General features: G+C 47.1%; 2 protein-coding genes and 1 long non-coding RNA gene across 5 annotated transcripts; 1 reads left to right on the forward strand and 2 right to left on the reverse strand.

The window, feature by feature from the left end:
* Nucleotides 1–18,088: 18,088 nt before the first annotated feature.
* On the reverse strand, nucleotides 18,089–46,978 carry LOC116447613. Its single transcript, XR_004241607.1, has 6 exons — nucleotides 46,576–46,978; nucleotides 42,858–42,951; nucleotides 39,034–39,179; nucleotides 34,621–38,040; nucleotides 19,929–21,075; nucleotides 18,089–19,830 (listed from the first exon to the last, which is right to left on the reverse strand). It is a non-coding gene; the product is annotated as an uncharacterized LOC116447613 (long non-coding RNA).
* Nucleotides 46,979–58,986: 12,008 nt separating this feature from the next.
* On the forward strand, nucleotides 58,987–63,858 carry PCBD1 (pterin-4 alpha-carbinolamine dehydratase 1). The gene is made up of 4 exons (XM_032116959.1): nucleotides 58,987–59,095; nucleotides 62,554–62,685; nucleotides 63,029–63,109; nucleotides 63,625–63,858. Exons 1-4 carry the CDS (start codon nucleotides 59,093–59,095, stop codon nucleotides 63,721–63,723), a joined length of 315 nt encoding a protein of 104 aa, XP_031972850.1. The 5' UTR covers nucleotides 58,987–59,092; the 3' UTR covers nucleotides 63,724–63,858.
* A 1,619-nt stretch (nucleotides 63,859–65,477) lies between these two features.
* On the reverse strand, nucleotides 65,478–96,563 carry SGPL1 (sphingosine-1-phosphate lyase 1). 3 transcript variants are annotated; one of them, XM_032115887.1, is made up of 14 exons: nucleotides 96,427–96,563; nucleotides 87,705–87,870; nucleotides 85,780–85,847; nucleotides 84,037–84,184; nucleotides 82,643–82,722; nucleotides 81,263–81,391; nucleotides 73,778–73,866; nucleotides 72,975–73,080; nucleotides 72,434–72,532; nucleotides 71,534–71,683; nucleotides 70,284–70,522; nucleotides 69,565–69,711; nucleotides 68,547–68,667; nucleotides 65,478–68,465 (listed from the first exon to the last, which is right to left on the reverse strand). In XM_032115887.1, the coding sequence occupies exons 1-14, from the start codon at nucleotides 96,427–96,429 to the stop codon at nucleotides 68,325–68,327; spliced, it is 1,686 nt and encodes a 561-aa protein (XP_031971778.1). In that variant the 5' UTR covers nucleotides 96,430–96,563; the 3' UTR covers nucleotides 65,478–68,324. The 3 variants fall into 3 exon arrangements, with proteins under 3 accessions (XP_031971778.1, XP_031971777.1, XP_031971779.1); XM_032115886.1 differs by having other exon boundaries at nucleotides 87,705–87,885; XM_032115888.1 differs by lacking the exon at nucleotides 68,547–68,667 and having other exon boundaries at nucleotides 68,328–68,465; nucleotides 87,705–87,885.
* Between the last annotated feature and the right edge of the window lie 47,227 nt (nucleotides 96,564–143,790).

Consider the following 143,790-nt stretch of genomic DNA (forward strand, 5'->3'; position numbering starts at 1 on the left):
TCTACTCATCTGGAGACTCAAGCAAAGCTGTGCCAAAGATTTGACACCACAAGAGGCAATGAACACAAGCAGTGCTGGACAAGCTGAGTTCCCTGTCAATGCCTGGATTCACAGCAGAGGAGAAAAATTGGCTGTGACAGCCCAGCAAGTGTAGCAGTGAAGCTGTGAAGCAAAGCCAAGGTGCCGTGACTTCCACGTCCTGTTCAGGAGAGCAGCAGGACACAGGAGCAGCTGACCATAGTCCTGGCTGGATCAGCCGCCTGGCTAATTCCACTAACACAGAGAGAGGAGCCACACCATTAGCTATTTCCCAGTTATTTTTAGTACTTGATGACTCTCCTGGAAGCATGCCACAGCGGCAGGTTACAGGGATGGCTGCAGGAGGGACAAGCGTGGCCCCTCTGCCAGGACCATGCCAGCAGCAGTAGATGCCAGCCCAGGTTTGAAGAAGCAGCTGATAAAGGTGTCAGCAAACTGAGGGCAAACTCCAGCTACCATCCCTCCATCCTCATCCTCTCTTTTTCCTCTCACCTGGGGAGCACCTGGGTCTCCCTGCTGCCAGCTCTATCCCCTCACATCCCAGCGGTGATGCTGAGCTGGCAGCACTGGCATGGAGAAACCACTTCCTCGAAGACCATGGACAAGAGTCCATAATTATTACTGAAGAGGGAGAGAGGGCATTGCCCCTGGAATGGGATAAAGACCACAGGAAAAAGCCCCAAAGGTCAGGTCCCAGGGTGAACCGGCAGCTGCTTTGCAGGACCTACAAGACAAATTGAACCAGCCAGCCAGGATCATCACTTCCCACAGCCCTGGCCAACACCTAAGTTGTCTTGGCATCTCCTAGACTGCTGCTGGCCATCAGGAGATGGAGTCCAATGCTTCAGTAGGGATTAGGCTGAAAATTAATGGCATTTTCCTTTATGCTACCAGATAGATACACCAGAGAGGCACGAAGGAATGCAGCTCCAGCAAGGAATTCAGCCGGATTTTCCACCTCATCTAACATATTCCCCCCAAAACAGTGTCTAGGGCAGCATCCCAGAAGCAATGCAGCAGAACAAGGACAGTGGGAAGAGGAGAAGAGCAGCTGGAGTTGAGCACAGAATTACCTCTGGGTTTGAGTTACCACAGAACTATGGATTTACTCTCCACCTGCACCTGGGGAAAACACTCCCAGTCTGGCTCAGCAGAGCTGGGCTGGTAAAATCTTAATGTTGAGGCACCCCAACTGAGCAGAGCCAAGGTAGCACTAAATAAATAAAGAGAAGGCATGAGAATTTCAATATGTCTTTCACTCCTTTAGAACCCAAACCAACAAAGGCAGGAATTGAGGAAGAAAATGGGATATGCAGTGCTTTGAAGTCATTCTACAGATGCATGAGGCAAAGGGCTTAATCTGTGGGGAGAACAAGACACAGCCAACTGCCTTGTACTTGGTTTATAAGGTTTGACCTGGCTGGGATCAGAATAAATACAATTGTGACAACAATAAAGCTGCCTTGGGGCCATATCCTATGGGTCCATGGGGGTGGCAAGGAGTTGGAAGGAGCAGGCAAAATTTTGCAAATTAAATTCTTCCCAATTCACCCCCTTTAAGGTCTTACAACATCAAAGAGAAGTTTGAACAGTCCCATCCAGTGCTGTGCCCACAATATCACTCACCCCATTGCTAGGATTTGTCCCACACAGCCCTAATCCCTCCCTGATGCTACCAGGAAAGCTGTGATCCAAACAGAGCCTTCTGCAGGGCTGGTTCCTCTCAGCTGGGGACCCACACAGTCCTTCCTCAGTGACCCATCCATGAGGTTTGAGCATTTGGTTGCTCCCCAGCATGGAGGGAAGCCCAGCACAGCCACACTCTGCTGAGAAATTCCTCATTTTTATCCTTCCATAAATGATTTATTCAAATTTACCTGCAGCCCAATTACACAGCATTAAAGGAATAAAACACCTTGATGTGTGCAAACTGGTGCTTTACTAAATTACTTTGGTTGTTTGCATTGTTTAAGATTATTATTTTAATGATTCTGATCCGATACCTGTTCTATTTTATTTTACAAGAAAAAGAACTGATAAGAATGAATCTCAAACCTGCAATAAGGACAGAATTTTGCAAAAAATTGTCATTAAGGGGGTTAGAAACAAAAGTGTTTGAGATGTGAAGCAGTAAGTGAGGAAATGAGGTGAAGCATCACAGTGAAGGGTGTTTATCTCCCACATCCCTGCCTCCCCAACTTCCTGATTGATCTTGATAACTAAATATATAATTGCAATTAACTGCAGGCAGTGTAAAGTTCAAACAGATGCGCTTGCCAGTCCTTTGGCAGAGCTGTGTGCATGCAGAATGGCAGCCTTAGCACCAACTCTGGTCCCTCATCAAGAGGAATTGTCTGGATGTTGGATGGAGCACGTACGTGGCTCAGGCTGGTTAAGCAGTGACACTCAGAGAATGTGAATGAAGACAAGCATTTTTAAAGGCCTTAGAGGAATTAGGCACCCAAAACACACAGGCTGGAATTTAATACCCCTGAAAACCCAGTATTTCAGCTACCTTGCTGAAGAGATTTCCTTTGATAATCCAGAAAGCTGACATAATACCCAACAGAGATTTCTAATTTTTCTCTTTTTTCTCCGGCACACTTGGGATTCAATATAATGATTTGGTTGCAGGAAGAATTTGGTCTTATGCTTCTCCTGGCAAGGCCTCCAGCCTTTTGGGAAGTTTCTTGGGACTTCATTATAGTAATAAATGAAGAAAAGCTCCAGCTTAGTGGAGAGTACAACCTGCAAGCAGAGAAATCCCTTTTCTTTCTCACACTCACTTGCATCCATCCACTGCCCATACTTTTAGCAAAAAGTCAACCTAAATATTGAACTATTGCTGCACCTAAACCAAACAAACATCCAGTCTCACGAGCCAAGAGCACCACTGATGCCCTCCTGGAAACATCTCTGCAGACAAGTGACCTCCCTGCCCCATCCCTTTCACAACAGTTTGAGGGAAACCTGAGCAAAGGCACTCAAAAAGCCAGTGGAGTTATTCTGAAGCATCTCTCATTTCCCAATCCTAGAAAGAGCTGTGCAAATGGGATATCTCCCAGAACTTAGAGTGCAAACTACTCCTGTCAGCATCCCGAGGCTGCTCAGCATCCATGGCTCCCGACACTCCAGATTTCCCAAAGCCCTCCTCCATCACTGGGACAGGTTATTTTCAGGGCCATGTTATGCAAGGACTGGAAATAGGCTCTCATTACCATTTTGTGCCTACAGCAGAGACACCTTGGTTGGAGGACACAAACTGTCCCCCATTTGGACCCCTCCACACAAGAAGGACAAATGGACAAAGAGGGATTGGACACACAGATTCAAAAAAAAAAAAAAAATTAGAAAGCACCAAGAATGCTGCAGGCTCTTGATCATGTGAGAAAGTTATTACTGTTAGAAGAAAGCCACCTGCATCAGAAGGGAGCAAAGCCAGCAACTGAGATCCATATCAGGTGAAAGGAAGGAGGTGGGACATAATGGGAATTGGCATAAATAGGAGGCTGAGGCAGAAATCACAGGAAAATAAGGAAAGGAGAAAGAGCACTGGGCTGCATGGCATCCCTGGGTCATCAAATCCAGACCTCCTGCAAGCTCCTGCTAAAAGCAGGAAGGGTTCCCACAGGAAGGCTGGTCCATAGTCCATTGCTCTCTAATTGTCAGAAACGAGCTTCCAATTTCCAGGCTGAATTTATTCTGGGCCAGTTTTACTTGTTCTTGTGCCAACACTATCCTCGGGCATAAATAGTTCTCCTTCACTGCTGCTCTGCCCTCCCCATCTTCTGCCAGTGTATTTATAGGCAGCTATCTTCCTCAGCTTTCATTCTTCTAATTTAATTAAGCCAGGCTTTCCTCATCTCCCCTCCAAATACACGAGCTTCATTTTTTTTATTATGTTAGCAGCCCTTTCCCAGCCCTGGCTCTCTAGGCTGGGCTCTGGTGTCCCTCAGAGGAAAACACGAGGCACACAATCACCAGCAGTGATCTCTCCTGGAAAACAGATGCTTGGGAGACAAGTGCCTAATTGCAAACAAACAGAGACAGTCTCCTCTCTTATCCTGTCAGCTATTCTGGATCAGTTAAGGATCATAAATAGTGCTGTGGAGCACGAGCAGGTCCTGGAGTGCTTTGCAATGTGTTCAGTTTACATTTCGGCTGAGTTGTCTCACTGTGATCCTGGACTCATTCTTCTTTTTCCAATTATGCTACAGCACTTGGGGAAACCATACGATGTCTCTCGGATTAAATATTATCCTATTTGGTGGTAGACAGCAGTTCATATTGCAAAAGGAGAAAGCTGTGGCCAGCAGAGGGGATGACAATAGGAGTTTTCACTCCTGCTTTTCTTGGGAAAAGAGAACTCCACGGGATGTAAATATTGCTGTTTCACTGAGCATTTGGGGAAGAAGTCTAATCCATGGACTTCCTGACAACTAAAGACGAGGAAAAAGTGGCAAAATGCAGCAACTTGGGGTGATCTTGTGCAGGGCCAGAAGTTGGACTTTGCTGATCCTAGTGGGTCCCTTCCAATTCAGAATATTCTACAATTCTTTTTTGTTTAAACATATGTCTAACAATGCCAATAACATCAAATCTTTCATGCCCCTGGTACTTCTCATTTTCTAGCTAGAAAGGGGCATTTTCTTCAATTTGAGTGAAAAGAGGACAGATTAATAAATACAGCCTGAGGACTTGATGACCTTAGAGGTCCTTTCCAACCTTAATGGTTCTGTGATTCGCCCAGGGTACAGCTCAAACCTGGCTGTGAGGGAATTGTCATCCTCTTTTCATGAGGTGGTTTGTGTCTGGATATGAGATCTTAAGAAAAGCAGAGGCACAGAAACTCAGAATCCTGTCAGAAACTGAGAATGCTGTCTCTGCAGCTGGTGTTAGGCTGACAGTTAAAACAGGACTCTGCTGAAGAGCAACTCTGCTTTTCAGCCCATCTGATAATGTTTGCTAGCCCAGCAAAAATTGTTTCCTGCTTTGTGTAAGCACCTTCTGTCCCCTTCTCACCGATGCCCCAGACCAGCTCTCTGGCTCAACAACTCTACACAGAATCCCAAACTTCTCACACTCCATGTCAGTCTCCTCATGACATCAACCAGCAAAAGCTGTCCCTGGCACCACCAAAAGCAGAGGTGAAGGGGTACAACGCTGTTTCCACAGCTGTTAACCCCAGAGAGGAGCCAGGGCTGCACGTGGCAGAGCAGAAGAACATGGGATTGACCCCATGTGCCATCACATCCCTGCTGAGCAAGGCACTGTGTAGGAACCCAGAGTGCCGAGAATATTTCTCTGTCTGTTTTTAAGGGTTCTTACCCCCCTGAATAACACTGTTTTGGCTTCAAACCTTGGAAAAAATTACCTACAGTCAGACAACAACTAGAAAATACAGTGGTGTGAATCAGATGATAGACTACTATGTAATATGGTCACAGGGTGAAAATTTAGAGGTTTTAGGCTTCTCTTTGTAGTACATAGATAAGAGTAGGAAATACCAAAATGGAGGATTGTTGTTGTTCTCTAAACCTTCTTCTCCTTCTTCTACTACTCCATATTCTGCAGTAAAAGTAGTTTGGAATGATTGGATAGAAAATGCCGCAGTCCCTAGTCGTGTTACTGAATAATTGGCAAGAAAGTGAAAATAATGTACATTTTTAGTAATTATTGGTTAAAATATCTTTAAAAGGCTGTGTAAATCTTGATAATTGCTCTCACTCCTACTTTTCCTCCTTCCATGCTGTACCTGGGTCACGCTGGTGGCTCAGTTTCTCTGATAAGACTTAATAAACAACTATCTGGAAGCATTGAAACTACAGAAGACTTCTCGCTTTATCCTTTAAACTCCTTGCAAGGACTTTCAGCAAATTCTCTCCCATCAGGAGAGACTCGATTTATGGCACGGTAAAGTGTCAAATGGTGCCCCGTGTTCGATCTCTTCGGAATGACGCAACCCAGAACCTTTTGGACAGCACTGCGCAACCAGTAGCAGAATAAAAGAAAACCCCGGGGTCGGCTTTGAAACTCCAGGATCTCCTAACCTCGGTCAACAGGGGGGAGGAGGAGCCGTGGACTGCTGGACAGAACTCGGACTGGAATTTCACAAGCTGATAACATCTACCAAAAACAAGGTAAGCTGTCCAAAACTAGACCAAGAAACAAATCATGGGTGCAGTTCCATCCCACGCAGAGCCAAATGTAGTCCGTAGTTTTGAAAACTTAGTTCAAAACCATCCCTTACTAGCATCTAAAAAAGAAATACGCTGCTTGTTGTCCTGGATAAAGAGAGAATTCCCTGATGCAGTAATTGGAGATTTATATTTACCATCTTTTTGGGAGAATGTTAATTCTATTCTATATCATTACGCCAGTCTAAGAGATGAAATGGCTCAGAAATTAATATCACCGGCTAGAGTAATATATGAAACGCTTTTGGAGATGGCACCTCCTGCTTCTGATGAAGAGGAGTGAAAGCTGCGCTGACACCCGTAAAAGCAGCAGGAGATTTTAAAACCCCGCTCGAACACTGTATCCGCAAACTGCTCATTGAAGGCCTGGAGACCATTTCCTGGGATGATTTTTGATCACCCAGCAAGCCAGACAGGCTAGGCTCCCTCCAGTCAACAGTGAGGAGAAAAGGTGCAGCTGGAAACCAACTTGCTGTAGCATAACTGCCAGAAACAGCAGAGAAAAATAGAAATATCCTCCTAGAATCCCCAGCTTTTCAATAAATAAGAAAAGCTGCAGTCGAGATGTAAAATAGGCAAGTGTTATTCATAGGAAAGCAAATTGTGGTAGGGTGCAATAGAGCCAGAGGAACAGTTATCCACAGCCACTCACTCTCATTTCTTTGTGGAAATCGTGGTGCTGGCTGGAAAACACTAAAGCCATGACCATTTCCATCTGCGTTAGAAACACAACCAACACATCAACCATTTGTCAGAATGAAAAAACTAGCAAGAAAAAAGGAAATATGTCCTTTTCAAGCACCTCCACGGGGGATTTGCAGAAATTGGGTGATAAAAATTAAGCAAATGGCCATAATCCTCCAACACAACTCCCTTCATTTGTGATTTTACGCTTCTGGCTTGCTGGGAATTTTCTGAGCCAACCATTTCTGCTCAAAGAGAGAAGTGCCCACTGCAGAGGACTCAAGAAGTTCTTCTAATAGGCTCTCTCAGGTAGAAACAGGCAGATTTAGAGCCAACTAAGATCCCAACTAGCCTCCCAGCTAAGGGAGGTTTTTTCAGATCATTAATACCAAGAGAGCAACTGCAAAGCACCCAGCACTGTTGAAATATTAACCTTTAATTGCAGCATGGCAATTCCCTATAACCTGTGCCCTTCTCCTGCAAGGAGCTCCCAGGAGACAGGGCTGGCCAGGCTTCCCCTGGCCATTGCTGAGGAAGGAGATGAATGGCCAGCCCCAGGGCAGCATAATTGATTTCCCTCATTATCTGGAACAGGAAAGTGGGATGGAAGGGTGGCAGCATTCCTGGGTGTGGGGTTTGTCTTGTTCCAGCTCAATGTGAGTAATATGTGACAGGAGGCAGGAGGAGGCATCACATTTTTGACAAGGGTTATGTGTTGCACCACAGCTGACAGCCAGGTAGAATGAGCTCTTCCTTCCAGAACAAATTATTTTTTATTGTTGTTCCTCCTCCAGTGAGCTCTTCCCTTTCCACATATGAAGCCAGGTGAAATTAAAGCTCAAACAGCTGATGCCACCCAGGTGTGGTAGAGGAAAAGGACTTCTTCATGATGAAACCTCCAACCATCCTGAGTTAATGCTTGCACAGCCTGACCCAAATGAAAAAGTTCCCAAAAAAAGTTTCTTTCTAACTCACAAAGCTCAGTTTAGCTCTTGAGATCGATCCTTATTTTTCATTTCCACATTGTTATCACTCCCAACTCAATGCTCATAACGTTGAAATCAAATCTTATGGTGAGGCTGCAAAGGGGATGAGTAAGAAATCACTAAAAACTTTGCCACTTCCCATGGAAAATTCTCCTGCAATCTGTTTTAAAGGCAGGTTAACAATGGTCTGGAGTTTGGTGGTTTAAGAGGAGGTTTTTTGGAACTCGAACAAAAGCACCAACAATGACACTGTGACACCCACAGCGTGATGAATGTGTGAAGAAATCACTGCCACTGGCCATAACGGAAATGAAATATGGGAAATGGTAAAGTGGAGTGGGAAGGAGGAGGAGAGAGCACTGGAGGGTACCAGAGGCACTGTAGTGGGGGAGCCCCTGGCTCAGTGGGCATTAATGGATGCAAAGAGGGAAAGACTAGCTGGATTTTTCATTGCTCCCTCCAAAGCAGCTGTATCTCTCACTCCAAAGGAAAATAAACAAGATCTCATCTAAACACATCACTCCAACACCCTGAGCTGCTGCCGAGCCCTCTGCTGACATCCCAGGATCTGGAAGGGAGGGGTGTTAGTTCTCAGGAAAAACTCCATGCTGGCAATTTTTTGTCCTGGCTCAGCCCCTTGCTCTGAGATGGGAAGAGGGCATCTGCCTGTGTGTAAATAGGTCAGCACCGGCTTGTGGGGCTGCTGCAGACACAGATGCATTTTTCTTGCATCCTTAAGCAAGCTGGAAAATGTCACTTCCTCGCTTAGCAATCACTAAACATTGTGCTGCCCTCAGTGCCCACCTGCTTTGCATCTGCAGTTCTGGGAATAAGATGGAAGACTAAGAACAGGTTTCTCTTTTTTCATACATTTTGTTTGATTTTGGTTTCTTTTTTTTTAAAGGCACACAGAGTGATTTAGAGCCCAAAACTGGGGCAAATGCCCCAACCCACTTCTCATCCCTGTTCTCACCTGGGCCTCTGCAGCATCCTTCACCTCCCTTTTTATTTTAACTGTGTAAGGGAAACCCCTAAACCAGCAATTTTTCATTTGAAGCTGAATCTCAAGCAAAGCCCACAGAGTAGAGAAATGCCTGCAGAGGGGTAAGAAGCTGTTGCACATCCCAAGGGCAAAGTCCTGACTAAGGAAATGGAGGGAGCTGCCAGTATATATCTGCATGCAGAAGCAGTTGCACACATGCCAGAGGGGCTACTTTCCCTTAGTCCTGGCTCCTCCATCCTTGGGGAGGAACATCTGGAACAGGAGTTAAGCCCTCAGGTGTTTGCTGCTGAGTCCTGTGCTAGTTAAAACGAGGATTTGGGGAGCAGGCTCACAGTAGTGTTTGAAACAAGCACGGATGTGGCAAATCCTTCCTGACCAGTGTGTGAAGGCAAAGGGGAGAAAGATGCAATGGATGAGTCCAAGAGAAGGAAAGGAGCAGGGACACTGAACAAAGCTGAAGCTTTCCAGGAAGGTAGAAGGCAGCTGAAAATGCTTCAAAAAGGACTGTGCTTTCTATTTCCTAGCAACAGATGCCAGAAAAAAAAAAAAAAAAAACCAAAAACCACAGGAGATGGTCAGAAGATAGTCTTGGTTGGGGAAATGGGGGTTTTGCCAAGTCTCACCCCAATGGACCCTCATCCCTCCTCTCTTATGAACACCACACCGGTGCCCTCATCCCAGGCTATTTTTGCCCCCAGTGGCCAGGATAAGAGATTTGGGTGTTTTCAGCCGAACTCAGAGTACCTCTTGTTCTCTCTCCCCAGCTTAACTTGGGGCAATAGGGCCACAATAGCTGTGCAAGGGAAACCAAACATCTTGGTAGCTAAAAGGGGAACCCCAATATTATAGGTAGGATGATGCTTGGCTGAGAGTGAGCTCTCTAGGGTCTTCTGCTGCTCAGCATTTCAGGCTCCATCTGCTTCCCTGGAAGTGTATCCATCTGCAAACAGGGCAATATTCACAGACCCCAAAGCATCTGGCACCAGTATGCTTTAACCCATTAGGAAATGGCTGGAGGACACCACATTCAGGGCTTTTAAAGACATTTGGAGGGGGAAAAACCCCCTGTGTCTACAGGAAAATCACCCCTGCTCATCCTTGTATCAATTACAGAAGAGGCATTAAAAGGTTTTAGTAATGATTTCTTGTCAAACAACCTGGATCTTCAAGTCCCAATGTTCTTACTCAAACTCTCCCAGGAGCAAGACATCCCAGCAAAAAGGGACACACCACAGACACATCACAGCAAAGGCAGAGGAAAAATAATACAAAGGAGATATTGGGCAGAGAAAAAAAGATCAGAGACAGAAATCTGCAGGAACAGAGACAGATCACGAGTTTAAAGGAAGATGATTCTTCACTCTACACCTATACAAATTATTTTCTTCCCTCTGCAGCTTCCTCTTCCCCTCTCCCCTGATAATTTGAAGGTTTTGGGAGCTGCAGTAAGTGTGACTGTTTTTCTGTGCAACTCAGCCAAAGATTTAAGTAGGCAGGAGGAAAGCACTCTCCTTTTCCATCAGTGTTCAATAGAGAGAGAGTGGAAAAAAAAGAAACAAATAGAAAAAGAGAAGAAAAATCAGGAAAGAGTCCAAGCTGTGAATTGTTAAAAGAAAAAACAACTAGGAACATAAAAACCAAAGAGATGGAGTGGAAAAATACACTCAGGCAATCCTTCCTGCCTCTAACACTTCTCATGTGCATAAAATCTTAACGCAGAGATTCATCTGCAAAGCTGCTGAGCCAGAGCTGGGCAAACTGGCCCAGGAGGAGCCTTCTCCTCCAGATCTTCTGATAATTCCCAGGAGAGCGCTAGGGGAGGACACTGGCCTTGGGTTTGTTCAGCCCTTGGGTGATAAAGAGGGGGAGCACAGGTCTGCTGCCTGTTATCATAAGGCTGCTCTATGAATGCTGATTATCAGCCTGGCCCCAGCTTGCTAACCCAGATCTCTAGATCCAAAACCCTTTTCCTGATCCTGCAAAACCCTCATATGGGGGCTGAGACAGGCACTTGTGTTATGAGGGTTTTGTGACACGTCCTGTTGGAAAAGTTCGATGACTGCGGCCGGGGGGAGACATCGCAGACAACCAATATGATCGATAAAAGCAAGCTCCCCTTATCAGCAATCCAGAGGCACTTATATAGTATACCAGCTTGTTAACTCTTAATTGGCTTAAACCTATCAAAGCGCAGTTCTGCTTCTACATCATTAGACTACATTGGCAAGCTTCTACTAGTTATGTTATGATTAAAGAATTCAGAGTTCACCCTCCCTTCTCCTGGTCAGTACATCTTATCTGCACAGCTGCACATCCTCAAAACTCCCTTTTTGTTCTCAGGCTTGTTTCTCACACAGGTGCTTTCTCATGCAGGCAGTTTCTCACACTAACCTCTGCTTGCAGGCCTTTTGCTTGTACAGTTCTTTTATTGATCCTATAATTCTATCAATGACCCATGCCCCTGATCTTCTAATCATTTTGCAACAACATCCCACTTGCTGGCTTGGTTTTCCTGAGGAAACAGGGAACACACGGTCACAATGTCCATCTCTCCTTCCCTTCACTAATCAGTTCTGAACCTGTCAGTCCATTTTAACTCCATACAAAAAAAAACAAACCAGAAGAAATTCACATTGATACCCACTGGGCACCACAAATGTCATCCTCCCTAGTGAAAGCAGGAAGGGGAAACATTTTACTGATTCAGAGGAATTCCTACCAGGAAAAATCACACAGGAATTCCACACAGAGCACAAGCACCAGCAAAAAGCAGGTTTTTGAATCTTGCAGATCATGGGACGGCTCGTTTTCATTACATCAGGAAAATCCAATGGGGTGGAACAGAAGAAGCTGTTATTGATGCAATCAGAATTCACCCTCAGACACATGACGTTGCAAAAACACATTTTTTCTGTCCTTCCCATGCTCCAATGGCATTCCCAGCTCACAGAAACAGGAATATTGCATGATAAGGGCTTGGCTGATTATTTCTTCTTCTTTCCAAGACCTTCATCTTTCTTTGCCACCAAACATTGCCTGGAGCCCATCCAGAAGTTTCCAGGAGCACAGCATCTTGAGTGTGCATGCCTTGCAGCTTTTCCATTCTTCTTGATGCTATAAAACTGTCTTGTAAAAGCAAAATTAAAGACTTGAGTGCTGGCCACAAAGCCCTTCCCATGGCCATGTTTTCTGTTGTGTGTAACTCCAAGATAGAAGGAGGGGGACAGAAGGGGGGGAAAGAGCTTTATGCATTGAACTTCTTTTTAAATCTATTGAAGGTATTTCATCACTTCCCAACATTTTTCTATAAAACCCAGTCAGCTACATTTACAAATTATAAAATTAGCTTTATGTGCAGGGCCCAGGCTAATGGCACAGCTAAATCTAGGGAGCAGGAAGATTAGATGCCTCTCCTTTGCCCATGGTGGGATTTATTTTGCAGCATCCCTTCCTGGAGTAGAAGAATTTCCCTCCCAAGCCAAAGCTTTCAAAGGTCAAGAGATTTGACCACTAAGTGGAAAGTTTTGGAGAAGCCATGTCTGTGGGGAGCAAATAGAGCTGGATGGCTCAGGGCAACATTTGTGCTCCACAAAGACAAAACATTTTTGAAAAATGAGGGAATGCAGAACTGTAATCCCATGCAAGATAATTCAAACATATGGGATGGATGGAGAGGGGTGCAATACTGAGGATATTCAGGGAAAAGGGACAGTTTTCATTAATCTCAATGTTTCAAACAGGTACAAGCCTGCTGCTGGATTTTGTGTACTTGGTATCCTGCCACACTGTTCAAGGAAACCTTGGGCAGTACCAACCTATTTGCCAGTGGTCTCCCATTCCTTGGCTACAGCCCAGGGCAATACCCAGCACCTCTGAAGAGTGCTAAAAACCCATTACAGAGACAGGACAGGCATCAGCATGAAATCAGCACAGCACAGCTGCCAGGAAGAAAGGGGTGAGACACTTCAGCCTCCTCTGCCAAGCTCACATTCCCTCTCCAGACTCCCCAGGGTGCAGAAAGAAGCTTGATGTTGCTTTCCTGGTCCACAGGGATGCTGCCAGCCCTGAGAGGAGGTATTCCAGACCTGAGAGGAGGGATCTTATGGCAGAGCAAGACCACCTCCTGATGCTTTTGGCCACTTGCAAATCCTCACAGTGCCAGGGATCAACATTGCAGGGCAGGAGCAAAAATATTTCACCAGTTCCCTCATGCTGGAAGAGGAAACAAAAGCTAATCAGCTGCAAGCACAGGGGGCATGTAGGGAACAAGCTTCTTCAAGCTTTACTTCTCTGCTCACTTTTAAAAAAATAATTTCCCTCTGTAGAGTATTAATCACCACAAGTCAGCCTTAGGAAGAGTTATCCTTGGAGGTACACAGGGATTGCAAGGACACTGTGTTAGAGCAAAATTATTTTCTTTTATAACCTTTATAGAAACAAGAGATAAGTACATTACAACAGCTTGCTCACACACAGCAGCAGCGACTGATTGATTCCTGCACCCTCCCATTTGCAATGCTGCTCAGGATGCCAAAGGGAGAGCCTCACAAAACAGCACTGAACCATGCTGGGATGGCTTTGGAAGTGGGTGTTGCCTTTCAGGGAACCAGGTCTCCCATCCCACTGGGCAGTGACACTCAAGGGCTCAGGACCAGAGGCCACCCAGGGCTGCTCATGACACTGCGTGGTGGCACAAGGCAAAGTGGCTGGAGCAGCAGCATCCTCAGAGCCTCCCACTACTGCTGGTGGGCTTTCCTCTCCAGCGGGCACTGACCACCAGCAGGAAGCCTTCTGAGCTCCCTCAGACACAAGTTTTCCAATGGCTCACATCATGAGGAGCCTGCAAGAAACTGAGAGCCCTCCCCTAACAACCTGACCTGCAGTTCAAAGGGATGCTCATCCCTTGAGCCAAGAAGTGAACAACATCTCTGCATTGCTCTCTTTCTCTTCTCCCTACCCTCTGACGAAGAGCTGAAGTTCTGCAGGTGTTATTTATTTCCCTAGCCCCTGGCATTGTGGCCATGCCCAGAAGTCAAGGATACAGGGGCAGCTATTGAACTCTGGGGAGGCATTGCAATTTTCCAGCAGATTCACCTCCCCCCTCTGCCAGTCTGGGATCCCTTTTTTGAAAAAAATCAGAGGTGCATGGGGAAAACAAAGTTACCTCCAGTCTCTGCTGCAATGAGCCAAACCTCAAAGTGAAAGTGTTCTACATCCCTCATTTCCATTTGTCCCTGCACTTGTATCTTGCACCCTCTGGAGCGCTCTCCCATTTCCGCAGAGCTCCGTGGGTGACATCCTGATCTACAGACACAGAAATGAGTCTTTGTTTACAAGATAAGAGCCACAAAATGCAAATAAAAAGCCCCAAATAGCTCAAGACCAAACAGGGTCCATATCTACCCTTTCAAAGGCATCCAGGCTGCAAAACACCACAAGCAATGGCTTTGTTTGGAGCATTAAGTATGATGCTAAAAACATCTCCCATGCAAAAACAACATGCATATAAGTTTGTTTATGCTAGAACTTTAATCTCTAAAATAACAGCTCTTCAGAGCTTGTTTTAGGCCTAAAAATTAATGCCAAGTAATGATTCAAGGTGTATTGGGTTGGCACGGCCAGGTTTTGGTAATAGGGGGCTGTAGGAGTGGCTTCTGTGAAGCTGCCAGAAGCTTCTCCTGGGTCGAACAGAGCTGGTGCAGCCCATGGTGAGGCAGATTGTCCCCTGCAGCCCATGGAAGTCCATCGTGGAGCAAGAGGATGCCTGAAGGAGGCCATGATCCCAAGGGACGCCTGTGCTGGAGCCCCAGTGAGAGAGGAGCCCACTGCAGTGAAGAACTGCAGCCTGTGGGAAGGACTCAGTTTGGAATGTTTCATGGAGGATGGCCTCCCGTGGGAGGGACCCCCACCTGGAGCAGGGAAAGTATGAGGAGGAAGAAGTGGCAGAGACAAGGTGTGATAAACTGACCACAACCCCATTCCTCATCCCCTGCATGGCTGGACAGGAGGTGGGAGAAAATTCAGGAGTGAAAATAAGCCTGAGTAGAAGGGAGGGTTAAGGTTTTTAAGATTTGGACTTATTTCTCATTACCCTGCTCCAGTTTGATTGGCAATAAATGAAATTCAATTCCCCAAGCTGACACCTTTTAACCCATGATAGTAATTCCTGAGTGATCCTTCCCTGTCTTGATCTTGAGCCTTTCATTAAATTTTCTCTCCCGTGTCCAGCCGAGGAGAGGAGTGAAGGAGCAGCTTTGTTGGGCACATGGCATCCAGCCAGGGTTATCGCACCAGACAAGGTCTGAAGAGGCTGGGAATGATTCCCTAAAGCAGCAGGGAATCATTGCAGAGAGTGCAGCCCTGATTTCATTAAAGCCTTAAACATATTCCAAGCCACACAATCCATCCACCCATCAATAGGATGAAAAGACTGCAAGTTCCCTTAAACTCACCCAGCCACATAATGAATCTCCTGGTTGGGAAAGCAAGGAAAAATGAAGTCCTCTCTCACTTCATTCTTCCATTTCCACACAAGCCTGAGCCATCTTACTGCTCCTGGGACATGCCTAACAGGAACTATTCTTGTGCAGTGAGGCGAGAGGCGGCTCCAAGCAAGAGCACAGCAAAATCCAGGTTGCTGGGCCCCCACTGTAGAGCTCAGGCCACGTGTCACTGCCCTCCAGATGCTCTTCCTCCAGCAGCATCCAGTTTTTCGGTGTCCCTTGCCATGTCCAAAAGGATCCAAGATATCTTCAGGCTATACCTGAAGGCTATACCTATGCTGCAGGAGTTATTTTAGGCATAGGAGGACAGCCTGGGGGCTGCTCAGATGTCACTCTCCTTCCTGTTTCTCCTGGATTGGACCGGTGGTTTATTCTCCATTTATTCTCATTGGAGCAGTAAAAATCCAAGTCACACTTCATGGAGACATCCTACATCCCTGAGGATGGACACAGCTCCCAGCGACTGTGCAGGAACCTGAGAGCAGAGGGATGGAGGCCTGAGACAGGAGAATTCTCCCAGCTGGACCTCACCCATAGCTCTTCAGGTACATCCCTGGCTCAGGGGAAGCAGCCTGACCCACCTGGAAGGGGAGAGCCAAAGGGATTTAAGTCCAGGCTCATGGTTAGGCATGCAAGGAACATTTTCCCAAACCAGACCAAATGAAAAAAGCAAATATTTGCCAGAATGAAAGTGTCAAATGCTTGGCAGTTCTCCCTCTGCTTTGTTGCTTTTGTTCATGGGGGGCTTCAACCAGTTAATAACCATGTGATCCATGGATTTACTTCCTTTTGGTTGGGGAGGTAGGATTATCCTAACCCAGCTCAAGACAAACATGCTTATTTTTTCCTAAACAAAATTCAAAGCAAGGAGAAAAGGGGGGGAGGGGGAGAAGATTCATTGGGGAAGGTCCAAAGATTATTTTTTTTAAGTTAGCATTAGTTTCATTTTGGCTCCAAACATCACTTCATAAAGAAGAAGTCAAGTCATCTAATATCAAAAATGCACAAACAAGTGGTTTGATTTTTTTTCAAATTGCTAGTTTCTGTTGTCATTTTTTTGTTGAGTTCAACACAAATAATTTGAGCTGACCTGAAATGCTATTTTTCAAGAAATGTATGCTTTAAAAGAAAAAAAAAAGAGAAAAAAGGAAAGAGAGAAAGTCTCATTCTTTAGCCTGTGTGTGTGCTACACCACTAGTTTTTAGTCGTTGGCTTTCTGCTAGAGATTATCACACCGAAAAAATGGATGAATAAATTATTCTTCTCACAGGTGCATCAGAAGGGCTGACAGAAAGAAGAAGAAAATTAGATGGTGTATCAGAAAAAAGAAAAATATAAAGTGTGGATAGATGGGAACCACTGGAAACACTTATAAAAACCGAGCACCAGCATCAACACTTGGATGCTTGCGTCACTAAAGTCCTCTTTGCACTTAGGTTTCCCACATCATAGCTTTGCGTATGTGCTCCCTGTGATCCAAAAAATACAAACTAAGGAGGCTCATTTTATCTGTGAGAGCTTGGAGTGAGCTCAAGAACAAGCACTCTTAGCTTGGAGCTGGTGTTTGAGTTCCCTCCCGCCCGAGAGCAGCGGCTCCAAGGCCTGGGGGATGGCTGCTCCATTTCCTCATTAAATAATTCTGACTCATGAACACATCAGAAAACTTGCATTGTTCCCTTTGGCAGTTTACCTCCAGAAAGGCAAAGTTTGTCAAAGAAATCCTTTTGTACAAATCATTCACGCAGCATTAGCCATGTTTGTCCCTTCCCCTCCAAGACAGCTCCAGGAATTTGTGTTATTTTCATTGCCTTCCCCTGCACCCTTCTCCATCCTGACCAAGTGAACTTGCAACTTTATCTCATCTTCCTGCAGCGTTGGATCAAGACAGAGCTGCTTCTTTTGGCCAAGAGGAATGGCTTTAGATAGAATTTTCATCCTTTATTTTATTTTATAGACAACCTAAATGTCCCCGATACCTCAGGCCAGGCTGGCTTTTGGCCTTCAGAGGGGTCTGACCAATAAGGAATAACAAGCACAAGGACATGACTGGAAAGTCAAACATTACTGATATTATATGTATATAAATATATTATGTGTATATATATTTATATGTATATATATTTATATACATACACCTCCGTTGCTTTTATTTATATAGCTCTGACTATTTCTCTTTCCCTCCTGATTTTTTTAACCAGCCAAACTACAGACCTCCCTCATTCCCACATGCAAAAATATTATAGAAGTGCTGCTAAAAGTAATCCTAAAGTTGCTCAAGCTTGCACATTTCTGGGCCCATGACCACACATCTTCTTGGGTCACAGCCTGGGGAGAGAAAACAGTTTTTCAGGAATTTTTCCAGGCAAGAGAGGAATGCCCTAAACATCTGATATTTCCCTGTCTCCCTTCAAACCCCAGCATACTTCTGGCAGATCTGTACATTTACATCCGACTGCTTAGCAGGGAGCTCTTCCTGAGCCATCTCCATCATATATTTTCTTCTGACATAAATATGAATTGAGGTTATGGCCCAGTATGATCTTCCCAGGAAAAAGTGGAGATTACATCAATGTGACCCATTAAAGCAATATTAAATACCCACTGATGGTTCATTATTACAAGTTACTTTCCTTCCTGATGTAGAATTTATTCAATATATTGGAGGGGCAAAAACATCTCCAGGAAGGCATTGACTGTGCTCTGCATTAATAAAAAGGGACAGTGCAAGGGATGGGCTTGACAAGTTGGAAGAGGAGTTTCCATTTACACAACCCCACTGGATGAATCAAAACCCTCCTCCTGTAAGGCATGGAGGCCAAAAGGAAAACTTTAATTAGGTTGTAGCCAGGTGTCAGGCTCTTCTCCCAGGAAAAAAAGGGACAGGATGAGAGGAAATGGCTTCAAGATGCACCAGGGGAGGTTTACAGTAGATATTAGGAACCACTTGTTCACTGAAAGGGTGGTCAGGCATTGGAACAGGCTGTCCAGGGAATTGTTGGAATCAACATCCTTTGAAGTGTTTAAAAAATGTATAGATGTGGAGCTTGGGGACACGGTTTAGTGGTGGCCTTGGCACTGCTGGGTTAATGGTTGGATTCCATGATCTTAGAAGTCTTTTCCAAACCAAAGGATTCTGTGATTATATGAAACAGTAAATTGAGCTGCCAGTTGGGTTTAGATGCAGAAAAGGGGATGAGGGGCTCCCCAAATCACCACCACTTGCTCCCTTCCCATCTCCTGTGCAGAAAGTAGTGACAGGAAGCAACTGCAAAGCTCTTTCACCCAGGGAACACAGGACTTCATAAAATCCCCTCTTCTTCTGTTTTACTCTTTGTCTCTGCAACCTGGATCGGAATTTACAAAAATTTTGCAGTGAGTCAAGTCTAGAAGTTTGGTTGTTTTCTTTGCACCTATACGATTCAATTTAAAAAAATACTTTTGAAGGAAGAGTTTGTGCTACGGAAGTAAAAACCTCTCAAACCCAAGGCTGAGAAAATCATAAAATTATAGTAACACAGAACCATTTAGGTTGGAAAAGGCCTCCAAGATCATCAACTTTTGATCAATCACCACCTTACAACCAGACCAGAGCATCAAGTGCCACATCCAGTGGATGGCACAAGTGCCACAATTCCAGGGATGCTGATTCCACCACCTCCCTGGGCAGCCTTTTCCAATGCCTGATAACCCTTTCTGTGAAGAAATTCTTCCTGATATCCAACCTGAACCTGTCCTGGTGCAGCTTGAGGCTGTTTCCTCTCATCCTGTCCAGAGAACGCAAGCACTTTCTAGCTTTTCCCCCTTGCAGACACCCAAAGCTGCCCCAAAGGGCCAGGAGCATCCTGGGGATACCTCTGTCCTGACTCCTTGAGAGGAGCTCAGACAGTTTGTGAGCTGAAGCTGCAAGGAAAGATGTGGCACACCTTTCATTCTGGTCATTCATAGTATTGACAAAACATAAAATATTAACACCAGAGACTACAGAGTTCTCTTGAAAGAGATGGATTCAGGTCCTTTCCCACATGGAACAGGTCAGGGATAAGGTTCTCAGCATCAGGCAGAGGTTTTTGTCCCAGGGAGTGAGGATTGCCTTTCTCTCTCCTCTCACCCTGGGCTCCTGCTTGCAGTACCTGCCCTCAGCTCTACAGGCTCCCAGAACATCTTGGGTTGGAAGGGCCTTGGGATGTCTTCTCCTCTCACTGGCCCAAAGCAGGTGGTCCTTACCTCCCTTAAAAAGCCACTCCCTGCTGTCACACTCCTTATCCCCACCCATCACCCACCGTGAAACTGGGGACACCTGCCCAGGGGAAAGAGTGTAGGGAGTAAACACCAAATTGAAGCCTACCTTTTTTTCCCCAAAAAGTTTCCAGTTGCATCCGCTTCTTTATTTGCTCCAATTTTCTGTCTTCTTCATGCACCTAATTAATGAGTCAATTCATTAATATTTTTGCAGCAGAATTCTATTCTCATCTATAAAGCAGCCGTGCCAAATTTTTGCCTTAATTTTAAACAATACCTTTTATTTAAAACTTTCTGCAGAGAAAACAGTGAAGACTTCTCTGTCTCTTCACAAGACAATTATTCAGAATGTTATCAGCAAATCTTCAAGGAGGATTTCTCCCAACATAGTTCACCCACCTGTAGATGCACTCAGGACTACAATCAATACAAGTTAATTAAGCTGTAGCCCACTCCAATTAAAATTACAGGATCTGAAGGACAGACATTTGTTTTTGTCAGTAAATTAATTTAAGCATTCATTAACTTTATTTTTTAAATTATATATCACTTTAATGATAAGTAATTCCTCTCATTACAGAGGAAACATATGGAAAGGAAAGATAAGATGGGAGAGACTTGGACCCAGGGAGGAATATATTCCCCAGCGCTTCCTTCTCCTTCGGCACATCAGCAACCCCATTTATGTCAGCAAACTGGGCTCTTTTGAAAATCTGGCTAGCAAATGCAGTGCTGAAATAAGAACAGAGATTCTTTGAGTATCTCACCTCCTTCTCTGCTGGGAACATGAAAGCTTGGCTGTGAAATCTCAGGGTTTTAGAATAGCTGAAACTTTGTACAGGCTACCAAAATAAACACTTTTCAACAGAAATCAAAATATTACCATGTCAACAGGTTTTTTAATTTATGTAGAAAAGGGCAGGTTGTTTTACAGCTTAACCCTTCCTGCACATTATCCCAGGCAGAAAAGGGTGATTTATAAGGTGATGTTTGCGCAGTGTCCTGCACTCTGAGTTAAACCTTCCCTGGCTTATTATGGCAGCTAATTAAATATGGAGCAGGCCAGCAATATTTGGTGCCTTCTTTGCCCAGCAGGTGCTGCACGGCAAATGAACTGGGTTGCTCCAAAGAAGGGTTTAAACCCTCAACACCTGAGGGACTGTCCCAGAGCTCACCTATCAGTTCCCATCACACTCTCACCGTGAGTTTTCCCTGCTTCGCCACAGTGCAAAACTAAGCAAACAGCCCGAAGTCTTTTCCTGCTGTATGAAGCAGAATTCAGGAGTCTCTGACATTCCAAAGTGCTCTGAGATCACAAGCTCTTCACCCCACCAAGCACATCCACAGCGCTTCCCAGAGCCGGGGTGCTGCATAAATAGCAGCACTGCATTCCGAGCCTCCTCCACACAGACCCTGCCTGGGACCTGTCAAATGACAGAAATCAAAATAGATTAACTGAATAAATGATACACCCCAGACTGCCTTTACTCCTCAAGCATTGTGCTGGACTGGTAAGGACTGATCAGCTTCACAGCTGATGGCGGCAAACAAATAGCAAAACAAAATTATTCAGGGGTGTAGCAGGTTCAGTTTGAAAACTGGGCAGAAACACCATTTTAGTGTAGTGGTTTGGTCCAAAATACTCATTACTATTTACCTTCTGTGAGATAAGAATTAGGAGAAAGCAAAGCAGGCACAAAACTTGAAAGAATATAAAGAAGTTTATTAACAGACCTAAAAGAAGGGAAAAAAGCAAAATCATACCACACCTTCAGAACTCTTCTAATCCCCCCACCTTTCCTCCTTCTCTCACTGACAATGTAAAAAGACAACCCTTGAGATGTTCAGTCTGTTTATCACTTCCATAATAAATCCTTGTTCAGTTCACTTAGGTGTAGGTATCTTGGGGGGTTCGGTCTGGACCGGGCGTAGACAGACGGTGATGAGAGATCTCTATAGGCAGATCTTGGGACATGCGGTTTATTGCAAAGGGCGTGGGTATAGGGGCACTGCTTAGAGCTGCAGCTGGCAGCTCTGAGCAGGCCCAAGAGAGCAAGAGAGTAAGCGAGTAAGTAAGGAGAGAGAGAGAGAGAGAGAGTGTAAGAGTGTGCGAAGAGTAAGAGAGGAATGGACTGGTGAAGTCCTGGTTACAATACAATAAATCATCTTCTGTACTGAATATTCTAATTGTCACTAACCAATCTAATACAAGATACAAATCCTATAGCATTTACATACAGCCTATAAGAGTTCTTATATTACCATAGAGTGTTACATCTTAACTTCTAAAAACTACTCTTTGGACCCCTTCTGCTGAGCTAGTAGGGTCTGCTCTGACCCTTGGACCTGCCTGCAAGCAGAGGGTATTGTTCAATCAAGAGGGGATTACCTTCAGTCGGCCATACCATTGTTTTCCAGTTGTTCAGTAACTAAGACTTGGTATTTCAAAAGTGGCTTTCATTTCGATGTTGCCTGTAGTTTTCATATTCCCAAAATCTTTTGTCAGGCAATCATATTTATAAGGCTTTCCTGTTTCATCTTCCCCAACACTTAGGGAGAGGAGTCTCTCTTGCTCATGCTATGGAGATATCTCCACAAGAAATTCTCTCATGGGTTCAGTATCGCAAGACAGCCACCCAGGTTGGTTTTCTGCTCGCATGTGAGAGTCCCTTCCCCTGACTTACAGCTTTTCCCACAACTGCTTCCGAGGGTCCAATCTTGAGCTACTGGGGTACCATTTTAAGGTTGAGCCGTTCAGAAATAAAAGTTCTCTTCACCCGTCTCTGGGAGCACTTCATCTCTAAGAATAGAGGCCCTTCCCTTTTCCTGAGAGACAAGGGTCCTCATCATCTTCATCTCTAGGACTATCTCTGGGAGTGCCTCTAGGAACAGGGTCTTCTCCTTCTGATTGGAGCAAGAGTCCTCATTGCTTCCTTCTCTCCCTGTTCAAATTTCTCTTCAAATCACAGCTGCTTCAGCATTTGCTTATTCCAGCACAGGTGCTTTTGCTTACAAGTACAGTTTGAACGCTCGGGTACTCTGATATACCATAGTCCATCACCACCATAGCTTTACAACAGAATTTCAGCTTTAAGCATCTCCTCTTTCTCCTCCCTCAGGACTTCAGCTCTTCTTTCTTTACTTAATGTCTGCAGCACTTACAGCACTAAAAGGGTTAATCTCACCTGGGCCTTGCAGCTGGAATTTCGCTTATCGGTGTTGGTCACATGATCTTTGCCAGACAGCAGGGCAGCTTCAGCTGAATCTTGGCCACATTTTGGGGGGGTGTGGCTGGGCCGCGCCATCTGCACAGAGCAGGAGTGGGGGGGGCCATGGGTGGAACAGGGCCCATCGGCTCCAGGATGGTTGGTGTCCCGGCCCGAGCTGGTTTCAGCCTGGACCCAGCAGGGCCCACTGGGCCCTCTACGGGCCCAGCCCAGTTACCTGTCCCCCGGCGGGAAGCAAGAGAGCACTTCCCGGGGTTTGTCCATTCTTAAATGTGGACCACAGAGGCGGTCAAAATTCTAAGTGGCTTAAAAAATTGTCAATATTCAAACTAGCCAGTTGATAGGTTCTGTTAGGTCATAGAGGAAGCTGTAAGCACCCCTTTGCAGGAAAATCCGGAGCTATGCTTGCTAACTCATGACAAGGGGATAGACTGACAAGAAAAAGGAGTGAGGAAAGCACCAGCTCTCAACCTCTTGGGAGCTTTAGACCTGCAGTGCAATTACAGACTCTTCTGACCGTATTTCTTCCTTTGAAACAACTGCTTATTCCTCTTCCCAGACTGTTTTGCAGTTATCGTCGCAAGCCATTCCTGCTAGATTCTTAGGACACCACATCTGCTACAAACTCCTGGGAGACAAGGAGACAGAGCCTCTCTCTGAGGCCCACTGCACAAGCACCGTTCGTAGACACCTCTTTCCTGCCTTTAATCCAAGAGCCAAAATAGGAAAGAGTCAGTGGCCCAGCCAGGACTTCCAGAGCTAACCCAGGACCCCTAACTGCCAGACAAGTAACAACAACTAGTACCCACATTAAGCAGAGCTGAGCATCCCGGCCTTCTCTGAGCCATAATTCCCTTTTTCCAGTTCCTCTGCCTCTTGACATCGCCTGTCTCTCACTTTGTCACCCCCTCCACCCCACAAGGCCAAAATTAACTGTATTCCCTTCTCAAGATCCACACCCTTCCCTCCCCCATGGAAAGCCATCCCTAGCAGGGTGGCTCTGCTGAAGGCAAAGGGGTTCCTCCTGCAAAGAGAAGCCCTGCTGCCTCAGTTTCTCTGTGTCAGTATAAAAGCAAACAGGGGATAACCCAGTGTTTTGGGCAGGCTGAGAGTTGGAGCTGCAGCTTGGAGGAACACACAGGACTTATACAATGCAGAAGGCTCCATCAAAAGGGAAATGGGGCAGTGAAAGAGAGACTATGCAAAACATTACTTCACTGGTAATCTGTTTACTTAACTACTGCGACGATAGAAAAAAAAAAAAAAGCTTTCTCCCCATTTATCCATTAGCTCCTCTTCCATCCAGCTCTGCTGCTGAATTCCCATATTTATGACATCAGTGCATGTTGCTATAGAGATAATTAATTAATGCAACATAATCAAGTCAGCAATTTTACTACTTTACAGGTTAACACAGGACTGGAAATAGAGTGGGGAGAACACCAAAGCTTAGTTCTGAAAAGCAGGGTTTTTAATGGTCCTTTAAGCACTGAGAGTTGGGTCTGAAAGTCATTTCCACAGTACATGAAATGTGCCACATTTGGCATAATCACTGTCATTAGAAGCCCAAAGAAAAATTAGAAAAACAGCAATAAAGAGGAATGAAAGTTCTGACAAAATAAAGGTGGAGAGAAGAGTTCTCTGAGCACCCAGCAAAACTCTTCATCTCCACCTGGCAAAAATGCCCTGGCTCAACAGGCATCTGGCCAAAGAGCCTGCAAGCTGTGACGTCCCACTGCCTAACCCAAAGTATACCAGGCTTTTTTCCAAGAGCCACCCCAAAAATCACCTTTCCTGGGGTGCCTGTCTTCTCTGGAAGAGTAGCTCCTTGTGGGACCTCTGAGCAAGCTGGTGATGAGAAAGGGGTTGAAACGACCTCTCTGCATCCCAGAAGACTCGATGTCATGCTCAACCAGGAGCTGGTGGCTTTCCCAGCTGCTTATCAGAGACAGGTTTTCCTGCCTGTCACAAGGGGGCCACACAAGGAGGCAGGAGGTGAGACCAGGCACTTTCACCTCTCTCATCCGTAGCTGCCTCCTGACAGTCAAGTTGACATTTACAGCTGACAAGGACATCAGTGCCTTGTCAACATGTCCAGACAAGACAATCTTTGATGGGAGCTATAACTTCATCCAGGAGCTTGCCTTCCTACCAAGAACTAGGCCAAAAAAAGGGATGCTGTGGATAATCAAAGTAGGTAACTCCACCCCTTTGTTAATTTAGAAGATTAAAATCAGTCCCCTTTTTCAAGGGAAGCCTTATTTTTTGTCCTTTATTAATTAGAATCGTTTAATATAGTTTTCAGTTCAGGGTCTCTGCCTTCTGAGGTTAGAAAGACGAAAGCAGCACAGATGAAAATAGGTCACTTAACCCTCAGGACACTCCCCTTCCTCAGCAAAAGTTGCTCCACAGACAGTAGAGCAAAGGAGAAAAAGCTTTAAGAGAGACACATGCAGAATAATTGAGCCAAAGTCTGTGTTTGGGGGACAAGAGTGACATCATCAAGCCATGTTTGTTTTCCATAACCATGAAGTTTTTTCAGGTTGTGGTATTTCCATGGCAAATTTCACTGCCAAGCCCTAACTGAAGATAGCTACACTTCTCAGAGAACTGCCCAGTGAAGAAACAACCAAGCAAATTATTATTTTAAAAATTTAAAATATAATTTAGTAGGAAAATCAGCAGGCCAGAATAATGCTGCCCAATTTATCAGCCGTCTCCACAATACATAAAAGTAGAGGGACTTTTCACAAGGGCATGGAGTGATAGAACAAGGAGGAAATGGCCTTAAACTGAAGGAGGAAAGGTTTACATGGGATATTGGGAAAAAATTCTTCCTTCTGAGTGTGGTGAGGCCTTGGCACAGGGTGCCCAGAGAAGCTGTCGTTGCCCTATCTCTGGAAGTGTTCAAGGCCAGGTTGGATGGGGCTTGGAACAAGCTGGTCTAGTGGAAGGTGTCCCTGCCCATGGCAGGGGGTGGGACTGGATGAACTTTAATGTCCTTTCTGACCCAAATCACTCCATTTGTCCACATACTATTTCAATTAAAGCATGAGAAAATGCACAGTTCTTATGTTGCATTCATGTACAACACAGTTGAAGAAAATTAGGACAAAAAAATCACCCAAGTATTAAACACATTATGATCTGTTTGGAGACTTCAGCATCAGCTCCCAATTCTCTCCAGGCTCAGCTACTTTCAATAGGGTAAATTGCACAGAATCACTAAAATCCAGAGCTTATTGCACACCATCTGCAGGCAGAGAGAGTCCTCTATTCCCAAGCCAGAGCTGTTTTCCTGGCAGCCTGCTGCTGTGACCTGTTGCAAGATTTCTCCATGTCTGCCTGCAGCAGAGTCCTGGAGGAGAATAATCCACCTTAAGGAGTCAGTTCAGCTGCAGAGGGAGAGTGGCAGAAACCTGTAGGACAATTTTCCTGTGACAGTTTGGAAGCCAAAATCCAAGCCACCAGAATATTTGCTGGATCCACACAAAACCCAGAGGAAAAACCCACTCTTGCAGCCACCAGCTGCTGCAAAGGTTCATAACTGGAATAAAGAGAGAACACATCCTCCCTAAAGCCAGACGACAGCCCAACCCAGATAGAGGCAAGAAATCATCTCTGGTGAGAGCAACAATGAGCAATTTAGCTTGATTATATCCTTGCAGATCTCCCTATTTATAATGTTTTGCATTATTTTGAATGCAAACTGGTGGGGTTTTTTTCCCTGTGCATCAGCTCTCATGACCAAAAGTTGTCATTAGCTCCTGATTAAAGGAGATTTTAGATAAGGAGTGGGAACAAACCCAAAAAAGTGCTGCTGCATCCCTGTCCTGTTGTATCAGACTGACTGCTACAAATGTCAGTTTTATTTACTGTTTGGAGTCCACTAAGCTTTTTTTTTCTTGGAGTAGAGGTAAAATTGGGAATACTGGATCAGATGGGAGAAAAGAACAACAGAGGAGAGGTAAATAAATAAACAACCATGGGACCCATGTGCCCAGGAGGGTCCAGGTAGGTCATACTTGCAACATACATTCAAGTTTGCCCACAGATTTGCAGCATTAATTAAATAAGCTTCGCTAGTGAGAGCCTGACCTTTTCTATCTTCCCCGCAGCAGAAATCAAGCTCCAACAGGGACCAAAAAGAGGGTTAGAAATAGCAAAGGTAATAAAGTCAGGCATCAGAAGCACAGGAGGCTGAAAGGAAAAGACAGGCAGGTGAAAGGACAACCCAGGAAAACCTGAAGTATTGCAAGTCATCCTCTATCGCCAAAATACCACGAGACAACCTATCGCACTAAAATATTGGCAGTGGAGGACGAGGCCAGGTGAGTCCTGGAGCTCCATTTCCATGCTGAGAAGAGGAGCTGGCTCTGCTTCAGACATGGACCTGCTCCTTTTGGCACACATTTGCAGTGCAATTTTCAGCAGAAGAGAATTCCCCTCTAGCAAGGTGCAGTCAGACACCAGACAAGATTAGTTTGAATTTTCCAGACTCAATGGCATCCAGACCACAGGAAACATCACTGATTATTCCAAGTGGCGGGTTCCTAGCCCCAGTGACAGCCAAGCCTCAGCCTTGAGGGGGTGTCTGTACTCACAGCCACAGATTCCTCTAGCGCATGGAGAACCCAACGCTGAGCTGGGTGACCCCATCAGCACAGGGCACTGCCTGGGTTACATTTTGGTTATTTATTGGTTTTATATTCATCTTAAATGCTGTGTCCAGTTGTGGGACCCTCACAAGAAAGATATTGAGGGGCCAGAGCATGTCCAGAGAAGGGAACAGAGCTGGGGAAGGGTCTGGAGCACAGAGTGGCTAAGGGAGCTGGGAAAGGGGCTCAGCCTGGAGAAAAGGAAGCTCAGGGAGGACCTTCTGGCTCTGCACAACTCCCTGACAGGAGGGGGCAGCCAGGGGGGTCAGGTTCTTCTCCCAGGGAACAGGGACAGGATGAGAGGAAACAGCCTCAAGGTACACCAGAGAAGGTTCAGGCTGGACATCAGGAAGAATTTTCTCATGGAAAGGGGTGTCAAGCTTTGGAATTGACTGCCCAGGGAGGTGGTGGAGTCCCCATCCCTGAAAGTGTCCAGGAATAACTGGATGTGGCACTCAGTTATCTGGTCGACAAGGTGGGGATGGGGCAGAGGTTGGACTCACTGATCTTGGAGGGCTTTTCCAACCTAAATGATTCTGGGATTATACCCCTGATTAATTAGCCAGGCTGAGCTCCACTGGGAAACAACACAGCAGGACCTGAGCATGGGATTCACTGCTGTCTCGGTTTTGAAAGACAGGTGTTCTGCTAAGGAAGGCAGAAGCCCCCCCTTGAAGTGGCAGATATAACCCCTTTTCCCTCTAAGTTATTATATTTTGAAATCAAGGGCCTTTAGGCGAAGATGTGGAAAATAGGAATAACAGTTCTTTACTATATATATATATATATATATATATATATATAACCAGTCAAACAAAACAACAACAACTATGGCAGTAACAGCAATCACAAACCCAGCCCCAGCCTTCTCGGCTGTCAGGCCCTTTCCCCTTGGGTGCAGTTCCGCTCACAGCCGGCAGGGGCGCTGGCGGCTCCCGGTGAGCAGGGCAGGTGCGATGGTTCCCCCGCGGCTGCAGGGGGCGCTCCGGAGCGAGCTCGGGACACACGCGGCACCGGTGCCCCGGGATCCCGGGAAGGGATGGGACAAAGGCTTCACAAACCCCTGGGCAGCCGATCCCGGACTCTCAGGAACGGCAGGCTGGAGCGGCAGGCTGGAGCGGCAGGGACGAACGCAAATCCCGGGTGGCAGGCGAGATGTATCCAGATGGGAGAACCCCACGGAGGCCCAGGCAGGCAGGGCGAGCAGGGCTACAGCGTAGCGGAAGCTCGAAGCAGCAGCGGGGCAGGGCAGCCACAGCCCGGTCTCCAGCAGGGCAGGGAAAGCGGCTTTTGGGGTCCCGGCGTTGTTTCCAGCAGGAAGAAAGAACGGCCAAAAAGAAAGAAGCAGCAGCTCCTTTCTCTGCAGCTTCTCTCTCCGGACGCTCAGAGCGAACTGACCCCACACCCAGGTGTAGACAAAGGAGTAGCCAGGCCCGCCCCACCCCCCTTTTTGTCTTTCTTAAGTACAGCTATTTGTCCCCTAGCAACATGCATATGGGAGAAAATTCCTTTAACAGAAAAAAAAACTAAGACTAAACTGAAACCCCAACAACTGCACAGATGCATCAGCTTCGTGAGTTCAGTCTCCAGAAGGTACTGGTTTTATAGACACATCTTTTAGTCAAGACAATGGGAAAGGGCATAGAAAGGAGGGGACCCTCACCCCTGCATCTTTCTGACAGTACTTACAGCACTCTGCCTTCATTAGGCAGGCTCAGGGCTTGCTGGTGAGCAAATCCACTGCTCAGAAAGCTCAAAACTCCTCTCTCAAGCCCTCAGCCAAATTCACACTAATGCAGTGCTCCCGATTGCACAGGTACTCAGCCCTCCTCCAAGCCCTGAGAGCAGGAAAAGCTAACTCCAATAAATGCAAAGCGATTCCATTCAATTCCACCTTTTAAATGCAACACTAAATTAACTCTACTGGGGCTTCTTTCACTCTCACTGTTTGAGTTTCCATGCCAGTGAGGTTAGGAAAACACCTTCTCCCTTTGCACAGAGGGGCCCTCCCTGCTCTGTGCTGGCATCGCACGAACCACAGACCGGGCCCTTGGGCACACAGAGCCTGTCCCCAGACTATGAGAGCTTCTTCTTCAGAAACATGGGAGCAGATGATGGATTTTTACTGCTCTGTCTGACCCTCGCTTGGACTCCAACCCAGTAACTTCATCAGGCTCTGGTGCTCGAGTGGAACAGCAGAAACCAAGCTGTCAACCCACTAGATCCAACATTTAGAGTCAGCAATGCTGAACTCTCCAGAAGAAAAGAGAAAGAAAGAAAAGCAGAGATGGGGAGTGGAGGGAACAACCCGAACCAGATGTTTTAAGCAGCTGGCATTGCTGTTTCTCCCAAGATGCTGATGAACGCAAACTCTGTGGCTTGACAGACCCCCATCAGCCACCCTCTTCCTGCGAACAGAGAATTCAAATCAGCCCTGCCGGATTTAATCATCTTCTCCCCTTAAATAATAAACTGGGGGCAGGACAGGAAAAGGATTTATTCATGCCACTAACTGTCAGAAAAATGTTTACTGTGTTAAAATAACCCACAGTAAGGAAAAAAATAAAGGAAGAACAAAGAGAAAACACCCAGAGGAGAGGGAAGTGTGAGAACATCAGCTCTGCACGAGGGACTTGGACATGCCCAAGTTGACATTGAGAGAGGACAGACATGAGCTCTTCCAGCAGATATTAACAGGGAAAGCAGAGCAGGAAGGAAGGGGGAAGCACACTGGTTGGCTCAGAGTTTGAGCTGAGCTCTGCTTTTTGGGCAGAGCTGAGAACACACATTTTTTTAAGCAGAGTTTGTGGTGTAGCACCAAACTCCAACACAAACTCAACAGGTTGCAGAGTACCTCCCCCCAGCCCTGGCCTGATACCCTGCATGACAGCAGATCACCTTCTCAAAAAATCTTAAGAGAGAGGAAAAAAAGATATCAGAAGCAGTGCTGCAATGTGCTCCTCCTGCCAGAGAAAGGTCAGGGGATGCCAGAGGCCTGAGAAGTAAAAGCAAAAATCCAACGTACCAGGAAAAACACAGACTTTGAAGCATTACTGAAACAGTCTCCAGCTCTGTCACACTAGGCATGAAGCCCTTACAACAGGGCACGAAAAGGGCCCAGAACACAAAAGGCTTGAGCAATCTGGCAAGAGTCCATCAAGGACTATTACACATGAAGTTACAGATTAACTTTCAGCTCAGGAATCCCCCAGACTGGAAGGGAGCAAGACAAGGGTGTGGGTTCTTTCTCAGGATCCTGCCCCTTGCTGAAGCCCCCCCAGGGAACTCAGCACAGCCAGTGGACACTGCAGATAAAGGGGCTGAGAGTCACACTTCACCAGTGCAGGGGCTGTGAGGCTGCTGGCACAGTCCCAAGAAGAGCAGCCCATTAAGGGGGACCTGTGGAGAGCTGTACCCACCCTGATCTTGCCCAGAGAAGCTTCCTTATCCCTGGAAGCATTCAAGGACAAGTTGGATCGGGTTTGGAGCAACCTGGTCTAGTGGGAGGTGTCCCTGCCCATGGCAGGAGTCTGAAACAAGATGAACTTTAAGGTCCCTTCCAACCCAAACCATTCTGGGATTCCATGACATCCAGGACCCCTTCCCCATCTGCAGCATGGAAATGGGGGCAGGCACAGAGCAGACCCCACATGGAAGATCCCATCATTCAACACACCCATTACAAATGTGCTTTGGTGGAGCACAGCCTTCCAGAAAGCCTTTCCAGACTGGACATACCACAGTTTTTCAACAGCGTGCAGTGAAATTACCCCAAGCTCCCCTGCAATTTACTTCTGTCATCTCATGCCAACCCAGCCTGTCTCCTTTCTCCCATCCTGTTGTTTTATACTGGTGCTCACAGGAGGAACCCTGTACAGGTCAATTTGTTGGTGTTTTGAGCACATTCACAATCTTTTAGAGCTCTCATGTGCTTTAGCAGCTATTTCTCAGCCTGGGAGACACTCTGCTGGTGGGATTGAACAGCACAGTGGAGGTGCAGTAGGAGCCAGACCAGGGGCTCACATTCCCAGCTTGAGGCTTAAAGGAAACAGCCACCTCCAGAAAACAGTCAGCAGGAAAATTAGGCACCAACAGCACGGAATTCCCTGTTCTTACATCCCCTCGGGCTGCCCAGCATCTGGGAATGCCCAGAGGCCTTTCTAGATGAATCAGTGCAAAGGACAACCTTACCACAGAAAATATCAAATAGCTGAACCCAGGAACAAATTGTTTTCTGCTCTAAGTCTGTGCCTTTCATCAGAAGTCCTTAAGGGACAAGCAGTGGAATGAGATTGCCTCCTCTCAGAATTAAATCAGGACAACTGTTACTAGAAAAGGAAGTCAACTGCTGCAAAACGTCCTTGGACATTCCAGTCTCCTGATCCAGAGGTGGTCCAACAAAGGGACGTGGAGAGCAAGGTGAGATCCAAGAACCACAGGGAAGCAGATCCAGCCCATGCCTCATAACTTACTCCAGCAGCGGGATGTCATTCCAGGCCCAGCTGCAGGAATTTCTGACGGTGAGAGAGCCTTGAAAGTTAGATGGGAAAGGTGTTGCTCTGGGAAGTGAGGGAAGCTGAGGTTGGTGGGGAGGAACAGGCTGCAGGTGAGAAAAGCAGGGAAGGTGGTGAGCCTGGAGGTTGTATGAAAATACCATTAAATAGCTTGGAAAATCAAGTGTAGAGAAATGGCTGAGTGAACAGGGACATGTGTACGTGCACAATCCAAGCTATATTAGTGAACTGTCCTTGACTAGGGAAAAAAGAGAGGAGCAATGCTGATGTGGCAAACCGACAGGATGTTGCGGAGGGGGATGCTGACCATAGAAAGAGAAAGACTTATGTTAGTTAGGCACGTGCATATTAATCTGTAACCAATTGCTTGCTATTAAAGGCCGCGTGAACAGTAGCTGTAATCCAACAGTATGGAGCTTGCTTATGCGTGCTTGAGGAATTAGAGTGTAACTATGGGTCTGACAATAGAATAAACGGAGTTCCATCACATCTCTATGAGAAGCGTGGTTCATCCCGGCAGATCTCTGGCTATTGTCAAGCGGGTTGGGTTTCTTGGCATAATCCCACAGGCAAATGCTGAATGCAGCTTCCCAAGAGTGCCTTCTAGCAACCTCCATGAATTCCCTGCTCCAGCCCATACTCTTCTTGCATTCAGTCTCCCCACACAGCCGAAGTTTCCAGGAGGAACATTTGCTGAAGCTGGATTTTACAGGACTATCAGAGATCATTTGCAAAATGAAATCTGAATTGACAGAAGGGGACATGCATGATACAAATTATATTAAAAAAAAAGTTACTCCTCTAGATCAGGAAATCACAATTGGTATGTCCTTGCAAAGTTATTCACCCCTTTAATTAGAGGTTTTGAGGGGGTGGGAGGTCAGTTAAGTCTCTGTGATGCTTCTGGTAACCTGACATGATTTGGCCATCAAGCTCACACTAAAAGAAGTAGAAATCCAGCTGGTTTCCTAAGTAACCCATCCTATAGAATCATTAGGGTTGTAAAAGAGCTCCAAGACCAAATCCAACCTCTAAAAAAGGGGAACACCATTAAGACGTAAAAAAAAGACCTTCAGTACTTTCACACCTACAAAAAACCCCTCAAACTTACTAGATTTCAGGGGGAAAAAACCATTCCAGACCTTCAAATCTGCACAGTTTTTTAAAAATTGATATTTAGATGTTATCTATATAGCGCCAATCGCAGTTAGGAAATGCATGAGCACGTTATGGCTCACAGGAGAAATCCCTGCAGGTAAAAAGTATGAGACAGGAGAGTTCCCAGCATGGATCGCCAGTCCCAGAGCTATGCGAGGCATGGAGAAAGCCTCACAGAGGAAACAAGGAAAACTGTGACCTTGAGATGAGAACACATCTGTAATATGTCTATAAAGATGTCAATCTCCTATTTATATAAAATACCTGTGCAGATAGCCAGGAAGCCATGCATAAAAATCCTGCACCAAGCTTCCAAGAAAACCCTTCATCTGACTTCTCTGCTGCCACCTCCATATCCATTCCTGGCAAAGCAGTACTAAATGCCTCTTTTCCTCCTCACAGTTAAGAATACAAGGCCTAAACACTGGGCATTTTAGCTGAATTATCAGCATTTGCTGTGCCGGGTTTTACCTATGCAGACAGCAACCACAGGAAAAAAAAAAAAAGAAAAAAAAAGAGGAAAAATCCTGTACAACTTTTTCAAAGGCTGGAAATGCCTCAGAGCCCTGGTTGTTACAGAGTGATTTTCTTGTATCTCTCTTCAAACAGAAAAGCAGCACAACATGGACTAGAGATTGAAAGTGGCAGCTGAACTGACCAAGAAGAATGTTTGGTGGGGGTAGTACACACTCAGCAAAATGAACAGCATCCTAAATTTGATTGGTTTTACCAGCTTTGAAAACCAAATTGAGGCTTGTAGGAGACTCCAGAGAATACCGGTGATTCAGAGTTCAAAACAAGCCTTTTTCCCCAGACTGGCTTTGCAGGGGTCTTTGAGAGAAAGAGACGGTTGCAATAACATATATAATACATATAACATTAACACACACACAGGGACAGACTGAACACCAACAGATTGATATTATCCCACTTAAATAGTGAAGTGCCCTCTACAAAGACAGGATAAATGCAGTCTCAGCCCACAAGGCCAAGGAGGCTCTAGACAAAACAGTACTCTTGGAAAATAAGATAGCTTAAATTTCCCCCATGAACCTGTGCCAAACCTTTCCTGTTAGACAGACACCTTCAAATGCCATTGAAAAGCCAACAGGGAGCACCAGCGTGGATACAAGGACAGATTCCAGCAGTTTGTGTTTCATACCTTCCCAGCCTGGAGCTCTGAGCAACCTGGTCTAGTGGAAGGTGCCACTGCCCACAGCAGGGGGAGGAACGAGATAAGCTTTAAAGTCCCTCCCAACCCAAATCATTCAATGAGTCCATTATTTCCCTGTGCTTTCCCTCAGGGGGGGACCTCTCCCATTGCAGCACTGCCTGTGATCACTGGGACTCTGCTCTGGAAAACAACAACATTAGTTTGTTTTGAGAAAGCATCAGCTCAGTTCTCTCAATACCTTTTTTGACAGAGCCACCTTTCAGTTGCTGCACTGAGCCATATCCACACCCTTTAGTGTTTCAGGAGCATAGACAGGTCTAAGACACTATGAAAAAAAAAAAAAAAAGAAGCCAAAAGACCTTTTGCAAGGACAGAAACAGTTCTGGGAGAGCCACCTGGGGAGAGAAATCCAACCAACATCCAAAGAACTCTCTGTTCCCTGGTCTGCTCCAGCACAGCTTCACCAAGAGCTTGGTTCCACCATGGATGGGCTGGGCAGAGGCGAGGATGTCCGCCAGAACAGACTCCTGTCACCCTCCCGGGGTCACCCCTCCCAAATAAGAACACACCATTATGAAGGATCAATTAAAACCAGCAGGAGCAGAGGAGAACGTGCAATTCCACCCAGTATTCAACTTTTCCATCCCAGTTTTCCTGGGGCTTTTTTGGGATCGGTATCTTTTGCCTGTGAGCAACAATAAAACTACTGATTAAACTTGAAAGTGGGACTGTCTTTGAACCAGAGGAGAGGCACAGCAGGAGGGTTTGTGTTTTCTACCCCAGCAGCCACCACAAGATTTACCAGGCAAAGCACGGTACTATTACAGAGTCAAAATCCAAGTGCCTGAAGATGAACATTCCATGGTAATGCATGCCTGAATAATCCCTTTATTACACCTTCTGATTGTAATTTTAACAAGGAACAAGTTTTACAGCTAATATTTTGGAGAACTGCAACAGGATTTTTTTATGGCATGCCAAGAATTCACGGGAGAACAAGTATCACCTAAGTTTACTTCTTCCATCAGGGGACTAAATAGATTTTTCACATAAAATTACCTATCACCTGCTGCCTATAAAAAGATGTGGCTGTAAACATCCGGGTTTTAACCTCAGGGCTGGAAGCGAGCATCACAAGAAGCAAAAAATTTGTACAGGAAACCTGTCTGGCAAGCTCTTCCTTCCCTGACCTGGCATCCCGGACACCTCCAGCCCCCTGCCAGCTGCTGGAGCAGGGCTGTGCTGTGGATGTGCAGCGAGCACTGCCAGGAAGGCAAGACTCTGTGTGTGTTTGCCCATCATTTAAAGTCAACGTTTCTCACTTCTTTTTTTCCTCTTAAATCAAAGAAGAATTAACCTTTGGTGGGGAAAAGATAAATTAAAAAACCACATGGCCCATCTCTTGCAGTGTTGACACAATAGTTTTCATTTGCAAGCAAATGGAAGTTGAACTTAAACGTCAAATATTCATTTATCAGCATTAACCCAGATGCCCCTTCCCTCTTTGTCCTCATTCACTCAGGCATTTTTCTTGTTTGCCTTTCAGTGGGCTCATGAGTGCGAGTGCAGAGTCATTTCTGTGCCCCAGATTACCCCCTGAACTCCTATGATCTACCACTTGTCCCCGTGACAGGATTGCCCATTCTAGGCAGCATTTTAAAAAAAAGAAATAGAATCGACTTTCAAAAGGGCTGCTATCCAGGGAGATCCATTCTCATCAGTGGTAAGCCTCACAGAATCTGTTCTTCATTCCTTTTTCATTTGGAAACGTCAATGCATGTTGTCAGAGTGCAATTGTTTTCTTTAATCATCCGCAGCAGTGAAGTACAGTACTCATCTTTGCGGTGGGGAAAAGTCACTTGCTTTATTCATACCCCACTCAATTTCAAGAGGATGCTTTCCAGGCTGGCTTGGCCCTTGGGAATCAAGGCTTATACACTCAAGTTTTGTACGAGCAATAAAGGTCCTTCCACTGGGAAATTTGGGTTTCTTTTGCTATGGTTGCTGCTGAAGGAAAGGCACAAGCACAAGGACACATCCTAGAAGGTGTCAGAGAAACCTTAAGGAAAAGCCATCAAGAAACCCGGTCATCCTCTTACTTTAGATGCGGCAACTAGAAAAAGAAGAAGGTTGTCGTCTCGATTTTTGTCAAAGCCAGAAAGGCAAACTGCAGAAGGTAGTGGCTTTATCCCTCTCCAGAGCTGTTCCTCGTGCAACAAGCTACTTACAATATTTTCAGTTCAGTAATTGTTGGGTTTTTTCCCCCCCAGCAATCACAAAGAAAAGCTGCTGAAAGGTGCAGACTTCTTAAAGAGCTGTTGACAACTCCGAGGAAACTTTTACATTTTGAATGCATTCTGCCCACATTTCCTGTATTTTCTGTGGTTCTTAAGTGCCTCAATTTAGCACACAAAACTATTTGCATGAAAATAACATCTTGAGAGTTTCTTACAGAAGACATACAATACCTTCCCTTAAAAAAAAAATACACCACATAATTGTAGAATTATGTGTCGAACATCTCAGGTAGCCAGGCTAAGAGGAGAACGAAGCACAAAACTGATTGCAAACATTTTTCTTTAATTTTAGATCCCATCGAGTTCTCATTCTCCAGCTGCCACTCACAATGGTATTCCTGGATACACTAATCTAGCGCCATTATCATTCTCTAAAGGCAAGAAGCGCCTTTATTAAAGCAAAGACAAATTAATTTAATGGCTCCACTGCGTTTCTAAATATACAGGTAGATTTCCTCTTGACCTACAGAGAGAAAATTCTGTATTGACATATTGGATAAACCCACTCTTGATGAAAGATAAACATACCATCTGGTAAGCACCTTTTTCCCAAAGTCACAGAGAAATGGCTGGAACCTGGGATGCACCACACAGGTCAGCTGAGTGTTAGCTGAGAGATTAAATCTCTTTCTAGAGGAGATGATCCTCACTAAATCCACCAGACTACAAATTCCACCACGATAAAATGTTTTGGGTAGCCAGCAACTTTCACCTAAGGATGCTGCACTTCCATTCAACATCTTAAATTACACTAGGCAGTAAACAGGACAGTTCAATATGCTCCAGATTAAACTAAAAAAACAAAGCCAGAGGGATGTGTTTACCAAATTTTACACTTGCTAGTGTTTCTGGGTGAAAGTCTCACAAAGAGATTGCTCCTAATGCTGGATGTTGGGATGAGCAAGTTATTTTCCAAGTATTTTACTTGCTTAGGTCCCGGAGTCCACATTTCTGCTTCAGAATTCCTAGTAAAGAAGAGGTATCTGGCCTCAAGCTGTGCCAGGGGAGATTCAGGTTGGATATCAGGAAGAATTTCTTCACAGAAAGGGTTGTTAAACAATGGAAGGGGCTGCCTAGGGAGGTGGTGGAGTGACCATCTCTGGAGGTATTCAACAAACAGTTGGTGGCACTCAGTGCTCTGGTCTGGTTGACCAAAAAAAACCCAAACAACCTTACCAAAAAAAACCCAAAAAAACAAAAAACCAAAAAACACCTCAAAAAAACCCCTAAACTAAACTAAACAAACCACCCACAAAGGATACCAAATCACTGGAAAGAAGCCCAGGCAGCAACTGGAGTTTTCTTTGTGGACATCCCAGCTTCAACACTGCTTTTCTCACAAACAACATCAAGACCGTCTCCTAAAATAGCACATAGGAAGAACTTCTTTTTGTGTGAACAAATGCCGAATTATCTTGGTGGCTGGCAGTATCCAGCACATCATCACACAAATTCATTTAAAAAAAAAAAATGACAAGGTCACCTCCAAACAACTCTTAAGTAGCTATTCTCATGCAAGTGTTTGTGTGCACAAATGCCAGAAAAACACAAATAACAAGAAGTATAACAAGAAGTATTTTTTACTGAAAGTAAAAAAAAAAAAATTAATTAATTTAAAAACCATCGCAAGTAAAGGAGCTCTCTCCCACGAGGCAGCAGGAGGTTTTTATTTTTTAACACTTCTGACTGTTATTGCAAAGGCAGGAAGAAAAGACAAATTAGAAAGATGAGAAGGTAGCAAAGCACAAGGTCAGCAATAATGTGACTCCAAGATATTATGAATTCAGTCAAGGTTAATCACAGGAGCCAAGTTTTTAGCTTGGTGCCTTCACCAGGTGGCTAAACGTGATGTAAGGATTCAGCCCAAGAAACATTAGATTCTCTCATTTCTGCCTCACGGAGAAGTATTTGCAAGGCCCTGGTTAATTAAACTAATAAACCACAAGTGAAAGCCTGGCCTCGTGCCACTTTTTGACAAACACATTGTGCAGGGATGTCACATTAACAGCCCTTATCCCATCACGAGGGGATGGGAGCCGGGAGCAGGGAAGGAGCAGCACCGAGGAGAACAAGACAAACCAGCTGATTTTCAATTAAGAGTTGAAATAAAAATGAAGTGCTTTTAGTGCTCGGCCTTCGAACTGCCAATACTCTTGAATAACACAGATACCTGCCGTCCTACAGCCCCGTTAAATCAACTTCATTTGTTTAAAGCAGAGCTCAGCAGCACTTATTATCCAAGCACTGCTTCAAGCATGACTCAACACAGGGAGAAAGCCTTTCGGGGCAAAGGAAAATGTCTCAGAGGGATGCTGGGAGAAAAAAAAAATCTCTTTGGACTAGAAATCACTCACCACAGCAGCTTCTGGCCGGGCTCGGAGCATTTGACAATCATCTGTCTGCTCAGGCTGAGGTAGGTCCTAGTTTGTCCCAGGAAAGAATGCTGATGTCCCCGGAGGTTAAGCAGTTGGTGAGGTGTTGAGGTTGGGATTGCAGGCTCCTGGAGAGAGAAACAAACACCTCAGAAGGTGGCCGAGTTCAGGACACCCTAAACATCCTCCTCTGTTACCGCTTCCTCCTTGTTGGCTCTGCGTCTGAAGCCTTTAAAGCACCGCACCTGGTTTTGGCCTGGGGGTTGGAGGTTGAATTTGAAAGATGGGTGCTGATCTCTTTACAGACAACTCGATGGATGAGAGTCTTTAGGAAAAATGGGTGTTAATGTCCTCTAAATGCGTCTTAATGCCTGTACCGACCTCAAGCCTAATGAGTTTGGTTACAGAACCCAGGCAGTTTGAACTCCTAAACTTTAGGGTAACAGGAGAAATGGGTCTGCGCAAAGTTTATTGCAGAGCCCAGACAGTCTGAACGTCTGGTGGATCCTCAGAACTCAGACAGCCTGAACTTCCGAACTTTGGGGGGAAATGACATGTTGAAGGGAGGGAATATGTGGTAGGTGTTCGGGAAGGCTGTGCCTTCCTAGTACCTCAGCCAGTGGGGAAAGGAAGAGGACAACACGCAGACCGGAGTTTAGGACGAAAGGAGGCTGCACCCTCCAAACAGAGAGAGAAACCACACGGGAGGTATGCCCCAGTGGACTTTCTCCCTTTATTCGAATAACGTTGCAGGACTCCTCTATCTCCTTTGTGGACAGTGGCTTTTCATAGCATGGCTTTTCCGCACAAATTGGACCCCTGTTTTGGTGGGTCATCAGCATCCAAAGTGTCAGTGGGATCCATTGTTGGTGGATGGCTTCAAAGCTCTGCCTCTATATCTATTTCAGTCCTTGTCACATTTCACAGCCTGTCCCTTGTAATTTGGCCACCTCCCACCACAGGTCGACCTGTGCACACGTTGTGCAGATTCCAGCTGTTTCTCTGGGAGTATCCAGGCATCCATTGCCATCTCCCACCTGTACTGACATCTCCTTCCTTACCAGTTCCACCTGGGTGAATGTACCTCAGGCACCTGCTGCTGCTGCCACCTCACTATCCTGTTATTTAGGGCTGAGGGAAGATCCTGGACCTTCTTCACTGCATTTTAAGTGCTCAGGGCTTCACATTTCATTAGTGGTGACTCTTGCCTGTCATTATCTTCTGCTCTAGTTTCTGTATCCAGATCTCTTTGATCCATTTACTCCAATCCCTAACCCCTCATCTTTTGATGCAACACACAACTAATTCTTTGCAAGAGCCTCTTTCCTTCTGCCAAAGAGCTCTCCAGGAGCAGCTTTGTGTTACAGCCAAACCCATTCAAAGGCCCCTTCACACACTTACCCTGAAGCTCTCTTTCAATCAGTTCTCTTCGTGGAAGTGCTCTTGTCCACACGTGCTTCAGGCTCTCGTGCTCTCCGTACAAAGCCTCTCAGTGCCTCCAGAGTGGGGTTTATGGACCAATGTGCATTAACCTTTCCTCTCAAACCTGAATATGGAAAACCAACGTTATCCCAAAGGCCTAATAACCAGTAGAGAGCAGGAGGAATGGCTGCAGCCTCGCAGTGTTGAGCTGCCTTCTTGGGATGCTTGGATGAGGGAAATAAGCATAGAAGTAGTTTGAAAGAGTGCTCCTTCATCTCTCTCAAAACTACCAATAATCAGGAGCTAATTTTCTCTGTCCTGTTAGAGCTTGTTTGACTTCTTGAGAAATTAGTATCTGTCCTTAAGGTTAGGCTGGTAGAAGCACCAGTGATTTTTCAATAGCTCAGCTTCAGGCTTGTAGAACAGCAAAATTATCATCACGTATCATTATTTAAAGCAAAAATAATATGCATTAATATTCTCTGTGATAAATGCAGAAGCACATCTGATAGAATCATATAATATCCAGAGCTGGAAGGGACCCACAAGGATCATCAAGTCCAATTCCTGGCCCTGAACAGGACACCCCAACAATTCCACTCTGTGCCTGAAGAGCATTGTCCAAATGCTCCTTGAACTCTGGCAGGTTTGGGGACATGACCATTCCCTGGGGAGCCTATTCAGTGTCTGACCACCTCACTTCACACTTCTGGATACAAATATTTTGGAAAAAAGCCTGAACTGTTCTGTAGTATCAACATAATCCAAAATATGGATCAAACTGGAGCTGTGGCAAAGGAGCAGCACCACAGAAACACATGTAGTTTATTTCTCACCTGCCCCCATGCATCTAAACTTAAATCATTATGAGTGCCTCACAGGAAAGGTGTGGAGGAAATGGCAGCATTCACATCCTGGGTTTAAAACATTTGCCGTCCAACGCTATGTGGCCCTTTCCTTAGAGATGCACCCATGCTTTGGGGAGGGGGAAAAAGGTATGAAGGCATTAAGTGCATAGGAGCACTCTACTCTGCCAGCCACATCAGCCCAAAGCATAGGATGATGCCAAACCAGCCACCCCACTCCGTTCCACTGATGAGCTCCAAACTGCAAAAATTGAGGCTGTGCAAATCACCCCACTCTGTGAGCCCTGCCAGCCCCACAGGACACTCACACAGAGCACTGAGAGGGGTACGCCTTGCATGCTCACCCAGCCTGGGGCTGACACTCTCCGCATGCTGAGGAAAAGGGGGTGTCTCAGCCCTTCATTTCAGAAGCAAGAAGTAGAAAAAGGGAGAAGGCTGCAATTATTATTCGAGGTTTTGGAACCGGGAGGGATGGGGAGGCTGGAAAATGTCACAGAATTCTTGCGGACATGATACAGGCTGGCTCGTGGGCAAATTAACACAACCAAGAGAATTTGCTCAGGCTCATCAGGGTAATGAAATGTGATATCCACTGGAGAAAGCAGGGGCAGGGACAGCTCCACTTTGCTGTAGCAGCGATGCCCTTTAGACAAAAGACTCCCTGGTGAAATGCAAAACAACTCTGGGACAGAGTGTATTCTATCAGGATCCAAGGATAGCAAACCTGTAACCTCCTAAGTAGATCTCTTCTGCTTATTTCTGTGCTGCAGGATGTGCCGAAGAGTATTTGAGGAGCAGGCACTCAGAAAACACTGCCATTTTCCTTTTCTCCTCCCTAACAGTCCTGTTGTTCAGGGTCCAGACCAAAAGGTCTCAACCCAAAAATCCTTGCTAACTACACATGTACAGGCCACATTTATCAGCCACAGGTTCTTTAAGACTGACTTACAGCAACTGCTGGACCATGCAGGGAGGCAAATTCACCTGGCAAACAACTCTGCCCATCCAGACAACTCTTTTCTCCTCCAGATCAACCCAAACCTGCCAGCACTCATTTCCTGTGAGGACAGATAAATTTCAGCTTCTTTTAAACTCTCCTGTTTGAGACCACTGGTTGTTAGGATGGTCTGTGACATCTCAAGACCAGCAAGGAAATATTGCTTGCTAACAAGAGGGACTGCCATTCCCACCTCTTCAGAAATGCTTTTTGATGCTGTCCCTACCTCTGCTCCTATGGCACATCCTTTTAACAGCTCCCAGCCTTCATGACTCTCTCCAGGCTTGCAGATGAAGACTTATCTTTTGAGCTATTATAGTATTTCTGCAAATCAACCTTATTTCAGGGTCCTCTGCCTTACCCTGAGCTCCTCATCTTCTGTCATTACAACCAGATTAATTTTTCTATAAGCAGGACTGCTGGAAAACTCTTTTAGAGGAACTTTAAGGAGATCATAGGAAAGGTTCTCCAAAACAGCTCTATTCTTGCCCTAATATGGTTTGAGCATTATACACACATACAGAGTAGGAAAATTCCCACGACCCTGTGGATAACGCCACCTGAGAACTCGTCTGCGAGTCTGCTGTAGCTCTGAGTAAAAGGGAGTCACCAGACCTAGGGAGAGAAAAAAAACAGGGATCACAGCTTTAACTTCACTTTTCACACTTTCCTTCGCAGAGGAAATGCTGCATTAAGATGTTGGGTGAAGCATAACACATCCCACACTTCCCCTCTCAGCTCAAAACGTGTACCCTTCTGTTACAGAATCCCAAATTGCTGTGCTTGGGCAGGTGATTCATTTATTAAATAATTTCTTTGGTGCTGCCTGGACTTGAATTAATTTTAGTAGATCCATAACCAAAGATGCCAACCCTTGTCCCTGAAAGCCTGAGCTGCTGTGACATTCTGTTTTCCCTGAGACTGTTGCCTCAAAACCATCTCATGGTCCTTGATACCAGCAATACACAGATATTTGTTTCTCCACACATCTTGTTTTGGCTTTTTAAGGGCTTTAAATAAGCTTTTGCAAAACCATTGACTTTGCAAACAAAGTTTCCACACGGAGCAATTTATTTGCTGCATGGCATCTTAATTTGGATGTGTGTTTTAAGAAGGGTTCTGTGGGCAGCAGCAGCCAGGCTTTGGGAAGTTACATAAATCAGTACATTCACGTCTGTATGTGCTAACAAGGAATGAATGAATGCCTCTTTCCCTTCCAGTTAGCATTTGTGTGTGTCACGAGTGCCGCTCCCTCTCCCCACCTTGCCCACTGTCTTCAGGATAAGACCACAGAAATTGTCATATTGAATTACACTGATAAACCATCCTATTTGGTGCCCTCTCTCCAGTCATACCCCACACCAGCTGCTACAGATTTAACACTCCTGCTAATTGACAGTGATGGAAGAGCACCACCACAAGGGACATATTTCCTTTGCATTAGGGGCCCTCCTCCTTTCCTTCCACATTTTATCACATGGATCTTCATCCTGCCTCACATACCTGTGAATGTTGTACATTGAGAACATCTGCTGTGGGATTTTTGGGAAGGACATGGCAGTATCAGCCACAAAGATGTTCCAAGGGCTGGAGCACCTCTGCCTCAAAGACAGGCTGGGAGACCTGGGGTTGGTCAGCCTGGAGAAGACTCCAGGGAAACCAGAGAGCCCCTTCCAGTGCCTAAATGGGGGTGTATAAAAAGGAGGGAGAATGACTTTTTACATGGGCTGATAGTGACAGGACAAGGGGCAATGATTTTGAACTAACAGAGGGAGGTTTGGAAAGGATATTAGAAAGAAATTGTTCCCTGTGAGGGTGGGGAGGCCCTGGCACAAGTTATCCAGAGAAGCTGTGGCTGCCCCATACCTGGAAGTGTTCCAGGTCAGGTTGGATGGGGCCTGGAGTAACCTGGGATAGTGGAAGGTGTCACTGCCCATGGCAGGAGGGTAGAAAAAGATGGTCTGTAATGTCCCTTTCAACCCAAACTGTTCTGTGATTCTGGCAAAGAGTTTTGCAGTTTGGCACATTAACTGAGTGAACAACTATTGATTCCTGTATTGCCCCTCAGTTGCAGGTGACCAGCTCTTAAACATCCCAAAAAGGGCTACCTACACAAAGGCACGACTTGCCAGTGTTGTTCAGTGACTTGAACATCTCGGTTATGTTCTGTCTCTTCTGCAAACGCGAACAGTCCTTGCAACTAAAGCAACCTCAGGAAGGACAATTTAAAAAAATGTGACACTTGCTGTAGCAGGGAGGCCTTCCCTTGCCTCTAATCACTGTCAGAGCCTATCTTCCCAAACCTTCTGTTTGCGCTGAATTGCCCTTCCTACCCGGCTGGAGGCTCCAGGCAATGCACCAGCTCCCACAGACACATGCAAGACCTCCTCCCACCCCAAGGCAAGGGAAGAAGGAGCCAGGCCAGACTCAGCCCAGCTGGAAATCCTCCTGTGCGCCGGGCATGCACACAGCCCCGTGACTCAGATGAACAAAACCCATGGATAATTGGATGTTGCAGGGATCCCATGGCAGTGAGGGGATGGGGTTGGGCTGCCTTGCAGAGTTCAGCTTTATCCCTCTGCCAGGAAATTTGAGGCATAATTAAAATGAAATGCTGGTGTCTGTGTTGCACATTGAAATATTGATGAAGGGGGGCATAAAGCATTTTATGAATGCAGGCTTTCATTTTGTGATTTACTGCCCCCAAACATCACTTTCACAGAAACTACTTGGGAAAAAACAGGGAGAGATGAAAGAGCAATAGGGATTTTATTGCTGCAGAAAATGGGAAGGGAATTGGACAAAGTTAAATACAATGTAGTGAGATCGTCTTTGGCTCTGAACTTCAGATACAGCAGGAACTGACTCACACCTGGAAAAGGTCTTCTGAGGTCTATGGACATTTTTTTCCCCCTTTCCTTGTGCCATAGCAATGCTGGGAAGGGGCTACACTGCTTTTAACTGGAGTTAAAAAGAGGTCAAGCCCCTATTTATGAGACTTGGAGTGAAGTACTCAAAGCTGTGTGGGAAGGCACAGGAAGGACTCTCCATCACCTTTACCTGCCACTCTGTCTTTATTACTCAGCCCTACCAAGTACAGTTCAGCCAAAGGGAACTGGCTCCATCCTTATTTCAAAAAAAGGAATGAGGAAATATTCAGAGAGTATTAAATTAATGACTTAATTACAGCACAGACTAAGACAGAGGCCTTTGCTGTAGCAACAGGAGCAGTTAACTCTGCCTGAAGTTTATTTGCCACAGAAATGAGTGGCAAATTTGCCTCCAGGATGAGAGAAATCCCACATCTGAGTCAAAGACGAGACATTCACTGAAGCACATGAGTCTGTAAGCTGGCATTCAACCTACCCAATCCCAGGCTTCTTGCTCCCAGTCCCAGCCACTGTCAGGTCCAGCTGAGGTCACGGACAGACCCTGGTGGAGCAGTTCAACACAGCCAGGGGGTGAGATAAGGTGCCCAAATGCTTCACTTCAAGGGTCTCTGCTGGTTTGGGCTCAGCCTAGCTCCAACAACTGGAATATTCTCTTGCTACTTGATGAAGGCATAACCTTGTCTCATTTATTTTAATTCCCTTTTCTTCAAAATATGAAGTTCATTAGACTCAGCTTTACATTTTCTACCTATGTTTCTTTCAAGTTCCATTTCCTCTGCTAAGCTTAAGAATTTGGCTTTCTGAGCCAACTTAAAACTATTAAATTTTGACCGTTCATTTGAATTCAACTGTTTACAGGTACAGCTTTGAACCCTTGGCACAAACCAGCTGTTGTCCCACAAGCTGAGGCAGAAGAGGGAAAAAAACAGAAGCAAAACCAACCACATTGAATATTCAAAGCTGGCTGGGTGGAAGAGCCTTTACTCATCTGGTGAAAATACTTTTTGTTTTAAGGTTTGAGTCTGTTTTAACATAGAGATGGGATTCATCCAACAGGGCAACTTCCTTGCAAGATGAATTTTTATATTCTGAGCTCCCTTTACAAGTAATTCACTCAGAGCCTTGCAACAAAACACTTTATGAAGCCCCTCAATTTACTGGTTCCTCAGCAGAAAATATCAGCAAGAGATCACTGGAAAATTAAATGTATGCACATCTTGAGAAAAACAGTAAGTGATAGATACCACTCAATGAAGTTTTATATGACCAGTTGCTGTTGGTGGGTATGTGATTTGAAGGTTGCATTAAATATCTGAAGCTTTAACTAATCACTGTATAAATAACTTACAGTGGTGGCTCCAGGCAAACGACTGCTTTTCATCTTCTCAGACCTCTATGAACAGAGGTGGATTCAAATTAAGATCTACAGGAGGACAGAAGAAAAAAAACTAATTCTAGGAACACTGTTGGAAAACCAGAGAGCAAGCCTGAGTACAGCAGCCTGCAAAGAGCAAAATTATCATCTGTTGTTCATCTCCAACACCCACAACACCACAGGAAGTAAGGCCCACCAAAAGGTCTGAGATACACAGGGAATTTATCCGCTGTGCAATCCTTCTCTGGGTCATCCATGGGATTGTTAACAGCAGACAAATCCGCCACCCCCAGGACATTCATGGGGGATTGGAGGATCACATTGTGTAACCCAAGAGCAGAGGACAAACTTCAACATCTCAGGAGGTCTCACTGAGTCCTTTTAGCTCTTCAATTTAAATAACTTTAATCTGACAAAAGGAGGAATTGCTTCAGGGCAGATTCACCTGGCAAGAAGGAAATTACACGACTTCCCAACACGACCAAGTATTTGCCATGTTGCAGGAATGTTCAGGAAATAACCTCATGGATGAGTGTTGGGGTTTTAGGAGCTCTCCTGGGGTGTTTTTTCGGTTAAAGGAATTTTTGCCCCTACATGTTGCTAGGGGAACAAATGACTGGATACTTCAGAAAAACAAAAGAGCTGGCTGCTCTTTTTCTTTCACCTGGGTGTGTGGGCAGTTCGGTCTCCTTCATTCGGACAGAGAGGGAGTCTGCTTTCTTCGGCTGCTTTTCCTTTCTGCTGGAGAAGCCCCAGGATCCCAAGCCCGCCTTCCCTGCCCCTCTGGGAGCTGGGCCGTGGCCGCCCTGCCTCTGTCGTTGCTTTGAGCCTTCGCTACATTGTAGCCCTGCTCACCCTGCCTGCCCAGACCTCCCGGGGGGTTCCCCGTTTGAATACATCGCGTCTGCCACCCGGGATTTGTGTTCGTACCTGCTGCTCCAGCCTGCCGTTCCAGCCTGCTGTTCCCCAGGGTCCGGCCGGACACCGGGATCGGCTGCCCAGGGGTTTGTGAAGCCTTTGTTCCATCCCTCCCGGGATCCCAGGCCACCAGTGCCGCGTGCTCCCCGAGCTCGCTCCGGAGCGCCCCCTGCAGCTGCGGGGGAACCATCGCACCTGCCCCGCTCACCGGGAGCCGCCAGCGCCCCTGCCGGCTGCGAGCGGAACTGCACCCGAGGGGAAAGGGCCTGACAGCCGAGAAGGCTGGCACTGGGTTTGTGATTGTTTGCTGTTGCTGCCATAGTTATTGCTGTTTGTTTGACTGGTTATACACATATAGATATATAATAGTAAAGAACTGTTATTCCTATTTCCCACATCTTTGCCAAAAAGCCCCTTGATTTCAAAATTATAATAACTCGGAGGGAAGGGGGTTGCATCTGCCATTCCAAGAGAGGCTTCTGCCTTCCTTAGCAGACACGTGTCTTTCAAACCAAGACAACGAGCAAGGACAGCAATATCCTCTCATTTTGGGGAGCAAGGGTGAGCACACAGCCATGGCTTCCCAGGAAAACACCAGATGTTTGGCTGGCTCAGGAAACACTTCCAAAACATTTCCTCCTTCCAAGTTTTGAGGTTATGCATACAGGTTTGGACAATTTAGGATTACCTGTGTGCACATGTGGCTCCACCACTGGCCAAGTGAATTGTTAGGAGGAAGAAGGTAACTCGGACATCGATAAATATCGCTCTTCATTTTCTCTCCTTCATGACCCAAGAGACATTATTGGATTCCTTACAAAACAAGGATAATCATATGCTATTTATCACCTCTAAAGAGCATCCTGTCTCCTTTTTCCCCTAGGATAGTCACTTGGGATAAGGAGAGGAGCTGAAGCTACTGGCCATCTTCTCCTTTAACCAAGACACAAAGGGCAGGGAAGGGAAGAAAGAAAAATATCATCAAGGTCAGTTTTCACTAGGATGAGGAAGGAAAGTGCCCTTTTACTGACACTTTTGGCTCCTGCTCCTGATGTTGAAATCCAAAAGCGAATGAAGATAGATGGGTTCATCCATACTGTTGGGGTCTGGATACTAATGAATATTATTTAATGGTCAAGAGCTGTCATGGGGCACATTGATTAATTAGCAGAGTTAGGAGGAGAGTGACTCCACCAGCATATCAGCTACTAATAATAGAACCCAAAACAGTCAGGAAGCATAGCCAAAAGGATGAGGCAACTGCAGGCTCTCAGCTCACCTTCACCACAAGAAACAAAGGCAAAAAACTCTTCCAGATGGATTTTTTGCATTTCTTGCCTCCTGCTAGGAAGAGATGTGTTGTTACAGGGCCAAGTGTCCTCAGGAAGGACCAGTGGGGGTGGAGATGAACGTGGCCATGGATCAGTGCTGGGAGAGGTCTGCAAACAGATGCTCCTTTTCCCAAAGGATTTGCTGTTTCCTTTCTGCAAGAGGATCTACCCCTCTTTCAGACCTGACAAGAGACCTCAGCACAGCCCCCCTTTATAACAACTTTCTACCTTTTGAGGATACAAACTTTTACTCTGAATTGAGTCTTAAACACGTTGAGGTCCCAATTTCTCCCTGCTTCATTCCCTACCTCTACAAATAAAATCTCCTCACATCCATTTTGTCTTGGTTTGAAAGACAGGTATCTGCCAAGGATGGCAGGAGTCTTCCTTGAAATGAAAAAAAAAAAAAAAAATGCAATCCCCCCTCCCTCCAAGTTATTATAATTTTGAAATTAAGGGACTTCCAGGCAAAGAGATGAGGAATAGGAATAAAAGTTATTTATTTATTTATATATATATAACAAGGCAAGCAAACAACAATATCTATGGCAGTAACAGCAAACAGAAGCACAAACCCAGCGCCAGCCTTCTCGGCTGTCAGGCACTTTCCCCTCGGGTGCAGTTCCACTCACAGCCGGCAGGGGCGCTGGCGGCTCCCGGTGAGCGGGGCAGGTGCGATGGTTCCCCCGCGGCTGCAGGGGGCGCTCCGGAGCGAGCTCGGGGAGCACGCGGCACCGGTGCCCTGGGATCCCAGGAATGGATGGAACAAAGGCTTCACAAACCCCTGGGCAGCCGATCCCGGTGTCCGGCCGGACCCTCGGGGACAGCAGGCTGGAACAGCAGGGACGAGCACAAATCCCGGGTGGCAGATGCGATGGATCAAACTCCGGAGCTGCAGCGGAACCTCCGGAGGTCTGGGCAGGCAGGGCGTGCGGAACTACAGAGTAGCGAAGGCTCGAAGCAACGACAGAGGCAGGGCGGCCACGGCCCGGCTCCCAGCAGGGCAGGGAAAGGCGGGCTTGGGAATCCCAGGGTTTCTCCGGTAGAAGGAAGGCAGTCGAAAAAAAACCAGAAACTTGCAGTGCTGACGAATTCTTTCCAGCCTTTCTCTCCACCGGAACTCAGAGAGCTACCCCCACAAGCCCAGGTGACAAAGAGTAGCCCATTGGACCCCTCCCTCTATGGTCAGGTCTTTTGTTTCTCCCAAGCACCCAGCAATTTGTCACCCCAGCAACATATAAGGGAAAAATTCCTCAAGTAAAAAAAAGAACAGAAGGGGAACTCCCAAAACCCCAACACATTTCAAGCATAATCTACTCAAAACATGAAACCTTTCTCCCTGTGTGTCTACACAGCCTAGGGGGGGGAAAAAAAAAAAAAAACCACAAACCAACAATCCCACAACAAGCAGCTTGTTATAGAAATTTTCTACACTACTGTAAAACAAACCAAAACACAAATTAACAAAAGTGACCTCTTGGAGAGGAGAGCTGCACTTAAGCTTCCCAGGTGTCTGGAGAAGTGCAAGGAATGATGATGAAATAGCTATATCATATATACACACATTTGTTAGAGCACACACTGACACAGCTGGGAGACACTGACAGCTCTGCAGAGTAAGACTAATTTCTAAGCACTGAAAATCATCTTGGTGGAAGGCTTAGGAGTAAAAATTATCCAGCCAATCTGACAGTGGTCATAATTTTGGCATCTAACATCTCAGTCATGCCTGAGCCACAAATTATCTTTCTGCCTCAGCAGAAAACAGAGGTTTTCATGCTTTTTGTTGACATGGCAGACTTGATCACTGACTACAGAGGTTAGGAAAATAAGACAGGTGGCTTTTGCACTATGCTTACTGCCAGTGAAGACAGAGGCATAGGGCGAAGAGGGGAAAGGTCCTGACCTGTTCTCCACTTTGCTGGTTTCCTGCAAGCTCTAAAATACCCTTTCTGGAGCTCTGTAAGGAAAAACCACAATTCTACATGCTAAAGTGCAACTAAATCTGCCAGCAGTGTAAATGGAAGCAAGCGAAATAAAAGCCAGTCTAGTCACCCTTAAACTAAAACTGGTGTATATCTCAGGTTGCCCCTCAAATTTCATCAGAAGATGGTACCACAAAAACAGCAAGAAACTTCCCCAACTCCTCCCTCCTGGTTGGTGACTTCTGGCAACAAACACCCAAAATGTGCCCCAGAACCACAGCACCTAGAGTCAGACTTCTCTGATTTGTAGCCCACAAACCAGCAGGTTTGTAGCCGATATTTTAAAGCATTAATTAATGAAAGCTATACACCACTAATCAAAATGGGAGCCTGATGCTGCAGTCCACACTTAAGCTCCAGACACAACAATTCAGATCCCAAATTTTGCTGTGCAGATGAAGTGGGTAAGAGACACTGGGTGGGCTCTCACTCCTTCCCCCTCACAACAGCCACATCTGTGCACTGGAGAACTGCAGCAGAACCAGGAGGGTGCCCAAAACTGCAATTGCTTTCAAATATCATAGTTCTCCCTCCTGCCCTATGCTGAATTTGCCTACAAAAGCAAGACTGAATTTCCAAGGAGCTATTGGGGTGAGGCACTCTCAAACCCTTCAGCTGATTTAAGGCACCCATCAGTCATATAAACCTGCTTAAGAAGGCAGAGCAGCTGCAGTCACCAGGCTTGAGTGAATCAGCCTCACCTGCTCCACTGTGCATCAGAAGAGACGGCTGAGTTACCACAGAGCTCCTTGTGGCCTCAGGCTCAGGTCTGCAGCAACACCACCACAGAACTTCTATTTATTTCCATGCTAGGCATTTATTGTAAACTGCTGATTGATACATGGAGGAAAACACTCCCTTCGCTAACTGATGCCACTGCTACTGCCCACAGTTGCTTTTTGATCCTGCTGGCTTTAGTCCTTGCTGTCATGGTGGTCAATATCACAATCTCCTACTTGCCCTGGAGCTCTTCATCCTTTTTGTTATTGCAATGGGAATAGGAGTTTGGGGAGAAAAGTTCGTGTTTTGTTCTCCCTCTTCTTCTGCCCTTGGCCTTCTTTACTTTCCATTTTGTCCAAAGCCACTAATGAGTTCTCCTCAGCCTGATGATACATCAGAGGTAGATTCCCCAATACACCCTCACACTGGAAACCCTCCCATCCCATGAACAAACACTGTCTGCCCCTGTGGGACACACTCCTACTCTTCTCCTTCCCTTTGTGTGACCAGCATGAGAACTAGCCTCTCCAAGGACAAGGACCTTCTGAGGGGCTCATGGCTGAGAGAAATCCTACAAGACACAGGCCCCTAGAATGGTTTGGGTTGGAAAGGACTTTAAAGATCATCCAGTTATACCCCATGCCATGGGCAGGGACACCTTCCACTAGACCAGATTGTTTCAATCCCAAACCAACCTGGCCTTGGACATCTCTAGGGATGGGACAGCCACAGCTTCTCTGGGCAACCTGTGCCAGGGCCTCACCACCCTCACAGGGAACAATTTCTTCCCAATATCTCATCTAAATCTTCCTAACATCTAATCTAAATCTATTCCCTTCCAGAAAACAGTTGGGTCTCTTTCCCAGCACTACAACACTGTCACCAACATCTTCACTCCCCATGGTGCCTCGAGCAGGCAACAGCAGCAGCAGTTGTAGTGAAAGCTCTCTTGCCACAGGACATTAGCTCTGAGATGATAACACAGGACAGCTGGTGCCACCAAGCAATGTCCTGCAGGAGCTCACAGCACCAGCGATTTTCTACTCTGGATCAGAAACAATCACCTCCCTTTCTCCTTCCTCCCCTCCAGCTCCAACACTTCAGTTTTGCAAGGTCATAAACATTGAGGAATAATTTCCAGGTCCAAGGCACTACTCAGACAACCTTCAACAGCACTTCAGAGGGATGTCAGCAGAAGTCCAAGAGCTGAAACAAACCACTGTGAGTGACAGGTCCCTCCTTTTGAGCCCAAAACCCTTCCAAGCAATACAAAGCTGTCACAGAGGGAAGTGGAGCTGGCTGAAATCACACACAGCTCCATTTTGCTGTAGCACATCCACAAACTTCCCAGCCCAGTGAGGAAAGGGCAGTCAATAACTAACTCATGTAAGCACAAGTTAACTATTGGGAGACAGCAAATGTTAGTTCAGACAGAAGATGTTAATTACAAAGCCTGAGAAGCCGAATTCACCCTAATCTTGTCAAGATAGAGGGGACAAGGATCATCTCAGAGACTGCTGAATCACTCCTCAAAGGACTACGCATTCCCAGGGAGAAAGGTGAAAAGGGCACTGTGAGGAAGACTACTGATCTTCATCAGAAAGACCCCCGAGGAAGAAGAGGAACCTTCCTCAGTGCGACCACCAGGACACACATACAGTGCATGCATGACCTGTATGCTAATGATATTAATGACTTCCGAGAAATAATTTGTATAACCACGCCTGTCCCAAGGAATGTGATGAATATTCATAATTAACCCTTAACACTGTGTTGTAGGGAGCACCGGTGTGTGTGTGTTTGGAGGAGCGATCCGAATAAACCAAGTACCCACTTCTCTGTCTCTGAAGTGTCTCCTGGCCCGGTTTCAGCGCGATTCACCAGGCTGTGAATCAATGGCACTTTGTAGAATTTCTTCTCTCCCCTCCTCACTGTGCCTGCCTCCAGAATTCCTTATCCCCAGACTTTGAAGCAAGCTGCTACATTATCTAATTCGCTACCCCCAGCAGTTGAGGCACAGTGGCATTTTGGGTTCTTAAGATTGCCACGTACACAATTTTCCCATTAGGCTGAGGAGGAAGAGAGGTGGTAATGTAAACAAGAGAGTAACCTCACCAAAAGAGTATGTTTAATGCTAACAAGGAAAAAAAAAGTCAGTGCTGCACCTGACATGAATATCATGAGTTTCCAGTAGCAGGTTCTGCACTAGGAAAAATGCACAATTCGACAATGTATCTCCAGCAGCTCCCTGCACACCACGCTCCACGCCTGGATACTACCATGTGCTCCCAAACTTCCCCAACTCACCTCCTGGGAGGGCTGCAGATGAAGCTGAGCACCCGAGCACACTCCCACAGACAATCCGTGACAGACAGGCATGCCCCCCAACCAGCGGGGGACCATTTATCACAAAAAAACCAAAATTACTCCATCTGCTTTCTCAGCCCTGATCCGAGGGGGGGGGGGGGGGGGGGGGGGGGGGGGAACCACCAAAAAACAAACAAAAAACCCCCCAACACTACAATGAAACAGCACCCAAAGGCAGATCTAGGAAATAAAATTCACAACGCTACCGTACAGCAAAGCTCCTGGAGTTGGCCCCTGTCCCGTTTAGCACCTCATCACGTGCCACAGCGCATAAACTGCTTCTCTGTCTCCAAGGAAACCGCTGCCTTAGCATATCTTTTCTCCTCTCACCATGTCCTGTATGTTACAGTCACTCCTTCCTTCTAAAGCATCCCCAGGTGTTAAATACCTCACTAATCTCTGAGCAACTGTTCTCATCTGGCTTTGGAGCCTGATGTTTCTGGTTCTGATCAGAGGGTTTGTTTACTCAAAAGCTTCCCTGCCTTCTCTAATCCTGCCCAATAAAACATTTGTATATACAGACCTCACCTTTACATCCACACCCAGGGCCCCTCTCTTGTCCCCTTACTGCTTTTTTTCTGCAATTGCAAAGCTGGGAATAAAACCCGAGGACTTCCAGGACTTGAAAACAGCAATGGCGGCCAAATTATATGGGGACAAGATTTTAGCAGAGCCTGTTGCAATAGGGACCCACAAACTGGACAGGGTCTCTTCATCAGAAACTGGAGTGACAGAACAAAGCGGAATGGTTTGATACTAAAAGATGAGAGATTTAGAGGGGATATTGGGAAGAAATTCTTCTGTGTGAGGGTGGAGAGGGACTAGAACAGGTTGCCCAGAGAAGCTGCGGCTGCCCCATCCCTGGAAGTGTCCAAGGCCAGGTTAGATAGGGCTTGGAGCAACCTGAGATAGTGGAAGGTGTCCCTGCCCACGGCAGGGGGTGTAACTGGATGATCTTTAAGGTCCTTTCCAATGCAAACCATTCCATGATCTCCAGCAATCTGGCTGGAGAGACACCCTCAATGCAAGCATGTCGCAGCAATGGCACCGATGCTTTGGAACACACCAAAGGATCTGGAGATGCTTCTCATGGGAAACAACTTGATCCCGAAGGTCCAGCTGAAAAGCCGCTTCACAGAGCACAGCCACACTTTCGCAGGGGTGGCAGTGCCAGGAACCACTGCCGGTTTTTGGGATCAGGCAGGTTTCTGAGAGCCCTCATCCTGTGCCCTCCTGCAAGGGACTGCCGTCTCAGGCACACCTCTGGTTTTCCAGCATTTTCCTGACCCCTAGTGACAAGATGTGGCTGTACAGCAGCCGCCTAACATGCAGTGCCGAACTCTCCCTGAATAAATAAGGAACAAAACTCTTTAACATGGGAAAACGGTTTCCAGATCTGTCAAGATACTTACCCTCTGCAACCCCTGCAAATCTGCCAGAAAATCCAACCGGTTTAGCAAAGAGATTCAAATTTGGACTGGAAGTCAGAAAACAAGCTGAACGAATACAAGAAGCTTCCCTTGCACCGGGCTCCAGCTGTGCCCAGGGAACCCAAGTTACAGGACTAATCCATCAGCAAACCAGACAAAACAAGGGGTGGGGAGAAGGCAGTTTTGATGGACTGCCTTCCCCCGGGGCAAATGCATCCTGTTGCAGGGACCTGGGTGACCTTGGCAAGGCCACAAACTCCATGATCTCACCACTGTCTGCTATGGACCATGGAGCAAACTCTTGGGAAGCTGGAGGACAAGACCTGTGATACAGGGGTACATTAGCTGCCAGGACCCAGGGCCCTTGTTTTTGGTTTCAAGGGCAAACACAGAGTCCAAACAGGATTATTCTGTCCCAACTCTGAGTTTCCAAATCTAAACCATGCCAGGTTTCTCCATGCATTGGCTTGGAACAGGCGGTGTCCTCCGGCACTGTTACAGTGGGGGATTACTGCAACACACGTATCAAACAACAAGGCCCATGGAAAAGAAATATATATGGACTGATTCTTGGTAGATGTTTCAGAGAGATGTTTATTTCTCCAGCCGCGTGGCCGGAGCTCTGCCGAGGAACTGCGGCAATCACGGGACCCGAGGGGGAACACAAAACAACCAATGGGGAACAAGGCTGACCAGAGGCCAGGGAAACCCCGTGCCTCCCCCCAGGGCCCCTCTCCCAGGACCACATGGCAGGGGGAAGGGACCCCGACACAGCACCAGTCTGACACAGAAGGGATCCACAGCAAAGTGCTTTTGGATACTTCGGACAACCCAGGTTTGCATCATCCTCCTCTGGGAAACCTCCCTTCAATGAAACACTGCTCACTCCTGTATGCTCTGATATCCCTTGGAAAACAGTCACCTCCCACTTTGGGATTCATGTTTTCAACCTATTAGAAGTGGTTATGCCATTTTATTGCTATTTTTCCACCTTATTTTCCATGCAGGGTACCTGCACTCTGCCTGACACAAAGAACCTTCACCTAACACCCACTGTGAGCAGAACAAAGCCCCAATTTCTGCCAGCCTCCAATTTATTTTGTTCATTGCTCTGAGGGCCTCACTGATTTTGATAAAACACTGCTACAAGAGGAAATCTCACACATAATTAATTAATGCTTCATTTCTGTTTATTGGGCCCTTTTGTCACACCTGCCAGAAACCCCCCCCCTCCCCCAGTGCTAAACAAACTCTTTAATTAAATCTATTGTGCCATGAGAGCAATGCTTCAGATTGCAGATGATGAAGGAGTTTGGCCCACCCTGGCTTAAAACACCCTTTGGGTCACAGCTTCTCTGGGCTACCTGTGCAAGGGCCTCCCCACCCTCACAGGGAAGAATTTCTTCCCAATATCCCACCTATCCCTGTCCTCTGGCAGTGGGAAGCCCTTCCCCCTTGTCTTGTCCCTCCAGGCCCTTGTCCAAAGTCCCTCTCCAGCTCGTTGGAGCCCCTTTGGGCACTGATTTGCTGTTCTTGTTTGCTCCTCTCACAGAAAGACAGACTGGGAGAGCTGGAGGTGTTCAGCCTGGAGACCCAAACCAACCAAACAATACTTGTTGCTCTGTTGGGCCATCAAAATGGTTCAGGGAAAGTGAAATGAGGAGGGAGGGCAAAATTCAAAAAGCAAATATTGAGATGGGAGACAGAACACTGCTCTCAAGCAAAGCAGCTTTCAGGGTCCGATATATTTCGTTAAAAAGTTATTGACAAAATAGCCGTAGGTGAGTGATATGAGACCTCCCACCAAATATGCAGAATCCTGTACACGTGTGGGTTTAGCTGCCACCAAAAGCAGCACAACTCTAAAACAGACAAAATGGAGAGGGAAAAAGAGCAAAAATCCAGTAAACAGGTTCACCCCTTGCACAGGGTGAAAACTGCTCTGAGCAAACACCTTGCCCAACGCCCTCAATTAATCATTAAAAACAAACCTAAAGGGTCCCATCTCAGAAAGGGAAATTAAAGCTGTGCAAATTGGGAACTTAGACATTCAGAAGTTTGAGTCAGCCAAAGGATTTCCCTGGACACAATTCCACAGTGTAGAGTGAGGAAAATCACGGCCCTGTTGTTGTTTTTCAGGATCAGCCCATCCCTGTGCAAGAGACCCCTCCCATGGAAGGTTGGCAGTTAAGGCTGGATTTATCACCCAGGAGAGAAAATGCCATTACAAAGGAGCTGAGCAATGAGAAGACAGTGTAAGGAATCCTATTTCTCCTCATGTTCTCAACCTCTAGGGAGCTGAGGTGGCCATCAGTTACTCTGCACTGGCAGCACACGTGTCAACAAGGGAAATAGGATCAGCTCCCAGGTAGGCTGGAGTAAAATCCAATGGAGCAAAAGCCAGGTAACATGAGGGATTTGCTTCCTGCCCATCTCCAGATCAATAGGGAGGCCAACAGAGGCACTGTTACCCAGCCCAGCTGCCCTCAGTTCACCTGCTCAAACTATTATTTACAGGGACACTTCTGCTGGACTGTGATGAAACTGTCAATCTTGCAATTCCAACTTAGGCCAAGAAAATATTCTGCTGGCCTTTCTCAACCTTACAAGCAACCCCACTTCCTGATTTCATTGCTGGAAACCTCAGAGCACACCTCCTCCTGCCATCCACAGCAAAGCTTCCAGCCTTGCATCTGCACGTAATTTTTTTCTTCTGAGGTGCTTCATTGCTCTCCAAGTCTTTTCTCCCCAAACAGACACTCAGTATCTCCCAGGACACAAAAGATGCTCATTTTTCCTTTTCATTACCCTGGCAAACAAACCTACAGAGGGGAAAAAAAAAAAAAAAAAAAAAAAAAGAAGAAGAAGGATTTACTTCCCTCTATCTTGCCCACAAGAGTATATACAAGGGATGTTATGTCACAATGTATTTTAAAAAAATCTGGAATTAATTGCTTCAAAGGTGAAAAAAGCCATGAGGGAATAGCAGGGGGCTAAATTTCTGTGTACCACATACACCAGTACAGTAAAAAATTGTTGTCAGCACTGGTAAATTGCCCATCACGTGAGTGGGTTTAGCAGACAATGTGCTGCAGGACATGGGCACAAATCCACCTGGCCTGGAGAGGTAAAATGCCAGGGAGCAGCACTCAGCATCCACGAACACGCCATTCCCTCGGCAACGGGAGAAAACAGCTTTAAAGCGCTCGGAAGTGTTGTGGGGCACTTCGCCTTCTTCCGCCCCATTTCCATGGCTCTTCGTCTACGTGCTGAGATATAATCCCGGTAGCCCCAGACAATGATCTGGTGATTATGGGTACACTGAGCTCATGCATACGCTCAGCCAGGACCACCATCTCACTCCTCACACGTGCTGCCAGCAGCATCCAGCGGTATCGGCTTCAACTGCCCCCTCCATCCCGCTCCACCTTTTCCTTGTGCCCTAGGTTAAGGAAGTGACCCCCAGGAGAGGGGTAGGCGGTTCAGGGGGAAAACGCATCGGGGCTCCGTCGTGCAGGGCTTCCAAGAGATCCTGTCTGGGCATCCCCGGAGCCCCACGGCCCCGTGCGGCCCCTCAGGCAGGCGGCCAGTATTAGGAAGGCTCGGCTGGCCGTGGGTGGACCCAACAGCCTCGCCACGCCTCCCGCCATCCCGGACAATCCCCGGCTCCAGCGGGATCCGGCGCGGCGAGCATCACCCGACCCGCACCGCGGAGGGAGGCCACGGAGACCCGCGGGCTATGGTAAGTCGCTGCTGGGAAAGCCGGTTGTTTCTTCTGCCTTTTAGAAGGCAAAAATGTTTCAGCGGCAGATCCACGCTCTGAGGAGAGGCAGGAGGGAAGGGAGAAAGGAGCAGAGCGCTTCGAGTGGTTAATCAGTAACGCGGGAGCTCCATCAGCTGCTGCTGAATTTCCAAAGGCAGCGCCCTCCAGGCTCATTCCTCTATAAGGGGGAGGGAGAGGGTCTGCCAGCAACGACCCCCTCTCACATTCTGTAGGACAAGGACGACCCCCACGTGTGCTCCATCTGCACAGCCCTGCAACACGCCTGGGGCGGCTGGAAATCGGCTTTTCCACGAAAGCATAAGACCATGGGCCTTGTGGAACACACCATTCCAGTCCTGCCTGCTTACCCAGGGCTGTCCCTTGTACCTTCTCCTAGGTGGAAAGTCATACCTTTCATTAGGAAAAAATTCCTCCCTGTGAGGGTAGTGAGGCCCTGGCACAGGTTGCCCAGAGAAGCTGTTGTTGCCCCTGGATCCCTGGAAGTGTCTAAGGCTAGATTGGACAGGACTTGGAGCCACCTGGTCTAGTGGAAGGTGTCCCTACCCATGGCAGGGAGGTAAAACTGGATGGGCTCTAAGGTCCCTTCCAACCCAAACCGTTCTGGGATTCTATGAAAGGGAAGATTCTAGTTAGAGCAGAGAGTTCAAACTCTCCCAATTTCCCATGCAGGTTCCTTTCCCTCAGTTGCACAATGTATCTACTTGGTTTCCTGCTGGCAAAAAACCAAAAATTAAAATCCCAACTCCTTGGCATTTGAGAGCCAGCAGAAGAAAACAAAATAATTTCATTTCTCTAATGAGAAGAGTGTGTTTTAAAGGAGTGAGAGCACATGAAAGCACTAACATGCCATCCTGACAAAACTAGCAGGCTGGCCAATGTCCTGGGGTGAAGAACGAGGGATTGGAGTGGAGTGGAGGGCAGGGTGGTGCTCCAGGCAGAGGGTTTGCCATCACAAGACACAGCCAGAGGAGCTGGCTCTGTGTGGTCTGTGGGCCAAACCTCATCCTGGCCCATGCCTCCCATTGGTGCAGGGGTGCCTGAGAGGAGCTGGGCTGGAAGAAGCCTCGGGGGCCATCCTCCCACATAGTCAACGGAGAAAAGGGTCCAACAACAATTATACCATGTCCCTTTGTTGCTCTGCCCAGGGAAGGTTGGTTTGGAACCCAGCCCCCTGCATCCATACCCCTCTGCTCCAAGCAACAACTCCAGCTTTTACCTTTCCTCTCTATAGCACCGATAAGGAGCAGGTTTTAGCCCCTGGCCCCAAATCCTGGTGCAGCCCCTGCTCTATTCCTATCAGAGCCCCCTGTGGGTGCCCCCCTGCCAGCGCCCCGTGCAGAGCCATCCTCTGCCCCACGTTATCCAGTTGCTAAGCAACCTGTGCCCAGCTTATCACACCATCAGCAGGGAAGGGCAACGGCTGAGGTTTATTGAGCTACGTCATGTTTACTCACTACCTTCCCTCCCAGCCCAGGACTTGAGAGAGGACAGGGTTGACATTTGGTGGGTAGGGAGGGGGGTGACAGAGCCAGGGCTGGCAGGGGGTTGTCCAAAATGCAGTGAGGCCAAAATATGCAGAGGCAAGGAAGGCCTTCCCCAAAACTCCTTTCAGCTGCAATGCCAAGGGAACAGGAAGCATCCCACCCCCAGACATCCTGTGCTAAGGTTCAGTGACACCCTGGCACTCTCCATTCCATGCAGTCTAAGGGTCACGGATACCACAGACAAGTAGGCACCCACACAGCCAGGGGAATGGGGTATCATCTTTCCAATCTTCCCAAAAACATGCAAGAACCACCCACAAAAACATCAGCTTCACAGCTGGTTCTTTGGTTTTGTACAGCCTGTGAACAGAGAAGCCATAGGAGAGGATGATCTACCTCAGTTTCTCAGTTGTTTAAGGTGCCATTTCTGAGCACTGATGCCCAAGCAAAGTGTCTCAAGGGGCCGCTGACCAAATACCCACAAAAAACTGGGCCAGATTTGTCAAGACTTATATCCAACTTGCCACACGTGGCTCTACAGCACATAAAGGAAAGGATATCGCGAAGAGATATTGTTCTTTATCATCACCAACTGGAAAGATCAACTCACCCAAACCTGACAGAGCTCAAGGAACATTTGGACAATGCTCTCAGGCACATGGTGGGATTCTTGGGGCTGTCCTGTGTAGGGCCAGGAGTTGGAGTTTGATGATCCTTGTGGGTCCCGTCCAACTCAGAACAATCTGCAATTCTGTGAAAGAATTTTAACTGCCAGAACATAACATTTCAGAGAGCAGTGCCCCTGTGCACTCACTTCCCTGCAGAGCCAGGGCAGAGCTGGCTCAGGCTGCCCCCATGCCCAAGAGCTTCATTTTAGTTTCATCTCTGCCTATAAACACTCTGCAAAGCCAAGAACTGCTGCTTCCCCATTACCACCCCTTAAAAACTAAGTACCCGCAGCTCTGCCCAAGGCAGAGCTCAACCACAATCCCTCCCTCTGCCCTTTGTTCCTCACAGACAGAAACAGCCTCTTAAACTCCATTGTAATATAAAGGAGATGGGAAAAGGAGCTGAACTGCAGCTTAGTGTGACTCATCTCTGATCTACACCACTTCTTTCTCCTCAAAAGCAGGCTCCTAATAAACAAACAAACAAATAAATAAAAAGCCCTCCTGCTTTGGGACCCCTAAAGCAACTCTCAGATCTAGAAATGATCATAAGAGCTTCAGCTTTTTAAGCTTTATTTTTTCCCCCAGAAGATTATATGTAAAATAAAATATAATTTGGAGTTTAACTTTACACAGGTATCATTTCGGAGTACCTCAGGCACTGTGTGAGATGTTGTAGGTGAGAGGATAGAAGGGACCTGTGGATACTAAAAAGCTAGCAGAGAGATTTTCTAGCTTTCTGCAGCCACCTGTGAAAGTCTCCTTTCTCACGCAAAGTAGCTGGGAAAACAGTTTGAAGTTTTGTAAACTATTCCACAGGTGCAAGTTGTTTGTGTCTTTGTTTTCCACACTGGGAAAAATATTTTGGAAATGGGTGTTATACCGTTCAGCCAATCACTCTGGGAGGCGGATGGTCAAGCACCCAATGATGTTATGCCACTCTTGTGAACAAAGTTATATAAGTTGATTTACATAATTAAATATAGCCGCTTTTGGCCATTGAACCTCATCCTGGACTTGCGTCGTTTATCACCGTTCTTGGTACAACAGTGACAGGAACCAGCTGGACTTCCTTGGTACCTGCAGAAAGTATTCCAGGCAGGGAGCAGAGGACATTGATATTCCAACCTTCCCACCCACTCTGCAGCTGCCTCCTTGTTCCCATAACTCCATGACCCATGGGATGCCTCATTACTCTGAACATCTGCTTCATCCCACCTCTGCCACACTGATCTTCTCTTCCCTTTCCTTCCCATGGTGCCAGGCAGGAAAAGCCCACAGGCTGAGCACGGAGGAGAGGGAGCAGCTGCTGCCAAACCTGCGAGCTGTGGGGTGGAATGAGGTGGAAGGCAGAGACGCCATCTTCAAAGAGTTCCACTTCAAGGACTTCAACCGGGTATGAGCACCAGGGGCATGAAGTTTTACAGACTGGGACACTCGGTTTGCGGAGCAGGGAGTCCCCTCTGCAAAGCTCAGCCAAAGAAACCCCTTTGTGTCTCTCCTGAAATGGAATGGCTGAGCAAAATAGCCTACCCAAGACACCCGAAGTGCTCGACCCAGCATAGAGTTTGTCTGGGAAACACTCCTCAGGAAGAGGAAAACCCATAGAAAACTCCCAGACTATCCCAGGCCTTGCATTTGGTTGAGTTATCTAGACACAGGCAGTGTAAAATTAATAGTAATGGGGTGAAAACCAATATATTGCAGGTTCAGAGTTAACTTTTCTTCTTACTTTGCAGGCCTTTGGCTTCATGACCAGAGTGGCTCTACAGGCAGAAAAACTGGATCACCATCCCGAATGGTTCAATGTGTACAATAAGGTAAGAAACAGGGATTGTGGGGACAAAGCAGAGAACTTTAGGGAGCAGATCCCTTTTTTGAGAGAGAAAACAGGAGCAGCGAGTCCTGTTCACATCAGAAGGACCTCTTCCCTCAGATGCTATTTCCATACCACAGCCAGCCTGTGGCTATCACAGATCCTTTCCTCCTCCTTTTTCCCTGTCCAGCTGAGCAGTAGCTGCCATAGGCTGGCACCAGGGTTGCTTTTTAAAATCAGTATCAAGTAGCAGCCACAGAAAAAGCTTCTGGGGAAAAGAGTGAGTTGGAAATGGGCACAGGTGGCTGCTGTGACCAGGGCAGGGGTGGCAGTGACAGCTTGTGGCCAGGATGAGCTGTAGGAAGAAGAAAAACCAGGAAAAGTGCCAGAGTGCCTCTCCCACCCCAGGGAATTTTGCTAACAAGTTTGGAGCTACTGCCTCATCAGGTGCAGCACTGGGGGAAACCAGCCCTGCTGTTTCTGTCAGCAATACTCAGCCTGTCTGTCTGTCTGCCTTAGGTTCACATCACCTTGAGCACCCACGACTGCGGGGGTTTATCAGAGCGAGACATCAACCTGGCCAGCTTCATCGAGCAGGTGGCAGCTTCCCTCTCCTGACCAGTGATACACACAGCCACTGTGTCCTGCCTAGATGGCTGCACCCAGAACCTTCTCCCACTTCCAAGCTAGATCCTGCATACAGACTGCCCGACACCTCGCCAACCTCCCCAGTGCAGCTCAGATGGATGGAGGCACTTCTCAGGGTGCATGTATCCACCTCTGATCTTGCAAATTCCATCCTTAAACCCATTAGCCATGAGATCCCACACCCCCTTCACTACTGAGCCTTTTACCAGGAGTCAGTCATAGAGTCATGGAATATCATAGTCATGGAATGGTTTGGGTTGGAAGAGACCTTAAAGATCACCTCGTTCCAGCCCCTGCCACGGGCAGGGACACCTTCCACTAAACCAGGTTGCTCCCAGCTCCATCCAACCTGGCCTTGGACACTTCCAGGGATCCAGGGGCAGCCACAGCTTCTCTGGGCAACCTGTGCCAGGGCCTCATCACCCTCACAGGGAACAACAATTTCTTTCCAATATCCGATTTAAACCTATTCTGTGTGAATCCATTCCCCCTTGTCCTGTCACTACATGCTCTTGTACAAAGTCCTTCTCCATGTTTCTTGTCAGTTCTTTCAGGTACTGGAAGGCTGCAATTAGGTCACCCCAAAGCTTCTCTTCTCCAGGCTGAACAATCCCAATTTTCTCAGCCTTTCCTCAGAACTGCTGCATCCCCTCTGATCATCTTGGTGCCTCCTCTGGACTCACACCAACAGGCCATGTCCTTCCAGAGTCATGTTACACCGCTGCACCAGTAAATCCATCCAGCCTGCCCCCATCCAGACCCTATGTTGTTGTTTTTTACCTCTTGGAATGTGCTTTCTGCCTAAAACATGTTTTGTGAACCCTCTGGCTTCTCTGTAACCAAGCAGCATCGTGCTGTGCGATTTGTCATTGCTGTAACCCCTCGCTAGCAGTAGGCACGTGGTCTCACCCCCACTAAAACCAGCCTTTAGTAGGACACCAACTGAAAATGTTTACAATATTTCAAGATGTTACAATAAACATCTTGTTTAACCTGATGGCTCTTTGGAAAGAGGCCTCACTGATCAAATTACACCAACAGGTTTTCCCAAGGGCAGGTACTGCCCTGCCTGCTCTCAAGAAGGTGCTTCTGCCACGGAAAAACTTCACACAGAAATGGCAGGTCCCTTCACCTCAGAGTGACTGGGGTCTGAAAGACAAAGAGATGATCAAAGCCGGAGCAGGTAAAAACTGCTTATGTAAAGTCCCAGCTGTGCTGTAGCACAAACACAGGGAAAGTACAACTAAAAGGCACAAAAGCAACACAGCACCTGACCACAGGCTGCTTAGGGTGGAATACTTCCCAAAGCGAGGTTGTGGGTGGATTTGGTGGTGCAGGGTCTTCAATGACACAATGAACTATCTGCTGTAAAACCAACAGCATTTGCTTTCAGCACAACAGTCTGGGGAAAAACACTACAAATGCCCAGTTCGGGTCTTTTTTTCTTCTCTTTTTTTAACCCTTTAAAGTTCTACAAAGTCTTAATAGAAAATCCATAGCTCTTAACTTCCAGCATCTTTGAACATCACACACAAGATGCAGACACGGACACCACCTTTACTTCGACAGAAACACAGAGCAGCCCTCAGGCAGAGTTAGCAAGATTCATAAGCCATCCTCCCTGCCACAGACCAGGCTGTGCATGAGGAAATTCCAGGAACAACAGGTCCTCGTTCATTCAAATGAGCACTGAAGCAGAAAAATAAGAACTCGGTGAGCCTAGATAGCTAAATGCACCATTTTAATACAAACCAGGCCCATTTTCACCAGCTCTCCAGCTACTTCAGCCTCCAGTTCGACAGTGGCATATCAGAGCAATGCAGAAAACTGCCATAAGATCAACTTACCCCATTTGTCCATTAAAAAGTCCACATGGATTTATTGGGCAAGGTATTATTGTGTTGTACGCAACCCTTCCGCTTCCCTCTCCCCAAGTCATCAGAAAAGTGCAGATGAAATCCATGGCATGAAGACACACATCTCTTCTTGGTCCATCCCATTGGATATTCTTCATTCTAGTACCTAAGAACAGGCAAATCCCTTGGGAGTGCTTTGTACAATCAACAAATTGAATGTCCCACTTGGAAAACAAGGACCATCCTTGGAAAATCCTGCAGGAATTAACAGTGGCAAGGATCCCTCCAGGTCTAAAAGTACCGTCCAGTTTCAGATCATAATCCAGTCCATCAAATTCTTCCTTATTTTTTTTGTCTTTTAAACAATCACACAGCCTGTAAATCCATTTTTCCAAGACCATTTGGCATGATAAAGTAGATGCAGATTACATATTAGGCGACAAGGATGAATAAAAACTACACACCAGGGAACTACAGTGGCCTATTCCTGACCACAGGATTACATTTACAGTATAGGACAAATACACGTGGAACAATTAAACCCACAAATATTATTAATAAGCAAAGCTCAGAACAGAATACATTGACTTACAAATAACATCTTCAAATACATCCAAAAATGTGAAATGGAGCACTGATCTGTTAGATCCATCTACTTCCTGGGAGGAAAATGCAACTAGGGAAGGAAGAGAAGGGAGTTTCTCTCCTTCAGCCCACCCCATTCCACCCCTTCTTTCTTTTAAAGCAGAAACAAAAAGAGTACCTCCCTTTTGTTTTGTTAAATCTCGGTCCCAAAGAGAACCATCACAGCAGCCAGACACTCAAGACTGTCTCCAAAGTACTGCAAACTCAGAGATACAGTAATGGTCACATTGGCAGGACCTTGAGAGAATAAATAGGTCCAATACAAACTGCCAGAGCTGATATCACCATCAAGAAACTCTCGGGCAATTCAGTGATTTCAAAAGGGCTCAGAGACTTGCATAAAGTCATCAATTTCAGGGCCAAAATACTTGCATCTCCTAGCACAGGGAATAAAGCTGTTGGAAAGCCAGGATCCTTCCCACAATGGCCAGGCCCAAGGCTGCAGTGGCTGGTAAGTGACCTTCTCATTCCTTAAAATTCTGTGCTTCAACCAGGGTCAGCTTCAGGCTAACAGGCTACAGCAGAGAGATGCTTTCAGATGCCTTGCACAGGACAGTGCAGACAGGGCATGAAGTCTTTGCCCACGTGTGGGATTCTCCCTGGGAAACTCTCTGTTCCATGCAAAAAGCTGAGAGGAAACACGGGAAAGCCCTGCAGGAGTAACTCCAATGCTACTTAAGAGATTCTGGCTTGTCCTTGAGGCCACAACTGCACTGAGAAAACTCTCTCACCCTAAAAACAGTGAGGAAAAATAGGAAGGCTGAGCCACATGTCCAAGGCTTGAACGCTTCCAACCTGCTGCATCCTTTCCTCTGCTTCTCCGAGCTCTCCCAGCATCTTTGTGATACTGTGAAGGGACTTGGCTCATTACAACTACTATCCTACCCAACAGGCAAGGGTGCTTCCTCTGAGGCCTTTGAGGTTTGTTTTCAGAATTAGTACCATAGAGAAATGACCACAACCAAGGTCACGGTCAACAGCTGAACCCTCTAACCCTCTCTGGCATGCCACAAAAAAAATGCCAGAGAAGCATCAAGGCACAATGGTGAATGCCCTTTTGAGAATGTGCCTTAAAGAATCAGTGCAAAGAGCTGAGATTACTGCTATTACAAAAGTCACCTTTTTGATACTAAAAGACCGTGGTAAAAAAACTGTCTGCACATGACATCCCTGTCTGTGACATGGGCCAGGGCCTAGCTGGCTCTGCTACAGCATCATGAAGGGACAGCGTAAAACCTTCAAGTTCTGAACAGTGAAATGAGCTTTGCACCTCCCTCCAGATTTGTGCAAGGGAAAACAGCACTCCTGGGTGGTCAATGCATGTCATCTGCAAGAGGCAGGGGAGCAAAACAGCCATGATGTACCTGGGGTTTTCAGTACCATCCAGTTCCCCTCTCTACGCCGCCTGCTTCATTTCTATTTCTGCTGTTGTTCAAGAGATTTCAGAAAAGGATTTTGTGTTGGCTTTTTCTCCCCCTCAGCAGATATTGATTGCAGTCTCACTGAGATCTCCAGAGGGAATTTCAAAAGGAGGCCATGACTGCCTTCCCTCTGCCAATTTATCAGCTCTGCATTAACAGATATAAGGCTCCCTGCACTGTCTGTTAAATGCAGCAGCTTAGAGGAATACTCCAAAGAAAACAAAATTGCCAATTTATTGTCTACCATTAATTTCTGGGAAGATTGGAGCCATGGCACACAACGTGAGAACTCAAATTTAACACTTGGCTGGACACTGACTGAATACCAGGTCTGAGGAGGAGAAACAACACGGAATGAAGTGACATGCAGAATACCTGAGGAATTTGGAGCTGTGGAATGGACATTCAATTCACCATCAATAGCCATGATGAAAACAGGCAGGTGGGAGGGAAGAAAAGCCCTAAAACTGAAATTGGGCATGAAACAATGCAGATTTCAGAACAGACTAAGATAGGGAAGGAATTTTTCCAGATCAAGCCACCCTCAGACCTGCAATTGTAGGAACAAAGGAACTGTAATCTCTTTCCCTACAAAACCTTTGGAACCACCGCAGTGCTCGCTGGCAAGGCACCGATTGTTGCATTACAGTCAGTGGTGGCCGGGAGAGCCGTTCATGTGCTTTTCACTGCTGGGAACATCCGTGCTGTAGAGGCCATCCAGGTATGCCTGGGAAATCTCCGCTACCAGGCTCCTGTCTGGGACGGACTGGGCCATTCCATAAATGGCTCCCTAAGCAGAGAAGAGCAGGCTGTTACACAGGAGAAATACCCTCAGCCCAAACACCCCCTCACTGTGTGCTGGCCTCCTCACCATGCCAGTGGTCTTGGCATTGAGGTCTTTCATGATGTCCTGGATGCTGTCCCTGACATCCTTCAGGAACTGCTCAGCAACGCCGGGCTTTGTGTGCAGCTGCGTGATGCAGAGATGGATGCTGGGCAGGCAGGGTAGAGGGCAGAGATTAACTACCTCCAGTACACACAGCTCCACGTTTTCTGAGCAACCAACAGCAACGGAGCCCTTCTGTGGCCACTGATAACTGTGTATCTCCTTAAAATAGCATTCCCACTGAGGGTAATCCCTGCAAAATGTTTGCTAAAACCATCTCCTTCCTTCCTTCCTTCCTGACTTCACAATTAGGTTAGAGTTTCTCACCTCATTCCAAGTACCCATGCTGAGAAAAATGTAGCTGCCTGCAAGCACGGGGACCTCGGCATCATTTCCCTCTCCCTCCTCTGCAGCTTGTAAGCTATCACGAGAAGGAGGCACCCACCTCTGAGCTATCACCTCAGGCTCTCTAGACTTTGCTTCACATGGCCAGTCAGAATTTTTTTCAGTGCAGCTACATCTGGGAGCACTGGCCACTTCTGTCCACAGAAACCCAATTTCCCACTTAAGGAAAGTCTCTGACAAAGATTAATTTTACATTGAAAATTATCAATCCTTCACTGTTCTTTTAATTGCCTTCATCTTCAGTGGGCAGGAGGAAGATAGTAAAAATAAATCAATCAATCTACAAACCCTCAGTTAACTAAACATGAGATAAAGCCTTGGTTATTTATATTTTTCTGCTTGTATTAGATAAAGGTAAATAGAAAGGGAGCCTCAGATATGTTCTCTGCCAGGCTCATTAAAATTATTATTACTTTATCTTCACCGCTGTATAATGGCAATTACAGAAGTGATTCCTGCTCTGCAGAGGAAAATTCTACATACAATTTATCGGATATGGACAACAGCATCCAGCAAATAACGAGAGCTACATGGCCTGAAGTTGACCATCTTGCATACCCTGGCTAAAGACATCACTCCCTGGTCTCCACAGACTCACCTTGGTGGGAACTGTAGGACATTCAAGTTCCATCCTTTTGCAGCTAAAAAATTAGATAATCGATAGATGTCAAAAGTGTCCGAGCCAATGGAGAGGACAGACACCTCTGGCTTCCCAAAAATGAAGATGCTGTCGATTTTTCGCAATCTTGAAAAGAAGGAGGAGAAATGAAATGACTGATCAGGGTTACAGGGTTCAGACATTCTGTTCACCCAGCTGGAGCCTTAAAGGAAAAGCTACAAAAGGGAACAGATGGCACATTCCCACCCAAAAATCACGCACGCAGCCCAGGCCACTGCGACTTGCCAGGTCATTACATACCCTAAAGTTAAGCAAACTCAGGAAGAACTGGGAAAGAGGGAAGACAGAAAAGCAATGGAAGACAGAGCAGCAGAGAAAATCAGCTTCTCTCACATAGTCACCCAAGCACCCCAACAAGGAGGAGTATAACCCTTCTTTTGTCCTCCCTCCAGATTCCCCCTCAGCCACCACTGAGGCAGAAGGAATTCTCGAAGCAAAGTCAGCTGAATGAAGGTGCCTGCACCCCTCCCTTCTGTGCCCCTCAGCTATCTAGGCACAAACAAAGCATGTTCTCCCAAAACTGCCCAGTAGGTCCCTACCCAGCAGGTACCAGAAAAAAACAAAACAAAAGCAGTTTGGGAGGAGGAGTCTAGCCCAGGGTTTAAGAGCAGGATCCAAACACTAAAACACCCACATACTCAGATTCGAGGAAACGGGCTGTTTTAATGATCCTCTTCGTAGCCTCAATGTAGCCCGACTCTCCGATGTGCAGCAGGGTTGCCCAACATGCAGCTATGATCCCACCAGGCCTGGAGCCTGCCACAGAGGGGGAGGCATAAATTCCCCCTTGCCAGTCAGGTGCTACGAAGAACTGGTACTTCCTGTACTCCTTGTCACTGTAGAGCACCACCGAGGAGCCCTTGGGAGCATAGCCATACTGCAAGAGGCACAGAAAGGGTTAGAAAGCAGCAAGAGGGCACAGGAATGCATCCAAGTCCTCACCAAGATTCCATTTGTTTATCTGCTGGAGAGCAGGAAGGCTCTGCAGAGGGCTGGGACAGGCTGGATCCATGGGCAGAGATTCAGCAAGGCGAAGTGCCAGGTCCTGTCCTTGGGTCACAACCACCCCCTGCAGCTGCAGGCTTGGGCAGAGGGGCTGGAAAGCTGGAAAAGGGCCTGGGGGTGCTGGTGACAGTGGCTGTACATGAGCTATTGTGTGCCCAGGTGACCAATGGCACCTGGCCTGGATCAGGAATAGTGTGACCAGCAGGACCAGGGCAGTGATTATCCCTCTGTCCTGAGGGCCGTTGAGTTCTGCGTCCAGTTCTGGGCCCTCATGGACAGAGACATTGAGGGCCTGGAGCATGTCCAGGAAAGGGAACAGAGCTGGCGAAGGGTCGGGGAGCACCTGGAGCGGCTGAGGGAGCTGGGGGGGGGCTCAGCCTGGAGAAAAGGAGGCTCAGGGGGACCTTCTCACTCTCTGCAACTCCCTGACAGGAGGGGGAGCCAGGTGGGGGTCAGGTTCTGCCCAGAGAAAACAAGTGACAGGCCAAGAGGAAACAGCTTCAAGTTGTGTCGGGGGAGGTTAAGGTTGAAAATCAGGAGAAATTTCTTTGTGGAAAGGGTAGTTAGGGATAAGGGGCTGTCCGGGTTGGAGGGGCTGCCCAGGGAGGTGTTCATAGAGTAACCGGATGTGGCACTCAGTGCTCTGGTCCGGCTGATAAAGTGGGGATTGGTCACAGGTTGGAATCAACCTTGGAGGTCTTTTCCAACCTGAAGGGTTCTGTACTTTGGCACACTGCACAACGCATGTGAACAGAGCAGCCCCTACCCCTACACCTCAGTGCTCCTCCACACAGTAAAGAAGAAATGCCTGAAGGTCAGGATGGCAACACAAATCACACCCCAAAAATGAAAGCACTGGAAGACCCTTCTCCCCTCTCCTTACCTTGTGGGTATCAGCAGAAATGCTGGTCACACCTTCCACACTGAAGTCAAAGGGACGCTTTAGGGGGAACCCTGCCTTGTCCATGAAAGCAATAAGGAATCCACCCAGGCAGGCATCCACATGGAAGGGGATTTTGTACTTCACTGCAAGCTGCATGTGAACAAGAGATCAGGGAACAAAATTATGTACCCAAACTCCAGTCACTAAAACGTATTTGGCATTTCATGGTTAAATGTTCACTGAACCCTTTGAAAGCATAACACCATTCTCAAGCTGCGGAGGACAGAAGATCTGGAAGGCCTGGCTACTTGTGGGACGCCTTTTTCTGCCTTCCACACAGAGGAAAAACAATGTGGCATTTTGGTAGTTTGCTGTGCTTGCCAAAGGAATGTGACAACATTGTTTGAAAGGAGTATCCTCAATAAAGTAAAAGTGCGTGAGTCAAATGAATGTAAGGTCAGAGGAGAGGCTCTGGCTGGTCACATAGAAAATAAATAACTGGAGCACAGAGAGGAAAGAAATCAGTGTGTTTGGAAAATAAGATCCCAGCCCTCTGACTTGTACTCCCTCCACACATACCTCAGACTTCCACACAAATTTTGCTACAACCAGCAGGCCCTAAATCAAAGTCTCTTCACTAAGTGGGCCATTTAGGTGTTCTTTCAGGTAGCAAAGAACGAGCACTTCTGGTTGGTCTCACAGTCACACATTCCCCCTCACTCCCAAACTACATCCTGTGTACCCTGCTGTTGGTCAACACCTTCTGAGGACAGTAATACCCTTCCAACCAGTGGGATCCCTCCACCAAATTCACTGCTTGGCATCCTGGAACCCCTCTACTCTTCTTGTGCTGGTTTTACTGCTACAACACACAAGTTCCTAAAGGTAGGGGTGTCTTACCTCTGCCACCTCTTCAATGGGGTCCATAATTCCATGTGGGAACTGGGGAGCAGAACAGACCAGCATGGCTGTGTTCCTTGAGATAGCTCTCCTCATTGCCTGAAGATTTAAAGAGAGAAGATGCTCACATTCCATTTACCAAGTGCCATCCTGCCAAAAAAGATAAAGAGTGACAACATGCAGAGTCTGGTCTTAAAAACCAATGCACGAAAGTGTACAGAAAGGAAAGCAACGAGCTACGACCACTCATCCACTTGGAAATACCATAATATTTTTGTTCATCCTCCTCTGAAATCTGGGGCTATTTCTGAAATACATAAATTACTTAATTCTAAATGAATCCCATGGGACAAAGGGATAACATCCAGTTATTTCAAATAAAACCTCATCTGCAATGATAGACATTTATCCATGCCGTTTGTCTTTGTTTCCAGAAAGCATTCCTCCCCCTTTATCCACTGACTTGCTACCTGGACAGGTAGATTTCTTGCTAATTGCTGTAGTATGCTAATTTCCTCACAGAAAGAGCCTAAAGTGATACCTGAACATCCACTTCCATAGCCTTGGTCAGTGGTACTTGGATCAGCTTCATGCCAAAGTAGTGTGCTGCCTTGTCAAAGGCTGCATGGGCACTCACCGGGACCAACCTGGAAAAGAAACAGATCAAATGAAAATAACATTTTGCTATCTCCCATCTCGAGTGGCAGTGGCTGAACAGCCTTAATTAACCCTGTTTTCTGAGGCCTCATATAATTATCAGAGCCTTAAATGTTAGAGAGGGAAGAAAAGAACCACCAGTGTTTCATTTATTTTTACATTTTCCCCCTCAAAGCAATTAACCAGAAAAATATTTTCCATGCACCGTCTAGAAAAGAGGCAACACATCAGAGACAGCAAATCCTCTATTAGCAGTGTAATGATTAGCACAATTCCTCATTTGAGCTCCAACCAGCCCAACTCCAGCCTCAGAGTTTTCAGGCTAAACCCTCTGATCTGAGTAAATCCAAACCCTTGAATACTTCAAAGGGCCTGACAATCTCTGCTCAAGAGCAGAGCTGATCAGAGCAGGCTGTCTAGAGCAGCAGACAGGTATTGCCAGAATACATCTGCTCAGGACTACCCCCCCCAGCAACATCTCTGCTCCCAGGCTGCTTTAAAACTTCTTGTGCTTTTGAACTGCTTCTTTCTACATAGGTTTCCCTCCTCCAGACAGAGATAGACAAGGAATAGGTGGTAATGAGCTATGAAATGAAGGATTATTGAAGTCCAGCAGCCACCTCAGCTTAAGGGGCACAGTAAATCCCACAAGCCCCCAAAGGAAAAAGCTGTGGTGGCACCACTCACATTTCTGGCTGTTTAATGCCTCTCTCATAAGCCAGGTCTCTGTATGCCTTGCAGGCCATCAGGATACTCTCAGTTCCCCCAGATGTCATCTGTCACCGGAAAAGAAGCAAACAAGGAAAAATAACAATGGATGTTGCAGGAGGAAAAAGCAAAAAGGGGATGCAGGCACAGCATCTCGTCTCTGCTTCAGAGATGCATGAGACAGCTCAGGGTTTCAAGGGCAGAAGCCACTGAACAGCATGAGGCAACTTTCTGACACTCGGCTTGAAAATGCACATTTAAATGTTGAATCCTCTGTTTAATTGGGATGGGGGAAAGGGAAAACAAAAAGTATTGAATTCCAGAGCCAAACAGGAGGGGACCACATTGCACAGTCACTTCACCTCACAAAACTACTCGTATTCAAGCTCTTGATTACCTGGGGATTGTTTATCTGCATTACAGATTAATTATGCCACATATATGGAAACAACAAAGTTGATTCTGTGTTAAGTCAGGTGAAGTCCAGCAGGGTTTGTTAGGTCTGGAGTAGTGCCACGCTGAGACACAGAGTCAGCTCAGGGTTGGCACCACTCCTGAGCTACAAAACTTTCCCAGAACCCAGGATGCTGCAAGACTTGGAGCTGTCTCCCACCTCCTCTCTGCAGAGGCCAGCCAAGGTCTGCTCAATACCAGAGCTTCTAAGCCCTCAGGGACCCAAGAAATTTTACACCACGAGGAATTTGGCCATTCCTCTCCCCAGCCAGTCCCTCAGTATCCACACCACCCACTAACCCTGCTGTCCCAGCCCTCTTCACCCTGACCACAGGGTTTGCATCAGGAGGTGGAAGAGAGGAAGGCACACACAGGTTTACTATTGCATACTTGAACTCAAGAGCTGGTGCAAATACATAAATTAAACTCTTTACAGGAAGGAATTCCTCAAGTGGACCGTCTCTTGTGGGTAAGCTTTTATGAGTTCTGGCATGCAGAGGACACTGGGCACAACCTTCCCCAGTAAAATTTTAACCTGGGAAAATGTGAGATTGGTTTTTCAAGCAGCCTGCAGGACTGACTTAACTGGGTGAGCCATAACCTGAGGATATGGGGTAGCTGGGACAGTTATACAGAGGTTCAGGGAAATGAGGAATCAAAACCTACTTATACTGCTTATGGGGAACTAATTTTGCTCCTCAGACCTGCTGAACCAACTGCAACTTCCCCTTTTAACCTCTTCTGTCTCAAAAATAAACATAAAAAGGACCCAATCACATTTGTATTTGTTTTCCTTTGGTTTTTCCCCGCTGACGTGGCTGCAAACCCCAAAAATGCCAAGAAGTGTGACTGGATGACAGTGACTGAACACTAAGTTTAAATATTAAGAGATAAGGAACAAGGTTCACAGCCTGCTAGGATTTGCTCCTAACACAATCCAAGCCAGCAGCAGCTGCTGCCACAGGCAGTGCAGAAGCGACTGCCACACCACAGAATTTCTACTTTTTGGGGGAATTTTAAAAGCAACAGCTGTCAAGAGATAAAACCTAACAGAGCCTCACACTGGATAAAGACACCGCTGCATTAATTGTGAAGCAAATGGATGGCGGCAGGAACACAGTGTTGGTTTTATGGGCTGTGTCACTCACTTCTCAATATCCTTTATGAAAAGATCTGTCAGGTTGTCAGTGATTACCTTTGGGGAAAAAAACCCAGCTGGTGATAACACAGACTGCCTTCCCACTAGGTGGGAGAAGAGGAATGGGATTATTGCATGCTTGTACCTATCCTTGCAACACTGCTTAAGAAATTGCAATGATTGTGAAAACTTTACTAGGAAGGACCTGGGGATCTTTGCATTCATGTTACTGAACACCAGGCCTGCTCCTTGTTGGGCAGCATTCCCTACTCTCACCTAGATAATCTGCTCTTGAAAAAGCAGCCTCTGTACAGTCTTATTCCCATTTCAATTATTCCACCAAAACACCAACATCTTGCCTTCATATGTAACAAGCCTTTCCTCAAAGCCTGGCTTTATCCCCTGCATGGAAATGCTGAGCCACACGCAGTTTTGGGTAGGTCAGAGCCAACACTTATCAGCCGCAGGGTAAGGAAGAGCATCCCAGGATGGATCCTTCTCCCAGGCACCCAGACAGGCATGCAGACAACAACACAGAAAGCTTGTTTAGGCAGCTGAAATTCCACCCAAAAAGCTGAATTTCAGCCAGCTCAGCTTCCTAAATTGGCCCACAGTCAGCATACCACGAGTCTCCATCACAGAGAAGTGCTAGAGTCTGGAGCAGCCTAGCACAGCTCCAACAGCAGAATCCTCTTGGTCCACATGGATTGTACCTGTGGATGGAGCCTGCTCCTTTACAGGAGGCTTTATCAGCTTAGCCACCGACAGCAAACTCGGTTCTTCAGTAGCCAGAACCTGAATCACTGTCACAGGATCCAACTTCCCCAGTGCCTGCAGCGCTGGCACCCAGCCAATGCACGGTGATTCAGCACCTGCCAAGGGCTCACACACATTCTTCTCTCCCCTCAATTAAAGTCCACAAGCTCAGGCCATGCCAAGCGGAAAAGGGGCTGGAAACAGGCATTGTTTTAAGCAGCTCTGCAACCTTGCACTATCTTCACAGGCCAGGCAAAGCGTGGGGAAAAAGGAAAATAAACAGACATTTTGTGTTCTTGATTTATTTGTTGTTTTCCAAATGGGAGGGGAGAGGAGAGAGCACAGGGAATAAATATACCTCCTGCTTTCCAAACTCAGTATATCCATTGCTCCCTCCCTCCCTCCCTCCAAATCCCAGTGCTCTGGAACCTCAACATTACAACCGCAATAAGAGACGTGGTCCCTATTCTAGGATTTATTTGGCCATGTGTAGGGGTTATTAGGAGTTCTCCTGTTTTCTTTTTCTCTTCAAGAATTTTCCCCATATATGTTGCCAGAGCAACAAATTATTGTGTGCTTAAGAAAAACAAAAGATGTGGCCACAGAGGGAGGGGTCGAATTGGCTACTCTCTTTCACTTGGAGGTTGGGTACACCCCGGGCAGGCTGGTGTTCTCAGTGCTGGGAGGAAGAGAGGCTGCCATTGTTGTGGAGGGATTTCGTCAGCACTGCAGGCTTCTGCTTTCAGCTGCTTTCCTTCTACCATGAGTGGAGTTTGCTCACTGGAGCGGCTGTTGCACTGGGACCCTAACACCCCACCTTACTAAAAGAGGTTCACCATCTTCTTGGGTGCCTCAGGGAGAAACCCCGGGATTCCCTAGCCCGTCTTCCCCTGCCCTGCTGGGAGCTGGGCTGCAGCAGCCCTGCCTCTGTCACTGCTTCAAGCCTTCGCTACTCTGTAGTTCCGCACGCCCTGCTTGCTGAGACCTCCCAGGGTTCCGCTGCAGCTCCGGAGTTTGATCCATCTCGTCTGCCACCCAGGATTTGTGCTCGTCCCTGCTGTTCCAGCCTGCTGTTCCTGAGGGTCCGGCCGGACACCGGGATCGGCTGCCCAGGGGCTTGTGAAGCTTCTTTGTCCCATCCCTTCCCGGGATCCCAGGGCACCAGTGCCACGTGCTCCCTGAACTCACTCTGGAACGCCCCCTGCAGCCGCGGGGGAACCATCGCACGCGCCCTGCTCACCGGGAGCCGCCAGCGCCCCTGCCGGCTGCGAGCGGAACTGCACCCGAGGGGAAAGAGCCTGACAGCCAAGAAGGCTGGGACTGGGTTTGTGGTTGTTTGCTGTTACTGCCATAGATATTGCTGTTTGCCTGTTTATCCATACATATATATATATTCCTATTCCTCATATTTTTGCCTGAAAGCCCCTTAATTTCAAAATTGTAATAATTTGGAGGGAAGGGAGTTGCATTTTTCATTTCAAGGGAGGCTCCTGCCTTCTTGGCAGATGCCTGTCTTTCAAACCAAGACACCATGTCACTGTCAAACTGTCAGACATTAACGAACCACTTTGGTTCATGGTCTCTGAAGTTTTGTTTCCATTTTCTCCTGAATAAACATGTCCATTCAGACCCTGGAGACAAAGCTGACGGAAAGTTTCACTGAGCTGAACTACCCCACGAATAAAAAAAAGCAAACTACAACTTATTTCTAGGGTAACAGAGTAAAAAAAATCCCACCACAATCCACTGCACAATCATAACGTTGCGGCAGCCTCCCATAAAACCCCTGGAAACCTGCAGGTTGTAAATTCCACAGCTTATGTCACTCAAGGTAACCTGCTCATCACTACAGATAAAATCTGACAGATCTGCACAGCTTAAGACCCCCTCAAGACACATCACTCTCATTTCCCTACTTCAAATGTGCAACAAAGTTTGGAAGCCCCAGAATTTTGGGAGAAGAGACAAAACGAGTTTCTACAGGAGGTTTAGGCTTGCATCTGGTGATTTTGCCTTCCCTCTCCTGTCCTCAGCTGTAGAATAAGTGGAAGAAGAATTCAGAGAGATCCACATCAAATACATACGTCACCCACACACAGAATTTTTCCCTACACTTCAAAGCTGCCCTTTCTTTTTAAAGTTCAGAAAGCTACTTAAAAAAAAAATACTGAAGCTTGCATAAAAATGGTGATTTCTCCCCACATTACAGGGGAAATCCACAGAGCCAACACTGCAAAACAAAGCACCTTGTGAACATGAACACATGCACACATCAGACAAGAACAAACCCCCTTGTTCCTCTTCTGTGTGCTGAGCTTAATTAGTCCTTCCAAATCATTTCAAGAATGTGATTAGAATCTTCTAGGTGCCCAAACTCACCAATTCCTGTCTTTTTGCTCTTGCATAACACAATTAAAAGTAAGAACAACAGTAGTAATTAGTGAGAAATAGGAAGCATCCATCTACTGCTGAAAATGAGTCCGTCTAAAACTGCTTAAAAACCTGAAACATCCCAGAGCAATTTAAGGCAAAGGCATGTCTGAACCGCCCCCAACCACCAGGGCATTGTTAGAGCTTTTATGCCCATGTTTAAACAAAGGAGAATTACAGCCTACATGGCTCAGCTAAAGGTAACTCCTGTAAATAATGCAAGCTGCTCATCTAACATTCAGAAATGTAAAAAAGACAGGTTTCATTTTAGCATTTATGAAACGCACCAAAAACCTTCAAAGAGGAAGCTCCCCAGAGATCCTGCTGAGGGAGGTGTCCACATGACACAGGGCAGGACCACACAGAGATCCCAGGCTGCTGAAAACCTTGGGAACAGCATGGATGTGTCACTGGGCTGCTTTTCCCAGACTGAGCAGCAGAATATTACTCCCACAAAGTGCTGTTCTGCAAAGTGCTGTGGAAACCAGAGCACAAAGGAAGTGAAACTGCCTCACTGAGAAGTCCAGACAGAAACTTTTTTGTGCTTTCCATGCAGCACAGAAGCAGACACCCTCTCCAGAAACACCAACAAGTTCCATCTGCCTTCAGGGACCACCACCACGCACCAACAAATTAGCCAAGCAGTCCCTGCTGCTTAAATCAGGTGAGTAAATCCAGTGGACAGGGGCCTGGCACTATGACACTCTGCTTCTCAGAGGTGGCAGTGAGGAATTTTGGGGGAAAAAAAAGCAGTTGTTCTAAATTTCAACACTGCAAAAGTCGAATCAAGTGAACCAGAGGCCTTCTAAGTAGAAGGAGCCAGCAGGCCCTCTTGGACAGATTAGTTTAAAGATAAAGATAACTCAGAGCATTGCACCTTCTCTAGTTTAGCATTAAAACCTCTCTGCTTTACAGCCTCACCAGTTATAGAAGTATAACTGCAGCACTCTGAGCCACCAAGCTACAGCAGGGCCTTCCTAAGACAGAAATCAAATCACCAGTTTGAAAAAATGCTCTTGTTAAATGACTTTGTAATTGTCCAAGCCTCCAGAAATTATTTTGAAATGTTAATTCAGTTCTGGGGAAAAAAAAAAAGAAAATAAGAGAAGTCTTTGAGTCCTACTACTTAAAGAGCATGTGATCTCCATACACCCACCCACATCTCTCCATCACCGATCAGCAGCTCTGGGCACTTTATAGTCAGGAAGAGCAGTGGGAGGAAGACAAAAAGTCTACTGGAAACACTCATTTGGACATGATAATTACAGGGGTGCAATTAATCTTCTGTTTCCAAATGATCAATTTTCCAGCCCTCCCCTTCTCCTTGCAAACTGGGCTGTGTTCAAGCAGTTAGGACAGAATCCCACAGCAGGTTGTGCACTTCCCCCTTTGCTTTGCAGCACCATCCTCGGGAGGGAGAGGAGGACAGAGGAAAAAGCAGAATTCCCCGGAGTATAGCTGTGCAGATCTCACTTTGCCTGTGGCAGTTTTATACCCGTTCTGACCTTCTCTTAGGCAATTCCACTTTCCCATTTCAGTGGGAAAGCACCCAGGGCCAAGGCTGACACTTTTACAATGCATTTTATGTAACAAAACCCGAAGGCCCCCTGGTGCAGGCTTCAGCAAGCAAAGTTTCCCAAGCACCCATCAGAGTCGCACAGCTCTCCACCTGTTGTATCAGCTGATGTCCCAACTGCTGATAGAAACAAGTTCCAACAGCCTTATGCCCAGTGCCTGCCTCACTCCAGGGATAATTTCCCTCGTGTTCTCAGCACTGCAAGCCAGGAAGGAGCTGAGGTGAGGTGAAATGTTTCTTATAAGCGAAGAGGCACTTTCCTCCTCTAAACTTGAGGGTGGTACAGGGAATACAGTCCTGAGAAGAAAAGTCAGGTCAGAGGGTGTCACCTCCTCCTATCAAAGACAATCACATTTTGCACTCCCACAGAGTCAAGCTTCATCTTCAACCCTACTGGGAGTCTGACCCCAACCACACCTTCTGTAAGGCTACTCCAGTACTCAACTCCTTAACACGACCAAGCCTCCAGCTGACAGGGAAAGCCCACTCAAGGCCAGTTCAGCTCATAAGCTCTTGTGTCAACACTGCCTTCCAACACTGAAACCATCAGTTTAAAAACACACATTTGGACTCTTGCTGAGAATTTTATCGAGGCTGTAAAACTGGTTTGCACTGGAAGGCCACATAAGCCTGGAAACGCAGCTTTCCAGCTGGACAGCTGACAATATATGCCATGCCTGCTTGTTGGTGAGTAGCCGGCCAGCCAGCTGGCCTTGCCTTTGAGCTTAGCAATCTGGCAGGCTCACAGATTTCTGGCTCAGAGACCAAAACTGAGGGGAGCTTCTCAGAGTGACACTTCTCTGTTCAAAACTCCCCACTGACAACTAGCCAGGCTGCATTTTTCTTTTCTAATTGCCATCAAGCAGATGTGTCACTTAAGAGTGGGGGAAAAAAGCTGAAGTCTTGTTTACACAACTGTTTCTCTGAGTTAAATTGTTTCTCATAAAGCTTCACCAGGAAGAGGAATTAAGCAACCTACACACAGCTGGCATGAAATACACCAGAATGAGCTTAACCTCAGTCTCCTCTGGAGAGCACAAGATGGATTTGCACTTATCAAAGTCAAAAATACCCAAAATGTTCAGGAGGCAGTCAAAGACAGGCTACTTACAGCACCACAAGAGTTGGGGCCCCCGTGGAAGAGCGTACAGGCAATCCTCACTACTTCTGCTTCCATCTTCCTCAGACCAGGGAATATATCTGGATGGAGAGGATTACTCCAGGCAAACTCTTCATACACCTTCAGAAAACAAAGAGAGAAAGTTAAGACTTGCAGATGAGGCTTTGAGAACACCCCATGTGCACTGTAGAAGCAAATTAGCTGCATTTTATCATAAGAACACTACAGAACTTAACTACTCCTGCAGGTAGATACCACAAGCTGGGAAGCTGTAGCTGAGGAGTAAAATAAAAAAAAGTTTTTCTAAGGCATTCAGACCTCTGGAATGATTCTACAGCACAACAATCTTGTAAGAATAGATTTAACAATTTTGGTGTTTTTAAAAAAGAATACAGCATACATCCTGCAATTGCTTTACACAAAACAAGCAAAAAAAGTGACTTTGCAGAACTTGTTCTCAAGTTTACTGTTAAAGAGAGGTTCTAAAGCTGGTAGAAAAGCACAAATGCCCACCCACACCACAACAAAAGTAGCTGTGGAAAACAGTATTTCTGCTCATTCCACAACTGTGGATTCACAGAATTCAAGGCTGGAACAGGCCAGTCCCAACCTCCTGCAGGGATGTTAAATAAAATACAGCAAAACAAACCAGTGAATAATCAGCACAAACAAAGGGAATGTTTCCACAAAGTGATTCAAGCCAAGGCCCCTCCAGAAAGGCTGCTCTGAGCTTTGTTTCCCCAAAAGCAGCACAGAAAATGTCAACATGAGGAGGAAAACAGCAGTAGCAACCACCAAACAGAGCCCATTACAGCTGCTACAAAAGCTGTTCCCAGGAGCAAGAGGGCCAGACTTCCCTTTCTAGCAAAACAACTATGGAAGGAGATGTACTTGAAAACAAACCTTTAGACTGTTTAGGTTATTTTCCAGCCTCCCCAAAGGGACAAGTTTCTGAGCAGGTAAACAGACCTCACAAAGACACCACTGAAGCGTGCCACTGCTCCATTGTTTATAATTTGGACCACACAGCCACGCCAAAAAAACATTTCACAATGCTTTTCTTTTGCTTAAACCAAGAGGGGTTTAGTTCTGCTCAGTGACAGTTGTTTCAGTACCGGCCTCCAGTTCATTTGTAATTACTACTTACTTTCTCACTCAAAACAGCACCTCATCTGATTGGATACCAGTTATCTCTACGAGGTGTTTTCACATGGACAGTTACATGGCCAGCGTTACGCTGCCCAAATTGCCACTAATTCCCCTTCCCAGACTTAAGTTTTAGATCTTCTCTATTTATTTTGGGATGCTGGAAGAGCTCTGAAGAGTTTCTGGTCACCCCGAAGATGCAAATTTGGCCTCCTTGCACTTTACCTTCACCAGCAGTTGGGTGAGTTTCTCTTCACCACTGTACACAGTCCCGGACACTTTCCCATCCTGCCAGCGTACATCTCCTGGAAGAGAGGGAAGAGCACACTGCTCACAAACACAGCCATTCCCAGCCAGTGTGGAAAAGCACACAGAAAATCACCTCAGTTATGTAGAGGAGGACTCAGCTGTTGAGATTTCCCTGAGTTTTGTGGCCCAGGAACAAGCTGCGTGTGAAGTTGAGCCTCTGGCATCGTGTGAACTTAGCAAACAGCAAGTAAATGATGACTAAAGAGTCAGCACATAACCAACATGTAGCTGCAGCAAGCAGTTACATTAATATGTAATCCGCTTAATCCCCATCAGTCTCCCCAAACTGCTGTTCAACCAACTGGACACTAAATTAAAGCCACCTTCAAAGAGCACCCACCACCACTGTAAGCTGAGAAGAGATGGAAAGGCCAAGTTTGCACTGCTAAAATCCACAGTGCTGGCACCTCAATTAAATTTCACCTAAACAGGTATTTCCAGGCAACTTCTAAAGGGGAGTGGAGAATTCAATGGGGCCTTAAGAGAAGAAAAAAAGAACCCAGTGAAGGAAGGAAACAATAACTTAAGAGAAAACACAGACAGAAGAAACATTAGCAATACACAGCAGTAGAAAAGAAGGAAGTTGTTCCAGGATACTCAACTATGAAATTGTTTGTTTCAGAATTTGAAGCAGATGCACTGTTCTAGCAGAAAATTCAAGGCATTTCTCAAATTTGGGATAGCAGCAGGGCAGTCATATCTTCTCCTCTAGACAGGAAGTCACCCACATTTGCTCATTAGGAGTAACAGGTACACAAATCAGGGGGAACATATTTACATGAGAGAGGCAACTCAAATTAAGTGTCAGACACTGCTTGAGTGGACTCAAGCCAGAAGAACATCATCATGACTCTTCCTTAAAAGGCTTTTTCAAAGAACAAACAATTGCTCCTCTAATTGAGGTCATAGTCTTGGAAATTCCCTAACAATCCTACTTGGAAGTTGCTTGTGAATGTTTTCTGGGGCTTAATGGAAAATGCATTTCTGGTAAAAGTCAAACATCAAGGTAACTGCAGAGAAATGCAATCCAAAAAGAGAACTCCCTCCATGTTTCTCTTCTCCTCAGCTCTCCCATCTCTCCATCAGCCTAGAATTCCTGGGGAAGGAACAGAATTTCAATGTAGATACCTGAACACAGTATTTGAACTCATGGATCTCAGTCACGTCTAGAAGGAAAACAGACAAAAATTTGCAAGGGGACAAAATATTTAAGCTGAAACCATGAGCAGGAGTCCCTGGAACTCATTTAAGAAAGGAAGTGTCATGTTTGGCGTCTGAGCAGACCCACCTCTGCTGCAGTACAGACTCACCTTTTGAGCTGTACTCTTTCATCTTCTGCAGCACTTCAGGCTGGCTCATGCCTTGCTCTGGCAGTGCTTTGATATAATCCTTTTCATCTTTCAGGAAGGATAAACTGGAAGTGACATCATTCAAGGCTTCATCGATCTTCTTTTGAATCTAAAAAGAAAGAAGAAAGCTTATCAAACAATGGCACTGGTCAAATTCTAAATAATAGTTGAGTGTATGCAGGACAGGACCTGCTGCCTACATCAGTGGTGTTGATGGAACAGACAGGAACTGCTCCACTGGGAGCTTTGACAACTTTCCTTAGTGCTTGAGAAAATAAAACTCAAAGAAAACAACCTACATTTTTATCCAGAAAACCTTTTTAAGTCACGGTTTAATTTGTAGGGGTCTTCAGATGCATTGGTTTGTACCTTGCCTTCTCTACCACCATACACACAGTTTAGAAGCTCATGAAAACAGAGACACAATAAAGAAATCTCCACACAGACACAGTTCAGAGATTTCTTTCTTCCCACCCACATCTTGCACTCAGGAAACCCCAGACTTCTTCTCACAACACATACCAAAGTAAAGATTCTTTTTCCAAGCAACACAGGTGTTGGGATATTGACTTTTGGACATTGGAATGCCTCAAAGTCAAGGCCTCTTGTGAGCAACTGATAAGTTATCAGGTATCAGCCTATCAAAGAGCAGAAAGAGGACACAGATAGGACACAGCAGGAGTGCCCTGGCACAGGGGAGCAGTGTTAGCCCTGAGAAGGGATATACGGATTAAATAGGGAACAATAGGGATTAAAGTGTCCTTTTCTAACCGGCAGGCAAAAATAAGCAGAAGAGAATTTGTCTGATCAAGGGCTACTCAGTTTAGGAGGTGAAAGCTGGGGCACTTAACAGGACAGGGAGGGAATTTAATTCCTTCCAGAGGAATGTGGGAGGAATTGGATGACTCCTTCCATGTCCACAGCAAAAGGAAAAAAATTCGTCTGCGCTACTCTCTTTGGACAAAACTGCCTGGAACAGATCTGACCCCCAGAATCAATGCATAGATACACCAGCACAACAAGCAGCAGGAAGTGCAATCAAGTGTGATACCATCGTTTACGAGGTAAAAGAAACCCAGCTGTGCATTTCTTCATCCCAGAGTCGTTAACGTGCTAAAATAAGCTTACAGTCGTGCTTTCAAGTTTTTATGCAAAAGCAAAAAAAAAGCAGCTCCCAAACACTACAGCTCGTTTGTCATTTTAATGATTACACAAAGTGCTGATATCCTCCTGCTAACTTTTGCTAATTGTTATCTGAGCCCTAAACTCATTATGGCCAGTTGCTTGGTTAAAATAAATACCCTTCCATGTTGCACAACAAACCCTTGGCTATCTCACACTTCACACTGTTTCAGAAGAACAGCTCCAGTTCAATTCTGTCTCTTCTTCCAGAAATAAAATTATTTTCTTAAAATCTAACAATGAGAAAACATTACTGGAGAATTCACTCATTCTTGGTTGATATAAATAGCTCAAAAGTTAAAAAGGCAGCATTCCCTTTTTTCTAAGAGTGATACAAAAAGATTGGGTAGAAATTGTATCTATCATTAAACCAGGAGGCAGCAGAAGACATTCCAGATCTATATTCTTGGACCACTAGGATCATAGTGACCTGACAATGAAGATGCACAGAACTGTATATTCTCCAAGAGAGTTGAAACAAGGACCTGGAATAATCCTCTAAGTAGTTGTTCAAATACTTACTATAGCCCCAACAAATGGCATTTTTCTCAGCAGTTTAAAGAACTGTTTTTTAGTTCGGGATGTCAAACCTGAAAAACAAAAGGCAGAAATGAACCTAAGAAACAAAATAAAAGAAACTTCTGATGCAGCTCATGATCAGGCTCAGCATTCCTGACCCAAGCTGAAATAACACAGTGACCCAGGGGACATGGTGAGACAGATGCGTGAATCCAAGAGCAAGGTTTTCAGGGATGGACCATGCCATGGAAACATCTGGACTGCAGAAGAGCAGCCATCTACAGGAATGAGTTATTTGACCTGCTTCCTTACTTACCTGGGAATTCGCACCCATGTGTGGAATTTTACAAGAAAAAGAATTCTTTCAGGGTTTGCTAAAGGTAAGGAATTACTATCATTTCCTTCCTCTTCAAACCAGAATAGTTACTAGAGAAAAGAACGGCAGTGTGAAACAGGCTCCCAGACCAAGGGAGGGAACAGGGACATTTATGATAATGTCAGCCACAACACGACGTGAATTTGCCCCATTTGATGCACCAGGAAGTGACTCAGGGAAGGGGGGTGGATGGAGGAAAGAGCAGAGATTCTACCACAGCCCAAAGACTCAAATGAGAGAAGCCACTGATGACAAGCACTGGAAAAATCCTTGGGTAGCTCTAAAGGCAGAAACAAAATCAGGATGACACAGATGCTTTATAGCCACCAAAAATGCCTTCCCAGTCCTACTTGCACACCAGCAGTTACAGGACACACCAAAAAATAACTGAGTTTAAAAATCAACCATTTTAAGACTTCGCAATTTTATCTACGCTTTCCCTCCCACTTCATATATATTTCACTTCATATATACAACTGGAAAAGCTACCCAAGGACACTAATTAGCTCATTCTGTAGCAAATACTCGTTAGTGCTCTGATAATAACATTTCTGTTGCACATCTTAGTGTGCACAGTTTCATTAATAATTTTCACAGCAAGAAAAGACTGCAAACTCCTGAAAAATTCTGACAATCTAATCAGAACTTCTAAGAGTAGTCAATACTTTAAAAAAATACATTGTGCAACAGTACAAATACTAGCCAGTAAGATAAGTGTCCTGAACAAAAGTTTCATACCAATTTGTTCCTTACAGACATTCCCACTGTTAAGCTACTCCCAGCTCTACAGAGAAAAGGCTCTTGAGAAACAGCGACACAGGAGGAGACATCAAGTTAAAAACGTGGCTATTTTTAACAAGCTGCCACCGGAGTGTAACCCTAAGGCCTGTGGGAACTGAAAAGCACCTCTGAGGGCATGGCAGGGACCTCAGGCCATCTCATGACCAGAGAAAACTGCAGGTTCTACAGAGTTCAGCTCCACTACAGAGCTGCCAGTATCAGAAACCACTCAAAACAGGAAGATACTCCAGAAACACAAAAAAAAAAAAATTAAAAGAAGAAAATATCCTCCCACCATCACATGCAATTACCTTGAACACTGAGGATGAAATGTGCCCCCAACACAGAACCAAGACCACGTCTCCTCCCCCAGCAGGAAGGGAAACAATCAAGTGTTGTTATCCAGATGCTTTGCAGCAGTGACAAAGCCCACAGGAGCCCAGCTCTCCATAAATCTCCCCAGGGTTTGGGCAAGAAAAGAGTCTTGTGACAAGAAAATGGTTTAGCCAAAGTAAAAAGGGAAACAAGGGAAAGGGAAGGAGACAGAAGCACATTCCATGCACTCTCTGAAGGAACAGGGGAGCTTCATTTACCAGACAAGCCTTGACCTTAATTTAGATGAGAGTTTGGTACATATTAGGTGACAGCAGAAAGCCTATTTTAACAAGTGTTTGGCCTTGTTCCACCCTCTTTCCTTCCACTGTCCAGGAACAACTCAGGCCCACCTCCCCTCCCTCCCGAGGTAAGAAAATCCCCGATTTCAAATACTTACTCTCAGGCTGGCAGAGGAAGCCACGCAGCCACACACTTAGAAGGGTGGAAGAAAAGGTCAACCCAATGAGCTGCCAGGGTTCAAGTCCATCACACCGGGCATTCACAAAGCCTGTGACTTTCTCCCAATACATCTGAAGGATTTCCTTGTAGGGAATAATGGCATCCTGTGCAAAGGAAAACTGGAAGGATATTGAGGAAAACACAAATGAAAACAAGTAGGGCATCAAAAAGCCTACTGTTGATTAAAAAGGTGCTTTTTCAGTATGCAGACCCCATGCTTTCCTTAACTCCTACAAATACAACAGGTAGGAGATAGTTTTCATTCACTTCCAGTCGAGTCACAGATAAAAATACACACCTTGAGAAACTTCAAATATTGAGAGAGAAGCACCAAGAGCAGATGAGCAAAGTAAGGTTCTCTGCAGAGCTTCAAGAACCACCACCAGATCTTACCACCGCCCAAGAGAAGTAACTGTGTTAATTTTTTTCTAAGGAATTATCAAGTAGTGAGTGAAGGTACCACAAAAACAGGTCTATTAAGTACCTTGGGCTGGATTTTTAATGAAGATGGAAGCATTTAGCAAGTCTTTAAGTTAAAGATCTAATTAGCACATTACACACCAAGGGAGGACAGGAGAGGAAAACACTGCTGCTGCCAAAATAACCCCTAGAAAATGGTGATGCAAGAACAATTACAATGTCAAACCAGGAATTACTGTCGGGACACAGCCCAAGTTCCTAATCAATAGCTTCAAACCAGATGCTCTTCAAGAGCATCAGAACAGGGCAAGGAAACTGGATGTACACAGAAGAAAAAGGACATTTCCCCCTAAACAGGGGTCTTCCATCCAATTCTCTGCGAAAAGGTTTCTAGAGATAAGAAGAATAAGCAAGAACAGAGCCCTCTTCCAAATCCCTCCTCCCTTTTGACCAGCCATCCAGCCCAGTTTTGCCTGGTTTTACTGGGGAGATCTTCACCCCGCAAACAACAGGGAAAGTACGCGGGGCCTTTCAAAAGATTTGTAACTAAACCTTGGAAGGAATAAATCCTTGATTCCTGTGCTGTTTGACTTCAGATAGGAACAGAGCAAATTTTCAGTAAACCACTAAATAAAAAACTGCTAAAACTTTGCTTCTCAGGACCCTTCACAAGTTTCACTTCTGGGTCAAGCCAACAACAGAAGCAGCATTTAATCAGCTTTTTTTTAGGGGGTAACATGTCATTCCAACACAACTGGATAGGCTACTAACAGTCTAAAAAAAAGCCAAGTTTTTCCAAATAATCAAAGGAGGAAGGCAGGTTTTCTTTTCAAAAAGCAACACTAATGAACACTCACTACTTTGGAAAAGCAGTAAAATGCATATAACATGGCAGAGTTTGAAAGTATTTAAGCAAGCCAAACATAAATTCCAGCAGAATTAACAGCATTTACCCTTAACAGAGAAGGGTTTAGATCCATGTCCTAGCACAGGCTGAAGGGACACTGAAGGGACTGAATTCAGCAAAAGCAGGCAGCACTCAGCTCTGAGAAGGCAAATTAGCACCTATTCACTTGGCAAAGGGCAATTAAAAAATACACCAGAGCCACTTCAGCCTCCAAAACACGGGGGCCCCACAAACCACTGCAATTAGGCAATGTCCCAGCTAATGAATGCCCAGTCCTCCAAGCCACTAAGCACACAGCTGATTTAACCTCAGAATTTAAGGGAAGAGCCACCTTTTCCAGCTAACCAGAGGTGGTACTTAAGTTTCAGCGAGTTTGCACAATCTTCACTGGCAAATCCCTGGAAATGCTCATTTAACCAGCAACAATGACTTTGATTCTTTGCCTAGGAGGAAATGCTAGGATATCATTCAGTTTTGGAACTGTGCTTAAAGGATGGAAATAGAGCCACTAATGGGCTGGTGTCTTAATAGCTGTTCTCAACTCATGGCAAGCTGCAGCATTAAATATAAAGTGGGCTGTGCTTTTTTTTCCCCTGAAGATGGAGAATGCTGTAAGCCCTGACTCAAAATGGAACATGACCTTCTTAACAGCAGTCACTCCAGTCAACGGCCAAGTTAAAATAAATAAATCTGGCAAGCAATTGACCTCACTCTTGGAGAAAGCTCTGGACAGAAGATCCCAGCTGACTGCACATTTTGTTGTCACTGAAACCTCTAAGCACTGACATACAGGAACTCAGTGGTATATCCAAGTTTTGAACAAATAACAGAAGATTTTCATTATGTGCATTCTAAGACATGGAAGAATTTCTTCCCCTTTCGAAAGCTTTAAAAAAACCCAACCTGAAATCAATCTGCAAGTGATACAGTTTGACCAGGTAAAGTTCTCTGTATTTCTCACTTTCCCTTCTTCACTCATTTCATACTTGGAGAAGTTTGAAGGACGAGGTTGATCATTTTAGGAGGATATTAACAACTGGGATTAAAAATCCCAGTGAAAACTGGCATGGAAGATGAGTTAGTAGTGAATTACAATTTCTCAGATCGCTGGCTAACCATGCACTCCATTTTTCCCATGTGCTCCTTTCCCTGAAAGTATCCAGCAAGACATGAGAGATCTTTACTTTCTGAATTATTCACTTAATTCCACAGAAACCACAGGGCATTTAGAAGGTTGCATCCAAATGTTTTTATTACACCCAAGAACATGCTGGGTTAAAAGAGAGCTTATAAAAAAAAGAGGAAGAATAACTTTTTACATGGGCAGAGTGACAAGACAAGGGGGTGTTGCTTCACACTGACAGAGGGAAGGGTGAGATGGGTTATCAGGAAGGAATCCTTCCCTGTGGGGGTGGTGAGGCCCAGAGAAGCTGTGGCTGTCCTATTCCTGGAAGTGTTCAAGGCCAGGTTGGACAGGGCTTGGAGCAACCTGGTCTAGTGGAAGGTGTCCCTGCTGATAGCACGAGGTGGGACTGGATGATCTTTAAGGTCCCTTCCAACCCAAACCATTCTGGGATTCTCTACGATTGCAGTCCCATACCACTTCTTCATTTTACAGGGAGGAGGCAGGGGGAATAAACAGCTTCTGTGTAGCCCAGCCATCGGAATCCCTTCCCTTGCAGCCCTGGAGATGCTGCTCAGAGTGAAAAACTCTTACTGCTTCCCCAGCTGGGCTAAAGACAACAGGCTGACCTGATTTTAAACCTGTCTACAGAACAGAATTTCATGTAAGACAATAACCTGCTTATTTTTGAAGGCATCAAAAATTAAAGGTTTCCCTTCCCGTTAGAAGAGAGTAGATAAGCTGGTTTTATTTCTGTAAGAGAACCCTCCCCACACAAAAGCTTCACAAGACACAGGATTATTTCAGAAGCAGTTTAATAACCCAACTTATTAGCACACTAAAGAGCGGGGAGAAAAAAAAAATCTCCACTGGAGGATTTGTTTTTAATTCGCAGAGCAGTAAGACAGACCCAGGTATCAGATAAAATACTAATTGCTATCATTAGGACTTGCAGTGCTCATTTGTACTGACATAATGCACTCAGCTACCTAAGCAGTTTACATATTGAATTTTTAGCTGCACAGATTAGGAATACATCCTTTGTACTTTATTTCTAAAAGCCATTAGCTAGCTGAGCTGGTTCCAGGGATAGCCCTTACACCACTACAAAAGAGCACAAATTAACTGCAGTAATGCTCTTCTGTCCGAGATGATAGAAGAGGGAGAGGGGAGGAATGCCAAAGCTAATGAGAGCACATTTTGTATTTTTGCCAGAACAGCATTTCCTCGGCTGTGAGTTTTAGGACATAAAAAAGCTTAAAAGAAAAAAAAAGCACGAGAGAGAAGCAGAAAGGCAATAAACTGAAGAACCTCAGAGTTTTGTTACAAGTGCCTTCTGTTTCTGTGGAAATGGAAACACTGCCTGAGTTTACCTGTGACAAAAATGAGAAGAAAGATTTTATCAGCTGAACTTTCCTTCCTCCAAAAGAACGATAAAAGTGGGTTTAAAATGGGGCCACAGAATAAAAGTCGCTTTTAAAGGAAAGTTTATGTTATGCAATACCATGAGGCTGACTGTGGAAAGAGGAAGTGCTAAGATCAAAGAATCACAGAAAGGCCTGGAAGACACCTTAAAGACCATCTTGTTCCAAACTTCTGCCATGGGCAGGGACACCTTCCACTAGACCAGGTGGCTCCAAGCCCCATCCAGCAAGGCCTTGGACACTTCCAGGGATCCAGGGGCAGCCACAGCTTCTCTGGGCAACCTGTGCCAGCGTTTCACCACCTTCTCAGGGAAGAATTTCTTCCTAATATCCAATTTAAACCTGCTCTCTGTCAGTTTATACCACATTCTCAGCTTTCACTTGAATCCACACGGATTCCCAAACCAAGGACTCTCTGACCACTTCCCCACACCCTAACCTGAACGTCTGTATCTGCCATCAGCTTCCCTCACGTCCCCAGAGCTGAGGCAGGAGGTGGCCGTCACACAAGTCAGCACACAGCAAATCAAGGCCAAGGGAGATGGCTCCAACAGCACAAGTTAGGTCAGCTCCAATTATGGGAGCACGTGCAATACCGGTACTTCCACTGTAATTAAGGCCTCTGCTCCAATACAACGAGTTTTTCCGAGTAGAAGCTTCCTGACTGAAAACAAACCACAGAAAGCCAGCAAGGACACGGCAGCTTTGCTTATTTATTCTGCTCCTAAGCAGAAGGAAAGCTTCAATTAGCCCTGCCTTCACTGACACCTTGTTGCCTGCACGTGCTCTGTCCACAAAAGGCACATCTGACCAGCATAACCAGCCTGGCCACAGGGAAGTCCTGGACTCAGAGCCACCAGCCTGCCAACTTCCTACTGGAGAGCCGGGAATGGGATTGAGCAACACTACCCCAGCCTCTTCAGAGGGTGCTTATTGCTGTCTGTGCCTACAGTGTTTTGATTCGCACCCCAGTAATGACTCTGTTCCTCCATCCCTCTCTGCCAACCCCAGCCTGACAAATATCTTTACATCAGCACCAGGCAGGGAATATTTGTTAGTCAGCTCCTAATTACAGCTCGAGGTTTGGACTATGTGGTGTCCATCCTGACCAAAGGATGTGGGCAGACAGAGCGACACTGGATGCATGATCTCTCAGAAATCAAAAATCATGAACTTTCGGATGTATGGGCGGAACTAAGTGAAATTAAAACCACATTCAGGCCACGCTCATCTTACCACAGGTCCCCAATACCACTAGTTTCATCTGCCTTGTATTTATTTCCACCCCTGCCATACTGAAACTTTTTCTTTTTCCAGAATGACAGCAGTTTGGGGGGTTTCTTTGGCCATGTACAATGTCTGCAAAATGAATGCATGAATATACTGTCCCACCAGCCCTGAGAGTTCAAGAGGAGTGGCTAAACAATGGCTAATTATAGCTTCAGCACAAAAACAAACAAGGCAGCAAGTCAGAGTAAGATCAACAGCATTCCAGCTTCCACTGCGGAGATGGAATGTAAAACTACCAAAACAAAATGGGAAAAGGCTGATTGGAGGCTCAAAATATGTATGATTTTACAGGAACCCAAAGGCCTCCAAAAATCAGGTGCAAGTTCAAATTTCATTTAACTCAAAATACACACAAGGTGTCGTGTTCACTTTGCTCACTTAGGCAAACCAATTTATAAAAGTTTCTGCAAACATCTAGGCACACTCCAGGCAGCACAGACCTCACAAGAAACAGGATCCACCCAATGGATGCTGCACATAAACTCATCAAGGATCTCTGTGGGTCACCAGCTCCAAGAATGTGCAAGGAAACATCCTCTGCTGACACCCACAATAATTAGGGTAAAAGAGGCACCCAGTTCCCGGCATGCAGGGGCTCATCTGGACACATATCATTCCTCCACTTGGCCTCCTCTCAGCCTCAGATCACTGCATGCCTTCTGGACAATAAAATGGGTGTTTCTTGGAAATATTTTGAGAGCATACACAGAGGCACCCGCAGCATTAAGACATGAAGTCTTGGCAGAAGCTGTCCAGAAGGAAACCCTAGCAAGGCAATTGTACTGGGAGCAGGCATCCATGAACAAAGGCAGCACCAAGCCCTGGCACAGCTTCCCAGCAGCGTTATGCAAGCCTTGGACAAAGCCCCCAGTATCAGCACAAACTGAATGTTGCTATTATCCATTAAGGGCTCTGCTCTTGGGCAAGTCCAACCATAGGGCAGAATCCTCAAAAATTATCTTATCAACACCAACACACAGAACCCTTCGACCCCTGCAATATCTGTCACATGCCCTTCCTGATATGGCATGGATAAATCTTGATGAGCAAAGAGAGACAAAGGAAATGCTCAGAACACAAAGGATTATGACTTTTACATGCAAATTTCTATATTTCAAATATTTCCTAATACAGAAAACTGTATCACAATCACCACAGCAAATAGACCAGAACACCTGCTACTACATCAATTGGCAGAATCCTAAATCTCAGTTCATGCTCTAAGGGCAGGACTAAAACACATAGTAGGCCTGCTAGTACTTGAAAGGGAATGCCTTTCACTGCCTGGGATGCAAAAAACAGGAGCAATAGAATAGTAAAATCACAGACTCATTTGGTTCAGAAGAGATCATGATGATCATCTCATTCCATCCCCCTGCCATGGGCAGGGACACCTTTCACTAGACCAGGTGCTCCAAGCCCCTCCAACCTGGCCTTGGACACTTCCAGGGATCCAGGGGCAGCTACAGCTTCTCTGGATAACCTGTGCCAGGGCTTCACCACCCTCACAGGGAGGAATTATTTACTAATATCTAATCTAAACCTAACATTCTGTCAGTGTGAAGCCATTCCCCCTTGTCCCTTGTAAAGAGTCTCTCTCCACCTATCTTGTCAGCTCCTTCAGATACTGGAGGCCACAATTAGGTCACCCCAAAGCTTCTCTTCTCCAGGCTGAACAATCCCATCCTCCCAGCCTTTCCTCATAGCAGAGGTGTTCCATCCCTTTAATCATCCTGATGCCTCCTCCAGACTCACTCCAACAGTTCCACGTCCTTCCTGTGCTGGGCCCCTCCAAGCCGGAGGCAGTTCTGCAGGTGGGATCTCAGCTGAGCAGGGGCAGAATCCCCCACCCACCCTGCTGCCCAGGGCACGGGGGGTTTCAGGTATGGCCAGCCATCACCCACCAGCACCCCAAGTCCTCCTTAGCTGTTCTGTGGTGGGAGCAGCTGGTGCAGAAGATGAGATGGAGACATCTTTTTATTGGCAGAGTTGTGTGTTTGGAAGAAGAGACAAGCAGAACCCCAAAATCATTACTCAGAAAGGGGCTCTACTGAATCCCTTTGACCACAGGAGTCACAGCAAGGCTGTGATTGCTGCCAGACCAGGCAAACCACATGCAATAAATGCTGTGATTAGGTTTATCTCCACACCACCAAACACTGCTGCAGAAATCCAAGGCGGGAAGTGAGTGAGGCGTTACCTCAGCAGACCCTTCCCTGCTCAGTGATTCAGACACAACTTCTAAGGATAGAAAGAGGATGAGAAGTTCTGAGTAGACTGGACATGAGCAAGACATGGAAAAAGAAAGATTTTACTCTGTCTAGGTAAGAAAATTTCCACACTGCCTTTTGCTAAGATCACAGGAAGGATGGCAAAGTGAAACCACAGTTTAGGAGAAACGTTATGTATCAGTGTTTCTCCAGAGGAAACCTCAGTCCCCAAGTACAAAGCCAACTTCCTAAGCTTTCCAGAAGCCATGAATCCTATGTAATAGCTTCTGAATAGTCTAGTGAATAGAAGAGCAGACCTGAGCAGGTCTTCAGGTGCAATAAGTAGCAATTTTCTTTGCAAAGCTTTGGCAGAGAAGGGACTGAGGTGAGAACAGCCTCACCACACAGCATGGCTCCAGCAACCCCAGGCCAGTCTAGACCACCCCCTGCACAATTAGCAAAGTATTTACCCAGTGTCAAATTCTGGCAGCTGAAAGCAACCCAAACACAAGCTGTGCAGGCCCTTGGTGCTGTCCCAGGCTACCCATGGCAGCACACAGCTCCACACCAAAGCAGAAAGAAGCAACAGCACTTGGGTTCTTGGGAATGGAGTAACCAAGTGGGACAAAGGAGTGAGACAAAGATAATGTTTTGTTTATCACTCAGCAGCTGTGATTTCAATTTCCCTTGCTGATAGGGAAAAAATCCCAACCAAGCAACCAAAAAACCCCTTCCAGATTTGAGGAATTGCAAGATTCATGCCATGCCAACGTGGGCTAGGGCCAGCTATATTCCAAGCAGTCCTGAAGTTTGCTTCCAGATAAAAAATAATAGCCAATAAGCAAAGAGTGTCTCTAAAAAAATATATAATTAAGCAGCAAACACGATTTCTCTTAGCCAAATCAGCACCTTCACCAAAATCCTGAGGAAGATACCATTCTGCCCCACCCAAGTGAAATAAACACAGACAAGCGAAAACACCGTTTCTAATCCTCTCTACCCCGAAACTAGGTAATTGTGGGGAATAAGTAAAGCAGTGCATAAATAAGAGAGACACGTTTACGTAAACGGTATGAGCCTCGGGTGGGGGCCGAAGAGAGGACCTGACCACCCACCCTTGCACCCCGCCGGCGGCCGAGCTCGGCCAGGCATCCCCTGAGGTCCAACCGGGATCCCCCAGCCCACACCCGGCCCCTGCCGGACAAGGCCCGGGCCTCGCTACCTCGCAGGCCGCGACGGGACACCCCTCTCTCTCTCCCCATACCGGCCTCGCACTCCCCGCTCACCATCACTCCTGCTACCGCCGGCTCTCTCCTTCCTTCTTTCTTTCCTTTCTTTCCTTCCTTCCTTACTCCCTCCTCCTCCTTCCCGCGGGGTCCCGGCGCGGCCGCGCTCCGCCCCGAGCCTGCCGCTCCCCGCTGGCCGCGCCCCCTCAGGGCGGAGGGGGCGGCAGGAAAGCCGCGCCCCCTCAGGGCGGAAGGGCAGCGGGAAAGTGGCGCCCTCACTTGGAAGGAGGCGGTAAAAACCTTAAAAAAGAGGTATTTTTTGGTTAAAATACAAAAAAAACCCCAAAAAACCCTCAAACAAAAACCACAAACAAACAAACCACCAAAAAAACCCAGTTTTTAAGTCCACCCTAGTTATTAATTATCTGGGGCTGGAGCCCCTCAGCTTTGGATCTGGCCTGAGAGAGCTCAGGGTGTTCATCTGGAGAAGAAAAGGCCCCGGGGAGATCTCAGAGCCCCTTCCAGTGCCTAAATGGAGCTCCAAGAGAGCTGAAGAGGGACTTGGGATAAGGGGGAATGGCTTTCAACTGACAGAGGACAGGGTAGATTGAATATCAGGAAGAAATTGATACATGTAGGGTGGTGAGGCCCTGGCACAGGTTGCCCAGAGAAGCTATGGCTGCCCCGGAATCCCTGGAAGTGTCCAAGCCCAGGCTGGACAGGGCTTGGAGCAACCTGGTCTAGTGGAAGATGTCCCTGCCCATGGCAGAAGGTGGGGACAAGACACTCCTTAAGGCCCCTTCTAACCCAAACCACTCTGTCATATCTTTTGAGAAGAGTTTTTGTTCTGCACAAAATATAAGGCAGGAACTACTAGCCACTATAGCATTATCCAGTCTGTTAGTTCCCTTAATCCATGGATTAAAATCTACTCTATTCTGCGTGAATCAGGTGGGACCCCTCATCACCTTCACCGGCCACACCTGGGGCTGTCCCACCACTCATCAGTCTAACTTCCCACACCTGGGGCTGACATTTACTTAGACCACAAGGATACCAAAACCAGCTGATTTGAAGGAGAAGGATTTGAAGGCTGCTGACTCCTGGGGCTATTCCATAAAACTTACCAGTGGGAAGAGTGGCAATAGCCAAACTGCCCAGGTGTTCAGGAGAGTTCTAAGAGGTTAAAGGTTTCTGTGGCCGCTAGGGTTAATTTTGACCTCATGATATAAAGGCTGGGTTTCAAACACTGCAAGTGGAACATTGGGACCATCCTCATACAAGCACTGTGGTTTTTAGACATCGAGGGCAAACCTGACGAACACCCCAAGGCATTTAGGTTATGCAAAGGAACATTTTGAAGCAATTGTGTTGCAGAATAGTTGCAGGGGGGGAAAGGCAGAGATGGGCAGCAGCAAAAGAAGGGAAAACTTTTCACATCAGTAGTTCCTTGTGCAGTGACAGCAGAGCTTCAACTAAGGCTGTCTTTTGAGGGCAAACACACAAGCGGGTGCTCTGGTTGCCAGTAAGTGTGAACTCAACAGATAGCACAGCAGCATTTGGCTCATTTCCCAAAAATTAACACCTGGAGCAATTGCAGCACACTGTGCCATGGGGTGCTGCCTCTGCTACCTGCAGGACACACTGGAGAAACTGCCCTTCTCCTGGGAGATGACAGCAGGAGCAAATATTCATATGAAGCCATTTCTGGTTAATCTCTACAGAACACATCCTGGCTTTAGAATTTATAAATCTGTACACTCTTTTAGACAGAGCCTGGTGCAGCATTTTAAAATTTTGCTTTTAACCTCCCTCACTTTTTTCTCTACACTCTTTTGAAGAAGATGCACAAGCATCAGCTCTTGGCATTTGTAGTTTGCTATGTTACAAGCAGTGACTGTTTGTCTGCTGTCACTGTGCCATCTGAGCTGTCTCCTCACAGAAGATGGCACCTGGCGTAAGCCAGCAGACAGTACTTTTATCTCAAGCAAACTGCCCTCATGGGATTGTTTTTAGAAGCATGCCTAGACATTGGATGCTCTTTTTAGCAGAAAAGGGAGGCCGGAGATTCCCTCTGGTTCCACAGTGGTGCCTCAGTGCATTGGGATCCGTCCGTGTGTCCGCAGAGAGCGAGGGATGCCATTTCTGCCCCACGGGCTTGGTGCTTGGCAGGACCAAGTGCTACTGGGTTTCCAACAGGATGAACCCTTGGAACAGGAGCTGGGAGGACTGTGAGAATCAGGGGTCTGCACTGCTGGTGCCATGGGATCAGGATGAGCCGGTGAAGGAAATTATAGTGCTGGGGATGTGGCATGGACCTGGGGCTGCACCCAGGGGGGCTGGTGGTGCCGGAGGGGCTGGAGGCACCCATGGAAGGGTGAGGGGGTTCCCAGAATCCTGTGATCAGCCCCCCGACCATGTTCAAACCCCCCTGTTGCCTGTGGAAGAGTGCGGGGGACACGGGTGGGGCTCAGTTCTGGGCTGAGGACAGAGCCTGTTTTGGGGTGACCAAAACAGCATCATCACTTCTCCTTTCCCGGGACAGGAATTCCTAATTGAAAGCCTGCAGAAACCCACACGGCACTTCTGGATCGGCCTCTTGGTGCCTGTGGCCGGGACAGCCAGGATGTGGGAGAAAAGCTCCGGCCTCGACCAGGACCGGTGAGCGCCAGGGGGAGCGCTGGGGGTCAGGGGGAGCACCCCACTGTCCCCGAGGGACCCCCAGGGGTGACACCCGCAGGTTCTAGCTGGACCTTGGGAAGCAACCTGGAGCCTGTGGAATGCTCAAGGGTAATGGGATCGACCCTCAGAACTGTGACACGAGGCTGCATTGGATCTGCCAGAGAGAATCTGCTGAGATCTGAGCCTCCATTGCACCCCAAAACAAACCAGCATTAATGCAGGAAAAATCCCAATTCCTACAGATCCGCCAGCTCCCGCGGGGATGGACAGAGCCGCAGCCGGTGAAAGTCTCTCTGAGGCGGGCAATGTAGGGAGAAATTGACCTAAAAAAACAAATAAAACCTAAAAATAACTTGGGAAGTTGCACTTCTGGGGTGAACATTGAGAAGAGGGAGGAAGAAAAAGTGGCATTTTAAGAGGTGTTTTGGTGCTGGGATGATCCAAGATTCAGCCGGAGGGGGGGGAACTTGAGACTGATGGTCCACTGTGTCCCTGCCCGTGTCCCCTGTGCTCCCCGCCATGTCCCCCCCATGTCTTCCCGTGTCCCTCTCTTGTCCCCCGTGTCGGGGGCAGTCTAGAGGCAGCCCCCGGGAGTCCCAAGGCCAGTCACAGCCGCCGGTCCCAGCAGCTTTTGTCTGGGAGCAATGCCCGGAGGTTCGCAATTTTAGGAGGCTGAATCCCACCTTCGGCACCCGCAGCCTCTGAGCCCGTGTTGCCTGTGCCTGGCAGAGAACCAAGGCAGCTCAAAGACAGTGAAACAGCTATTAATTACCTTAATAAACGGCTCCTACGTAGTGGGTAGGAGAAGTGAGGCCCCAGGGCTTCCCGCTGAGGTGGTGCCACTCCACACACAGGGCTGGTAAACTGGGCCGTGAGCTCTGCAAAACGATTTGTCCATTTTCAGATATATCTAGCATTTCATGGATCAGTTATTGATGTTTTATGCCTCTTTCAATGATACTTTGTTGATTATCATCTCTTAGAGGACGGACATTTTGATCTTTTATTTTGACCATTTTTGAGGAGGGGTTTTGCTCTTGCAATAACTCGTGCTGCCAGCTCCTTGTCCTTTCCCCCGTGGGGAGCAGCCCCGTATGCCCGTTTTCCTTTGTCTGGAGACAAACCCCCAGCACCGGCAGCCCCTCGGTGTCCCTCACCAGGGCATCAGGGCCAGCCTCCCCAGTAGCTGTCGGGCTGCGGTGGGGGCAGGAAGCTCCGGTCCCGCTACCAGCTCACACCACACTGGGCCAGTGCCAGCAGACAGAGGTGCTTTGACTTCCCGTCCCCTTCCCCGTGTGCCCAGCCCAGTGTCACCACCCCCGTGTCCCCAGCCTGTGCCTCCCCGGCTCTGCCATCACATGAGGATGACGACGGCTATGTGGTCATAGACCGACAGGGCAAGTGGGGGAGTGCGGGGAGCTCCCCACCCCTGCAGGGTTCAGGTACTGGGGGGTCATGTCCTCTGGGCCACCTCAGATCGTTGGGGGAGAGTGAATCACGCCGCAACCGGGCCAGGAGACACTTCAGAGACAGAGAAGTGGGTACTTGCTTTATTCGGCGCGCCGGGTGTGTGGGGATCGCTCCTCCAAACACACACACCCTGGTGCTCTCTACAACACAGTATTAAGGGTTAAATTATGAATATTCATCACATTCCTTGGGACAGGTGTGGTTATACAAATTATGTCTCGGAAGTCATTAGCATATGGGCCACGCATGCGCTATGTGTCCTGGTGGTCGCACTGAGGAAGACCTCTCCTCTTCCTCGGGGGTCTTTTCTGATGAAGGCCAGTAGTTATCCTCCCAGTGAACTTTTCACCTTTCTCCCTGGGAATGCGTAGTCCTTTGAGGAATGATTCAGCAGTCTCTGAGATGATCCTTGTCCCCTCTATCTTGACAAGATTAGGGTGAATTCGGCTTCTCAGGCTTTGTAATTAACATCTTCTGTCTGAACTAACATTTGCTGTCTCCCAATAGTTAACTTGTGCTTACATGAGTTAGTTATTGACTGCCCCTTCTTCAAGAGGAACTGGAGTGGGGCGGGGGGGGGGGGGGGGGTGAAGCCACTCAGGAGTTGCCAAGAGCTGCTCAGGTTGGGGAAATTGAGGGTCTGGGGGGCTTTTCTTGAGGCTGTGGTTGGCTGCTGTCCCATCCCCCCAAGCCATGACCCCAAAAGAGGGAGCAGAGGGGGTTTGGGGGTCACACAGCTCCTCGTGCTCCTATGCAGGGGGGGTCTCACTCAGTTGCTTTCCCCCAGCACTTCCTGCCTTGGGCTCTTTGGGGTTGGAGGGGGTAACAGGTGCTCCTGATCCCGCTCTGTTTTCCATATCCCTTGCCCAGCAGCAGGATCTGACTTTCAAGGATCCCAAAGGGTTCCCAGAGCATCCCTCTGCTGTCCTCGCTGCCTCCCTGGGGCCCTGACAGCCACCCTGGCCCTGTCCCTCGTGCTCTGCTATGAGTTTGCAGGGTGGCAGAGGCATCCAGGCACTCCTTCCCACACCTCCCCTGATTTCCCTGACTGGGCTCAGCATCTCCCTCTCCCAGTTTCCTGGTGGGTGGCACAGCTGTGGCAGCCCAAGGGGACCACAGGATACGGGAACGCCTCACTGGGAATTGCGTATTCGGGCTGGGATGGCATCCTCAGGGAGCTGCGGAGGATCCTGTGCCCCTCCCAGGTAACGCTCCCCCAGGGGCTCCTTAAAGCCTCCTCCCGCATGCTTGCCAACACAGAAAGCATTCAAAAGAAAGCTGTTCAGGACAACCCCAAAGGAGCTCACTATAAAAACCTCTGCAAACACCAGTGACCCCAGTCTTCAAGAAAAATATTACTCTTTGGAAAATAGCCTTAAAACCCACATTTATGTATTCTAAGTAACAACTTCCTCTCGAGGGCATGAGAGGAAATCTTATTTGTTCCTTCAACCCTGAAAAGAGCCTCTTTGGATGCATCATTGTGAACTTTGCTAATCTTCACGCACACCTTCACATAATGCCAGGAAACAGAGGGCTTGGTTTTTTTAATATGGCTAAAAGTACAGGTAGAAGGGAATATCTTGCTATGAACATCTGGGTGGAGATGAAGAGCCACAGGGCAGGGAGAGGAGCCATTTGAGTGAGGGGACAATGGTGGCAGAAGAACAAACGGGTGCAGGTTGGCCCTGAACCCATTTCTGTTTTTCTTTGGTCTATCACACAGCCCAGGTAGAAATTGGTTTTCCCACTATTCAAAAGAATTAAAAAAAAAAATAAATCACAGTACCTTCGCTTCTCCTCACAGGTGGCAGGATTAATTTTGAAACTGTGCCAAAGTGACTGCTCTCCCAGGAGAGGCCAAGCATCACCTGGCCAACATTGCCCATGCTAAAACAGAGATCTCACACCTTCCTTTAAAGGCTGGCTTGGAAGGGGGCTGGAGAGAGAAAAATCCAATGGATTCTTGATTTTCCAGTGCTTCAGGACCCTGTAGGGGGTTGGCATTACCCTGTGCACTGGTATTACAGGTTGCATATTTATGAGAGAAAAACCTGTCATGGAGACCAATCCAGCAGGACCAATTGATTGATGTTCTGATGCAGAAGTCAAGTCTGAAAGCAGTCAAGTTTGAAAAAAAGGAGGGCTTTTTCCTCTTTCCACAAAAAAATGGGAAGGGGGAATTATAACTACTTTCTGAATGGAACAAACCCGTGTTTCTTAGTTGGACTTGCTTTGGCTGAATCCCACTTCTGGCCAGGGTTGCCTGTCTGCAAAGGATGGCTCTTTTCCAGAGGAAGGAAAGCACATCACTCGCAATGTCTTGGGGGCAGCCTGAGGCAGCCCCTGGGAGGCCAGGGCCAGCCAGAGCTGTTGGTCTTTTTGTCTGGGAGCAGCCCTCCAGCGTTCCTGGGCTTCCTGGGAGGGTCCTGGAAGGTCCCAAGGCATCCCAGGATGTCCTGGAGGGGTTCTGGGAGGATCCTGATATGCGGAAAAGGCTCCACTACTGGAATAAGTAGTGAAGTAAGTATGTTTATTTCAGTGCTGGGACACATGGGGGATAATTCCTCCAAAGTCATGCGTGCCCACAGCTGCATTCAGCTTGATATATATCGGGTTACAAGTTCCATATTCATTGAGTTTCCCAATACGCCTATACATATTCATTACTTAGCCCCGCCTAGCCTCGCCTCATATTACAATGAGCCCAAAAGTCATTTACATCCACGTTGCACTTGCGCAGTGTTGTCTGGTGGTCATGGGCAGGGGTCACTGATGAAGTAAAGGGTCTTCCTCCTTCTGAACTTTTCACCTTACTTCCCTGCGCATGCTCTTTATGTCCCTGGCCCAAGTCCAAACTTCAAGGCTGGTTTAAGTTAGTTTTAGGTTGAAAACAGGATCTTTGGTTAAGATTCTTTCTCTTTATCAATAGTCTTCTATCTTCTCATCCTGCTTTGGTAGGCACAATAAGTGTTGAGCAAGCTGTATGCATTGCTTTTAACAAATAGCTCCTTAGCAAATCATTTAACCTCTGCTTCCCCATCCCCCCTGGTTCAGTACCATGAGGGTCCCAGGGGGGTCAGAGGTCCTGAGAGGTCCAAAGGAAGTCCCGGCTGCTCCTGGAATTTCCTGGGGGGTCCTAGAGAGGGTCCCATAGGGGTGTTGTGGGGGTCCCACATGGGGGGTCCCAGGGGCAGTCGGGAGGAGGGAGCATCGTGGGGGTCCGGGCGTTCCTGGGGGGTTCCTAGTGATTCTTGAGAGGTTCTGATGGGGTCTGAGGGGGTCAGAGGTCCTGGGGAGGGTCCTTGGGAGGGTTCCATGTGGGATCCTAGGGGTGGGTCCTGGAAGGTCCCATGATGTCCCAGAGGGATCTTCAAATGTCCAGGAGGGTACAGGGGCTGTTCCGAGACCAAAGCCCAAGGGGTAAGATGGAGAGTGGGCAAGGCCTGAGGAGGATGAGCGGGGTCACAAAGGGGCGTGGCTGAGGTGGGTAAAGCCAAAACACTGCTTTGCCCAAGCAAGGGGGCATGGATCTGCAGCACAGCGAGGCGAAGAGCATGTGGTGAGTGACCACTGACCCTTGTGTCACCAATGACCCCCAGTGTGCCCCCCTGCTGACCTCTGACCCCCTCAAGCTGCCCCATCCTGCTGGTGGTCGGTGACAATTCCCCCCACAGTAGGACGTAGTGGTGTAAAAGGGGTAAAAAGGATAAAAGGGGGATGGCCAAAGGGGAGGGGGAACATCTTAGGATGAAGGGCATGGTCAGAGGGTGAAGGGACGTGGTCTAAAGTCAATGGATGTGGTCTTGGGATGGGGTGTGGCCAGGGTCCCGCCCCATTGTCTGTCTGAGGGAGTGGGGTCATGGCCAAGATGGAACGGGCATGATATAAGGAGAGGAGGCATGGCTTTAGGCAAGAGGGCGTGGTCTGATGGGAAAGGGCCATGTCCTGAGCAGCCCCTCCCACAGTGGTAGCATGGGCTGTGACACCCGCCCCACTCCCGCACCGGCTCCTGCAGCGCAGACGCCCCCTCCGACCCTCAAATATCACCTGTGACTCTTCCGTGACGCCTCTAACTTCCCCAAACCCTCCAGGACTCCCCCAATTCCTTCTGGGACACCCAATCCCCACCATAGACCCCACCAGGATTGCCCAGACACTACCTCAGGACCCCCCCGGGACCCCCAGGATAGCTGGGACCATCTGGGAGCGTCCAGGGATGGGGGCCGTGCCTTGAAGGGGATGACTTTGGGATGGAGGGAGGTGACTTTGAGATGGAGAGGAGGTGTTAATATTATTATTAGGGTTTAATGAAGCGAGTCCATCCAAGGAGAGAGATTCCGCCCCAGTCGCTGCGTCAGCTGCAGGACATCTTCCCTTCTCTCCCCTGGTTTATCAGCAGCAAAACTGCCACCGACTTCCCCTCTGCGTGCCTGGATTCCCATGGAGCCAGCCCACAGTTCCTCCACTCTGCCCCACCCTGCGTTCCTTCCCCCTCAGTGGGTGCGTGTGGATGGGAATCACCCTGGGATGGGTTCCAAGACACGCCCCCATTCCATCCGAGGATCAGCGACTGGCATGTGCTATTGCAACCTTCCCGCCCTATTGTAACTCCTGTGGAGGTGCCGATACAACTCCTCAGTTTCCTTGGATTGTACCCACAGTTTCCTGTCCGCAGGGTCCCCAGTCATGTTCCCACCCCTCCACTGACCTCTGGGACCTCCCCTCCAAATCCTTCTGTGACCCCCAACCCCCACAGTGACCCCCCTGGACTGCTTCAGGACCATGCCCCTTTGTGAGCCCACCCAGTCTCAGGCCATGCCCACCCCCATCCCCCGTCTTGGGCTCTGCTCCCAGAAGCCCCCAGGATCCTCGGGACCCTCCCAGGACACCCTCCCCAGACCTTCTGGGACCTTCCACAACCCTACCCCAGGAACCTCCCCCAGGGGACGCTCCGTTACCCTCCCCAAGACCCCCTCTTGTACTCCCGCGTGGAACCCTCAGAACCACCCCAATGGGACCCTCCCTGGGACCTTCCAGGACCCCCTAAGAACACTTCTCGTGACCCATCGGGCCCCCCAGGACCCACCCCATGGGACCACCGGGACCCGCCACCCAGGACCCTCTCTCGGGACTCCCACATGGGACCCCGAGAACCCCCCCCATGGAACCCTCCCCTTGATCCCTTGGGACCTTCCGGGACCACCCCATGAAACCCCCATGACCCCCCACGGAACCCCCCCTAGCATCACCCTATGGGACTCCCAGAACCCTTTGATGGGACCTCCCTCCCAGGAAGACCCCAGGACCTGCCAGGACTGTCTCGGTTTTGAAAGACAGGTGTCTACTAAGGAAGGCAGAGGCCCCCCCTTGAAGTGGCAGATATAACCCCTTTTCCCTCCAAGTTATTATATTTTGAAATCAAGGGCCTTTAGGCAAAGATGTGGGAAATAGGAATAACAGTTCTTTACTCTATATATATATGTGTATATAACCAGTCAAACAAAACAACAACAACTGTGGCAGTAACAGCAATCACAAACCCAGTCCCAGCCTTCTCGGCTGTCAGGCCCTTTCCCCTCGGGTGCAGTTTTGCTCGCAGCCGGCAGGGGCGCTGGCGGCTCCCGGTGAGCAGGGCAGGTGCGATGGTTCCCCCGCGGCTGCAGGGGGCGCTCCGGAGCGAGCTCGGGACACACGCGGCACCGGTGCTCCGGGGATCCCGGGAAGGGATGGGACAAAGGCTTCACAAACCCCTGGGCAGCCGATCCCGGACTCTCAGGAACAGCAGGCTGGAACGGCAGAGACGGACGCAAATCCCGGGTGGCAGGCGAGATGTATCCAGATGGGAGAACCCCACGGAGGCCCAGGCAGGCAGGGCGAGCAGGGCTACAGCGTAGCGAAAGCTCGAAGCAGCAGCGGGGCAGGGCAGCCACAGCCCGGTCTCCAGCAGGGCAGGGAAAGCGGCTTTTGGGGTCCCGGCGTTGCTTCCAGCAGAAAGAAAGAACGGCCAAAAAGAAAGAAGCAGCAGCTCCTTTCTCTGCAGCTTCTCTCTCCGGACGCTCAGAGCGAACTGACCCCACACCCAGGTGTAGACAAAGGAGTAGCCAGGTCCGCCCCACTCCCCTTTTGTCTTTCTTAAGTACAGCTATTTGTCCCCTAGCAACATGCATATGGGAGAAAATTCCTTTAACAGGAAAAAAAACAGACTAAACTAAAACCCCAACATTATCCACCCCGAATTTTTTCCCATACTAACATGTTACATGAAACTTAACTTTTTTTTAACTATATAAATCTATGCATTACCCAAATTATATACAAATATACATGCTGATACTGATACAAGTACAGAGCCATGGGTGGTTCACCCTAAAACAAGGTCCCCTTGAGGTAAGCATCGGGTCTCTCCACCCTTTTGCATCACCCACCAGGTGCAACCTGGTTCCTGAGCAAAAACAACCCCACGGATGGGTTTGTCTTTGCTCAAGGCAGACTTTACCCAAACAGTTTTTCCAAGCATACCTCTCATGTGCACCACTGGAACCTTATCCCCGTCTGTTGTTTGTAGGGGTTCAGATTGGGCAGGGCCTGCTCGGCTGGTGGAACCTCGAGTGTTAACTAACCAGGTGGCTCTTGCTAAATGCATCTCTCAGTTTTTGAAAGTCCCCCCACCCAGTGCCTTCAAGGTGGTTTTAAGCAGTCCATTACACCGCTCAACCTTCCCAGCTGCTGGTGCATGGTAAGGGATGTGGTACACCCACTCTATGCCATGTTCTCTAGCCCAGGTGTTTATAAGGCTGTTCTTGAAATGAGTCCCATTGTCAGACTCGATTCTCTCAGGGGTGCCATGCCTCCAAAGGACTTGCTTTTCCAGGCCCAGGATGGTGTTCCGGGCAGTAGCGTGAGGCACAGGGTAGGTCTCCAGCCATCCAGTGGTGGCTTCTACCATTGTGAGCACATAGCGCTTGCCTTGGCGGGTTTGAGGCAGTGTGATGTAATCAATCTGCCAGGCCTCCCCATACTTGTATTTGGACCATCGCCCACCATACCACAGAGGCTTCATCCGCTTGGCCTGCTTGATCGCAGCGCATGTCTCACAATCATGGATAACCTGGGAGATACTGTCCATGGTTAGATCCACCCCTCGGTCTCGTGCCCACTTATAGGTGGCATCTCTGCCCTGATGACCTGAGGCATCATGGGCCCATCGAGCTAGGAACAATTCTCCTTTATGTTGCCAATCCAAGTCTATCTGGGACACCTCTATTTTCGCAGCCTGATCTACCTGTTTGTTGTTATGATGTTCTTCATTAGCCCGGCTCTTGGGGATGTGAGCATCTACATGACGGACCTTCACGGATAGCTTCTCTACCCGAGTGGCAATGTCTTTCCACTCTTCAGCAGCCCAGATTGGTTTTCCTCTGCGCTGCCAGTTTGCCTTATTCCACCTTTCCAGCCAACCCCACAGAGCATTGGCTACCATCCATGAATCAGTGTAGAGGTAGAGCTTTGGCCACTTCTCTCTTTCAGCTATGTCCAGAGCTAATTGGACAGCTTTGAGCTCAGCAAATTGGCTCGATCCACCTTCTCCTTCAGTAGCCTGTGCAACTTGTCGTGTGGGGCTCCATACAGCGGCTTTCCATTTCCGGCTAGCGCCTACAATTCGGCAGGAACCATCGGTGAAGAGGGCGTATTGTCTTTCACTCTCTGGTAGCTCGTTATATGGTGGGGCTTCTTCGGCACGTGTCACCTGCTCCTCTTCTTCTTCAGAAGATAACCCAAAAGTCTCACCTTCCGGCCAGTTCGTAATTATTTCCAAGATCCCAGGGCGACTTGGGTTTCCAATTCGGGCGCGCTGCGTGATGAGGGCAATCCATTTGCTCCAAGTAGCGTCGGTGGCGTGATGCGTGGAGGGAACCTTTCCTTTGAACATCCACCCCAGCACCGGTAGTCGGGGTGCCAGGAGGAGTTGTGCCTCTGTGCCGATTACTTCTGAGGCAGCCTGGACTCCTTCATAAGCTGCCAGGATTTCCTTCTCTGTGGGAGTGTAGTTGGCTTCAGATCCTCTGTAGCTTCGGCTCCAGAATCCCAGTGGTCGGCCCCGAGTCTCACCAGGCACCTTCTGCCAGAGGCTCCAGGACAGACCATTGTTCCCGGCTGCAGAGTAGAGCACGTTCTTCACCTCTGGTCCTGTCCTGACTGGGCCAAGGGCTACGGCGTGAGCAATTTCCTGTTTGATCTGAGTGAAGGCTTGCTGCTGTTCAGGGCCTCAGTGGAAATCATTCTTCCTGCGGGTAACCAGGTAGAGAGGACTCACGATCTGGCTGTACTCGGGAATGTGCATCCTCCAGAAACCTATAGCACCTAGGAAAGCTTGTGTTTCCTTCTTGTTGGTCGGCGGAGACATTGCTGTGATCTTATTGATGACCTCAATGGGAATCTGACGTCGTCCATTTTGCCACTTTACTCCCAGGAACTGGATCTCTCGGGCAGGTCCCTTGACCTTGCTCTTCTTGATGGCAAAACCAGCTTGCAGGAGAATTTGAATTATTCTCTCTCCTTTCTCAAACACTTCGGTTGCGGTGTTCCCCCACACAATGATGTCATCAATGTACTGCAGATGTTCTGGAGCCTCACCCTTTTCTAGTGCAGTCTGGATCAGTCCATGACAGATGGTGGGACTGTGCTTCCACCCCTGGGGCAGTCGGTTCCAGGTGTACTGCACGCCCCTCCAGGTGAAGGCAAACTGAGGCCTGCACTCTGCTGCCAGAGGAATGGAGAAGAATGTATTGGCAATGTCAATAGTGGAGTACCACTTCGCTGCTTTGGACTCCAGCTCGTACTGGAGCTCCAACATGTCTGGCACGGCAGCGCTCAACGGTGGAGTCACTTCATTCAGGGCACGATAGTCCACAGTCAATCTCCATTCTCCGTCAGACTTGCGCACAGGCCAGATGGGGCTGTTGAAGGGTGAGTGGGTCTTGCTGACCACCCCTTGACTCTCCAGCTCGCGGATCATCTTGTGGATGGGGATCACAGCATCTCGATTTGTCCGATACTGCCGGCGGTGCACTGTCGAGGTGGCAATTGGCACTCGTTGCTCTTCCACTTTCAGGAGCCCAACTGCAGAAGGATTCTCAGATAGTCCAGGCAGGGTGTTCAATTGCCTAATGCCCTCTGCCTCCACAGCAGCAATCCCAAATGCCCATCTGAGTCCTTTTGGGTCTTTGTAGTAGCCATTCCGGAGGAAGTCTATGCCCAGAATACACGGGGCCTCTGGGCCGGTCACAATCGGATGCTTTTGCCACTCCTTCCCAGTCAGGCTCACCTCAGCTTCCAAAAGGGTCAACTGCTGTGATCCCCCAGTCACCCCAGCGATGGATACAGGTTCTGCCCCCACATGTTCCGATGGCATTAAAGTACACTGTGCCCCAGTATCAACCAATGCATCATATTTTTGTGGCTCTGATGTGCCAGGCCATCGGATCCACACCGTCCAGAAAACTCGGTTCTCCCGTGCCTCTTCCTGGCTAGAGGCAGGGCCCCTCTAGCCCTGGTTATCATTCTTTCCCTGGGTGTACATGCTCGAGGTACCTTCAAGGGGATCCGACATATCATCTTCCTTTCTGTAATACCTGGCAGCTCGGTCATGGGAGGCTGAGGCTACCTTCACCTTAGCGGAACCCCCTCGGTTAGTGCCTCCCTCCTTGAGTTCACGCACCCGCGCTGCCAGGGCAGAGGTGGGTTTCCCATCCCACCTTCTCATGTCTTCCCCATGCTCACACAGGAAAAACCACAGCTCAGCTCGTGGGGTGTACCCTCTCTCTCTAGCAGGGGGACGATGGGCTCTGACTTGGGGGCCTGTGACTCGCACTGGTGCCACACTGACCCTCCTCATCTCCTCCCTCATCTCCTCCCTCATCTCCTCCCTCATTTCCTTCCTCATCTCCTTCATCTCCTCTTTGAGGTCCTGGACCACAGCAGAGACATGAGCTTTCAGCGGGCCATTGATCATGCTGTCATAATGCCTGAGCCTGTTGGCAACAGAGCCCACTGTTTCTCGGGTATTGTCAGCATCAATCGTTGCAATGAAGGTGGTGTATTGCGATGGCCCTAGCCTTGCCAGGTTCCACATCATCTGTCCTGTGCACTTGACCTTATCGGGGTCATTATCATGCTGTCCATCCTTCCCAAAGAGTACCTCTAATATTGCCACCTCTCTTAGCTGTTGGATCCCTTGCTCGAGTGTCTTCCACTGCATTCTATGATGATACTCCTGCATTCTTTCTTTGTGAATGAACCTTTCTCTCACACTCATTAAGAGCCGCTCCCAGAGAGAGAGAGGCCCTGGCTCCCTCACAAATATCTGGTCCACACCTGGGTCCTGGGTCAACGATCCCAGATACCTTGCCTCACCACTACCCAGTTGCACACTTGTGCCCATAAGGTCTCAAACCCGAAGCAGCCAGGTGGTATAAGGCTCACGCCCCCTTCGCACAATGTCGTTTCGCATAGCACGGAGACTGTCGTGCAACAGGGACTCAGTGATGACTTCTGGCTCTGGCTCTCCTGCTGGTTGTGAGGGCCCTGGTTGCCCATCATCATTAACTGGTCGTACTGATTTGGTCTTATACTTCCTCCTTTGCACAGGGGCGACTGCTGCTGGCTGTGGTTGTCCTTGTGGTTCAGCTGAAGCCTGGACGGTTGTAACATCCGTGGGTTCCACTGCTGCACCATCGGACTCACCCTCTTTGGGGCAGGGAGAGGGTTTTTCACTAGCTGAGGAGGTGTATTCCCTTAGCAATTGGCATATCTCCTGGCGCACCTGGCCCATCTCCTGGCACATCTCCTTGCACACCTGGCCCATCTCCTGGCATATCCCCTGGCGCACCTGACCCATCTCTTGGCACATCTCCTGCATCCCTTTTGCCAGTACCCCCACCCAGTTTGGGTAGTCCATTTCTGAGGTGGACTGTTGGGCAGTATCAGTCTGTGGGGCGGGATCTCTAGTGTCTGGGGCTGTGGCAGGCTCTGGCTCTGGGGTAGGATCTCTAGTGTCTGGGGCCGTGTCAGGTTTTGGGGTAGGAACTCTACTCTCTGGGGCCATGTCAGGCTCTGGGGCAGGATCAGGCTCTGGGGTAGGAACTCTACTCTCTGGGGCCATGTCAGGTTCTGGGGCAGGATCTCTAGTCTCTGGGGCTGGTGTCTGGGTAGATATCCAAGCCAATCTCAACTTACTCTTGAATGCTAAATAGAGTAGGCCTATCAGCAGCAGATGGTTAGTATTCAGAGGGAATTTAAACCCTTCGAAAATTGATGGGGTGGGCCCAAAGAACTGGTTGAGGGGTTGGGAGAAAACTTCCCCTGGTGTCATTTCCTCACAGAAAGTACCATTGTTAACATAACCCCAAAAACATGTGCTCAGTGTGTGATAGCTGTTTATCCATGTGCCCACATTCCGGAGGAAGTTAAAAACCCATGAATTCCTCACCTTCTCGACCCATAACACAAGCTGGATAACAGCAATGGTAGCCTTAGTCAGAGGACCCATATTCAAGTAAGGAGCTGCAAAGGGGAAGAATATAGCCACGGCTACATGCCACCTAAACCAGGGTAAACTAGACCACATAGTGCTGCCTAACAAAGTTCTAATATCCAGCACACAAAATAAAGTTATCGAGGAACTGTTATTCCTTTTTCACCTCTATCTCTTAATGCCCTCAGGCCCCACATTGGGCGCCAAGATCTGTCTCGGTTTTGAAAGACAGGTGTCTACTAAGGAAGGCAGAGGCCCCCCCTTGAAGTGGCAGATACAACCCCTTTTCCCTCCAAGTTATTATATTTTGAAATCAAGAGCCTTTAGGCAAAGATGTGGGAAATAGGAATAACAGTTCTTTATATATATATGTGTATATAACCAGTCAAACAAAACAACAACAACTATGGCAGTAACAGCAATCACAAACCCAGTCCCAGCCTTCTCGGCTGTCAGGCTATTTCCCCTCGGGTGCAGTTTTTCTCGCAGCCGGCAGGGGCGCTGGCGGCTCCCGGTGAGCAGGGCAGGTGCGATGGTTCCCCCGCGGCTGCAGGGGGCGCTCCGGAGCGAGCTCGGGACACACGCGGCACCGGTGCTCCGGGGATCCCGGGAAGGGATGGGACAAAGGCTTCACAAACCCCTGGGCAGCCGATCCCGGACTCTCAGGAACAGCAGGCTGGAACGGCAGAGACGGACGCAAATCCCGGGTGGCAGGTGAGATGTATCCAGATGGGAGAACCCCACGGAGGCCCAGGCAGGCAGGGCGAGCAGGGCTACAGCGTAGCGAAAGCTCGAAGCAGCAGCGGGGCAGGGCAGCCACAGCCCGGTCTCCAGCAGGGCAGGGAAAGCGGCTTTTGGGGTCCCGGCGTTGCTTCCAGCAGAAAGAAAGAACGGCCAAAAAGAAAGAAGCAGCAGCTCCTTTCTCTGCAGCTTCTGTCTCGGACGCTCAGAGCGAACTGACCCCACACCCAGGTGTAGACAAAGGAGTAGCCAGGTCCGCCCCACTCCCCTTTTGTCTTTCTTAAGTACAGCTATTTGTCCCCTAGCAACATGCATATGGGAGAAAATTCCTTTAACAGGAAAAAAAACAGACTAAACTAAAACCCCAACAAGGACCCACCCTGGGGCCCCTGACCTCTCCCCAGACCCATAAAGGCCTCATCGAGACCACCAAACTGACCCCCTCGACCCCTAATGCATAACCCACATCCCCCTCAGAACCCCCAGACCACCCCAGGGCCACCCCAAGAACTCACATGACCAACCCACATCGCATTATTGACATCCTGCTTGTCCAGTTGTTCTAAGACCACATAGCCATCCTCGTCCTCCATGTGATGGCAGAGCTGGGGAGGCACAGGCTGGGGACACGGGGGTGGTGACACTGGGCTGGGCACACGGGGAAGGGGACAGGAAGTCAAAGCACCTCTGTCTGCTGGCACTGGCCCAGTGTGGTGTGAGCTGGTAGCGGGACCAGAGCTTCCTGCCCCCACCGCAGCCCGACAGCTACTGGGGAGGCTGGCCCTGATGCCCTGGTGAGGGACACTGAGGGGCTGGGTTTGTCTCCAGACGAAAGAAAACCGGCATACATGAATCAGGGGAGATGGAGAAGCAGAGGTTAAATGATTTGCTAAGGAGCTATTTGTTAAAAGCAATGCATACAGCTTGCTCAACACTTATTGTGCCTACCAAAGCAGGATGAGAAGATAGAAGACTATTGATAAAGAGAAAGAATCTTAACCAAAGATCCTGTTTTCAACCTAAAACTAACTTAAACCAGCCTTGAAGTTTGGACTTGGGCCAGGGACATAAAGAGCATGCGCAGGGAAGTAAGGTGAAAAGTTCAGAAGGAGGAAGACCCTTTACTTCATCTGAGGAAGACCCTTATTCCATCCCAGAGCCCCTGCCCATGACCACCAGACGACACTGCGCAAGCGCAACGTGGATGTAAATGACTTTTGGGCTCATTGTAATATGAGGCGAGGCTAGGCGGGGCTAAGTAATGAATATGTATAGGCGTATTGGGAAACTCAATGAATATGGAACTTGTAACCCGATATATATCAAGCTGAATGCAGCTGTGGGCACGCATGACTTTGGAGGAATTATCCCCCATGCACCCCAGCACTGAAATAAACATGCCTACCAACTTTACTACTTATTCCAGTAGTGGAGTCTTTTCCGCATATCATATGGGGCTGCTCCCCATGGGGGAAAGGACAAGGAGCTGCAGCATGAGCTATTGCGAGAGAAAAACCACTCCTTTACCCCTGGAAAATTGTGAGAAGAAAAGATCAAAATGTTTGTCCTGATCTCTAAGAGATCTGACTGTGACCCCCATTCCCCTGGGCCACTGTGGAGGTCACTGCCTGTTTGGACTCAATTTATCCGTCGGATTGCAAACGCCAACAGACACTGAGCACCGACGAACACCCACCACTGCCTGTGTCGCGCCCCAATGGATCTAGCAGGGGCTGGAAGCTCCATGGAGCAGCTCAAGGCCTGCTCCACACTCGCCCCTGCAAGCCCGGGATGGTGATGCATGAAAGGCAAGGACAAAACACCTTTCAACCAGTTTGGTTAAAAAGGGATGTTTATTTTCAGCGCTGGGCGGACACGCGGGATGTCTCCCAAAGGCGCGTGCGCCTTTCCGCAGCTTCTAGCTCTCTACTGATCCACAAAAATCATGCATATTCTAAGGTGCCTGTGCATATTTATTACCTATCACTGCCCATTCCCCACTCGGTATTATAATGAGTTTGCATGCTCATTACAGCTGCATAGTCCCTTTTCTTTATTGAGTCAGGGGTCGTAAACTGAGTCTGGGGACGCAGAGATGAAGGAGAGAGAAGTCTTCCTCCCCCCTAAACTTTTCACCTTCGCCTTGCTGCTAGGACTACCTGACCTGCTGGTCTCTTCATTTTTTGGTTTTGATTAGTTTCAGTGTTAAAATTCATAATGTATAGGTCTCCCCGGGTTGATTCTGAGTGTTATTCGAGGTATATCGGTTTCATTTAAATGTTACCAGATGTGTTGGTCCCGCTTTGGCTGGCTCTGAGTGTTACCAGATGTAAAACAATCAACCTTGGTTGACACTATCTGTCTTTATTGGTTACATTCCTAACTCCTAACTTCTAAGCTTTCTAAAAAGTCTCATAACTTGTTTCTCAACATTTAACTCTCTAGGCTCTAACTGAACACTATAGTTCATTCCCCCCTTTTCTATAAGCTTAGTAAATTCTTTTAGTACTACCCAGATTCTTCATCTTCATACCAAGTAAAAGTATCTCTTAAGGCCACACTATATGCTTTTGATAATGAGGTTTGAATCGCTACCCATCGTAATATTTTCCAATTCCAAATGAACATTATAATAGACATAATCAAACTTATGCTAACCAAAATCAATAAAACAATAATTGGATGAACTAACATATTGAGTATCCCAGTCGCTTTTGGTGACCATCCAAAGAGCACATCCCACCAGCAATGAGATGTGTCTATTTCCAACCGTTTAAAGACTCTCCATATAGTTTCTGCGTCATGGTGTATTGTGATCAGTCTTCTTCCCCATGTTCTTAATTTCTTCAAGAATTTCCTTTAAGTCTTCATGTTTCAACAGCTGCTTGACTAGAGTTAAATTCATCCCTATAGGCACAGGTGATATTTCCTGCACGATAGTCAGATTCACCTTTATGTATTGATGTGATACAACAGGTGCCTGATAGGAGAAGTCACAGCCTTCAATTCTGACAAAATTACATATGCACAGATTAGATTTGGTTTCATTTATGATCAATTCATCCACCACTATCGCGGGGCATGATGTCCTAAGACACGCACAGCCCTGGCTTATGTACACAAGCAAGGTTGTCTGATTGACCGAGTGAACTTCGAAGTGACAAATGCTCTGGTCTGTATCCAGGCAAGTATCTTGATCCTCATTTATATTTCCCTCACATATAAACCCCAATTGTTTCCTCATGGCACAAGACTCTATATTAATAGTCTTCCACTTCCCTTTAACTTTTCTCGCCCACTTTCTGTGTTCAGAGGGGTATAGGATGGTTCCTTCATGATTTAATCCTAAAGCAGTTATTGGGTGTATCAGACTCACTGGTGCATTATTTATAGTTAAAACAAAGGCAGTCACCATACTTGTTACAGGATCATAAGTAAAGTTAACTAAGACCCACCATGACTGGAGTTCTCTTACTAAGTCAGAGGCATTATCCCAAACAATTTTGAGAACCTCAGCAGGGAACGTGCCTTCACCACCTTCTCTGATGATTGATGCAGCTGCTGACTGCATCCATAATTGTGCTTGTACACACCCAAGGGCTAAGGATGTGTTCTCACTAGCTGTACCCATGGCATTTACTATTAGCCCATGATTTCATTCTTCTATATCTTCCCATCCTGGTAATATTTTAGATAATTTCCACTGACTAGTACCTAATGAAAGAAGATTGTAAAGGTTGTTGCAATTTAACTACATCATTACTGGTCGCAGTCAATTTGTTCATTAATACTTCTGAGTCCACCGTGTTCAAAATCCCCAGTCCTGTTCCTAGTATTCCTGTAAGGTCCCTTTTCTGTCTGAACGTATCAGGTGTACGCTTCTGTAACCAAGTGGTCCGATCTATAAAAGAAGTCTTCAGGAATGGGGTACAATCTGATTAGATATCTGAAGCATTCACCTGCATTGCCATCTCTACTCGCTTCAGAGACCATTCTGGGTTCAGTAATAATCTTTGGATCCCTACTCTATTAATAGCATAAGGTCCAATTCTGGTCATTATAGGCTGAACCATTTCCTTTGGGGTAGTTTGAGTGGTTGTGATTTCTTCCGGTGCTTGGGTTGGTGGGTTTATTCCAACCTCATCTTTCTGGGGATAAACACAATCTTGAGTAATATTATAATTGAAGTTATAACCCTTAACTGCACACCCCTCAACCTTCAGTCTATATTCAGGACAGGTAGATAAACACTTGTAACAACATCCGGAATCAATCCGCATTAGCTCCATAGGTTTTTGGTTGTAGCGATGGAATCCAGTCTGAACGAACGCATGTTTGCAGCCCTAAACATTTCTTCCTTGCCACACAGTTGCATCTATGACCTTCAACATCTGAGAGAGCGTTTTACAGGAGTAAGCGTCATAAGCCTTTCCTTGACAAAAATATCTCCCAGTTACACGATAACTCCCATGGTGGTTCGTTGGCTTTGGTTACAACCCCGGCTATAGTCATGAGAAATACAACTTTCCAGGCTAGCATTTCTGCCCAAAATCTACTCATCTTTCCCGAGTAAGTTTCAATTTCAGTTCTTTATCACTCAGTGTTGCTTTCCAAACGGCTTCCGGAGCTTTCTTTACTCGTGTATGATGAATCCAAGAGTTCTGTTCCTTAATCCTGATTGGAGTATTGGTGATGAGAAGCACCTGGAATGGTCCTTCCCACTGAGGTTCCAAGGTCTTTTCTGTAAAAGTCTTAACATACACATAATCTCCAGGTTGTATGTCGTGTACTGGGCTAATTCTCTGCTTCGAGTTCCAGCAAGAAGCTTTTCAATCTCTCTGAGTTGTTTATTCTGGGCCATCATATACCCGTGTACGGTCTCCTCCCCACTTGGGCTGGTGTTCCTTCTTGTACCCCATATGGCCTTCCACAGAGAATCTCAAAAGGACTCAATTTCTCTTTTGTTGTTGGTTTAGTCCAAATCTGCAACAATGCTAATGGAAGTGCCTGGGGCCAAGGTAATTTAGCTTTTTGTCCTAATCTCACAATTTGCTGTTTAATTAAATGATTCATTTTCTCCACCTGGCCACTTGACTGGGGGTGATAGGGGATGTGAAGTTCCCAATCTATACCCAAGGCGGCTAATTTGCTGTACAACCCTTGAAATAAAATGTGGTCCTCTATCTGAGGAAATTGTGGCTGGAACTCCAAAGTGTGGTATTATTTCTTGTAACAGCACTTTGGTGACTTCCCGCCCTTTGGCTGTTGTCCTGGGTTGCATTGTAGTCTATTACCATCCTCATGAGCTGTTGAAATCAGGTGGGGCAGTGTTTTCCTTGCCTCCTCCCCCCAGACTATCTTTCTGTTAATGGCCCATCAATGCCCTGCTGCATGACTCAAAGATAACTGCCTCCGGACTATCTTCTGTTAATGAGCCTAATCAATGCCTGGCCTCATGACTCATCATCTCATTGTGAGATGCTCCACCCAGAGGGAGGAACCAAGCATTCCATCCTGGATATAATCTGAGATTCTGAACACCAGAGACAACATTTCCACTGGATTCCCAGAGGACAGGAGCTACATAGCCACCACAGGACCTTCTGAGGAAGAGCAGGCCCTTTCTACCGGGTCACTGCTTTGACAGAACCACATCCATCACTTCAGGAGGACTGCAGCCACCGTTTTATTGGACTGCCACCACCACCCTGACTAACAGGGTGTCAGGTTGCATCCTGACTCTGTCAGTTGAACCCAGTATTTTCTGCCTTGGTTTTTTCTTCCCCTTTATTTCCCTATTAAATTATTTTTCTGACTTGGTGCCTTCCACTAGTTTGTTTTCAAACTAGTACATATTTTGGCACCCAATGTTGGGTTCGAGTGCTGAGAAAAGTCAGAATTACAATTTTGTATTGTAGAAGCCACGTACTCACTGTGATGCTCAACATGACTACATAGGTCTTGTACCTAGCTTTCTATATTTTTCTGCACATGTGGAACTATCTGCCGGTTGTAATGCTCCTGTGTAGACCAGGGTATGGTATAAAATTTGCTTTATTAGTCTATTATGCCTGCTGCATAAAAACCTCCAAGGCAATGACCATAATTCAGAATATATACTCAACTTTGTTTGCTTGTCCCACTCTAGGCTGCTACATCTGGGGCCTCAACAATCACACCCAGCCCCTGGGGGAAGGATTAAAGAATGTTTTTTTCCAGCCATTCAGGCCTGACACAGCAGTTTTTGAAAATAGTGAGTTCCCTCTGGATGTCAAAGACGACATAAACTTGCTGTTAGTTCTGCTTTGTCTTCTTTGTACAGCCTGCACCGTGTACACCATGCCTAGAATCAGAGCTATGGCACAGCATCCTCAGGATGAGAGAGGAAAAAAGAGCAGAGCAACAAACACCATGTCTATACAGACTGTCACAGAGGAGAAAGGAACCAAACACAAGACAACAGTGTCCATCTCTACACAGACTGTCACAGAGGAGAAAGAAACCAAAGGCACTGTCAGCACACAAACTGTCACTGAACCAGAGCAGCCTAAACCAGTATCAGTTGCCCCTCTTCAGAAGAAATCAAAAGCAAATCAGTCTGCATAGTGACTGACGAGGATGCAGCAGGACCTTCGCACCCAGCAGAGCCAGAGATCATCACTCGGTCGCTGTCCCTGGGTGAGCTGCGAGACCTGTGGAGGGAATTCACCCGTCAGACGAACAAGTCCATCCTGACCTGGCTGCTCCACATCTGGGATGCTGCAGCCAATGACACCATTCTGGACGGAAGTGAGGCCAGGCAGCTGGGATCTCTGTCCTGGGATGTGGTCATTGACCAGGGGATCAGGAGAACCCAAGAAACTCTCAGCCTCTGGCAGCAACTGCTGACAAGCGTAAGGGACAGGTACCTTTGTAAAGAAGACCTCCAGGTGCACCAAGGAAAATGGAGCACAATGGAAAAAGGTGTCTGGTGCCTGAGGGAATTGGCTGTGCTGGAAATAATTTTCTCAGAAGACAAGAGATTTCCTAAGAGTCCAGATGTTTTCCAGTGCACATCACAGATGTGGTTGAGGTTCACATGCCTTGGACCAGAGATGTACTCCTGTTACCTGGCAACGCTGCAATGGAGGGAAGGCGAGGACAGAGTGGGCATCTTGGTCAACAAACTGAGGATTTAGGAGGACACTGTCGCAGCTCCATTTCGTACCCATGTCTCGTCTGTGGAAATAAGGCTGGCTGAGCAAGTCCAGAACTTGATTGAAGAAGGCCATCAGAAACTGAGAAAGGAACCTGAAGGAGGAAATTTATCACATCTCGCCAGAACCAACAAGAGTCTCTGCCATTAGGAGCAGGCATCCCCCAACCAGGGAAAGAGGATACACTCCACGAGGTAATCTCTGGTTTTTTCTTCAGGAACATGGAGAAGACATGAGTAAGTGGCATGGAAAACCCACCTCCTCCTTAGCAGCCAGGGTACTTGAACTAAAAAGTGGGACAACTACCACAAGAAGCTCATCTAGAGTCAACGCTGCTCTGGTCTCTTGTGCACAGAACTCCGGACGGTATAGGAATGATAATATGACCGATCCTCTTGAAGGGACGTCAGGAGCATATTCACTGGAGGGAAGCAACATGTACCATGACCAGGAATAGTGGGGCCCTTCCTCTAGCCAGGTAGAGGAAAGGGACAATCGGGTCTTTTGGACTGTGTGGATCCGATGGCCTGGCACGTCTGACCCACAAAAATACACGGCTTTGGTTGACACTGGCACTCAATGTACTCTGATGCCATCAAGGTGTGTGGGAGCGGAACCCATTCCTTTTTCTGGGGTAACAGGAGGATCCCAGCAGCTGACTGTACTGGAGGCTGAAGTGAGTTTAACTGGGAACAAGTGGCAGAAACACCCCATCGTGACTGGCCCAGAGGCCCCATGCATCCTCAGCATAGACTATCTCAGAAATGGGTATTTCAAAGACCCAAAAGGACATTGTTGGGCTTTTGGGATAGCTGCTGTAGAGACAGAAGATATCAGACAACTGAGTACCTCGCCTGGCCCCTCAGATGACCCCTCTGCTGTGGGACTGCTAAGAGTTGAAGAACGACAAGTGCCAATCGCCAGAGCAACAGTGCACCATCGGCAATACCGCATTGACAGAGACTCTGATGTTCCCGTCCATGAAATGATTCGTAAACTGGAGAGCCAAGGGGTGGTCAGCAAGACCCATTCACCTTTCAACAGCCCTATATGGCCAGTGCGTAAGTCCAGTGGAGAATGGAGACTGATGATGGATTACTGTGGCCTGAATGAGGTCACGCCACCATTGAGCGCTGCAGTGCCGGACATGTTGGAACTTCAGTATGAGCTGGAGTCCAAGGCAGTGAAGTGGTACGCAACCATTGATATTGCCAATGCCTTCTTCTCCATTCCTTTGGCAGCAGAATTCAGGCCCCAGTTTGCCTTCACCTGGAGGGGTGTGCAATATACCTGGAACAGACTGCCCCAGGGGTGGAAGCACAGTCCCACCATTTGCCATGGGCTGATCCAGACTGCATTGGAAAAGGGTGAGGCTCCAGAACATCTGCAATACATTGACGACATCATTGTGCGGAGGAACACAGCAAAGGAAGTATTTGAGAAAGGAGAGAAAATCATCCAGATTCTTCTGGAAGCCAGCTTTGCCATCAAAAGGAGCAAAGTCAAGGGACCTGCCCAAGAGATCCAATTCCTGGGAGTAAAGTGGCAAGATGGACGGCATCAGATTCCCACTGAGGTCATCAATAAGATCACAGCAATGTCTCCACTGACCAGTAAGAAGGAAACACAAGCTTTCCTAGGCACCATAGGTTTCTGGAGGATGCACATTCCCGAGTGCAGCCAGATCGTGAGCCCTCTCTACCTGGTTACCTGCAAGAAGAACGATTTCCACTGGGGCCCTGAACAGCAGCAAGCCTTCGCCCAGATCAAGCAGGAAATCACTCATGCGGTAGCCCTTGGCCCAGTCAGGACATGACCAGAGGTGAAGAACGTGCTCTACTCTGCAGCTGGGAACAATGGTCTGTCCTGGAGCCTCTGGCAGAAGGTGCCTGGTGAGACTCGTGGCCAACCACTGGGATTCTGGAGCCGAAGCTACAGAGGGTCTGAAGCCAACTACACTCCCACAGAGAAAGAAATCTTGGCCACCTATGAAGGAGTTCAAGCTGCCTCAGAGGTAACTGGCATTGAAGCACAGTTGCTTTTGGCACCCCAACTACCGGTGCTGGGTTGGATGTTCAAGGGAAAGGTTCCTTCCACGCATCACGCCACCGACACCACATGGAGCAAATGGATCACCCTCATGACACAGCACGCCCGTACTGGAAACCCAAATCGCCCTGGGATTCTGGAAATCATAAGAAACTGGCCTGAAGGTGAGGCTTTTGGATTATCTTCTGAAGAAGAAGAGGAGCAGGTGACACATGCCAAAGAAACCCCACCATATAACGAGCTACCGGAGACTGAAAGACGATACGCCCTCTTCACTGATGGTTCCTGCCGAATTGTAGGTGCTTACCGGAATTGGAAAGCTGCAGTATGGAGCCCCACACGACGAGTTGCACAAGCTACCGAGGGACAAGGTGGATTGAGTCAGGTTGCAGAGCTTAAAGCCGTCCAGCTGGCTTTGGATATTGCTGAATGAGAGAAGTGGCCGAGGCTCTATCTCTATACCAACTCGTGGATGGTAGCTAATGCTCTGTGGGGATGGCTGGATCGCTGGAGAAAGGCCAACTGGCAGCGCAGAGGGAAACCCATCTGGGCCGCTGAGATTTGGCAGGACATCACCGCCCGAGTAGAGAGGCTGACCGTGAAGGTTCGACACGTGGATGCGCATGTACCCAAGAGTCGGGCTAATGAAGAACATCGCAACAACGAGCAGGTGGACCTAGCTGCCAAGGTGAAAGTATCTCATGTGGATCTGGACTGGCAGCACAAGGGAGAATTATTCCTAGCTCGTTGGGCCCATGATGCCTCTGGTCATCAGGGGAGAGATGCAACGTACCGATGGGCCCGTGACCGAGGGGTGGACCTTTCCATGGACAGCATCTCACAGGTCATCCACAGTTGTGAAACCTGTGCTGCAATCAAACAGGCCAAGTGGTTGAAGCCTCTGCGGTACCGTGGACGATGGTCAAAGTATAGGTATGGGGAAGCCTGGCAAGTTGACTACATCACCCTTCCCCAAACCCGCCACGGGAAGCGCTACATGTTGACTGTGGTGGAAGCAACCACTGGATTGTTGGAGACCTACCCTGTGCCTCATGCTACTGCCCGGAACACCATCTTGGGCCTGGAAAAGCAAGTCCTGTGGAGACACGGCACCCCTGAGAGAATCAAGTCAGACAACGAGACTCATTTTAAGAACAGCCTCATAAACTCTGGGTCAGAGAACATGGTATTGAATGGATATATCATATCCCTTATCATGCACCAGCTGCTGGGAAAGTTCAACGCTGCAATGGACTACTTAAAACCACCTTAAAGGCACTTGGTGGGGGAACCTTCAAAAACTGGGAAGTGAACTTAGCAAAGGCCACCTGGATGGTCAACACCCGAGTATTACAGCTGGTGAGGGGTCAGGAGCTCTGACCGAGGAAGAGGTGACCGGTCCAGAGAGATGGTCCCAAAAGGAATCGCCTTCCCGAGGCCTGGTATCCTCCCTCAGCTGCTGGCTAGGAGGGCCCGTGCAGAAGCTGTCAGCTCTTTAGTGATTATCAGCTCGTGATTTCAACTCAGCTCTGCAGGGCAGCCTCCAGGCCAGACCAGAGAGAGACGAGAGGCTCGTGTAGCTGGTTCCGCACAAAGTAGCTTTATTGTTGGTCCGTACTCCTGGTCCGTACTCCGGCAAAGGGGAAAGCCAGGGATGAGAGCTCTCTCCCCCGCAGGGGCAGAGGGCTAGCTTTTATAGGGATACAGGGGGTGGGTATCAGAGGTGTCACGATCCACTAATGCAAGCGGGGGTCGTGATGGTTCGTTTATCGATCTCAGAGTGTAAAAGGACACAAGGGATTTCAGTTTTAATCAAAACAGTGCACCTTTATTCAGTGCCCACAACACAGTAATGCAATAGAGGAGAGAGAGAGAGAGATAAAGAAAAACAAAGTAGAGAGGAAGAAAAAGGGGGGGACAATAGCTACCAAGGGATGAGACGAAGTCCTCGTGGTCTTCCGCCAATAGATTCGTCTTCTTTCTGTGGGGAGATCTCAGGCTCAGTTATTTCAGAAAGTCCCTTTATAGTCCTTTTCAGAAGCAAGGGGCAACTGGCCAAGAGGTTGGGAAATCTACAGCCGTTGTTATGGGGCCCCTTGCTTTGGGAAACAGGTACAGGACAGGCGTACAGGATAGGTGTACAGGACAGGTCATTTCTTTCTGCTTCAGCGCAGTCCTTTCCTCCTGGGCAGCAAGAACGATGCAGTCCATTGCAACCTGCACTAATTTTCCTCAGGAATGCGTACCAGTTCCCAGTGGGCACACCCGCAGGCAACACTTGGCAGACATCCCACCTCAGCCAGGCCAGGATTCCTGTGTTCAGTCTCTGTCCTCAGCGATGATCATGAGGCAGATGAGGGATCTTCGGACCGTCTCTTACACCACCCCGTGACTCACGATTGTCGTCAAGCGAGCTCCATCAGCAAGATTTCGTAGTGTCATTGCAAAGTCTTCAGGACTCGTCAATGTTGGTAGCATATCCCGGAAAAAGGGTAAAGAACGTAAGAAAGAAAGAAAAAGAAAAGAAAAAGAAGGAAACAAAAGAAGGAATAAGTAATTAATTTATTAATCAAAATACACCTCTAATTTCTTATCACATCTTATTTTAATACTCGTGTAGTTCGTCTCGTGTCAATAACCTTGGGTATGTCCACAGTGGATGGGATATTGACCAAATCGTGGGCATCTATTATAGATGTCAATTGTGTTAACCGTTTCATGATTCTCCGATTCATGATGTATAAGATTGCTGATAAAACAAAACCAATCAAAATCAAGAGAACAATGATGGGATGACACAATTTGTTCAGGACACCTGTAGCAGTAGATGACCACCCAAAAAGAGTATCCCACCACCTGTGTCCAGCATCTTTCTTTACTCTTTCTAGAACACGATGTATTTCTTTCACATTGTGATGAACAGTTACCATAGTTATCTGTCCATTTTTCTTGATCTTTTCCAAAGTTTCAATGAAATCTTGGTGAAGCAACAATTGCTTTACCAAAGTAAGGTTCGTCCCAATGGGGGTAGGCAATAATTGGTGGATCAGTGTGTAATTGGACTGTAAAAGATGATAAGAAGTAACTGGGGCTAAATATGAAAAATCACATCCTATGATTTTAGTAAAGTTACAAACACAAAAATTTGAATGACTTTTAGTATCTACAACTAAATTTTCTACAAATACTTTATCATAAGCAGTTCTTAAGCATGCACATCCACCACCTATATAGACAAGCACTGTTTCAGGAATCTTGTTAGGATGAATTTCAAAAGGACAGATATTTTGTTCTGTATCTAAACAAATGTCTTGAGCTCTAATTGCATTACTTTCACAGATGAACCCTTGTTGTTCTCGGACAATACAAGTTTCTAAATTAAGTTTGCAACTTCTCACCAGTTTGACGGGCCCATTCTCTATGCTTGAAAGGATAGAGAACAGCTTCATCATGGTTCAGCCCTAATGCAATGACAGGGAATATCAAATGCACTGAAGCATTACATATGGTTAGTACAAAGGCTGTGGCTGTGTTTGTGAGGGGATCGTAGGTAAAATTTACTAAGTTCCACCAGGATTGGAATTCTCTTTCAAAATCAGTGGCACTGTCCCAGATGATTTTCCGAATTTCAGTAGGAAAAGTGCCTTCTTTGCCTTCTCTTATAATTGAGGCAGCAACTGACTGCATCCATAATTGAGCCTGGATGCAGCTGAGAGCCAAAGAAATGTTGATTTGTGTAGCACTGAGCATGTCAATTATCAATCTGTGGTCATTCACATTTACCTTTTCCCAATTTGGTAATATGTTTGATAACAGCCACTGATGGCTTCCCAAGGCTCATAGGGATGACTGCAGCAGTTGTTGTATTTTAGTCAAATCTCTAGTTGTGGCAGCCAATTTATTCATTAGTACGTCTGAATCAATACTATTTAAGATTCCCAATCCTGTTCCCACAACACTGGTTATGTCTCTTTGCGTTCGTTTCTTAGAAGGGTTCTGCTTTTGCAAGCAGTTTGTCCACCCCTCGAATGAAGTTTGCAGAAAAGGTGAACAAGCTGGCTGAACTTGTGAGACATTGTTTTGCATCAGCAATTTAACTTGTTTGAGGGACCATGCTGGACTCTTCATGTCCCTCGGAGTTCTTCTGTGAAAAGCAAACACAACAGAGTGTTGGGGAAGATGAAACAGGAAAGCCTTATAAAAGATTTTGGGAATATGAAAACTACAGGCAACATCGAAATGAAAGCCACTTTTGAAACACCAAGTCTTAGTTACTGAACAACTGGAAAACAATGGTATGGCCGACCGAAGATAATCCCCTCTTGATGGAACAATACCCTCTGCTTGCAGGCAGGTCCAAGGGTCAGAGCAGACCCTACTAGCTCAGCAGAAGGGGTCCAAAGAGTAGTTTTTAGAAGTTAAGATGTAACACTCTATGGTAATATAAGAACTCTTATAGGCTGTATGTAAATGCTATAGGATTTGTATCTTGTATTAGATTAGTTAGTGACAATTAGAATATTCAGTACAGAAGATGATTTATTGTATTGTAACCAAGACTTCAGACACCTTCATTCCTTTCCTTCCTTACTTCCACTCTTGCTCTTACACCCTCTCTCTCTCTCTCACCTGCTTACTCTCTTGGGCCTGCTCAGAGCTGAGTCTGGCAGCTCTGAGCAGTGCCCCTATACCCACGCCTTTACAATAAACCGACTGTGTCCCAAGACCTGCCTATAGAGATCTCTCCATCACCGTCTACGTCCGACCGTCCCGACCGAACCCGTCCGCAACCTACAACAGAGTCTGCCACCAAAGGCAGAAAATTAGAATGATGGAATTATCCAGCATGTATATATCCAATGCTCTCTCCCTAGGGCATCAGAGGCTACCCATGCATATTTATTCAGAGGGCTTTTTAGCACTAGTGGTACTTCTCCTACAGTAGGGAGGTCTACCAAAACAGGTTGTCCAGGGTAGTGTGCTGGATTCTTAGGATCATTTGGTCCCTGTAGTGAGAGCATTCCCAAGGCATTTAAAACACAATAGCAGTTCTTTGTTGGAACAATTCCACACCTCTGGGCATCTTTCTTTGTCAGTGCAGAAATTTGTGCCCCAGTGTCAATTAGAAAAGTTACAGGTCCCTGTTTAGGGCCTGTAATAGCTGTGATAATTATATCTCCTGTTTTATTTTTAGTGAGCATTCTCAGGTATACCCATGCTCCATCTCTTTACCCACGGAGGGTCTAGTTTCCATGGTTTTGAGGGAGAGGTCGTTTTGGCTCACTGCACAGACTTTGAGGGAGTGGTTGCTTTGACTCACTGCCCAGATTCTGAGGGAGGAGGGGTGCACTGGGTTGAATTGACAGATTCAGTAGAATGGGTTTTCGGCAGTGCCAGTTAGACACTACCTTACTCAATTTATCAAGGGGTAAGCCATCCATTATATCTCTGGGGACCCCCTTTTTGATGCCTAATAACCACCAATGCTGACGGTTAGAAATCTGTTTTACATTTTCTGGCTTTTCTCTATGAGAAGCCTTAATGTACCTGACACCTTTTGTTTTTTCTGATTTTTCCTCTGGGATTTTTATAGGTCCATATTTCCTACTGTAATTAATCAGATCTTCTGCAACCTCACTCCATGTCCAAACTTTGCAACCACCGGCAGGTGAATTCGATTGTGAACCTGGCAGCTGAGAGGGGGTTGAATATGGAGTAAACCCAGGATCAGTAGATCCAGTTTGGTCGCTCGGGTTTCCAAGGAATCTATCCAGCCTTTCTATGGGACCTACAGCTGCTATGGTTTTTTGAAGGACAATTGCTGTAGGCTTGAGTGATTCTGGAAGGCCTCGAATTAAAGGGGTCACCAGTTCAGGTTAAACAGGTAATTGCGTGGGGGATTCATATCCAGGAGTTAATTTCCTTTCATGGATCATTTGCAGACAGGCGGCTTTGTGGACGCTTTCTAGAAGTTGATCGGGGATACCAACTATAGCTAAAGGGTCTCCCCTTTCTAAAGGATTGAGTCCCCCAGCCCAGAAAGCTGCGTGCTGAGTCAGGGACCATGTGCCACATTTGTCTCCTGTTGTCAAGAAAACTCCATGTCCCCAGTATCCACTGGCCTCCTGTTCAGTTAATAGAATTTGGTCTCCTCCAGTGAGAGACACTCAGAAAACGTATTCCGTCTCAGATTTATGGGGGAGCCGCCCATACTCCTTTTTTAACTTAGCCAATTCAATAGCAGTGTATGGTATTTGCTTAGTGGTGATATGCGGTTCAAAATCTTCATCGTTGATATAATTAAATTCTGTTTTAATCAGAGGTCTCATACGAGGGCAGCAGTTTTCCCCACAATTTTTCACTAGCATTAGTTCTTTCTGGGGGTAATTTGGTTAATGTGAGAAGTTTCCTTTTCCTCTCTCTTTTGGTGAGTCAGCATTCTTTGAATTCTTAAAATATTCCTCTTTTAAAGCAGCCCGCAGCAAATGATTTTTATTCTTCTCTTCATCTAATTGTTTCTGTAAAATCTTCACTAGGTTTTGAAGGGAATCTATGATTGCTTTCTCCTCAGTACATCGCTTTAAGCAGTGATCTATAGCTGCTGTAAGGCATGCCCCTAAAACGGAGCAGATTATGGTTTTATTTCGGCCAAATTTAAATTTTGTCTCATGTTGTAAAGAACATACTCTATCAGTCACATTCTCCAAATTAAACCAGTTATTTTGAGCCCATTCTTCCCCTCCTGGAGAGGGCCGGGCATTATGTTTTGCTAGCAGAGCATAAAATGCAGCTTAATTATTTGCACTGGGGTTTTCAGTCATTTTATGAAGGGATCAAAACCACCACAGGGAGGTAAAAGTTAATTACACACTGCGACACACACAGCTTCACTGTGTCTCCCTTCGCTTCCCTGGGTGGGTGAAGAGACCAAATCTGCCTGGGAGGTACTCCTTAAGTTACTTATGGTTGTCTCTTTGCTACACCAAGCAGTCTAAATTCACACACACACACCAAAGCAGTTCCCCCTTTTACACTAAGAGATCTTTTGTGAAAAATCTGAAGACGGAGCCCTCAACTGAGTATGGGGTGCTTTTCACCCAGGTGTGTGAAGTTTGCAGGAAATTCGAGTCACCCCCCTTGCTTTCTAGACACCGCTCACCCTTTTCAGGTTGTTGGGCTAGGTGTGGCTGGAGCGAAAAGTCCTTCCCCTATTACAGACTACACACAACCTTGCAACCCCTTCTGTCTGTCAGAGATCCTGTCCGTGACGCCAGTTTAATGTCACAATCCGCCAATACAAGCGGGGTCGTGATGGTTCATTTTATAGATCTCAGAGTGTAAAAGGACACAAGGGATTTCAGTTTTAATCAAAACAGTGCACCTTTATTAAGTACCCACAACACAGTAATGCAATAGAGGAGAGAGAGAGAGAGAGAGAGATAAAGAAAGACAATGTAAAAGAGTAGAGAGGAAGAAAAAGGGGGGGACAATAACTACCAAGGGATGAGACGAAGTCCTCATGGTCTTCCGCCAATAGATTCGTCTTCTTTCCATGAGGAGATCTCCGGCTCAGTTATTTCAGAAAGTCCCTTTATAGTCCTTTTCAGAAGCAAGGGGCAACTGGCCAAGAGGTTGGGAAATCCCTTTGTTATGGGGCCCCTTGCTTTGGGAAACAGGTACAGGACAGGTGTACAGGACAGGTCATTCCTTTCTGCTTCAGCGCAGTCCTTCCCGCCTGGGCAGCAAGAACGATGCAGTCCATTGCGACCTGCACTAATTTTCCTCAGGAATGCGTACCAGTTCCCAGTGGGCACACCCGCAGGCAGCACTTGGCAGACATCCCACCTCAGCCAGGCCAGGATTCCTGTGTTCAGTCTCTGTCCTCGGCGATGATCGTGAGGCAGATGAGGGATCTTCGGACCGTCTCTTACAAGAGGGTAAAGGCCAATGGGTTACAAAGGATCTGCATAGGGTCTCCCAGAGGATTCTGGATCTGTCTTTTCTCACCGTAACTGAAAAGTTAGCTGCCTTCCCAGGGGGGTCCTGCTGGGAGGTTAAGCAATCTCCTTATCTCAGCAGACATCCCTCCAGGGCAGTGGCTGGACATACCCTACACCTGAGGGTCCGTCAATTGAGCTGGTCCCGCCGAGTCTGAACCCTTGCACACAGTGGATGGAGATAGACTACCTGTGGTATATTACTGTATCCCACAGCCATAGGAGAGGAGAGAAGATCCAACAGGCAGGAATCATGCAGCAAGATTGATTTATTTAATTATTTTACAAACTCTTTTATAGACTTTTTTCTTCATAGTCTAATTGGACAAAGGATCAGCCACCCCCTGGGTGGATTGGCTAGAAGTCCTAAACATCCATTGTCAAAATATTTTTCTACTGTACCATAAACAGTTCTACAAGGTTGCAGGTGTTCATAGTTTGTAGAACTCTGCTAATCTCTTCGTGAGAGAGAAAAGTATCCCACGGGCTTAGAAAGAAGCAAGAAAATTCTTGCTAGCAGCAATGTTGTATCCACAGTGGTACACGAGAGGTATTTTACGAAAGACTGTTTGGATTAATCCCACTTCAGGCAAAGCCAAACCCATCCGTGGGATTGTCTTTGCTCAAGGACCTGGTTACACTTGGTGGGTAATGCAGAAAGATGGGGAAACCCGTTGTGTATCACAAGGAGACCTAATTTTAAGTGAGAACTGTATGTAGGGTTTCATTGTGTATATATATATATATATATATATATATATACATGTGTGTGAGTGTGTGTGTAGAGTTTAAGGAAGGTATTGATTTGGGATGATGAGCCTCTTATCCTTTTTGTTACCTTCTGGGGAGATCTGTCCATCTGGAATTAAAGGTGATTCTATGGGTACCTCACCTTTGGCTGCTTCTTTTGCCTCTCTGTCCGCCAGTTCATTTCCCTCTTCCAATTCGGAGCTCACTTTCTGGTGTGTCCTAATATGCGTGATAGCTACCTTTGCAGGTAGTTGAACCACATCTAACTATTATTATTTCCTGTGCATGTCTAATGCTCTTTCCTTGTGAATTCAACAGTCCTCTTTCTTTCCAAATAGCTCCATGGGCATGCATGACCCCAAATGCATATCTTGAATCTGTATATATGTTGATTTCCTTTCCCTCTGCCAATTCTAAGGCACGGGTTAAAGCAATTATTTCTGCCTTCTGTGCAGAGGTGTTTGCTGACAATGGTCCAGATTCTATTACCTCTCTGCAAGTGGTGACTGCATAGCCAGCATGCCTCTTCTCACTGATGACATAACTGCTTCCATCAGTGAACCAGTTCTCAGTGTCCTCAAGAGGAATGTCCTTCAGATCCAGGTGACTGGAGTAGGTGGCCTCAATGGTTTCCAGGCAATCATGGATCACTGGTTCTCCTGTCTTCCCACTGAGGAAGGAAGCTGGGTTCACAAGGTTAGTAACCTTAATTTCAACATCGTCTTGCTCTACCATTATAGCTCCGCACTTCAGGAATCTCTGTGGGGAGAGCCAATGTTCCCCTTTCACTTCCAGCACTGCAGATACTGTGTGGGACACTAGCACAATCATTTTCTGGCCCAGGGTGAATTTGTGCGCTTCCTGGATATTCAACACCACTGCAGCAACAGCTCTAAGACACCCTGGCCATCCTTTTGCTGCTGCGTCTAGTTGTTTAGAAAAGTAAGCAACCACCCTCCAATATGGGCCCAGGTCCTGTGCTAGTATTCCTAGAGCGATCCCCTACTTCCCATGAGAAAACCAGAAAAATGGTTTACTCACATCTGGAAGCCCCAAAGCTGGGGCTGACGTAAGGGCTTTCTTTAATTAGTCAAAGGCTCGGGTATCTTCTTCTGTCCATTGGAGATCTCTATTTTCGTCTATGATTAAGGCATGCAGGGGTTTTGTTACAGCGGGGATTACTGTAACATGCATATATCAAACCAGGAGTCCCGTGGAAAGGAAATATATATGGACAGATTCGTGGTAAATGTTTCAGAGATGTTTATTTCTCCAGCCGCATGGCCGAGGCTCTCCTCCGGAACCCGGGAGTCACGGGACCCGAGGATCTTTGGCCACACTGGGGAACACAAACCAACCAATCGGGAATGAGGCTGACCAGGGGCAGGGAAACCTCGTGTCTCCCCGCCAGGGCCCCTCTCCCAGGGCTCCATGGCAGGGGGGGAGACCCCAACATCTCACCCGTTTTATTTTAATAAAAGGAGAATGAAAAGAACTGGATAAACATAACAAGAACAGTTTCAAAACAAAACAAGCCACCCTCCTGAGTCTTTAAATGTCCAAACAGATTCTGTGGAACATCTTAGGGCTGACAGAAGGGAGACAGAGCTCTCCGGGCATGCTTTGTGGGGAAACTGAGGCAGGTTTAATTTCTTCTCTCCCTCTTTTCATCCCCCCCTCGGCATCGGAGAGGAATTGTAGGGAAATGGATTTGTATAGGGAAGCCATGGGGTGAAAAACGGATTAGGAATAAACTGGGGATAGGGTCAACTTAGGAAAGGGTTCATATTGGGTATAGGGTAAAAGGGGAAAGTAGGCTGTGGGTAGGGAAATTGCTGGGATGGATATTGTTCATAATTTTGTGCATAACGGCTGCCTTTGACAGGAATACCTCCAGGACCAGTAACATTCACTGCTTGTAAACCCTTCTTTCCTTGCACTATATCAAATTGTACAACTTCCCCATCTCCTACACTTTGCAGGTAATTTTTAGGGTTATTCCTTTTAATGGCAGTTCTATGGATGAATAGATCTTCCCCTGTATCATCTCATGTTATAAATCCATGGTTGTTTTTTACATTGTACCATTTCACAGTTCCTGTGATTTTCGTTGCTATAACTCCTCCTATCACGTGCTTGCGTGTTCATCGTGGGTGCCGGTCCCGCGTGGCCGCCGCCTTGCTGACTCTGACGTCTCGGCCAGGCCCCCACGTTGCAGCTGCTCCACGCTTTCCGAGCGGTGCTGCTCTGGCGCGTGTCTGGGCTCTGCGCGGCCCTGCGTTGCCATCGCCGCTGGCTCCGTGGCCTGTGAGTGGTTCCGCTCCACAAACTCCACGCTGCTTTGAGAGCGGCCCTGTTTCAGCTCGGTTTCTCGTGTCGCTGTGGAAACTGCCGCTTCTCCCTCCACAGGGCTCTCCGAGCCAGTCGCTCAGAGTGATGCCCGGCCAATGCCCGGTTCCTGGCTGCTTGTGACCCATGACACCCGCGGCGCCTGCGGCATCGCTCCCTCACTCGCGGTCGCGTGGCCGGGGACCCCAAGACAGGGATGGGGTCCGCGATAAGGCGCGCACTCCCGAGGGGGCCGGGCGCATCCAGCACAGGCACCTCCGCTGGCATGGCTGCAGTCACGCACCCCAGGGATGGCGGCCGCACGGTCTCAGCCACAGGATAAGTATGATCTTCTGCTTTCGGGGTAATGGGACCATACAAATGCTCCTCAAGAGCTTCATTGATTATAAGGAATGCACGGAAAGCTTCTCTTTGATCCCTTACCTCATCCCAGATCTTGTCCCAGAAACACCCCTGACAAGATCCAGGAGCATCGATATCAAAAAGTAAGTCTCAAGAAATATAGGAGAACCTTTTGAAAAGCCAGATAAAAAAATGTTCTAGATCTCCCAGTTGCAATACTTTTTTGTTTTGTTATTCAAGGATTCCTTTTACTTCTAGATACATTTTTTTCTGTGGCTCAGAGAGCCCCATTTCCCACGATTCTTCCATAGTCCAGAGAGAATATCCAAACCAAGATGAGAAGAGAGAGGTCTAGAGTGGTTTTTTACTCACGAATTTTCCTCAGGGATCAGTGTCGTGCCCGCATTCTCCATCAGTTTGTTACAGCAGGGATTACTGTAACATGCATATATCAAACCAGGAGTCCCGTGGAAAGGAAATATATATGGACAGATTCGTGGTAAATGTTTCAGAGATGTTTATTTCTCCAGCCGCATGGCCGAGGCTCTCCTCCGGAACCCGGGAGTCATGGGACCCGAGGGTCTTTGGCCACACTGGGGAACACAAACCAACCAATCGGGAATGAGGCTGACCAGGGGCAGGGAAACCCCATGTCTCCCCCCCAGGGCCCCTCTCCCAGGGCTCCATGGCAGAGGGGGAGACCCCAACAGGTTTGACCAACAGTCCATAATTATAAATCCACAATCTGCACCACCCTGTCATCCCCAAAAAGGTCATCAGCTCTTTTACTGATTGGGGTTTTGGAGTCTGGCATATTGCCTCTTTACGATCTTGTCCTAAAGTCCTTTGTCCAGCCCTGATCTCATAGCCCAGATAGATAACTGTTTGTTTCACCATCTGAGCCTTCTTTTGAGATACTTGATACCCTTGTAGGCCTAAAAAATTCAGGAGGCTTACCGTCCAGTTCATACATGCCTCTTGGGTTCGAGTAGCTATCAGGAGGTCATCCACATACTGCAACAGCTGCCCTTCTTCTGATGGAGCTTCCCAGGATTCTAGGTCTCTTGCAAGTTGTTCTCTGACTATTGTGGGACTGTTTTTGAAGCCTTGGGGCAAAACCGTCCATATGAGCCAAACCTTACGACCCATCTTTGAGTTTTCCCATTCAAATGCAAAGACTTTCTGGCTATCTCCATGTAGAAGGAGGGAAAAGAAAGTATCCTTCAAATCTAAAACGGTGAACCAGGTTAGTTCAGGTGTCAAATGTGTTAATAATATATAAGGGTTTGCAACTACTGGGTATAAGTCCTCAGTTATTTTGTTAACAGCTCGCAAGTCCTGTACTAATCTGTATGATCCATCAGGCTTTTTAACTGGTAAAATGGGAGTGTTAAAGTCAGATTGGCATTCTTTTAATAACCCTATCTGCAGAAAGTTTTTGATGATCAGTCTGATCCCTTCCCTATCTTCCTTTTTGAGAAGATACTGTTTAACCCTGGCTGGTTGCTTTCCTTCCTTAAGCTTAATCTGCACAGGTGATGCACTCTTTGCTCTTCTAGGTGTATCAGAGGCCCATATTCCAGGAAATACCTGATCCATTATTTCTTTATAAATCTTTTCTTCATCTTTAGTTTTAATCTCATTAGTTGCCTTATTAATTGTTAATATTAGGCTTAATATTTCCACGTACTGTTGATCTTTCACTTCCAAAAGAATATCCTCATTCTTAAATATTATTTTTGCTTCTAGCTGTTCTAATAAATCTCTGCCCAAAACTGCCTTTGGGGCATTGGGCATATATAGAAATTTATGGACTCCCCATTGTTTCCCAAGTTTGTATTTTAATGGTTTACAAAAGTATGCTTTCTCCGTTTGGCCAGTTGCCCCTCTTACCACAACATAATCATCAGTTATAGGCATTAGAGCCTTATTCAACACTGAATATGTTGCTCCTGTGTCTATTAAAAATTCTATTTCTCTTTCATTATTCCCTAGCTTAATTATAACCAGAGGGTCCGCTAGAGTGAGACCCTCCGGTCCTCCTCAGTCCTCTCTGACATGTGCGACCACCCCCTCCCTTCTGAGGTTCCCCCTTCTTTGTTCATCCGCTTCTCTTCGCTCCGGACATTGTTTTTTGCAGTGGCCAAATTTTTTACACAGTGCACATTGGTCTTTCCTGAGCCAAGGTGGACCTTGTCTAGGTGGCCCCTGCCCACATCTCCCCTTCCCTTCTTCCCTTGCTACTGCTACTAATTTTCTCGTCCCTTGTTTATATTTTTCTTCTCGATTACTAGAGACTCTCCATGCTTCATCTAGTAAGGTCTCTAAGTTCCGTCCCATTGGCCCCCTAATCTTCTGGAGTTTGTGCCTAATATTTCCTGTGGATTGCCCTAAAAATAAATTCACCAACTGTTGTGTCCCTTCTTCAGATGCAGGATCTAGGGACGTATGACAACGCATTACTCTTGCAATTTATCTAAAAATTCAGAAGGGCTTTCCAAAGGGCCTTGCTTAACTGCGTAAAGGGCTGACCAATTTATGGTTTTACATATCGCCCTCTCTATTCCTTTTATTATATATTTTTGATAATTTTCTAACATGTCTTTATAAAGTTGACTGTTTGGGTCCCAATTCAGATCCTGGAGAGGGAAAAATTCTTTAATATCCTTATCTGTTCCCCTACGAGAATCTTCTGCTAAGTCCCCTGCTGTCTTCAAAACTAATTGTTTTTCTGTCTCAGTTAAAGCTTCCAACATTAGCTGGATGCCCCCCCAATCTGGATTGTGCTGTTTAATCATAAACTTGAATTTTTTAGTGATGCCTATCGGATCACCTCGATAGTTCTTGGCAAGTTTCTCCCATGCCTCTAGGTCAGCTGTAGAAAAGGGTACTTTAACTAACATCCTTGTCCCCTCTGGTCCCACTGCCTATTGTAGGGGTGCTTGTATTATCTTTTTTGTTTGGCTTCGAGTTCAGGTTGCTATGGGACTACTTTGGGAAGGCAGGCTACAGGTGGAAGACGATTTGTCATCACTATCACTACTACATGGGTGTGATAATTTGGCAGGAGAGGGAATAGGCTGCTCAGCCTTTTTCTTTTTTAAGGTTACTGGAGTAGGGGTTGTGATGATTCCCTTAAACCCGTTTCTTCTACTTGTCTACCCTGCCTTTTAGGGGGTGGCCTGAGTAAGTCCATAGACTCCTGTTCTTGTTTTTCTGCATGATAAACTTTATCAGGCTGTGTGCACTTTTAGTTTATAGAGAAGGCATCACAGCAACGCTTGGGTTTCCCTCTATTTGCCTTGTCTTTTTCTAAAGCTAGTATGAAAGGGTCAGAGGAAGGTCTAATTCCACAACTTCTCTGCCATTCAGGATGATTTCGGAGAGAGAAAAACATGTCAGCATATGCCACCTCCTCCCATCTTTCTTCCCTTCTTAAAAATAACATCAACTGCAATAAGGTTTCATAGTCCAAAGAACCAGTGGGTGGCCACCAAATGCCTTTTCCCAACTTATACAGCGGCCACCACTGTGTACAAAATTTCACAAGATTTCTTTTATTCTCAATGCCCCCATACCCCACCAGTTCTCTCCAATGTGCCAGAATGCAGCCCAAAGGGCTGGCTTTAGAAATCTCCTTGATCTGACCAGTACCCATTGTCTTCTCTCTTCAAGTTACTCAAAACCCCCCTCCTCCAGCAGCTCAAATAACTAGCTGCTTCCTTCTCCTATTGAACTGTTCTTTAACTTTACAAGTAGCCTTTTGTTCCTCCCCCCCTCATACACAGGATACTACCACAAACAGGGAGTCACCCCTATTGATCACCACAATGTGGATTTCTGAGGTTATTCCCAGGTATTCTGAGGTATTTCCCAGTCAAACCCAAATAATTTCTTCGAGAATATAATCCTCCTAAAAACACCCTCTCATCTTAATCTTCCTCTGTAGCAAGAAATTCATCTAGAGAGTACTTTCTTGGATGGTCAGGCCCTTACAGCTCGAGTGTGAGCTTCGCTGGCCACTTTTAACTATCTATTCATTAAGAGTAGGCAAACAGCCCATCTCATACAAAAGCTCCCGATTTCCCACAATTATAACTTTCAACACAAGATGGCAGTATTGTATCACAAATGGATTAGAATGTTAGTAACTCATCGCAACTATGACTTTCAGCACAAGATGGTAGTATTGTACCACAAACATATGATGGCCATCAAAACCGTAAAAAATCTCATCCAGCGCTTTTCACACACACACACACACACACACACACACACACACACACACACACACACATATATTCCAAACACAGCTAAAAACAACAGCTCACTGAAATGGCTACAATAAACAGGGATTTGCCCAAATTCACCCCCAGAATTGCTAGCGGTGCCCTCCACGGCATGGCAAATCCCTTCACCGGCAACTTAAACACCAGGATTCACTCAAGCTCACCCCCAGAGCTTGCTAGCAATGCCCTCTACGGCACAGAAAATCCCCTACTGGCAATTTAAACAGTCCCCTCTGCTTGCAAGCAGTACCTTTCGGCCCAGATTGTGCATAGAACGTCTTCTATGTCTTACCAATTAGCCTTCTAACCCTGGGGTGATTTTAAAATCATAAACATATCCTTTAATCTGTTACCAACAGTCTTATCTATCTCCCATACTGGAGCAGGCGGGAGTGGAGGTCTCCGTCCAAGAGGGACTCGGATTGGCGTGCCAGGAGCTGTCGCACTCCCGTCTGTTCCTGCGGGCAGGTAGAGTATGTCCTGCCACGGTCGCCAGAATGATGCGTGAAAGGCAAGGACAAAACACCTTTCAACCAGTTTGGTTAAAAAGGGATGTTTATTTTCAGCGCTGGGCGGACACGGATGTCTCCCAAAGGCGTGTGCGCCTTTCCGCAGCTTCTAGCTCTCTATTGATCCACAAAAATCATGCATATTCTAAGGTGCCTGTGCATATTTATTACCTATCACTGCCCATTCCCCACTCGGTATTATAATGAGTTTGCATGCTCATTACAGCTGCATAGTCCCTTTTCTTTATTGAGTCAGGGGTCGTAAACTGAGTCTGGGGACGCAGAGATGAAGGAGAGAGAAGTCTTCCTCCTCCCTAAACTTTTCACCTTCGCCTTGCTGCTAGGACTACCTGACCTGCTGGTCTCTTCATTTTTTGGTTTTGATTAGTTTCAGTGTTAAAATTCATAATGTATAGGTCTCCCCGGGTTGATTCTGAGTGTTATTCGAGGTATATCGGTTTCATTTAAATGTTACCAGATGTGTTGGTCCCGCTTTGGCTGGCTCTGAGTGTTACCAGATGTAAAACAATCAACCTTGGTTGACACTATCTGTCTTTATTGGTTACATTCCTAACTCCTAACTTCTAAACTTTCTAAAAAGTCTCATAACTTGTTTCTCAACATTTAACTCTCTAGGCTCTAACTGAACATTATAGTTCTGTGGAGTCTGGACACATCCCCATTGGTGGGGGGCAGAGCCGCTGCTCGGGGGCTTTATCCCCCTCGTGCAGCTGCGAGTTGCCAAGGACAAAGTGCTGGTTCCTAGACTGGAACCCATGCCCAAATTTGTTGCGTTTGATACCAAACTCTACAACAATGCCGTGCCCAAGGCAGTAGCTGGTGCTGGGCCAGAGCCCTGGGAGCCGGTCTAATGCCCACTGGTGCCCCGGAGTGACTGAGGGCAGGAGAGTTCCTATGGGCCCCCCCGTGCCCCTCACTGCGCATGAAAAGTTTTTCAGTGCACCAGAGCGATTTCCCAGTGATTTCTTGGCCCCGCAGGGCCAAGGCAGCATGATGGGACACACGGGGTGATGTCCATGTAAGCGGCCCTGGTTGGAAAGTGTGCAGTGACTCAAGCCCAGTGCCAGGGGGCTGAGCGGAACTGGTTGGGAGCCCCCCGCTCATCTCTGCCGCTCGAAGCCGCTTCCCTGGCTCGGGCTGCCGCCGCTGCCGCCATTCAACCCCGGCGCGGTCCTGCTGAGCGTCACCGCTCGTCACGCAGGTGGAGGGGGCTTGATCCGGGCTGCACCTCGGCCACCCCTCCGTGCAGCTCTTTCAGTGACAGCACGTGGCACAGACCTGGCGGTGCAGCTTTCTATTCTCTTTTATTGCATTTGCACCTTGACCATGCCTCGTTGCAGCCCTTTTAGTTACACGAGGCAGCAGCCACTCCTGGTGCGGTTCTTTTATTATTCTTATACCATTCTTTGTATTTTATTCTAATCACATGTCCCACCCTTTCCTATGCCTCTCTTTAACCACCAGCGACACCTTGACAGTCCCTCGGCGCAGCTCTTTTAGTGACACAGCATGACGGAGACCCTGCGGTGCAGCTTTATATTCTCTCGATCTTATTGCAGTCACACCTTGCCCATCGCTCAGTGCAGCTCTTTTAGGGACAAGGATCTGGAGACCCCTCAGCATACCCCTAGAAACCCCGACTCACCCTGACCATGCCTCTTTCAGTCACACAGGGGAGAGGTGGAGCCTCCCCGCTGCTGCACCACCGATCCCTTGGTATACCTCGTTTAGTCATGGGGCAGCAGCAGCTCCTGGTGAGATTCTTCTATTATTTTTTAGATCATTTTCAGTATTTTATTCTATTCACACCTTCTAGACTTTACCATGCCGCTCTTCAGCACCACCACTCTCCCCTGAAGGTCCCTCTTATTTGCTCCAAACCGGGCCTGGAGACACTTCCGAGACAAAGTCCAAGAAGAGGGTATTTGCTTTATTTAGTGTGCTGGCTGGGCACGGATCACTCCTCCAAACACGCACACACCCCAGTTGCTCCTCCAAACACGCACACAGCAGTTTACAATATATGGTTGCAATGTATGCATATTCATAGTTTTCCCTAGAAAAGCTGTGATTATGCCAACTATTTCTTAGAACTCGTTATTATCATTAGCATACACGGAGCGCAGGCGCAGTGCTCCCTGGTGGTCGCGCTGAGGAAGGCTTGGTGGTCGTTTTGACGAAGGTCAAACATCTTCCTTGCTTTGAACTTTTCACCTTTCTTTCCTAGGCGCGCGCAATCTCTTGCTAGTTGTTTCAACATTTTCTTCACTGGATCTAGCAAGCTTTTGTTCCCTATCTTCTGCCAAGTTATTCAGCTAGCTTCTACACTGGTTACAATGTATCTTATTCTAGCCTCAGGATACCCAAGCATGTCGGAGTACAATGACTTAAACCATTTCAATAGCACATGGGGTGTATATGTAGGAAAAGGGGCTTTGTGAATTGACTTCATCTTTGCATTTAAACAATTGGGTATGGACCCCCAATTGCCCTCCTTACAATTGTTCCAAGTATCAAGGCAAATGCAATCATATGCCTGTTAAGCTCACTAATGGTAGCTGGGTAAGGTGTTCCTACCACACTTACCAAAAAGATTTTGAAGGCTGTAAAGCAATGGGGAGGGAAAAGGGGTTTTTTTTTGACCACTGTATTGGGTTGAGCCTGAGTTGATAGACAGTCTTTTGGACCGATGACACTTCTCACAGTTTACATATTTAAACCGCACGGAAAGGCGGGACTTTCCCTTTTTGTCGGAGCTCGCCTGCTGGAAGGTGGGGGGGGGGGGGGGGGGGGGGGGGCACCGAGCCTCCCGGCCCCGCCGGGCCGGGCTGGGGCCACTGCCCCTTCCCTCCTTTCCCAGCACTGCGGCACGGACCCTGGGTCGCTGGGGGGGACTGTCCCAGAGCCACAGGAAGCTAAAACCAGCCATGGACTGCTCACAGCTAAACCCATCCAGCGCGGCTTCTGGGGACAGGCGGGTCCTTCTCCTCTCCATGCGGAGCCGGCGGAGTCAACGGGAGCCGGCAGAGCCTCCTGTCTGTAGCCAGCACACTTCACGCTGAACTGAAGAGGACACCATGCAGCCAGCAGCACAGAGGGAGCGAGGCTTTCTCTACCGCAAAGCCTGAACAAGAACACTCTTCAACATAGCGGCTTCAGAGTCAGAGAGAAAGTGAGTCATGCGAGACAAAGCTGAAAATGGCGACGGGAGAAAAGAGGGCGGTGCTGCGATTCTCGCACGTACCTTAAAAAACCTTCTTGCATGCTGTGGTAAGAAACTGTAATACCACAAGGTGTTTGTCTCTTTAATCCATTTGAAGTACATGGGGGGATGGAGAATCCTTGTGTGGCCTGTGAAGATTGTGAAGAGTGCGTATGCCAGGCTATATAGAAGTCGTAAGAGGCTGTCAAAGACTTGTGGCGAAGAAAAGCCTTTGTGTGCAGGCCAAAATAACTTATCCTTTTAAAAGATTAATAACCCCATGTGGTGGCCCATGTTTTGCAGTGTGAAGGAACTGTAAGATTTTTCATGGGAGAGATGTTTTACACACAACAGATTGATTGTTTCCGGGCGGGTCTGGTGTTAGTAGCAGTTTGGGAACCACATGCAACTGAAGAAAACCCTTTTTTCCTTAAGCATAAGAGAGAGACTTTTCAAGAACTGGAACACTGACTAACATCCCATGTTCTGTTATCCTTGTGCGAGCTGGGTAAAAGGAGAGAAGTGCTGGAAAAGGGGGGGGGGGGGGGGGGGGGGAGGTGCTTTAATTTTTTTGTTATTTTCTCTTTACTTTTAACTCTATTAGTAATAAAACTCTTTCATTGTACTGCAACTGTTTAAGGTTTGTGCCTGCTTTGCTTTTCTCCTAGTTCTTGTCTCACAGAGGGAAAATGAGTAAGTGGTGAATGTTTTGAGCCAAGACCACTGCACTTAATTGGTGTTTCTTCCTGGTTTCGAACTCAACCTGCTACAACCACCTATTTTTAAGCTGTCCCCAAGAAAATTCTACATGTAGAACACATGTTGTTCATGATTATCAGCAGAAATGGCAACACTAGAATGGAACTCAAACCCTTTTTTAGTGAGTCCTGCTCCAAATCCAACCAAACAGCTTGCGGATGTAAAAGCAGATGGGAACCCCGTGCAGGAGCTCAGAAATGCAAATATTGTGACTCTTATGGTGGGGCAACTATTGTTGGAGGACTGTTCGGCCCAGGAAACAAGCTGTATTTTGACCCACCAGTTGATGACAAAGGGTAGGAAGGCCCCTTTGCTGATGGAACACGGGCTTTGAAAGGACATGATTGGATTTGTGGCCAACATGCTTATCGCAGGCAAGGCAATGAGAGTCCTCGAAGGAGAAGGAAATGAAAAGCTGGACCTGGACAAATGGGCAGGGAAGTCAGGTGGGGGGTGGGTGAGCAAGTCAATGCAAGGCAGTGGAAGGAAGGAAGGCTGCGGGAAGGCTACAAACTGCACAACAAGGCAATGCAAGCTGTGGGGAAGTCAAGCAAAGTAAAGGAAGGGCCAGGAAAGGCAAGGAAATGCAAACCATCTGTAGGCCTGGCAAGGCAAGGAGGCCCTGGAGAAAAGCAGTAGGCAGGTCAAGGGTGGGGCATGGCAAGGGAGGGTCAGCAGGGCAAGGCAAGGCAACTGTTGGGTTGCCAAGGCAAGGCAGGAGAGAAGTACATTCAAGGATCGGTGGTTCACTGTTGGAGAGGATGAAAGTTGGTAAGAAAGTTTCACAGCTATGTTGGCTTGGCAGAAAGATCTCTGTAGAAACTGAGGATGAGATAGAAATGAAAGCAAGTTTTGATATAGAGTAAAAGAAGTTTTGCTGAAACACGGACCACTGAATAACTGAGAAGGCAAAGGTTGGAGATGAGTTGGAAGGAGATTTTTATGATTAGGACAAAGGTATGTGACTACAAACAAGCACCTGTTTTTCACAAAGTAAATAAGTCTCAAGAAGACCATAAGTAAATAGAAAACATGCTTTTACCAAAAAGAGCTATAGCAGGCAAACAAGAAATGTCGATGTAGCAAGAAGAAGAGAGGTCTGAGAATTTTCCACTGTGAGCTTAAATTGTAACTTACTTACTCTTGTGATTGGATAATAATGACTATAATATGGTAATGGTAGTAGTTATGATAGGCTATAGGCAAATGTAAAGGTATTGTGTATGGTGCTTATTAGTTGTTATGTATTAAGACACTCAGCAAAGTAGATAATGCTTTGTAACTTGAACAGAAAGTGGCTTCAGGTATGCCTACAAGCTGGAGCTGACAGCTGTAGGGCTGGCTCTGGATACCCACTCCCTGAGCTGCTGTAACTTTGCCTATGAAATAAACAGCTTTCAAGAGAGCCGCCTGAAGTCCAGACATCCTTCGTGAACCTTTCTCCTGTAGTACACGAAAGTGGCCAGGACAGACTGCTCCATCTGGCTTTGATCCTGCACAGGTCATCTCTAATCTGCACCTAAAAGACTTGG

This window comes from Corvus moneduloides, chromosome 8, assembly GCF_009650955.1.
Source record: "Corvus moneduloides isolate bCorMon1 chromosome 8, bCorMon1.pri, whole genome shotgun sequence".
Taxonomy (NCBI): Eukaryota; Metazoa; Chordata; class Aves; order Passeriformes; family Corvidae; genus Corvus; species Corvus moneduloides.

What these genes read in the sequence shown, in the direction of transcription:
- PCBD1 (XM_032116959.1), top strand. An exon ending in ACTTCAAGGACTTCAACCGG is followed by an intron (nt 62,686 to 63,028) that starts GTATGAGCACCA and finishes CTTACTTTGCAG; the next exon opens with GCCTTTGGCTTCATGACCAG. An exon ending in GGTTCAATGTGTACAATAAG is followed by an intron (nt 63,110 to 63,624) that starts GTAAGAAACAGG and finishes TGTCTGCCTTAG; the next exon opens with GTTCACATCACCTTGAGCAC.
- SGPL1 (XM_032115886.1), bottom strand. An exon ending in GAAAGAGTACAGCTCAAAAG is followed by an intron (nt 82,723 to 84,036) that starts GTGAGTCTGTAC and finishes CCTCTCTTCCAG; the next exon opens with GAGATGTACGCTGGCAGGAT. An exon ending in GCCCCAACTCTTGTGGTGCT is followed by an intron (nt 73,867 to 81,262) that starts GTAAGTAGCCTG and finishes TTCCGGTGACAG; the next exon opens with ATGACATCTGGGGGAACTGA.